Source organism: Dunckerocampus dactyliophorus, chromosome 4, assembly GCF_027744805.1.
Source record: "Dunckerocampus dactyliophorus isolate RoL2022-P2 chromosome 4, RoL_Ddac_1.1, whole genome shotgun sequence".
In the NCBI taxonomy this organism is placed as follows: Eukaryota; Metazoa; Chordata; class Actinopteri; order Syngnathiformes; family Syngnathidae; genus Dunckerocampus; species Dunckerocampus dactyliophorus.
In genome coordinates this window covers 794,328-904,984 of record NC_072822.1, presented here as the reverse complement: position 1 = coordinate 904,984, position 110,657 = coordinate 794,328, and the positions used below count along the sequence as shown (strand labels likewise).

At 43.3% G+C, this 110,657-nt stretch overlaps 13 protein-coding genes across 18 annotated transcripts; 4 read left to right on the top strand and 9 right to left on the bottom strand.

Moving 5' to 3' along the window:
• Positions 1–636: 636 nt before the first annotated feature.
• Positions 637–48,437, top strand: sh2d3cb (SH2 domain containing 3Cb). 4 transcript variants are annotated; one of them, XM_054772224.1, is made up of 12 exons: positions 637–751; positions 5,612–6,251; positions 8,122–8,161; positions 9,398–9,526; positions 10,171–10,556; positions 10,654–10,733; positions 40,237–40,616; positions 40,704–40,819; positions 42,981–43,152; positions 43,436–43,547; positions 47,224–47,430; positions 47,572–48,437. In XM_054772224.1, the coding sequence occupies exons 1-12, from the start codon at positions 733–735 to the stop codon at positions 47,739–47,741; spliced, it is 2,451 nt and encodes an 816-aa protein (XP_054628199.1). In that variant the 5' UTR covers positions 637–732; the 3' UTR covers positions 47,742–48,437. The 4 variants fall into 4 exon arrangements, with proteins under 4 accessions (XP_054628199.1, XP_054628198.1, XP_054628200.1 ...); XM_054772223.1 differs by having other exon boundaries at positions 10,651–10,733; XM_054772225.1 differs by lacking the exon at positions 637–751 and adding an exon at positions 1,121–1,390 and having other exon boundaries at positions 10,651–10,733.
• On the bottom strand, positions 12,521–14,101 carry LOC129179248 (UDP-glucuronosyltransferase 2A3-like). The gene has a single exon (XM_054772231.1). It carries the CDS (start codon positions 14,090–14,092, stop codon positions 12,521–12,523), a length of 1,572 nt encoding a protein of 523 aa, XP_054628206.1. The 5' UTR covers positions 14,093–14,101.
• LOC129179247 (UDP-glucuronosyltransferase 2A3-like) lies at positions 23,389–26,632 on the bottom strand. Its single transcript, XM_054772230.1, has 2 exons — positions 26,533–26,632; positions 23,389–24,983 (listed from the first exon to the last, which is right to left on the bottom strand). Exon 2 carries the CDS (start codon positions 24,967–24,969, stop codon positions 23,389–23,391), a length of 1,581 nt encoding a protein of 526 aa, XP_054628205.1. The 5' UTR covers positions 24,970–24,983; positions 26,533–26,632.
• LOC129179246 (UDP-glucuronosyltransferase 2B31-like) lies at positions 32,108–38,916 on the bottom strand. Of its 2 annotated transcripts, none has more exons than XM_054772228.1 (2): positions 38,747–38,916; positions 32,108–33,949 (listed from the first exon to the last, which is right to left on the bottom strand). In XM_054772228.1, the coding sequence occupies exon 2, from the start codon at positions 33,933–33,935 to the stop codon at positions 32,355–32,357; it is 1,581 nt and encodes a 526-aa protein (XP_054628203.1). In that variant the 5' UTR covers positions 33,936–33,949; positions 38,747–38,916; the 3' UTR covers positions 32,108–32,354. The 2 variants fall into 2 exon arrangements, with proteins under 2 accessions (XP_054628203.1, XP_054628202.1); XM_054772227.1 differs by having other exon boundaries at positions 32,109–33,949; positions 38,740–38,916.
• Positions 48,438–48,545: 108 nt separating the features above from the next.
• tor2a (torsin family 2, member A) lies at positions 48,546–52,355 on the top strand. The gene is made up of 5 exons (XM_054773716.1): positions 48,546–48,717; positions 49,033–49,298; positions 49,373–49,548; positions 50,263–50,390; positions 50,461–52,355. The coding sequence occupies exons 1-5, from the start codon at positions 48,597–48,599 to the stop codon at positions 50,703–50,705; spliced, it is 936 nt and encodes a 311-aa protein (XP_054629691.1). The 5' UTR covers positions 48,546–48,596; the 3' UTR covers positions 50,706–52,355.
• Positions 52,356–64,002: 11,647 nt separating this feature from the next.
• ptrh1 (peptidyl-tRNA hydrolase 1 homolog) lies at positions 64,003–67,150 on the bottom strand. Its single transcript, XM_054773598.1, has 5 exons — positions 66,645–67,150; positions 65,817–66,036; positions 65,113–65,212; positions 64,990–65,035; positions 64,003–64,909 (listed from the first exon to the last, which is right to left on the bottom strand). The coding sequence occupies exons 1-5, from the start codon at positions 66,831–66,833 to the stop codon at positions 64,679–64,681; spliced, it is 786 nt and encodes a 261-aa protein (XP_054629573.1). The 5' UTR covers positions 66,834–67,150; the 3' UTR covers positions 64,003–64,678.
• Positions 67,151–67,641: 491 nt separating this feature from the next.
• LOC129179398 (natterin-3-like) lies at positions 67,642–70,748 on the bottom strand. The gene is made up of 2 exons (XM_054772600.1): positions 70,643–70,748; positions 67,642–68,714 (listed from the first exon to the last, which is right to left on the bottom strand). The coding sequence occupies exons 1-2, from the start codon at positions 70,746–70,748 to the stop codon at positions 67,642–67,644; spliced, it is 1,179 nt and encodes a 392-aa protein (XP_054628575.1).
• A 3,847-nt stretch (positions 70,749–74,595) lies between these two features.
• LOC129179846 (natterin-3-like) lies at positions 74,596–77,519 on the top strand. Its single transcript, XM_054773611.1, has 3 exons — positions 74,596–74,688; positions 76,263–76,359; positions 76,426–77,519. The coding sequence occupies exons 2-3, from the start codon at positions 76,263–76,265 to the stop codon at positions 77,511–77,513; spliced, it is 1,185 nt and encodes a 394-aa protein (XP_054629586.1). The 5' UTR covers positions 74,596–74,688; the 3' UTR covers positions 77,514–77,519.
• Positions 77,520–79,113: 1,594 nt separating this feature from the next.
• LOC129179847 (natterin-3-like) lies at positions 79,114–80,737 on the bottom strand. The gene is made up of 3 exons (XM_054773612.1): positions 80,601–80,737; positions 80,445–80,520; positions 79,114–80,252 (listed from the first exon to the last, which is right to left on the bottom strand). The coding sequence occupies exons 2-3, from the start codon at positions 80,518–80,520 to the stop codon at positions 79,168–79,170; spliced, it is 1,161 nt and encodes a 386-aa protein (XP_054629587.1). The 5' UTR covers positions 80,601–80,737; the 3' UTR covers positions 79,114–79,167.
• A 510-nt stretch (positions 80,738–81,247) lies between these two features.
• On the bottom strand, positions 81,248–82,808 carry LOC129179805 (natterin-3-like). The gene is made up of 3 exons (XM_054773520.1): positions 82,706–82,808; positions 82,523–82,633; positions 81,248–82,405 (listed from the first exon to the last, which is right to left on the bottom strand). Exons 2-3 carry the CDS (start codon positions 82,620–82,622, stop codon positions 81,330–81,332), a joined length of 1,176 nt encoding a protein of 391 aa, XP_054629495.1. The 5' UTR covers positions 82,623–82,633; positions 82,706–82,808; the 3' UTR covers positions 81,248–81,329.
• A 158-nt stretch (positions 82,809–82,966) lies between these two features.
• Positions 82,967–84,624, bottom strand: LOC129179804 (natterin-3-like). The gene is made up of 3 exons (XM_054773519.1): positions 84,402–84,624; positions 84,208–84,294; positions 82,967–84,112 (listed from the first exon to the last, which is right to left on the bottom strand). Exons 1-3 carry the CDS (start codon positions 84,499–84,501, stop codon positions 83,037–83,039), a joined length of 1,263 nt encoding a protein of 420 aa, XP_054629494.1. The 5' UTR covers positions 84,502–84,624; the 3' UTR covers positions 82,967–83,036.
• Positions 84,625–90,912: 6,288 nt separating this feature from the next.
• Positions 90,913–97,929, top strand: LOC129180287 (protein FAM163B). Its single transcript, XM_054774598.1, has 3 exons — positions 90,913–92,475; positions 94,027–94,142; positions 94,865–97,929. Exons 2-3 carry the CDS (start codon positions 94,050–94,052, stop codon positions 95,306–95,308), a joined length of 537 nt encoding a protein of 178 aa, XP_054630573.1. The 5' UTR covers positions 90,913–92,475; positions 94,027–94,049; the 3' UTR covers positions 95,309–97,929.
• adamtsl2 (ADAMTS-like 2) lies at positions 97,424–108,647 on the bottom strand. Of its 2 annotated transcripts, XM_054774596.1 has the most exons (19): positions 108,007–108,647; positions 104,808–104,898; positions 104,386–104,528; positions 102,908–102,983; positions 102,704–102,806; positions 102,474–102,619; positions 102,172–102,295; positions 101,144–101,224; positions 100,882–101,057; positions 100,506–100,809; positions 99,837–100,176; positions 99,673–99,776; positions 99,473–99,599; positions 99,193–99,406; positions 98,961–99,116; positions 98,712–98,882; positions 98,398–98,574; positions 98,161–98,305; positions 97,424–98,085 (listed from the first exon to the last, which is right to left on the bottom strand). In XM_054774596.1, the coding sequence occupies exons 2-19, from the start codon at positions 104,895–104,897 to the stop codon at positions 97,958–97,960; spliced, it is 2,805 nt and encodes a 934-aa protein (XP_054630571.1). In that variant the 5' UTR covers position 104,898; positions 108,007–108,647; the 3' UTR covers positions 97,424–97,957. The 2 variants fall into 2 exon arrangements, with proteins under 2 accessions (XP_054630571.1, XP_054630572.1); XM_054774597.1 differs by lacking the exon at positions 108,007–108,647 and having other exon boundaries at positions 104,808–106,144.
• Positions 108,648–110,657: the final 2,010 nt, after the last annotated feature.

The following is a 110,657-nucleotide window of genomic DNA, read 5'->3' as shown; positions in this document are numbered from 1 at the left end:
CGTTTACAAGAAAATACAAGAAAAAAATCCTAATATTACAAGAATAAAGTCATACATTTTTGTTTTACCAGTACTCCATCCAACGACATCCTGGACTACATGAGTACATGTACTGTGTATCCAGTGGAGTACATATACCGTGTATACGTGATGACATGACTACATGAGTACATGTACTGTGTATCCAGTGGAGTACATATACCGTGTATACGTGTGTACATATACCGTGTATACGTGAATGTGAGTAGTTCATTTGGTGCAGGAAGCGCTAACAGGAAGTGTTGTAAGATAGACAGCACACACCCAAGTCAATATAAATAGTATATGAGTATCAGCAGTCACATTAGAATACAATGAGTGTGTATTATACAGTGTAGAGTGTGTACTGTACATACTGTAGTACTGCATACAGTATTTGATACATGTTAGCCGTGCAGGATTTCACTAGTAAGAAACAAAAGTGAAATACTTGAAAGTGACACCAAAGTGACATTTCACGTCTGTGTGTGTGTGTGTGTGTGTGTGTGTGTGAGTGTGTGTGTGTGTGTGTGTGTGTGTGGGGGTGTGTGTGTGTGTGCGTTACTGGAAGTGTGATTGCATCAAACTGTCTTCAGCTCTCACTTGCTCACTTTGCGACAGGAAGCACATTCACCCAGCGTGCGTGTGCGTGTGTGTGTGTGTGTGTGATAGTGAAGACGCCTGAAGAGTGTCAGTGGATGAAGAAAGACGGACATGAAAAGACACAAACACCGTGAGTTTCATTTCATCACAAACACACTTTTTGACACTGCCAAAGTGTGTGTGTGTGTGTGTGGGTGTGTGTGTGAGAAAAAGGCACGTTGTGTTGTGAAACGTGACGTCAGCGAGGGTGCGTACAAACACTTGTTGTGCTGCGTCTCGAGAGCGGACAAACGCCGCTTCTCTTCTGCCACAGCTGGAGATGACCCGTCATGCGTCATGTGACTTGGATTTCAGGCTACAAACGCAACATCCACCTGGACTTTTCCTGGGATGCATCTTACGTGTGTCGGGTGCGTTTTCACCTCCCACAGTGACTTGATGCTAGCCCTGCTTGGCTGTTTTGCTACTTCTCCTTTTTGTTTTGTTGCTAAAAGGCTTTATTGAGGTGACCTGCCAACGACACGGTGGCGCGTCGCATCAATAAAGCCATTAACAAAACATAAGCTCACGCAAAAAGTAGCAAAACAACAAAGGTACAGCTACAGCTGACATAAAAAAGTCACCATGGGAGGTGGAAACAGGGAGGTGTAAGAAAAGGGGGTGACACGGTTAAGCATCGTCCAAGGAAAAGCCCCAGGTGAACTACAGAGACGCCTGATTACAAATCACAGACGGGTGTGCAACCCAGCTACCTCTAACCCGACTAAAGGTAAATCATTCAGTGCAAACAGGACGCAGAACTAACAAAAAAAAAACTGAGTTCTTTTTGTTTTGAGTTATTTATTTATATTTATTTTACTTTAGCATTTTGTATTTATTGTAGCTATTTATAGTTATTTATTTAGCATCTATCAACTTACTTCCACATTTACAATCACGTGAAACTGGCGTCTTTGACCAACTTCTTGTTTTCCCAAAACAAGTCTTTATTTAACCCGTGTTGGCCCCACGGGGGGAAATCAAAGCAAAAATGTGTGGGTAGGATTTGAGAATAGAAGCCTTGAGAGTTTCCACACACAAAATACAACATTCCTCACATGACTGCTCCTCTTTGGGTTTTCTTCAACACGAAACCCCTGAAACTGTTTTTGCTCACAAAGCCTGGCATCTCTCAAACGACACTTCACCAGTTCCTTATTTAGAAAAGGGATTACAGGGGAACCTTGGTTAGCGTCATTCATTCCTTCCGGAAGGTCCGACTAACTGAATCCATCCTTCCTATAAGAATAAGGAAAGCCAAAAATCTTAACACAAAAAACGTTTTCATCGCTTTACAAGTACACTCGGTCCCCAACTTACGAACATCCGACATGCGAACATTCACGGATACGAACACAAGCCGACTGGTCTATATTTTATTTTATTTTGCCTTGTAGTCACTCATCAGTATTTCTACTGTACATGCTTGACCAGCAGAGGGCACTGTGACACTGCTAATGGGACCAACAGACGCTGGGGAGAGAAAGCTAAATGGAAAGCTATATTGTTAGCTGTATGATAGAACCCGGACAGAGCGTGTGATTAAAGTTTATGAAGAGTTAATAGGCCTGCTTAATTCTACACCACCCACAGGACACTACCTCTTTTAGAAGAGTCTAACCACCACCACCATTTGTCCTTTTTTTCAATAACTCCTCCTCCTCCTCCACAACGACGTATGCTCGACCACTCCTCTTCAAAGGTAAATAACATTTATCATTACGTATTATTATATCACTTTTATTATTGTTTTTTTCATTCATTATCCTGGTTTAATATTACTACTGCATCCAAACTCATATTTACATACATACACATATACTGTATATGTATACACGTACATGTAGTACCTATATCATTGCTAATATTACCTTTTACCCTACTTAAGAACAATTCCACTTAAGAACGGTCATCTGGAACCAATTGTGTTCATTAGTTGGGGACTTAGTGTATAGTTTACATGCAGTAAATAATTCCAAATGCATATAAATGGTGAATGAAAGGGATGAATGAACATTTTCGACACAACGTGGCAGCGAGACTCCACATGGACGCCATTTTCCTGTTTTGCCAAGAGTTATTTATTGAATTCAATGGTGTTTCTCACCTTGGTAACCCAAAATGAAGCCACAGAAAGTTTCAAGTGCCGGAATTTTGATAAAGAAGGTGAAAAACACGATTGAATTGAATTTAATTCAAAAAATAACTCACGACATAAACAGGAAAATGGTGTCCGTTTGGTGTCTTGCTGCCACATAGAGTCTTTGACAACACTCGCACCAGGAATCACGTCTTCATTGAAGGCAAGCGTAATCTTTAATGTTTTTAATCCCATTCGTTCCTCATTTATATGCATTTAGAATTGTTTTAGGCATGTTTTTTGCCAAACGTTGATGATGTAATGGACGAGCTACATTGCGGACTTCGGTAGCAAGCTAGCAAGCTAGCTTCTGTGTTAGACACTAAGGACGTTTGGTGGTTAAAAAAAAGTCACGTCTTCAGTGAAGATAGCAGTAACCTTAAAAGTTCATTTATATGTGTTTAGAATTGTTCAATGCATGTTTCGTGTTAAAAAATTTTTTGTCAAATGCTGATGACGTCAGAGACGAGCTGACTTCTGTAGCAAGCTAGCGAGCTAGCTCCTCTGTTAGAACCTAAGGACGTTTGGTGATCAAAAAATATCACATCTTCAAAGGTAAGAGTAACCTTCATTTTTTATTTATCACGTTCATTCCTCTTTTATATGCATTTAGAACTGTTTTATACCTGTAAGACTGTAAAAACATCCATCCATCCATTTTCTATGCCGCTTCATCCTCATTAGGGTTGCGGGGGCATGCTGGAGCCTATCCCAGCTGATTTCGGGCGACAGGCAGGGTACACCCTGGACTGGTGTCCAGCCAATGGCAGGGCACAAACACTCACATTCATACCTATGGACCATTTAGAGTCACCAATTAACCTCACCCGCATGTTTTTGGAATGTGGGAGGAAGCCGGAGTACCCGGAGAAAACCCCCCCACACACGGGGAGAACATGCAAACTCCACACAGAAATGCCCAAGGGAGAATCCAACCCAGGTCTTCCCATCTCCAGACTGTTCCTGTGTTGGCCAACGTGCTAACCACTAGACCACCGTGCGGCCCACTGTAAAAACATGTTTTGTGTTCATTATTTGAGCCAAACGATAATGACGTCATAGACGAGCTAGATTGCTGACTTTCGTAGAATGCTAGCGAGCTAGCGTCATTGTTGAAGCTAAGGACGTTTGGCGATAAAAACACATAAAGAAAACAATTGCACTCGCGAATTGTATTAATAACACCACATGACGGGAGCCTATTGTATGCTCACTGGAAAATACATGGAAACCGAGGCAAAAGTTTGTAGTTGGAGCATAGAAAACCTTTTCCTGACCTTGTAAATAGTTTTTTTTGTTACATTATTAAATTTCTCTAGAAATGAAATAACACCCCTATAGTCACCTTTAATCTCCTATTACCTAATATAGTAGACATAATAAGACCTTCTAAATACGGTTTTAAAAATTATAAGAGCCCTCTAGACATGGAATATAACACTCATATCACTTTTACTCTTCTATTTTATAGAAATAAGACATAACCAAGAGAAAGCTTTTTTACAACCTCGTAAATACAGTTTTTAACATGATTAGAGCCCTCTAGACCTGAAATAACACCCCTATAGTCACCTTTACACTCCTATTACCCAATATAGTAGACATAATGAGAGAAAATAAGACATATAAGACAGAGAAAACTTATTTATGACCTTCTACATATGGCTTTTAACATTGTTAGATCCCTCTAGACATGAAATAACACCACTATATCACTTTTACACTCCTATTACCCAATATAATAGACATAATAAGAGAAAATAACACATATAAGACAGATAAAACTTACAACCTTCTAAATCCGGTTTTAAAGATTATTAGAGCCCTGTAGACATGAAATAACCCCCCATATCACTTTTACACTCCTATTACTCAATATAGTAGACATAATAAGAGGAAAAAAGACATAAATAAGACTGTTACTCGTGTGTCTTGCTGGAAATGTGTTCCATAGGACAGTGGTCCCCGACCTTTTTTGACCCACGGACTGGCTTGTGTTCCCACAAATCTCCCGCGGACCAGGGGTGGCCTTCGTACATTATAGCGATCTAATTTATCTTATTTATGATGTATTGTGTAAAACTAAGACATGAACATCAAATTAAAAGCACAAAATGAATGCCGACCCACCATCCACCAGTTCCAAGTTTTCCAGAGAGATGATTACATCGTGTTTGACGTGTGTGGTAAAAGGCAGTGTGCTAGCATGAATTAACTTGAGACAAATGTGCACATTAGCACTCAATAAGTCATCAAAACTTATCTTCATATCAGTTAGCATCAGCATTTGACACCAAATATGAGGTGAAAGAAAAAGGCTAAAAATACAGCAGCAGTGGAGAGAGAGTTAGTCCACCCACAATGGACATGCGTCAAGTGAGACGGATGTAACAGAGAGAATCCGGACACTTTTCAAAATAAAGCATTATGGAAATTATTTTTTCTTTCTGTGCAGCCCGGTACCAAATGACCCGGGGGTTGGGAATCGCTGCCGTAGGGGAGCTGAGTGACATTATTGACACCTTGTAACCAGTGTAGAATACTACATATCATCGCAACGTCTTCGAATGCGTCTTCCTTATATATTTGTATTTTACTTCATCAAGCTATTTTTATGCTTGGAAACGCTTAATTTAGGAAAAACATATGTTACATTTGTCAAGTAAAAGGCCGTATTTAACCACAAAACAGCATGATTTATTAATTAATATAGTTTTGTAAAACTGGTTGGACACGCAGGAGTAAATATGTGACACGTGCCCCCCTGAAGGCAACACTTTGAAGTCTAACGAGTGTTCTTCTGCTCTGCAGCCTCCAAGTGGTTTGGCAGTCTGGCCAACCTCTCCATCCGCCTCCCGTCCACCAGACAGAAGGCCGCCCCGGAGCACCATGGGAGCAGGGCCAGGTCAGCTGACGACATACAGTCCGGCCCCCAGCAGGGCGGCTACGTGCGCTCCAGCGACATGTACACTCATGTGGGCACTGTGCCCCGCGGCGAGAGGCACCAGTGGAACTGTCGGGGGATGAAGCAGACCAGCACAAAGACGACAGGGGACGAGGAGGAAAGAGGTGGGGGTTGGAGACGGGCGGGGGCGGGGGAACACGTACGAGACTCCCCCCTGCTCAGCGCTCTGTCCAGCCTCAGCCTCAACAGCGCGGACCGTCCCGCGAGCGCCTCGGCAGCCACCCGGCCGCTGCCTGCCACGCCGAGGCTCAGCCGGCCTTCACCTTTGACCTCTGACAGCAGCAGTAGTGACCCTTGGTGGGTCGCCGCCCGCAGCCAGGATGCTGAGGGCGCTCCCGCAACTGCCCCATCCATCGTGCCAAAGAGTCCCGCTCAGGACGTGTACGTGCCCATGGACCCCATAAGTGACGCCGCCCACAGACACATGCACGAGCCGGGCCTCACGTGCACGCAGGACACCACAAAGGAAGAGGCAGACGTGCACAGGTGACAACTTTTCTTCAACTCTTTTCCATAATATCCAATCCAAAAATAAAAACTCACACTACAACTTCCAAACTAAACAGTTAATATTTCCTTTAAATTGGTTATATACTTTAATAAGTGTTTTTTCATCATCTCTCATAATATAAATGTGTTTCAACAGCCATTACATCATAAACAAATATTTATTATTATTTTTCAAATAATAATAATCAGCATTATTATTATTATCATGAAAAAAATATATTTATTATGACGTATGGCTTTTTAATATTTTTTTCAAAATGCGTCTCCCAAATTAAAGTAAGCGGGAAGTCTGCATTATAATAAATAAAAAACTACAATAGAATAAATACAAACAAATATGTCGCTTTGAAATGGCTGGGGTCCGGGCGCGCATGCGCAGTAGCGTCCTGCCGGACCTGGGTCCGGGGCGCTCATCCGGAGGGTTAAAGATGGGGAAGATGAGTTAGAGACGACGACATGAGAAGAGGATAGTAGCCGCTAGATGCGGTCAGACATGATTGGGATTCAATCGGAGACTAAAATCCGGTGAGAAAACAACTTTTCTGAGCTCTTTTTGGCGCAAAATTCTGCTGGTCACTTACTCGGCTAAGCTAGCTGGAGAGAGCCAACATGTTAGCATGTTACTTTCCTCTATTGGTGCGGTTTGAACCGGTTCAAATCAAGTGTACGCATCAGTTAACGTTCTGGACAGCAAGCGCCGACGGCTCATGCGCACAGGTTGCACGCTCGTGCTTATCCTTTGACGCGTTACTGTCGTCATTATTAAACTTGACTGTTAGTCAGCTTTCTTCTTATTAACCACCGTCAAGATCTTCACCTTCACATCTGTTGCTGCTGCCATGGGACCTCTGAACCACAGCTGTGCGCGCGTGTGCTTGCGCCCGTGCTGTATGATATGCAGGAAGAGGAAGTGTACTAAAATGTAATGCTGCTTTGGGGACCCCTTGTTAGAGAACCGCTTTCTGTTCACCTCTTAGCAAGAAAACTGAAAAACAAAGAGCAAAAATGGAAAAACAAGATGTCATTTTGTAATAATCAAGTCTAAATATTAAGAGAAAAAAATGCCGCGATACAGCAAGAAAAGGTCAGAATTTTACAAGAGTAACGTTGTAATATTATGAGGACAAATAACGTCATTTGAGTGGCATAAAGTTGAAATATGAAAGAAAAAAGATGTTATTTCTAAAGAGTTGTAACAAACAAAACAAAAATAGGAAAATTAGGTTGCGGAAAAAGTTACAAGAATAAAGTCAAAATATTGTGGCCATAAATAATTACGAGAAGAAAATTTACAAGCAGAAAGTTGAAATAGTTGGGGAAAAACCCCCAGCAGAAATGGAAAAAACAGCGGTCATTTGACGAGAATAAAGCCAAAATAGGAATATATTGATATTAAATAGCACTGAGTTGAAATGTAATTATTAAGGAGCACAGTGTTGAAATGTTAAATAAAAAAATTCATAATTAAAAAAAGTCTTAATATTATGAGAAACAAACAAAATAAAATAAAGAATTAAAAATTAGTTTGCGGAAAAGTATGGAAATAGTATGTATGGAAAAAAAGTCTGTATGGAAATAAAGTCTAAATATGATAGGAATAAAGTCATACAATTGCAAATATTTATTTAAGAAGAAAGTGTCTCTCGATGGAATAAGTTTGGACACCCCTGAGAACTTAGATGTTCTGCTGAGGAAGTCAGCGTGAACGCTACCACGCTAACGTAACAAATACTGCACTAATACACTTGAAAGAGCAGCACTGGGGCTCTTGGGGGGGTGCTGAGGTGGGGGTTGGCTTTGCCAATGACTCAATCATCAACTTTACTCTCCATTTTTACATTTTCAGCCAGTGTGGGGCGGCAGAGAGCAGCGGGGAGTATGTGAAGGTGAGCAACTTCTCCTGCTTTTCACGCGGAACACGACAACTTCCACTACAGTTCTTATGGGCTACTTGCTCATGAAATGAAAGGAATTCATTCACACACGCACACAGACAGTTGTGTGTTGTATTGTGTTGTGGTTCTGGTCCGGTGCCAAGTTCTCATTGACAGTGTTGCGGGACAAACCATTATGTCGAACCAGAGGGGTGTCAGGCGTGAGAAAGACAACAGGTCATCTAAATAATTGTGTGTGTGTGTGTGTGTGTGTGTTTGTGTGCACGTGTGTGTGAGGACGAAAGACCCCAGCCCTTCCCCCACGGCCCATCCCCTGTGTAGCGTGTTGATCGACAGTAGCTTCTTTCTGTGCTGTAAGACAATGCAGACAAAGCACTGCTGAGTGATGACCCCCTTCCCACAATCATGTCGCCACGACGATGAGGCCAAGACTCCGGCACGGGTCCGAGGTCTGGATCTCGAGGCCCCCGGTGGTGCTTGTGTTTTCTTATCAAGCCCACCGTGTTGCTGCACAAACGCACTCATTTGAGTCCCGTCTGGGTGTAGAAGAGTCCTGGTAACGTAAAACCAGGCAAAAATTCGTAGTTTGAGCATTGAAAACCTGTTTCGGCCCTTCTAAATACAGTTTTTAACATTACGAATAAGTAGCCCTCTAAGACATGAAATAACACCCCTATAGTCACCTTTACAGTCCTATTACCCAATATAGTAGACATAAGAGAAAATAAGGTATATAAAACAGAGAAAACTTGTTTACCACATTCTAAATACACATTTTAACATAATTAGAGCCCTCTAGACATGAAATAACACCCCTATACAGTAGTCACATTTACACTCTTATTAGCCAATATAGTCGACATAATAAGAGAAAAGAAGACATAAGACAGAGAAAACTTATTTATGACCTTCTAAACATGGTTTTTAACATTGTTAGATCCCTCTAGACATAAAATAATACCCCAAAATCACTTTTACACCCCTATTACCCAATATAATAGACATAATAAGATAAAATAACACATATAAGACAGATAAAACTTGTTTACAACCCTCTAAATCCGGTTTTAAAGATGATTAGAGCCCTGTAGACATGAAATAACACCCCTGTAAGACGCCTTTACACTCCTATCACCCAATATAGCAGACATAAGAGAACATAAGACAGAACACAACCAGAAAACTGGTTCTTATTACGTGCTGGCTCTCACTGTGATGACCTTTCAGTTCTCCAAGGACAAGTTCTGGTTGGAGCCGCCGTCGGAGAACCTGAAGAAGCAGCTGGAGGAGGAGCTGAAGCTTAACAGCTCCAACCTGAGGAGCCATGCCTGGTACCACGGACCCATTCCCTCCGAGGTCAGTGTCAGGTTCAAACTTCTGTGACACTTGTAAAACACTGCAAAATTACAGAAGAGACAAGACAACAAGCGTATCTTTTTACTCGCGAGGAGAACGGAAGGGACGCACTAGAGTTGTCTTCCCAAACCGCTCTGAATACACTCTCCGAAAACCTCTCTCTTTATTTTCTATTGGGCGTTCCCTAGTTACAGGAGAGTTCAGCTTCTCAAGGAAGGGGCCTACTACAGCTGTACTCTGTGTCTTTGTTTGGCTGTGTGTGTGTGTGTGTGTGTGTGTGTGTGTGTGTGTGTGTGTGTGTGTGTGTTGTTATCATGCATGTGTTTAAATCACTTTTCTAACATCACAGGATAAGACCAGGAGCAGTGTAGCTTGGCCTTGAGCAACTCAAAACTCCTTCATGTCTCTGAGTCACACAAGACTGGTCTTTTGTTCTTCTCACGGGGCCTGCTTGCTCCTTTCTTTGCACAAGGGTACAGTAATACAACAAGCAATAGTATTTCTACAAAAATGGGTGATAACTTATATACACGTATATACATTTCTCTAACAGTCAGCCTGTCACACACACACACACACAAATCTAATAACACCACCTTTCTCATCGAAGTGCGGTAACAGGAAGTGTTGTCACGAATCCTCAGGTGTCCGAGAGCCTGCCGTTGACCCACGGTGACTTCCTCATCAGGAACTCTGACTCCAGCCGAGGCGACTTTGTCCTGACATCTCACTGGGACCAGAAGACAACCCACGTCCCCATCAGGAAGACGGTGGTACACTCCAGTGACACGTGCACTCGAGTCCAGTACAGCCTGGACCAGGTGGTCTTCGACTCCCTGCCTGCTCTTGTTCGCTTCTACGTGGGCGGCAGAACCGTCCTGACCCGCTGGAGCCCCGCCCAGATTCACCAGCCGGTCAACAGGACGCTGCCGCTGAGCTTCTTGGAGACGGTGTTTGGTGCCACCGTTGACCCGTCGCCCTCGCAGATTTCCCTGAAAGACCACAGCAAGGATGAGGTCTGCAGCAAAAGGTTGTCACAAAACACCGTCTGCCAGAGAATTTCTCGCTATATGCTATAAAGGATACTGCTGCTAATAATCATTAAGTGTCTTCTGTCTGCGAAGCAGCTCGTCATCTTTGGACCACCAAGACTGTGACCACCCTGCGCTCTGCCCTGACAAAGACACCCGCCTACCAGCCGACAACGGTAAGTCATCGCACGCCGCGTATCTAATTCCCAACAATGTTTGTCGCTACGTTTTTGTGCGCTAAATTTGTCGGATGTTGTGGTGGACACTAGAGGGCGTGCCTCTCATCCATTTGGTTGTCGGTTTGGGGTGGGTGGCGTGGTTTGTGGACTGCCTTTTAGTGTTGCTGCCAAATAGGAGTTTCCTATCATGTTGGCCATTGAAGAATTAAGTCCAGCCCAAGACCAACACGACGTGTTCCCTTCAGCTGCCACGTTGGTGACCGCGACGCCATCCAATAAATGCTTTGTGCCTCCTAAACACCAGGGGGCGATCATGATACTGTCAGTGGAATAGCATGCTACATGCCAAAAGCTATCACTAGTAGAAGCAGTTCTTCTGACTACTGAAATTTTGCGACTTCACTCTATCATGGTTTTCCAAAAATACATTAATAAATCATTGCCCTTATTTGGGTGACATAATAAATACACTATATGGCTAAATGAAGTAAAATACAAATATAAGGCACTCGGAAGACGCATTAAAAGACCAAGTGATGATATGTAGTACACTGCAGTGGTCACTAGGTGTCAATGTTACATTGTTGAGACAGATAGCCCCCACAGGAAGTACTGACCAGAACAGGAAGTAAAAAGAGAACGATGAGGAACTCTCAAAATACTAACGTATGAATTTATTATGATGTCTTATGTCTTATTTTCTCTTATTATGTTTACTATATTGGGTGATGTGAGTATGAAGGTGACTATAGAGGTGTTATTTCATGTCTATATTGCTCTAATAATGTTAAAAAGCATATTTAGAAGGTCGTAAGCAGGTTTTCTATGCTGTAACTGCCACAATATTACATTTATAAAGAAGGAATCCTACTTTGCAGAAATTCACTTACAACGGTTGGTCTGGAACCAACTGACCGCCATAAACGAGGTATTACTGTACACGTATTATTTTCACTGATTAAAACAAAAAGGAAGTTTTGGAGTTAAAATACATCTGTTTAATATGTTTTCGACCCACTGGGGATTATAGTTGGATAGATAGTCTTCTTGTAGAACGTTCTACCACTTATTAAACAGGTAGGTTTTTATTTGACCCATATACTACTTTAGAAACATTGGCTGATTTCATTTTTTTAGTTTTCATTTGTTTCCTTGTTGGTGTAAACACCCTACTGTCTCTCTAGCTTCTGCTTCGTGTGTTTTGAATTGGATGTGAAGAATAGTGCATGAGGTCATCAACACCAACGCCTATATGACTTGCATATGGTGCGGATAAAACCAACACAACACCACATGGCCTAAATAACGCTTAATATCAAGGAAAACACTTGTGCTGGCTTCAAAATAGACAAGAGACAAGTTCTTTGAGAATAATTAGAGGTACAATTTATTAAAACTCAATCAATAAAAATCAATACAGCTTCTAGACAACATGTCAAAACTGCTTTCAGAAAAAGGTGTTGCGAAATAGGATGTGCATATGTGAGGGGAGGGATCATCTACAATGAGAGGCTAAAGCTGTCTCTCACATGCCCAGATGCCCAAAGCTTTTGAAATCATGGGTTGAGCATGTGAAGGACGTGTTTTGGAGACTAGGCTTTTTTTAATTTTGAGCAGATAAACAGAGCAAGTCAGTGTGTGACATTCTGACCCTAATCCTAACCCTTTTTTAGCAGCAATACATACAGTGCAATAACAAACTGTATTCTGACAACATCCCAGATCATCATCTAACATGACAATACAGGAAGTTGACAGTAAAAAAAAAAAAAAAAAAAAGTGCATCAAAGTTTGCTCCTCGAAAGCAACCTTCGCCACAAGAACTTTAGCAGTGAAATACAAACAGCCGCGACTGTTAGCATGAGCGCCAGTAAGAAGGCCAGCACATCGATGGAGTAGTACTGGATCTTGGACATCTTGTACGACTCTGTCCGTAGGTGTTTCCCTCCCTTGTGCCTCATGACAAACTCAATCCAGAACATGGCACGGTCCAGGGGCTTGATGGGCTGGTCCCTGTGCAGCTCCGACAGCCTCTTCATATTCTGGCGGTACGACGGTTTGTACAGCACTGCCTTCAGAGCTGCCAGGAAGTTGTCTTCGTTCACTGTGGCGATGTCCAGCACGTTGGCCACGCCCCTCACCTTCATCCTGAAGAGGTTGTCCTGCTGATCGAACATGAGGGGCAGGCCCACGAGGGGGACGCCATGGTAAATGGCCTCCTGGACTCCGTTGGTGCCGCCGTGCGCCACAAACACTTTGGTCTTGGGGTGACCCAGCAGGTCGTTTTGAGGCAGCCAATCCAAAAGAAGCGTGTTGTTGCCGAGTGTGGACGGACGTTTTCCCTGGTGCCTCCAGATGACCTTCTGAGGGAGTCGGGCAAAAGCAGCGGCGATGCCGTCGGTGATGTCCTCAGGAAGGTTGGCAACTAAAGTGCCCAAGGTCATCACAATGACGCCGTGCTCGCCAGAACTTTGGACAAAGTCCTCCAGCTCTTTGGGGAGGGGCTTGGACGGCTTGCATTGAAATCCTGCCATGTAGACCACATTGGGCATGGTGGGGCGCGGGAATTCAAAAGTGAAATCGTTCCTCATCAACCAGATGTCTGCTGCTTGGAAGAGCTCCATATAGTGTACATCTGGACCAAAGTAGCGATGGACGAACGGTTTGTAGGCGGAGTCTGAGACGTACCAAAGTTGCCAGCGATTGAAGAGGTAATACATCATGTTCTTGATCCGCTCAGTGAAGGTCATCTTGTCCGTCAGCTCTACTCCCGGAATGGGGACATAAGACAAAGGGGAGGGAGCGATTGCAAGATGTCCTTCACCTTGAATGGTCCACCTGACGTTTAGAACCAGTGGAAGACCCAAACGGTGAGCCAGGAGAACACCTCCACCAAAGGCAGGGTCCGTCAGAACCATGTCGTATTTGGCATCATGGAAGCTCTTCATTATCTCCTTGTTCTCAAAGATGTCACCCAACATCTGGACCACTAGCTTGTTCAGCTCAGAGAACATGTTGATCACTTCATAGTTTAGTGCAAGGCGAGTCCAAAGTGAGGCGCCTTCTCGTCGTATTTTAATAACTCTGGTGACAAAGGAAGCAAAGTTCTTCTCATCAAAGTGTCTCGAGAAACTCAAGTTGATGGTCTTGTAGAGGTTGGACTCTGGCTTGATGTACCAGTTGTCACTGCGCCGGATCACTGTGATCTCATGGCCGCGGGTGTGAAGCTCCTCAATGAGCACTTTCATGTTGATCCAGTGGCTTCCGTCTACGGGGTACACCAGGATCTTCCCCCCCATCACACAGCGGGAAGCGCAGAGTAGCACAGCCAGCGCCAGCAGCGTCGGACGGGACATGTCTGAAGCAGGTTCTGGCGAGAAACACAGAAGAATGTTAGTTGTTTTGATTTGTGATTACACAACGGCTACCTCAGGTTTGGTTTAAAGGCTGAGCAGAGATGTGTTTCTGCTCTGGAGCGTGATGATCTCCTGTCATGTTATTTAGTCATTATACAACAGGACCTTTAACAGCCGACTTCCATCCATCCATTTTCTATACCGCTTCTCCTCATTAGGGTCGCGGGGGCATGCTGGAGCCTATCCCAGCTGACTTCGGGCGACAGGCGGGTGCACCCTGGACTGGTCGCCAGCCAATCGCAGGGCACATATAGACAAACAATCATTCACACTCACATTCATACCTATAGACAATTTAGAGTCACCAATTAACCTCACCTGCATGTTTTTGGAATGTGGGAGGAAACCGGAGTACCCGGAGAAAACCCACGCGCACACGGGGAGAACATGCAAACTCCACACAGAAATGCCCAAGGGAGAATCGAACCCAGGTCTTCCCGATCTCCAGGCTGTTACTGTGTTGGCAACGTGCTAACCACTAGATGTGACATCACTAGCGACAACCACCGTGCGGCCCATTAACAGCCGACTTTATGAGAGCAAAAGCCTGCAACGGTGTCGAAGATTTATAATGGCGGCACTTGTTAACTCTAGCGATCTGCACCAGATGACCTCATGGAACTCGGACTTGTACCGAAAAATGCGATCATGAAGACTTGTACCGTTAAACCCCTGGTTTGACCCTGAAGCAGATTGTTTCCTGTTTTGAGAGTGTCACAGTGTAACAGAGTGTAACAGTCGACTGACACAAAGAGCAGTGAGAGGGTTCTTGTAGCCAAACTAGTGTTGAGACTTACCACAGACTTCCTGTGTGCTGGATGGCTGCGAGCAGCTCTCAGGCTCGCAGACTAAAGTTCACCTTTTTATAAGGCAGGCAGGGGCATGTTGGTTATGTAAGCTTCCTGTTAGGATGTCTTTTACATGCCTTTTAAAATGAACTTGGACACTCACATGGTCTCTTATTACTTTTCCTTTAAATTGCCTATGAGGTTGAGATGCTTTTAATAGACGCCAGGTAACTGCTTAAACCAAAAATAAGGAAACACTTATTTCATTGCAATATCAGGTCTGACTCCATAATGGTGAAAGGTTATCAGTTGTTGACTGGTGGTGTGATAGTCAGTTGTAGGTTGCCTAGGTAGTCATCAACCGGTGTGAGGCAGTTTAACTCCGCTTCATGCTACACAGCGAAGGAAAGGGGATCTTTTCCTGTCTGCGTTTTAATGTAGGCCTGATAAAACTCACAAAGCAGCTGTTAAATTTCAAATGCACCCGTTTTAGGCTTATTTTACCGTGTGATTGGTTGAAGCAAAACCGTACTCGAGCAGCCTTCTCGAACGGTGCGACATCTTGTCGCATCGTGGCTCCTGATGCGGCATCACATTCAGGAAGCCGAGGGCCAGCGGATAATGTCTCAGCCTGCCAGAAGAGGCGCTCACATTGTATATTAAGTCTCCTATCAAATTCTTCCTTCCAGAAAGAGATTTGAAGTTTTCTTGCAGAAGAGGAGTTGGGTCCGGAAGCAGAGTCCCAGAGACTAAGTGATTTTGAGTCCTCTCAAAATCTTCAGTTTTCAGCAGGTGACAACATTTTTCATTTTTTAACAGATTTGCTCTGCTAGGGGAAACTGTAAGATACACTTCCCCTGTTATACAGAATTTATTTGACTTTGATGTATAGTTGTTATGCAAACTTGGAGTGTCCGGATCGGAGCAGGAGGGGATAGAGAAGAAGAGAAAAGAAAATAAAGAGGCTGCGGGGATAAGAGGGGGACAAAAAAGAGAGAGACAAGGACAAGAGCAGCAACAACAATTGTGACAACAATAAAACAGCAGAAACAAACAGGACTACATCAGCAAATGTCTGTGATGGCTATAAAGATCCTGCCGGAAAGGAAAAAATAATATCAACAACCACAATGATAATACTGCATTGAAACAGTCACACATAATCGTAGTAATAGTAGTAATGCAATTGTTAACTATGATAGCGATCAGAATGACAATAACTGTAATGCACACAATTGTAAAAACTATAATCATATTGTCTATCACTGTCATTTTAATACAACCAACAACACAATAACACCCTGGTTAACTCAGTGACTAATGTGGGGAAGTACGTATGTACTGTGAGTGTACATATGTACCTGTGTACAGGTATCTCTGTACTCCATGTGCGAGCACTTGACAGTATTTCTAAGTGTTGCAGGTTCAATAAAATTCAAAGACCGAAATGAAGCACTGTCGGCAGGTTGAAGGTAGAATCCAATAGAGTTTATTTCAGAGAAGAAATTCAAATGATCCCAAAACACTCTACATTTACTCTCACATTTTTTAGCAGTTTTTATACCTCTGGAAATGGGCATGGGTAGAAAAAAAAAAGCTACTCTGATTGGTTCATGTAATGGGTTATGGAAGTCACTGTCAGTACAAAAGTTGTACTATCGGGCTTGTTAGCTGTGGCAGTTCCAACCAGGGCTAACAGTGGCTCAGAGAGGCCTGTTGCCAGTCAATGCTGATGCAATGTTAGATGACCATTTTTTGTGAATTTCTTCGTCTTTAAAGGGAGCCATCTACTGCACAAATCCTGGTACTGACTGAGTCACAGTTACAGCCCAATGTTACAACATGGATATCTACATAAAACATATAGACATACAGAAGAGGAGCAATTGAATGATTTTATGTACAGTTGTTTGGTGGGCAGTGTGGACGGTCAACAGTCAAAACACGATCTAAATCATTTGTTGACGTGTGTTTTTTTTTGTTTTTTTTTTAAAGCTGCTTTCACACGCAATCAGATTTTTTTTTGTGTATGTAACCGTAACCATAGTGAGTTAGAAATATGACTGAAGTGTTTCCACTGGCCGCCACAAATAAATGAATGTGTGGGAAACACTGGACTTTGGCTCAGCTGGTCTTTGGTCATTTGGTCAGGTGTGAACACAATAATCAAACTGGGCTTCACACCAAATGAAGCATAGCAAGACCATAGAAGAAGTGGTCAGATGACTCTTGTGCGGTTCAGTTGTAGGATCAGGATAAGGATTGTAGTTTATTAATCCCACAGCGAGGAAATTCACTTGCTACAGCAGCAAGCAAGATACGCAAGTAAAGAATACAAAATAAGGTAAGATAAAATATAGGTATAAAAGATATAAGAAGTACTTATTTCACATGAAATAAAAATATTGTACTGTAAAAGTGACCCTGTTGTAAACAGTCTTCTTCTTCTTCTCCTTTCGGCTTTTCCCTTCGGGGGTTGCCACAGCGAATCAATTGCCTCCATCTAACCCTGTCTTCTGCATCCGCTTCTCTCACACCAACTACCTTCATGCCCTCTTTCACTACATCCATAAACCTCCTCTTTGGTCTTCCTCTAGGCCTCCTGCCTGGCAGTTCCAAACTCAGCATCCTTCTACCTATATATTCCCTATTTCTCCTCTAGACATGTCCAAACCATCGCAGTCTGGCCTCTCTGGCTTTATCTCCAAAACCTCTAACATGTGCTGTCCCTCTGATGTACTCATTCCTGATCCTATCCTTCCTGGTCTCTCCCAGAGAGAACCTCAGCATCTTCATCTCTGCTACCTCCAGCTCTGTCTCCTGTCTTTTCCTCATGGACACTGTCTCTAGACCAAACAACACCACAGTTTTGTACACCTTTCCTTTCATTTTAGCTGAAACTCTTCTATCACACATCACACCTGACACTTTTCTCCACCCGTACCATCCTGCCTGTACACGCTTCTTCACCTCTTTTCCACACTCTCCATTGCTCTGGACTGTTGACCCTAAGTACTTCAAATCCTCCACCTTCTTGATCTCTTCTCCCTGTAAGCTCACTCTTCCACTTGCGTCCCTCTCATTCACACACATGTACTCTGTCTTACTGCGGCTAACCTTCATTCCTCTCCTTTCCAGGGCAAACCTCCACCTCTCTAGCTTCTCCTCCACCTGTTCCCTGCTCTCACTGCAGATCACAATGTCATCTGCAAACATCATAGTCCATGGAGATTCCCGTCTAATCTCGTCTGTCAGTCTGTCCATCACCACAGCAAACAAGAAGGGGCTCAGAGCTGATCCCTGATGCAGTCCCACCTCCACCTTGAACTCCTCTGTCACACCTACAGCACACCTCACCACTGTCTTCCAGTCCTCATACATGTCCTGTACCGCTCTAACATACTTCTCTGCCACTCCAGACTTCCTCATACAATAGCACAGTTTCTCTCTGGGCACCCTGTCATAAGCTTTCTCCAGATCTACAAAAACACAATGCAGCTCCGTCTGGCCTTCTCTGTACTTCTCTATCAACATCCTCAAAGCAAATACTGCCTCTGTAGTACTCTTTTTTGGCATGAAACCATACTGCTGCTCACAAATGCTCACTTGTGCCCTTAGTCTAGCTTCACCTACTCTTTCCCATAACTTCATTGTATGGCTCATCAGCTTATTCCTCTGGAGTTGCCACAGCTCTGCACATCTCCCTTGTTCTTCAAAATGGGCACCAGCACACTTCTTCTCCATTCCTCAGGCATCTTTTCATGATCTAAGATCCTGTTGAACAACCCAGTCAGAAACTCTACTGCCACCTCTTCTAGACACTTCCAAACCTCTACAGGTATATCATCAGGACCGACGGCCTTTCCACTCTTCATCCTCTTCAATGCCCTCCTCACTTCATCCCGACTAATCTTTGCTACTTCCTGGTTCACAAAAGTCACCTCTTCTAGTCTTTGTTCTCTCTCATTTTCCACGTTCATCAGCACTTCAAAGTATTCTTTCCATCTTCCCATCACACTATTGGCACTTGTCAATAGACTTCCATCCCTGTCCTTAATCACCCTAACCTGCTGCACGTCCTTCCCATCTTTGTCTCTCTGTCTTGCCAACCTGTATAGATCAGTCTCTCCCTCCTTACTATCCAACCTAGCATACAAGTCATCATAAGCGCCTTGTTTGGCCTTTGCTACCTCTACTTTCACCTTACGTCGCATCTCCCTGTACTCCTGTCTACTCTCCTCAGTCCTCTCAGTGTCCCACTTCTTCTTAGCTAACCTCTTTCTCTGTATACACTCCTGTACCTCCTCATTCCACCACCAAGTCTCTTTGTCTACTTTCCTTCCAGATGCCACACCAAGTACTCTCCTGCCTGTCTCCCTGATCACATTAGCTGTTGTTTTCCAGTCATCTGGAAGCACCTCCTGACACTCAGAGCCTGTCTTAACTCCTTCCTAAAAGTCATGCAACACTCTTCCTTTTTCAGCTTCCACCATTTTGTTCTCTGCTCTGTCTTTGTCCTCTTCATCTTCCTCACCACCAGAGTCATCCTACACACCACCATCCTATGCTGTTTGGCTACACTATTGCCTACCAGTACTTTACAGTCACTGATCTCCTTCAGATGACACCGTCTACACAAGAAGTAGTCTAGCTGTGTGCTCCTACCTCCACTCTTATAGGTCACCCTATGTTCCTGCCTCTTCTGGAAGAAAGTATTCACTATAGCCATTTCCATCCTTTTTGCAAAGTCAACCACCATCTGTCCTTCTGCATTCCTCTCCTGGATACCAAACCTGCCCATGGCCTCCTCATTACCTCTGTTTCCTGCACCAACATGTCCATTGAAGTCTGCACCAATGACAACTCTCTCTCTTCTAGGTATGCTCTGCATCACTTCATCCAAGTCCAAACAGAATTTCTCCTTCTCCTCCAGCTCACATCCTACCTGTGGAGCATACCCACTAAAAACATTGACCATCACACCTTCCATTTTTAGCTTCAGACTCATCACTCTATCTGACACTCTTTTTACCTCCAGGACATTCCTAACAAACTCCTCCTTCAAGATAACACCTATTCCGTTTCTCTTCCTATCTACACCATGATAGAACAACTTGAACCCTGCTCCTAAACTTCTAGCCTTGCTACCTTTCCACCTGGTCTCCGGGACACACAGTATGTCTACTTTCCTTCTCTGCATCATGTCGATCAACTCTCTATCTTTTCCTGTCATAGTTCCAACATTCAACGTCCCTACTCTCAGTTCTATACTCTTGGTGTTCTTCTTCTCTCTCTTCCTACGGACACACTGTCCTCCTCTCCTTCTTCGACCAACAGTAATCCAATTTCCACCGGCACCCTGTAGGTCAACAGCACCGATGGCATCGAGGAAAAGGCTTCTTGAGACGTCATCTGTACTTCTGTGAAGAAGGTGTCGGACGTTTCGCTCCTCATCCGAAGAGCTTCGTCAGCGAACTAATAAGTGCTGGTAGCTTAGGCCTTAAATACAGTAAGAGTGGGCAGAATTGGTGTGCCAACACCCTCCTCCTATTGGTTCGTTACACTAAGCCTGGGCGGAGTAGTGGTATAATCCTATCCTGTTATTAACACCTCCGATAAAAGGGAAGTGTCGCTCCCTGAATTGGGTATGAACGACTCTGATACTGGCTTGTTAGCATCTATTGTTCTGGCTCGGCCCTGCCTTCACCTCATTTGCAAGACTAAGAGCTGTGGGTTTTGGTCTCAGTAACCTGCTGAACACAGGGTCCAAATTAAACCTCAAACCACCATTCCGATTCAATGATGGGTTCTGTTGTTTGACAAAAATAGCTTCCTTTACTCCTCTTTCAAACCATCTGTTTTCTTTGGCCAAAATCTTTACCTCGCTGTCCTGAAAAGAGTGATTGGTAGCTTTCAGGTGTAGATGTACTGCTGATTGAGGACCACTAGCATTGTCCCTGCGATGTTGATAAAGCCTTTTTTGGAGCATTTGCTTAGTTTCCCCAATGTAGTGCTCTTTGCATTCCTCATCTTTACAGTGGATGGAATAGACCACATTGCTCTGTTTCTGGTTTGGAGCCTTGTCTTTAGGATGCACTAATTTTTGTCTCAGGGTATTTACTGGTTTGAAATAGGTAGGAATTTTGTGTTGCCATAAGATCCTCTGGAGTTTTTCGAAGACCCCCGCTACATAAGGGACTACCACTCCTCTCCTTTTTGCTTCTGTGGGCTTTTGGGTTTCTTTCCCTACTCTCTTCTTTTGACATTTGTTAAAAGCCACAGGTTGAGAGCGCTCTCTGGACATGTTGTGTCTCCTTTTTCTTTCCCTCAGCACTAGTTGGTATTTGTTCCGCTCTATGTTGGAGGGTCCTAATAACCCCTAGTTTATGTTGTAGTGGATGGTTTGATTCAAAAAGCAGGTATTGGTCAGTGTGTGTGGCCTTTCTAAAGACCTCTGTAAGTAGCTGTCTGTCCTTTCCTATAATTACCTTGCAGTCTAAGAAGGCTAGTTGGTTTTCTTTAGTGTCCTTGCGCGTAAATTTGATATTGGTGTCCACCGCATTGATGTGATCTGTGAAAGACTGAATTTCTTGTTTTTTGATTATGACAAAGGTGTCATCCACGTATCTAAACCAGTGCCTTGGTTTTGTCCCTGAGAAGGATGTGAGAGCCTGTTTCTCCATCTCTTCCATGTACAGATTCGCCACTACGGGTGAGACTGGTGAGCCCATAGCACAACCATGAATTTGTCTGTAGAATTTCCCTCTAAACTGAAAATATGTAGTGTTAAGGCAAATTTCCAGTAATTGGCAGATGTGGTCAGCACTAAGTTTTGTTCTCCGATGCAGAGTTGAGTCCTCGAGCAGTCTCTTCCTCACCACCGAGACTGCTGCTGAGGTGGGGACAGATGTGAAAAGTGAAGTCACATCATAAGACACCAAAGTTTCCTCTGGCTCCAATCTGAGGTCTTTGATGCTCGCCACAAACCCTTTTGTGTTCTCTATATGATGATCAGTGTTGCCTACCAATGGGGATAAGACTGTTTTTACATATTTCGCTACATTGTACGTGGTAGAGTCAATGCTACAGACAATGGGTCTGAGGGGAAACCCTTCCTTGTGGATTTTTGGAAGGCCATAGATACATGGTGTAGCCTCCCCAGGGTATAACCTATGATACATCTGTCTGTCAATTAGTTCTTCCTTCTCTAACTTTTGGAGACAGTGTATGATTTCTTCGAGCTCTTCGGATGAGGAGCGAAACGTCCGACACCTTCTTCACAGAAGTACAGATGATGTCTCAAGAAGCCTTTTCCTCGATGGACAACTCCTGTACGACTGAGAGCCTACACAGAAGCACCGATGGCAGTCGTTGTTAACCCGGGCCTTGACCGATCCGGTATGGAAGTCATAGGTTTGATTCACATGTTTGATTTGGCAAAAGTTTTACGTCGGATGCCCTTCCTGACACAACCCTCTGTATTTATCCGGGCTTGGGACCGGCACAATAAGACACTGGCTTGTATCCTCTTGCGGCTACATTACACTGTTGTAAACAGTACTATAATGTAAATATTAAACTGTAATGAAAAAAATTATATAGAGATAAAAATAATACAATGTAAGTAACCAATACTATAAGTATAGTTGCAGAGGGGGGTAAAGTGACATAGTGACTAAAACATGATTCAGGTGGTGCAGGTATTGTAGAGCCTGACAGCGGTCAGTATGAAGGACCTGCGGAACCTCTCCTTCTTACCCCGTGGGTGTAACAGTCTGCTGCTGAAGGAGCTGCTGAGGGAACCCACAGTGTCATGTAGGGGGTGAGAGGTGTTGTCCATGATGGATGTCAGCTTAGCCAACATCCTTCTCTCCCCCACTTCCTCCACGGAGTCCATAGGACAGTCCAGTATCTAGAAAGTGATGTAACTTTGAGCCAGAGGAGCAAACAAAGTAGGTTAGATTATTTTATTATTGACATTTTGTTACTCAGTGACATTTGTACACTATAATGCACTTTTTAAACATTCAAGTCAGTGCAGTTTATAAAGAATGCTTTTAAACATTCCAGATCATGATCTAACATGACAATACAGGAAGTTGGGGGTAAAAAAAATAAGTGCATCTAGTGCAGGGGTCACCAATGTTTTTTTCTTGCGAGAGCGACTTTTAGAAAATGAAAATGGCCACGAGCTACTCATTTTTGTAGAACTGATTTTCATACCTTATTTCAACCCAAACAAATCAAATATGCTTGTTTTACCAAAACATTCACAAAATGCTGGTATCCACAACTCACATTTTATGTTTCAGAATACATTTCTTTCTAGTGTTCTCACATTATTAACTGAAAACCTGAATGAAAAGCAGGCTTGCGTGCACCTCATGTGGTCGTGGGGGGGTACCTGGTGCCCGCGGGCACCACGTTGGTGACCCCTGATCTACTGTATTATTCTTTTTTCAGTTTGCTTCTAGAAAGGAACCTTCGCCACAAAAACTTTAGCAGTGAAATAAAAACAGCTGTGGCTGTTAGCATGAGCGCTAGTAAAAAGGCCAGCACATCGATGGAGTAGTACTGGATCTTGGACATCTTGTACGACTCTGTCCGTAGGTGTTTCCCTCCCTTGTGCCTCATGACAAACTCGATCCAGAACATGGCACGGTCCAGGGGCTTGATGGGCTGGTCCCTGTGCAGCTCCGACAGCCTCTTCATATTCTGGCGGTACGACGGTTCGTACAGCACTGCCTTCAGAGCCGCCAGGAAGTTGTCCTCGTTCAGTGTGGCGATGTCCAGCACGTTGGCCACGCCCCTCACCTTCATCCTGAAGAGGTTGTCCTGCTGGTCGAACATGAGGGGCAGGCCCACGAGGGGGACGCCATGGTAAATGGCCTCCTGGACTCCGTTGGTGCCGCCGTGCGCCACAAACACTTTGGTCTTGGGGTGACCCAGCAAGTCGTTTTGAGGCAGCCAATCCAAAAGCAGCGTGTTGTTGCCGAGTGTGGACGGACGTTTGCCCTGGTGTCTCCACATGACCTTTTGAGGTAGTTGGGCAAAAACGGTGGCGATGCTGGCGGTGATGTCCTCAGGAAGGTTGGCAACTAAAGTGCCCAAGGTCATCACAATGACGCCGTGCTCGCCAGAACTTTGGACAAAGTCCTCCAGCTCTTTGGGGAGGGGCTTGGACGGCTTGCATTGAAATCCTGCCATGTAGACCACATTGGGCATGGTGGGGCGCGGGAATTCAAAAGTGAAATCGGTCCTCATCAACCAGATGTCTGCTGCTTGGAAGAGCTCCATGTAGTGTACATTTGGACCAAAGTAGCGATGGACGAACGGTTTGTAGGCTGAGTCAGAGACGTACCAAAGATACAAGCGAGTGAAGAAGTAATACATCATGTTCTTGATCCGCTCAGTGAAGGTCATCTTGTCCGTCAGCTCTACTCCTGGAATGGGGACATAAGACAAAGGGGAGGGAGCGATAGCAAGATGTCCTTCACCTTGAATGGTCCACCTGACGTTTAGAACCAGTGGAAGACCCAAACGGTGAGCCAGGAGAACACCTCCACCAAAGGCAGGGTCCGTCAGAACCATGTCGTATTTGGCATCATGAAAGCTCTTCATTATCTCCTTGTCCTCAAAGATGTCACCCAACATCTGGACCACTTGCTTGTTCAGCTCATAGAAGTGCTTCATCATTTCGTATTTTAGTGCGAGATTAGCCCACAGTGAGGTGCCTTCTCGACGCATTTTCAAAATTCTGGTGACAAAGGAACCAAAATTGTGCTCATTAAAGCCACTCGAGAAACTCAAGTTGATGGTCTTGTAGAGGTTGGACTCTGGCTTGATGTACCAGTTGTCTCTGTGCAGGATAACTGTGATCTCATGGCCGCGGGTGTGAAGCTCCTCAATGAGCACTTTCATGTTGATCCAGTGGCTTCCGTCCATGGGGAACACCAGGATCTTCCCCCCCATCACACAGCGGGAAACACAGAGTAGCACAGCCAGCACCAGCAGTGTCGGACGGGACATGTCTGAAGCGTGTTCTGGTGAGAAACACAGAAGAATGTTAGCTGTGTGAATTTGTGATTGTTCCTGAAAAGCTTGTGTTGCCTCATGTTTGGCTTTAGTTTATTGCAAACATGCGTACAAGGTTACACTGGAGTTTCTCATGCTTCAAGCTCAAAATTCAACATGTCTGAAAGGACTAAAATGGTCAATGGACTTTCACCTGTATCACATTTTGTTACCAAGCATACTTCAACAATGTCACAGGAGGACGGTGGATCGAACCAGCAACTTTGAGGGTGGGAGACAACCGCAAGATCCTACCCCCTGTTCGTATGCCAACAACCAGTATAGATTGTAGAGGATTGTCACGTTCTCCGCGAACAATGGCCAATAACGAGTTGTTCTGCCACCAGCCAGATGAAGGACCTATCGCTATGCAAGCGTCGTTCATGGGCCACACTCATTAACTCTAGCAACCCCCACTAGATGACCTTTGTTTGGTCCAGGCTGGGGGAAACACCAGAGACTTAACATAAAGTGGAAAAGTTCTCAACTCTCTCGAGTCCCTGTCAGTTTAAAATTTACTGGTGTTGTACACTGGATTTATTTAGAATAAAGTGAAAAGACAAAACAGCAGGTATTCAACATAAAGGGTCCGTCTTTTCAAAAGTCCAACATGTCCAAAAACCACAAGGTGCAGCTGGGTGGCAAGGGAGAGAGATGGAAGGTGCTCTTCCTCCTTCAGACGTCTCCCTTTACCTCTTTATGTAGGTTGGTCCCCCTGCTGCAGCCAATTCGGGGAGCTGGGGTCATCCAACACAGGAAAAAAACACACATGCACCGCATTGTACCCAACAGAAAAAAAAACACCTTGTTGAACTTGAGGCGGGTGTCAAGTTAGTGTCTGCCACAGATGATGACAAAAGTTAGCATACCTTAAATAAAACTTAGCAGTGGAATTTCTGAAGCCAGCCCCTCCGAAATGTGTTAAAGATACACAAAACTTGAACTGCTGTCATTTATCAGCACACTTCACGATAGCTCACTTCATGGAGCATTAGACCAGTAGCCAGTAATCATGGCGGAACCAGTAGTAGTTGCAGCTTGTACGCTATCCACTTGTCTTTGTCTCTATCTTACTGGAAAGGCCAAGTGTTCCTGAACAGGAGGCTTTAAGCACGAAGGAGGCTTTTCAAGCTCTGGTTTCTCCTTGCCACGATGACTATCCACGACTCCCGCTAGCCAAAGGCTGGACTGCACTGTATTTGTTTACAGAGTAGACACATGACACACGGCAGGTACACTTCCGTGTGCTGTGTGGGAACTCAGTACAAATCTGTACTCTACCGAATGTTCCGTACCGAAAAATCTGAATACACATACCGTTCCACCCCATGTGTGCACCGTGGTTAACCTACGCTTACAATTGCATGGCAATTAAGGATGTTACTTAAAACATTGCTTATCCACTTCATGAAGGCAGTTTGATCCTGGAACAGATGATCAATTATCAAGACCACAGTCCACATTTAATGGGCGTCCGTTTGGCTGGTTCAAAGAGCAAAGAATAGTGTTGAGACTTACCGCAGACTTCAGGTGTGCTGGATGGTACGAGCAGCTCTCAGGATGGCAGACGAAAACTCACCTTATGTGAGGCACACAGCCCTAGGTTGCTTACGTAAGCTTCCTGTTAGAGGGACTTTTATACTTCTTTCTATTTGTTTTCTCTAAGGGCCAATCACATGGTCTCTTACTACTTTTCCTTCAAATTCTTTTCGTAGACATTAGGTAGATAAGAAAACACTTATTTCATTGCAATCTCAGGTCTGACAACAGACTTGAAATAATGGTCAGATGTTTTTAGGCTGTTGAATGGTAGTGTGACATAAGTTGCAGGTCGCCTCAGGGCGTCAACGAACGGTTTAACTCTCTGGGCGCTTAATGAGGGTGCACAGTGAAAGGAAGAAGAACGTTTCCCCTCAGGGTCGTCATTTATGTCAAATTAAACTCAACAATTGGCTGTCAATTTCAAATTCACTGTTTTAGATTTATTGTATGATGTGATTGGTTGAAGCGAAAAGTGAAATCGTTCCTCATCAACCAGATGTCTGCTGCTTGGAAGAGCTCCATGTAGTGCACATCTGGACCAAAGTAGCGATGGACAAACGGCTTGTAGGCGGCGTCTGAGACGTACCAAAAATACCAGCAACTCAAGAAGTAATACATCATGTTCTTGATCCGCTCAGTGAAGGTCATGTTGTCCGTCAGCTCTACTCCCAGAATGGGGACATAAGACAAAGGGGAGGGAGCGATGGAGCTATGTCTTTCACCGTGAACGGTCAGCCTAACATTTACAACCAGTGGAAGACCTAAACGGTGAGCCAGGAGAACCCCACCGCCAAGGGAAGGGTCCGTCAGAACCATGTCGTATTTGGCATCATGGAAGCTGCTCATTATCTCCTTGTCCTCAAAGATGTCACCCAACATCTGGACCACTTGCTTGTTCATGTTATAGTACTGATTCATCATTTCGTATTTTAGCACGAGATTAGCCCACAGTGAGGTGCCTTCTCGACGAATTTTCAGATTATTGGTGACAAAGGAATCAAAATTCTGCTCATTAAAACCACTTGAGAAACTCAAGTTGAAGGTCTTGTAGAGGTTGGACTCTGGCTTGATGTACCAGTTGTCTCTGTGCAGGATCACTGTGATCTCATGGCCGCGGGTGTGAAGCTCCTCAATGAGCACTTTCATGTTGATCCAGTGGCTTCCATCTACGGGGAACACCAGAATCTTCCCCCCATCACACAATGGGAAGTGCAGAATAGCACAGCCAGAGCCAGCAGCGTCAGCCGGGACATGTCTGAAGCAAGTTCTGGCGAGAAACACAGAAGAATTGTTCCTGAAAAGGTTGTTTTCCCTCATCAACGGCTACCTTAGGTTTGGTTTGGTTTTAGTTTATTGCAAACATGCGTACAAGGTTACACTGGAGTTCATCTCATGCTTCAAGCTCAAAATTCAACATGTCTGAAAGCGAGTGAAGTGGTCAATAGACTTTCACTTGTATCACACTTTTTTACCTTCACATGTTGACCAAGGATGGTGGATCGAACCAGCAACTTTGAAGTTGGGACACAACCGCAACACCACATGACCGGGAAGTAAGAAGAAGTAGATTTTATTTAATCCTACCCCCTCTCCGTATGACAACAACCAGTATAGATTGTAGAGGATTGTCACATTCTACGGAATCATTCGCCACTAACAAGTTGTTTTGCTTGCCACCAGCCAGATGAACGACCAATCGCGATGCAAGTGCAAAGACCACCACAACTACCTGTGATGACTACCCCCAGTTGACACCGCCACAGGGACATATAACGAGGACAACTCCACACCTCGTGTTTAGCACTGAAGAATCCTTCTGGATAAAAGGTGAAAGGGCTTCAACAAACAAGAAAAGTCCAGTTGCCGCAATTCAACCTTTTACAGATTACCATGATATAAATGGGTTCACTTCCTGTGTTCAACATTGGGTACTCACTAAAAGCTAGCGACATCAGGCCTTGGGCAAAACCCCAGGATGAAGTCAAAACGCACCACAAATGCACGTGCCCAAAGCCATGTCATCCCCCACACAACCTGCTGCCCTCCAACAGGGAGGCAAAGGCAAAACCCACAAGGCTGGATAATCCATGAACGAACCAACAATGCAAGATGGCGTCCTCCATGGCAGACGTCTATTTGTTGTTATTTTACTGTTCATATTGAACATTCAATGCACTCACGCTGTACACTACAACAGAGAGACACTTTTAAACATCGGCAGAGTAAGTTCCTGCTGAGCCTCTCCGACTTTGGCTTTCTTCTACGTCGGGAGGACACAGCAGCCTGCGGGTCTGGTGAGCTGAATACCCGGCGAGCAAAGCAGCCGAGGCGGAAACGAGGCAAGAGGGGCGGCCTGCATGCTAGGCTAAAAGCTAGAGCGACTAGGCCACCGCTACCAAGCCTGCTTCTAGCCAACGTTCGCTCTCTTGAAAACAAAATAGACGAGCTGAGAGCAAAGATTACAGCTCAACGTGAGATCAGAGACTGCTGTGTGCTCACCTTCACAGAAACCTGGCTGACGGAGGATATACCAGACTCGGCGATCCACTTGGAAACATTTGCTGCTTACCGGGGAGATCGCACGTCGGCGTCTGATAAACACACAGGTCCACCATTAGCAGCTCAATGTCCGGTGAGCAGTGCTTTTCCATCGTCTGTACATCTGTGCACCACCGTTTGTTTACGTAAACACAGACGCCGCAGGCTGCTGCGTTCTCCCGGCGCAGAAGAAAGACAAAGTCTAAGAGGCTAAATGAAAGTTCATGGTGAACCCTGCCGATGTTCAAGAGTGTCTCTCTGTTGTAATGTACTGCGTGAGTGCCTTGAATGTCCAAAATAAACAATAAAATAGCAAAAAATAGAAAAAAACGGAACGTGAGACAGAGATGTCTGCCACGGAGGGCACCATCTTGCGTCCTGCCAGTAGCCAGTAATCGTGGCGGAACTGGTGGTAGTTGCAGCTTGTAGTCCCATTCCCCGTCTCTACTGAACAATGGTGGCACACTGCTTTCATCTTAAACTATCCATTTGTCTTTGTCCCTATCTCATCGGAAAGGCCAAGTGTTCCCTAACAGGAGGCTTTAACCACAAAGGAGGTTTTTCAAGCTCTGATTTCTCCTTGCTATGATGACTATCCCCGACTCCCGCTAGCCAAAGGCTGGACTGCACTGGATTTGATTACAGAGTAGACACATGACACACGGCAGGTACACTTCCGTGTGCTGTGTGGGAACTCAGTACAAATCTGTACCCTACCGAAAAATCTGAATACGCGTACCGTTCCACCCCAAGTGTACACCGTGGTTAACATATGCTTACAATTGCAAGGCAATTAAGGAAGTTACTTAAAACATTGTTTGTTCAAGTCATAAAGGCAGTTTGATCCTGGAACAGATGATCAGTTATTAAGACCACAGTCCACATTCAATGGGCGTCCATTCGGCTGGCACAAAGAGCAGAGAATAGTGTTAAGACTTACGCAGACTTCAGGTGTGCTGGATGGTACGAGCAGCTCTCAGAATGGGAGGCACACAGCCACAGGTTGCTTACGTAAGATTCCTGTTAGGGGGACTTTTATACATCTTTCTATTTGTTTTCTCTAAGGGCCAATCACATGGTCTCTTACTACTTTTCCTTCAAATTCTCTTTGAGGTTGGCTTCTTTTCGTAGAATTAGGTAACTGTTTTTTAAACCAAAGATAAGAAAACACTTATTTCATTGGAATCTCAGGTCTGACAACAGACTTGAAATAATGGTCAAATGTTTTTAGACTGTGGAATGGTAGTGTGATGTAAGTTGCAGGTTGCCTCAGGGCGTCAACGAACGGTTTAACTCTCTGGGCGCTTAATAAGGGTACGCAGTGAAAGGAAAAAGAATGTTTCCCCTCAGGGTCTTCGTTTATGTCAAATTAAACTCAACAATAGGCTGTCAATTTCATATTCATTGTTTTAGATTTATTTTACAGTGTGATTGGTTGAAGCGAAACAATCTCGAGCGGTCTTCTCAAACAGTTGTATCACGGCTCCTCTAAAACTGGCTGACCCTCGCTTGTTTCCAGGGACAGACATGCTGTAGTCCCTGCTCTCTTCAGATCAAGAAGGGTGGGGTCTTCTTTGCTGTCCCCATTTGGTTTAGATTCCCATGGCCACGCGTCCTTAACTCTCTGTCTGCTTCATGAGGTACACAGTGAAGGGAAAAGGATATTTTCCCCTCTATGTGTTCTTTTGTGTTGAATAAAACTCACCAAGCAGCTGTCAATTTCAAATTTACCATCTTAAATTTACTTAGAAACAAAAACTTAAATCTCGAGTGGCCTTCTCTAGCAGGGAGACGTCCTGTCACGGCTCCTCTGAAAATAAGTGACGCACTTAGGCAGTCATTTGATACTGGTCAACCCCAAAAAGTCACACCCCCTGAGCCAGAGGATCCCATTGGCTGTCCGTCAAGACACGGGACCATCTGGAGCAGCTAAGGAAAGCTCAGGAAGAGCAGGAACAGTTAAGAAGGAAATCTGAGAGACAACAGGACCCCTGGAGATTAGAAAAAGTGGAGTTGGATTCATGTTCAAGGCTGCAGAGGGGTCCCATGTGTCTCACACATCTGCTGAATCATATGGGATGAACCCATATTTAAAAGGAGTTAAAAAAACAGTTCAGTGCTAATGTTTCATTGGTACCTGAATTCGCTAATCACAGCCCTCAGCGGCAGATGCTGTGACTGGGACGGTCTTTACCTCAAGATGGTTTACATCGACTGGTCACTCGCCTTCAGTTTCCAATGGGGAACGATTCTGAACAATGTTTTCTCACAGTTTTGGAAAGGCAAAATCAAAGGACATCTTTCTTGTTTGAACAACAGTCACTTTCCCTCTTACCTAAAGCCTAGGTCGCAACCGGACTTTTCTGGCCATGGATTATTGGCGTTCCTCAAATAGCTGTGATTTTTTGTTTGTTTGTGGGGAATGTAGTTGTCGCCTGGTGCACGACACACATAGGAGTACAGATGGCGCACGAAAGATGTATGAACTGCAAGTTTGTCTTGCAACCTGAAAAAACAAATGCGGCCGTAGAGTTTGTTTGGCATGATAAAGAACCTCTGCAGACATTCTACGGCTCGAAAATCAGCTCAAACGTGTTTTTTGCGTTTCTTCGTTTTTTTTGCACACAGACCAGTCGTAGGACTTATTGTGACCTAGGATTAAGGGAGACCTACATGTTTTTGATGTAGACCCACTGCAATATCAAACCTTCAAAAGAGGACTAAAGGAAGAGCACAAACTCACACAGACTGTTTATATTTCCTCAAACAGTATACAAAAGGTAAGCCTTGGGATTTCGTCAGAAACTGTCAATAATACATGAAAGCTATGTCGTTATATCAACTTAATTGTGGCAGGCTGCCACAAATAAGTGAATGTGTGTGAAACACTGGACTTTGTGTCAGCTGCTCATGCATCACATTGGTCTGGCCGCATCAGGTCTTAGTCTGGCTCAGTCAAACTTCAGCTAGTTTTTGGCTTCACGCCAAATGAAGAGTGGCAAGACCATGGAAGGTGTGGTCACATGACACTGGTGCAGTTCATTTGTATCTCAAAAACGATGTAATCTTGAGCCAAAGAAGCGAACGAAGTAGGTGAGATGATTTTATTATTGCCATGTTGTTAATCAGTGACATTTGTACACTATAATGCACTTTTTCAAACATTCAAGTCAGTGCAGCTTGTAAAGAATGCTTTTAAACATCCCAGAACATGACAATACAGGAAGTTGAGAGTTAAAAAAATAAGTGAATCTGGTGTATTATTCTTTTTTCAGTTTGCTTCTAGAAAGCAACCTTCGCCACAAGAACTTTAACAGTGAAATGCAAACAGCCACAACTGTTAGTATGAGCGCCAGTAAGAAGGCCAGCACATCGATGGAGTAGTACTGGATCTTAGACATCTTGTACGACTCTGTCCGTAGGTGTTTCGCTCCCTTGTGCCTCATGACAAACTCGATCCAAAACATGGCACGGTCCAAGGGCTTGATGGGCTGGTCCCTGTGCAGCTCCGACAGCCTCTTCATATTCTGGCGGTACGACGGTTCGTACAGCACCGCCTTCAGTGCCGTCAGGAAGTTGTCCTCGTTCAAAGTGGCGATGTCCAGCACGTTGGCCACGCCCCTCACCTTCATCCTGAAGAGGTTGTCCTGCTGATCGAACATGAGGGGCAGGCCCACGAGGGGGACGCCATGGTAAATGGCCTCCTGGACTCCGTTGGTGCCGCCGTGCGCCACAAACACTTTGGTCTTGGGGTGACCCAGCAAGTCGTTTTGAGGCAGCCAATCTAAAAGCAGCGTGTTGTTGCCGAGTGTGGACGGACGTTTGCCCTGGTGTCTCCAGATGACCTTTTGAGGGAGTCGGGCAAAAGCAGCGGCGATGCCGTCGGTGATGTCCTCAGGAAGGTCGGCAACTAAAGTGCCCAAGGTCATCACGATGACACCATGCTCGCCAGAACTTTGGACAAAGTCCTCCAGCTCTTTGGAGAGGGGCTTGGATGGCTTGCATTGAAATCCTGCCATGTAGACCACATTGGGCATGGTGGGGCGCGGGAATTCAAAAGTGAAATCATTCCTCATCAACCAGATGTCTGCTGCTTGGAAGAGCTCCATGTAGTGTACATCTGGACCAAAGTAGCGGTGGACGAACGGCTTGTAGGTGGAATCTGAGACGTACCAAATTTGCCAACGAGTGAAAAAGTAATACATCATGTTCTCGATGCGCTCAGTGAAGGTCATGTTGTCCGTCAGCTCTACTCCTGGAATGGGGACATAAGACAAAGGGGAGGGAGCGATAGCAAGATGTCCGTCACCCTGAATGGTCCACCTGACATTTAAAACCAGTGGAAGACCTAAACGGTGAGCCAGGAGAACCCCTCCGCCTAAGGCAGGGTCCGTCAGAACCATGTCGTATTTGGCATCATGGAAGCTACTCATTATCTTCTTGTCCTCAAAGATGTCACCCAACACCTGGACCACCATCTTGTTCAGCTCATAGAACTGGTTCACGAGTTGGTATTGTAGAGAAAGGCGAGCCCAGAGTGAGGCGCCTTCCCGCTGCATGTTCAGAAGTCTGGTGACAAAGGAGCCGAAGTTGTCTTTATCAAAGCCACTCGAGAAACTCAGGGTGATAGCCTTGTAGAGGTTGGACTCTGGCTTGATGTACCAGTTGTCTATGTGCCGGATCACTGTGATCTCATGGCCACGGGTGTGAAGCTCCTCAATAAGCACTTTCATGTTGATCCAGTGGCTTCCGTCTACAGGGAACACCAGGATCTTCCCCCCCGTCACACAGCGGGAAGCGCAGAGTAGCACAGCCAGCGCCAGCAGCGTCGGACGGGACATGACTGAAGCGGGTTCTGGTGAAGAACACAGAGAAATGTTAGCTGTGTGCATTTGTGATTTTTTTTTCACTGAAAGGGTTATGTTCACTCAACGCCTATCTCAGGTTTGGTTTGGTTTGGTTTGAACATGCGTGCATCTCATGTTTATCGGTCACAATTCATCATGTCCAAAAGAGAGTAAAATGGGAGGTGGTCTTTTACTTGTATAGCGCTTTTCTATTGGCACAGTACTCCAAGTGCTTTGACACCGTTGGCACAGTATCAGGAGCAACAGGAGGGTTCAGTATGTTGACCAAGGATACTTTGACATGGTTACAGGAGGAAGGAGGTTTCAAACCAGCAACCTTGAGGTTTGGGGACAACCACTCTATCCCATTAGCCACGCAGTCCCGGGAAATCCTACCCTTTCTTTGTATCACAACAATCACAACGATAAATGTGTTCACTTCCGATGTTCAACATTAACTTCTCAGAAAAGGTAGGGGCATCAGGCCCGAGAAAAACCCCAGGATGAACCCAAAACGCACCATGAATGCACACGCCCAAAGCACAACCAGCTGTCCCTCAAGAAGGAGGTGAATGGCAAAACCCGCAAGGGTGCGTGATCCATGAACGGACCAAGAATCTGAGGGTTCATATAGAACTGGCATGAGACCAAGACAATACCCAGACCCCGAAAATCAGTACCCCGCAATCACAAGGCTCAACAGCTTGTTCCCAGAGGGAATCAGCCACCAAGACTTTCATTATGAATGTCCTTGCTGACGGTGTGTGGACTTCGGAAGGATGAAACTCTGACCACAGAATTTCACATAAGTATTGTTACGTACTGTTGGAATGGAATGTTTTCTCTCTGATTTGAATAAGCATGGCAACATGTTTGTGCTTATCTAACACAGAGACATCACACATTCACAAGACCTTTCACTTGTAACAACAGGCACCAGATTGTTTCTGTCTGCACACGCACACACACACACACATACAGTAGTTTATAGATATGCCACCTTTTTAGTCTCTGTCTGAGAAGAGATTAGCTGTTCAGTTTAGACTCGTTGGAGGCCAGTATCCCACAAACTAAGAAAGGGAAGTTTATACCCCTCTCTAAGAAAGGTTGAGAGTTTTTTCTCACTTTTGGTTCCTTATCTTTAATGCTTCCAAATAAATCTCGGAAACGGTAACTTGATCAATTTGAAGAGCTTAATGTATCGGTAAGTATGATACACAGCTGCGGGGACACTTCGGAGGCACTTCTGGTCAGATGTCCGTTTCTCTCGCTTAGACCCTCCTTGCGCGGGTGGAGGGGCATCCGGTTGTATGTCCATATGTATAACCCAGTGGTCTTAGCTTGTTGTAGCCGGTTGATACTAAGTGTGCTATACTAAGGATGAAGATGAAGGCCAAGCAAGTGGACAAATATAGCGATGACAGGACGTGTCCGTGTTTGAGAAGCGATGTCTGCTCTGGTCACACTATCTAACATGTGCCAAGAGAGGCTTGTATGTAACTACATCTAATAAAGTCAAAAAAGAAAGAGGAACAGAGTTCCCCCTCTGAGATTGATTGGACTTTGCTAAACCTTTGTTGGCCGCTAATTGCTCTCTCCGGCGCTGGCATTGTAATTGCTTGTATCTACCCGTGTTTGAGTTAAATTCTTAAGTTTTTCTGTAATTGTTAACTGTTCAATTTGTGGGGACTTCCGACCTCTAAAAAGCCCCGGTCCCCAATGTGGTCATCTGTTCCTTTCCTTTTAGCAGCTGTTACAGTCCCTGGTGGTCTCGTGGTTTAGGTTTAGGTGCACTCACTGCCGCGGCCCGGGTTTGAGTCCCTGTCAGGGAACTAGCTTTTGAGGCATTGTGATCAATCGCTGATGAAATTCTAAAATGTCCTTGAGTCTCCTAGGCTCAATTCGCAGTTTTTAGAATAATCTTCTTTTGCCGCTCATCACTCTCTCCAGTGCTGGCATGACAGTTGCTTGTTTCTACCCCTGTTTGAGTTAAATTGTTAACTTTCACTGTGTAAAAGGCCCCGGTCCTAACTGTGGTCATCTCTTCCTTTCCCTTTTAGCAGTTGTTAGAGTCCCTGGTGGTCTAGTAGTTAGAATTCAGCACTCTCACCGCTGCGGCCCACTAATTAGATTGTAAACTGTCCTAGCCTCAATTCACAGATGTTAGAATAAAATAATCTGTGCAGACTTTCACCTTGTCCGAACAACACATGAGTACTCGTACGTCCTGTTTCCAAGGTCCAAGCCATCTTCCTTGGTTACCCGCTGTCACGCTGCTATGATGTCATATTGCTTACCAAGCTAACACAGCTATCAGGATTTACTGATCCAAAGTGACCAGTCTGAAGTGACACATGGCTACCTATCCCTCCTTCAGCACACACGCCACTCTCTCGGATTTGACGACAAAACTCGGATTCCTTGCAGCTCACCGAGCTTCTCGATTGCTCAACAACATTGTGTGGGGAAATTCCAGGCACTCATTCTCAGGAGGCTTAGTGGGGTTGTGTTCCTGCTTCAGAACGCGATGATCTGCTCTCACGTTACACTCCTGCGCTGTGCAGCAGGACCTTTACCAGCCATCTTTACCGTGGCAAAGGTTGGCAGCGCTCTGGATGATTTATGTCGGTGGGACTAATTAACTCCAGCGACCTGCACTAGATGAACTAGAGGAGGTTCTTCAACGCTGTCAAGTTAGGGAGTGTTGAGAATTAGCACAGACTTCACGTGTGCTCCAACCACCTCCAATAAGACCAGATAAAGTCAAAAAAACAAAATCTAAACATAGCGACAAAGAAGCTAAATTGGCAACACTGATCCCTCCTGCTACGTCTTTTTATTTGTATTTTTTACCAGGTGCATGTGAGGTGTTTTAAGCACAGTTTTTTATGCTTGAAAATGCTTAATTTAGGCCAAGAATACATACAATTAGCTTAAATATGCATATTTTTTACTAATAATCGGCCATATTCAAACACGAAACAGCAGTCATTTATTTATTCATTCATTTTTAAAAACCACAATAATGTGACAGCGTGATGCTCAAACTGTGACGTAGTGAGGGAAGAGAAAAAATGGGGAAAAGGTTGCAATTTTATCAGAATAAACTTGTAATATTATGAGGAAAAATAACATCATTTTAGTTGCACAGCGTTGAAATGTAACAGAAAAAGTATGTTTTTGTTCGTTACAGAGCTGTAATATGAGAAACAAAACCAATTCAAGTCATTTTGGAAACATGAGGTTACAGAAAAAGTTACAGTGTTACAAGAATAAAGTCAAAATATTATGGGCATGAAGTCATAATTACAAGAACAAAGTTCACAAGAAAAAAGTTGAGGAAAAAAACAACAGCAGAAATGAAAAAAATAGCTGAAATATTATGATATAAAGTCAAAATATGAAGAGAAAAATACGAGAATAAACTTGTAGTATTAAGAGGAAGACAGTTGAAATATTACAGGACAAATATGTTACTCTTTTGAAAGCTGTAATGTTATGAGAACGAAACAAAAAATTTTTGGAAAATGAGGTTAGGGAAAAAGTTCTAATGTTACAAGTCAAAAATATTACATAGTAATATGAAGTCATAATATATATGTAATATATATGTAGATATACATAATATATACAGATATATAAAGAATATATAATAGAAGAAAGTAGAAATATTTGGAAAACATTTTTTGAGAATAAAGTCAAAATATTAAGAGAAAAAAAATATTCTAACAAGAAATAAAGTTGAACTTGTGCAAGCATAAACTAGTAATTTTATGAGGAAAAATAATAATGTCTAAAGTGCGACCCGGGGGCCATTTGTGGTCTGGCCCATGGCACATTCTTAAAATGTAGTTTAACAAGAAAACAAACACATACAAAAACAGCAGCAAAAATGGAAAAATCAGCAGTCATGTCACAAGAATAAAGTCCAAATATTCAGAGGATAAGCTTGTAATCTCACGTGAAAATGTTATCATTTTACGAGAATAACATAATATTATGAGGAATAATAACGCTCTTTTTGAAGTCAAAATATTAAGAGAAAAAAGTCCTATTCTAACGAGAATAAACTGGTAATATAACGAGGAAAAAGAATGTCATTTTAGTAGCATAGAGTTTAAATATTCAAGAAGAAATGCTATATTTTGAAACAAATGAAGGTTGTCATTTTTTGAAAAACTAGGTTGCGGAAAAAGTTATAATGTCACGACAATAAAGCCAAAATATTATGGGAATAAAGTCATAATTACAAGAAGAAATTTCACATGAAAAAAGTCAAAATATTAAGAGAAAAAAGTTAACCCAATTTTACAAGAATAAAGTGGGAATATTATGAGGAAAAATGATGTCATTTTAGTAGCACAGAGTTGAAATATTACAGAATTTTTTTTAAAAAAAGTCTTATATACTGTATATTAACTAAATGTGTAATTTTTGGATAATGAGGTTGAGGAATAAGTTCCAGTGTTATGGGAATGAAGTCATAATATTACGAGGAGAACATTCTCAAGGATTTTTTAAGAAGAAGGTTGAAATATTTGGGAACCCCCCTCCCCCAAAAAACAACAACTGCAAAAATAGAAAAAAGAGCGAAGTTGATAATAATCATGTGTTTTTTCAGCTCTGCATGACAAAGCTGAGATGTAGTTTTGTTCTTGAAGTACATCTACTGTAACTTGTTAGCATATTTGCAAAATATCAAAGTGCCAAACTCGCATCCTTTCGCTACGAATGTGGCCCTCGTCGCTGGGAAAAGTGGAGATTGTTGTCGCCAAGGTAAAAGAGTGCTGAGACTTACCACAGACCTGCCGTGTGTGAGCAGCTCTCAGGCTGGCAGACTAAAGTTCACCTTCATACCAGGCGGGCTTATGTAAACTTCCTGTTGGAGTTTTACGCCTCTTTCTCTTTGCTTTTTCTCAGGAAGGAGCCAATCGCATGGTCTCCTATTGCTGCGTATGAACGATACGTCTCAGGTGTGGCAGGTTAGCAGCTGTTGAACGGTAGCGTGATGTAGGTCGCAGGTCACCGCACGTAGTCATGGACCGGTGTGAGGCGGTTCTCGAGCGCCGTTCTCCGCCAGGGAGACATCCTGTCTCTTCATGACACCCCCTCACTCCCAAGATATACTGTAGTCCAAGGGTGTCCAAACTTTTTCCACCGAGAGCCAGATACTGAAAAATCAAAGGACGTGGGGACCACTTTTACATTTTTCCTCTTTTTTTATTGTTCTTTTTAAAATATTTGACTTTCTTGTCATACTTCCAATCCTGTAATATTATGTCTTTATTCTCATAATATTATCACTTTTTTCCAACCAACCTTATTCTGTGTTATGTATCACACAATAGAAAATAACATTTTTTAATATAATATTTCAAGTTGGAATTTTAATTCATTTTATGTTTCACTTCATGTATTTATTACGGCATTTTTATTTCAGTAAGTATGTTTTGCCTCAGAATATTTAAACTTTAATTTTAATTCATTTTATTTTTAATTTAAAGTATTTATGTAATTTTTATTTCAATATATTTCAGTATGTTTTTCCTCAGAATATTTTAACTTTAAATTTAATAAATTGTATTTTTAATTTAATGTAGTCTGTCATTTTTATTTCAATAATTATGTTTTTTCCCTCATAATATTGCTTTAATTTGAAATAATTTATTTTAAATGTATTCTGTCATTTTTATTTCAGTAATCTTTTTTTTTTTTTTTGTCATTTTTCAACATTAATTTACATTTTTTGTTTTTAACGTATTTATTCTGTAATTTTTATTCCATGAATTATGTTTTGTCCTCAAACCATTTCAACTTTAATTTTAAATCAGTTTAATTTTAATTTAATGTATTCTTTAATTTTTATTTCAATAATTATATATATATATATATATATATATATATATATATATATATATTTATCATATTTCAACTTAAATTTGAATTAGTTTTATTTTTAATGTAACATATTTATTCTGTAATTTTTATTTTATTCATGTTTTTTTTCTTCACAATATTTGAACTTTTATTTGAATTCATGTTGTTTTTAATGTCATGTATTGTATGTTTTCCCTCAAAATATTTCAACTTTATTCTCATAAAGTTATTGTTTTTTGTGCCATTGGCCAGTAAAAAAAAATCAGCCGGATCCCGGGCCACACTCTAGCGTATGTTAGCATATGTTAGCATATTTAGCTCCATGAGGTGATGAGCTGGGAAGGGGCGTGGCTTGTTTTGCTGCGTTGTGTCATGCATGAAGAGTTCCATGTGTCGTTCCCTCGTGGTCCATCTGCAGGAGTTGAGGAGTCGAGCCGCACAGGAAGTTGGGACGAGGGACTTTCCATCACCCCGCCCATCAGCGCTCCAGCTGAGCGGGTGGAAGCCGGGCAGGCCGGTGTGCCGCTGGATGCAGATGGAAGCTGTTACACGGAGCTCTACACAGGCCCCCAGAGCTTCGTGAAGAGGCTTTGTGCGGAGGAGGGCGTCGTCCAGGATGTCTACTCCCCTCCCGTGGTGGAGACGGTGTCCTCCTTCCGGCCTGGCAGGTACCGGTCAGCGCTGATGCCCTCGGAGAACAAACCTCTGGAAGTGGGCGTCCTGCAGAGGGTGAAGGCACTCTTGGCCGAGGTGGACCCCAAGACGGCGGCCCAGCACATCACCAAGTGCGACTGCACGGTGCTGTCCAGCCATCATCCTTCATACACGAACACAGTAGGATGATGATGATGATGGTGATGACAACGTCACGCTTGATCCTCACAGGTGGGGCGGATACTGGAGGTGCTGCCGGAGGTGCAAAAGATGATGGGAGTCAGCTCTGGGATGGAGCTGCTCACGCTGCCGCACGGCCAGCAGCTCCGATTGGACCTCCTGGAGAGGCGAGTGGCACCAGAACACACCGCTACTTCCTGTCACATGATCACGTGATCAAAGCTGCATCATTTACAGCAGAATTACAGTGGTATGAAAAAGTATCTGAACCTTTTGGAATTTCTCACATTTCTGCATAAAATCACCATCAAATGTGATCTGATGTTTGTCAAAATCCCACAGATGAAAAAACAGTGTCTGCTTTAACTAAAACCACCCAAACATTAATAGGTTTTTATATTTTAATGAGGATAGCATGAAAACAATGACAGAAGGGGGAGGAATAAGTAACTGAACCCTCTGCCTAAGGAGACTTAAAGAGCAATTGAAACCAATTTTTACCAAACAATTCAAGTCAGGTGTGTGCCCAATCACTGATGAGTGGTTTAAAGCTGCCCTGCCCACTATAAAACACACAGAATTGTCTTGATGAGAAGCATTGTCTGATGTGCACCATGGCTCGCTCAAAAGAGCTGTCTGAAGACCTGCGATCAAGAATTGTCGATTTGTATAAAGCTGGGAAAGGATACAAAACCATCTCTGAAAGTCTGGATGTTCATCAATCGACAGTCAGAGAAGTTGTCTACAAATGGAGAGAGTTTGGCACCGTTGCTTCTCTCCCAAGGAGTGGCCGTCCACCAAAGATGACGCCAAGAGTTCAGCGCAGAATACTCAGAGAGGTAAAAAAGAACCCTAGAGTGCCTGCTAAAGACTAACAGAAATCACTGGCACAGTCCAATATCTCTGTGCACACATCAACTATATGTAAAACAATGGCCAAGAATGGTGTTCATGGGAGGACTCCACGGATGAAGCCACTGCTGTCTAAAAAAACATTGTTGCTTGTTTAATGTTCGCAAAAAGGCACTTGGACACTCCACAGAAGTTTTGGCAAAATATTTTGTGGACTGATGAAACCAAAGTTGAATTGTTTGGGAGGAACACACAACGTCATGTGTGGAGGAAAAATGGAACATCTCACCAACATCAACACCTCATCCCCACCGTGAAGCATGTTAGAGGGTGCATCATGGTTAGGGGCTGTTTTGCTGCCTGGACAACTTGCAATCATTCATGGAAAAATGAATTCAAAAGTTTATCAGGATGTTTTGCAGGAAAACCCGAGGCCGTCTGTCAGACAGTTGAAGCTAAAAAGAGGATGGATGCTGCAACAAGACAATGATCCAAAACACAGAAGTAAATCAACTTCAGAATGGTTTCAGAAGAACAACATACACGTTCTGGAGTGGCCAAGTCAAAGTCCACACTTGAACCCCATTGAGATGCTGTGGCATGACCTCAAGACAGCGAATCATGCCAGACATCACAGGAATCTGACTGAACTACAGCAGTTTTGTAGAGAAGAATGGGCCAAGATTAGTCCTGATCGATGTGCCAGACTGATCTGCAGCTACAGGAAGCGTCTGGTTGAAGTTATTGCTGCCAAAGGGGGGGCCACAAAATATTAAATGTGAGGGTTCAGTTACTTATTCCTCCCCCTTCTGTCATTGTTTGCATGCCATCCTCATTAAAATATGAAAACCTAGAAATGTTTGGGTGGTTTTAGTTAAAGCAGACACTGTTTTTTCATCTGTGTGATTTTGACAAAGATCAGATCACATTTGATGGTGATTTTATGCAGAAATGTGAGAAATTCCAAAAGATTCAGATACTTTTTCATACCACTGTAAATGGAAGTGACAGCGTTAAATGGAAGGTAGCGTTAAATGTTAGTAAATGGAAGTAGGTTAGCATTAAATGTAAGTGGCCAGGGTTAGATGTCATCATCTAATTTGCATGACTGGCCATGACACGTGCATGTAACAAGTGACAGGTAGCATCGACAGTGTTACCTGGTGTTATGTTAACGTTAAATGTCAGTGACAACGTTACATAATAGCGTTAAATGTGAGTTACAGATAGTGTTACATGATAGTTAGCGTTAAAGCGTTACATGATAGTTAACGTTCAAGCATTACATGATAGTTGGCGTTAAATGTAAGTGACAACGTTACGTGATAGTTAACGTTAAATGTGAGTTACAGTTAGTGTTACATGATAGTTAGTGTTAAAACGTTACATGAGAGTTAGCGTTGAAGCTTTACATGATAGTTGGCGTTAAATGTGACAGCGTTATGTGATAGTTAGCGTTGCCATGTGTTCCTGCAGGCTGCAGACCATGGCCACCATGCTAGCAGTTAACGTGCTGGGCTGCACTGGCACCACTGAGGAGCGGGCAGGCCTGCTGCACAGAATGATTTGGACGGCGGCTGAGCTGAAGAGCAACATGGGCAACATGTTTGGCTTTGTCGCCGTCATGAGAGCGCTGGAGCTGCCGCAGGTAAACAACACTTTCCGTGTGACGCAGACTGAACTGACTTATGAGTGAAGTCAAATTTCTGAGGCTTGGTAGTCGCAAGGGAATTAGCTCAAACGGTAGCTCGCTCGCTTAGCATGCGAGCGGTTGCAGAATTGATGCCTGTGGAATCGATGCCTGCATTCTCCAGTCTGTTTACATTTGTGTCTGCTTTATTGTCACACCCAAGACACTGAATCCTTACCACTAGATAGTGAGAGCTCTTGGCAGACTTTCATAAATTCTGTTTTTACTGTCGCTCGGCCAGGTAACTCGTCTGGAGCAGACCTGGACGGCGTTACGCCAGCAGCACACGGAGGGCGCCATTCTCTATGAGAAAACTCTCAGGCCCTTCATGAAGAACCTGAATGAAGGCAGAGGTAGGTGATGCAGAGTCATATGTAAATGACCTGCATTAGAGGGATCTCAGATGGTAGAGCGCTCGCTTAGCATGTGAGAGGTAGCGAAATTGATGCCTGCATTCTCGAGTCTTTCTCTATTTTACACCCTTGTCTTGAGACAAAACTTGCAACCGTAAGGACAAAAGTGTTGCTAGTATTGATCCAGGTCTGCCCTGGGGTCTTCTCCCAGCGGGGCATGCCCGGAACACCTCACTAGGGAGCCGTCCAAGGGCATCCGGGCTAGATGCCCGAGCCATCTTAACTGGCTCCTCTCTCCATGTGAAGGAGCAGCGCCTCCTCTCTGAGCTCCTCACCCTATCTCTCAGGGTGAGCAAGTCTTGATGTGCATGACGTTACAGTGTTCTATCTGTGTAGTGGTTGTCCTGGACAATGGGTCTAGGAATGTAACCCAATCTGCACTGATTGATCATAAGCAGTCTTATACAAACCCAATGAGTCATAAATACCTCAAAAGACAAAAAAAAAGCGAAAAAGGAAAGGAACAGATCACCACGTCCACGTCCACTGCGTCCACAGCGCCACCCCAAAACCGCCAAACACCACGGACCAGCCACAAGCCCCAAGGCAGATCCGACCGCCACCAGAACAGCAGGAACCGCTAAATCTCCAATTAGTAACACTGAAAGGAACAGCAAGAAATGCATAAATAAACGGCCGTCCCTCGGCCCACTGACAAAACCCCCGATAGTCCCGACCAAAGAGGTGGAACCATGGGCCTATCATCATGGGGAAATTAGCTCAGATGGTAGAGCACTCGCTTAGCAAGAAGATTTAGAGAAGTCCAATCAATCTCCGCAGACATGTGCCTCTCCAACAGGAGAGTTAGCTCAGTAGGTAGCGCGCTCGCTCTGCATGTGAGAGGTAGGTGTGGCCTCCTCCCAGCTGGGCATGCCCGGAACACCTTACCAGGGGCCTCTTCTTCATGTGTAGAAGAAGTGGTTCTACTCTGAGCTCCTCCCAGATGAGCGAGCTTCTCACCCTCGGAACATAGATGGACTGGTATCTTGAGAACTTTGCCTTCCGTCTCAGCTCTCCCTTCCCTCACACATGAACGAGTATTGGTCCGCATGACGTCATACCTTGTCTCTGTAGCCGTTGGAAATGTCCTGCAAAGTGGGTCTAGGAGTAAACCATACAAACCACACTTTTCCATGTGATGCACACCGAACTGACTTATGAGGCACAGGAGTCACAGGGGAGTTAGCTCAAATGGTAGAGTGCTCGCTTAGCATGCGAGAGGTAGTGGGATCGTTGCCCACATTCTCCAGTCTACTTTATTTGTTTTACAGCAGAAGGGACGTGATGTCATGTTTCTCGCAAGGTCCTAGTGACAGGCACAGCTTGTCTTGTATGACTTATTGACAGACAGGTTGTACCGTGGGCATAAGTCATGAGGGAATTAGCTCAAATGGTAGAGTGCTTGCTTTGCATGCAAGGTGGCATGATACTTGCATTCTCCAGTGTACTACATTTGTTTTAGAGCCTTTTCGGACCTTTGTCCAGAGACAAAACTTGAAACCATAAGGGCAAAAGTGTCGCTCAGATTGATCCATCCACTTTCTTCCGCGCTACAGAGGAAAATCATTTGGGCCGCTGGTATCCATGGTGGTTCTACTCTGAGCTTCTCCCAGATGAGCGAGCTTCTCGCCCTCAGAACATAGATGGACTGGTATCTTGAGAACTTTGCCTTCCGGCTCAGCTCTCCCTCCCCTCACACATGAACGAGTATTGATCCGCATGACGTCATACCGTGTCTCTGTAGCCGTTGGAAATGTCCTGCAAAGTGGGTCTAGGAATAAACCATACAAGCAGGCAGGGATGGACTGTATTCCTTATCTGATCCCCGTATGCTTCACTCATAAGCGATCATACAAGCCCAATTAGCCGTCAGTGCTTCAACAGATCAGTTCCCTGGCCGGGAATTGACCCGCGCCGCAGCGGTGAGAGTGCCGAACCCTAACCACTAGACCACCAGGGATTGTATCAGATTGTAGCCCTTTTACAGGGTGAAAGTCCACACGGATTTTAACAGCTGTGAAATGAGTCTTGGTGTCTCTAGGACAGTGTACAATTGAATTCAACCAGGAGTAGATGGCCTGCACTGGAGAGAGTGATTAATGGCCAAAGAAGGTTTAGAGAACTCCAATCCAAACAAAAAAAAATCCAAAGAGGAAAGTGGTTTCTACAGGGGAATTACCTCAAATGGTCTCACATACATGTTAGCATATGAGAGGTAGTGGGTCGATGCCCACATTCTGCAGTCTACTTATTTGTTTCACAGCAGAAAAGAGGGTCCTATTGCCAGGGCAGCTTGTATAGCTTTGTCTTGTATGACGCTAGCTGATTAGCTGAAATGGTAGAGCGCTTGCTTCGCATGTGAGAGGTCGCAAAAGAGACATCATGATCATGTTTTTGGCTAGGTGCTAGTGCCTGCTACATCTCGTGTAGCCCTGTGTTGTATGACACTCGCTTTGCATGTGCGACGTAGCAGGATCAATACCTGTATTCTCCAGTGTACTATATTTTAGAGCCTTTTCGGACATTTGTCTAGAGACAAAGCCTGAAACCGTAAGGGCAAAAATGTCGCTCAGATTGATCCAACCATTTTCTTCCGCTTATCCGGGTCGCGGGGAAGCATCTCAGTAGGGAAGTCCAGACTTGGTAAGGTGAACACCAGACTGGGTGTTCACCTTAACAACAAACTGGACTGGTCCGTCAACACCCACGCCCTCTACAAGAAGGGCCAGAGTCGCCTCCACCTGCTGAGGAGACTGAGGTCCTTTGGTGTGTGCAGGACTCTTTTACGGACCTTTTATGACTCTGTGGTGGCCTCAGCCATCTTCTATGCTGTGGGCTGCTGGAGAGGGGGCAGCACGGACAGGGACAGGAGCAGGATCAATAGGTTGATCAGGAGAGCGAGCTCTGTCCTGGAAGGTCCTCTGGACTCCGTGGAGGAAGTGGGGGAGAGAAGGATGTTGGCTAAGCTGACATCCATCATGGACAACACCTCTCACCCGCTACATGACACTGTGGGTTCCCTTAGCAGCTCCTTCAGCAGCAGACTGTTACACCCACGGTGTAAGAAGGAGAGGTTCCGCAGGTCCTTCATACCGACCGCTGTCAGGCTCTACAACACCTGCACCACCTGAACCATGTTGTAGTTACTATGCATCCTTTACACTGTACTCTTTACTTGCGTATCTTGCTTGCTTGCTGCTGTAACAAGTGAATTTCCCCGCTGTGGGATAAATAAAGTACATACATACATACATACATACTTCTCGGTCTCTGGCCACCTCTTCTGCTGGGAGGACACCAAGGCGTTCCCAGGCCAGCTGTGAGACGTAATCCAATTCATAATAACTCTCTGAATCAGAATGGTCAGAAGCAGAAGAGACATCACAGTCATGTGTTTGGCTAGGTCCTGTTGCCTGGCACAGCTGTCTTTCATAACTTCTGGTGGTACAATGGGTGTGACTCACCGTAGCGGAATTAGCTGAAATAGTAGAGCGCTCGCTTTAGCATGCGAGCAGCAATGGGATGGATACCTGCATTCTCCAATATACCTTATCTTTTTTGTCTGTGCTAGACTCCGAGGTGTTCCAACTGTCCTCATGTCATGTCTGTCCCGCAGAAAGCTGTCCTCTCTCCAACACCAGCTTCCCCCACGTGCTCCCCCTCCTCCACCTGCTGGAGAAGAGCGTGGCGGTGGGTGAGGGGGCGGAGCCTTGGGAGACAGTGGAGGCTGGAGTAGACGTTGTCATGTTCCACCTGGAGGAGGCCAGGACCATCGCGCAGTGGGGGGATGTCTACAGGTCCAATGCTGAGAGCAAACTGCAAGGTAAAGTGGGGAAAACCCAAAATACTCATATCGGAAGTGTGATTCGAATCCATACCTACAGAGTAGACTACGACCTGAACATGGCACCTGAGACCACTCAGCCATCCTGACACACTAGCATACACTTTATACATATTTCAGGTCTACAGGAGCAGGCAGACATCTCAGAGGTGTTCCAGACAGACTTCCAGATGAGACTGCTGTGGGGGAGCAGGGGAGCCGTGGAGAGTCAGGCACTGCGCTACGCCAAATTCGAGCAGGTGCTGACAGCCTTGTCCAACCGGCTGGAGCCGCCCACGCGACCCCGCTGACGCCACATGTGTGTGCATCTTCACTAACAAAACGTCTTCGAGTGTAGCATCATCATGTGATGTCACCCTGACTACACTTCCATGTCGTGGTCACCTGGACAGTGTTCCCCAAAGCAATTTCTAATTTCTAATTAAAGAGCAGGGGTGTGCAAACGTTTTCCAGCGAGAGGCCATGTACTGAATAATGAAAAGGATGCAACTTTGCCACTTTGATATTTTGTAAGGCAACACGTATACATTCCAATGAAGTTATGGATTATGCATTTGTCTAGTTGATACATGTGTTCATTATGGATTATATAACACAATGGTCATATTTATGTGAATAAAGCCTATTTCAAGCCAGGATTCAGTACTTGTCCATATGTATAATGCTTACATTTGTTTAAAAACAACACTCGCACGTATGTACAGTCCTGTATGTATTTTTTTTCGTTTTTTATCAAACGAATTAAACGTGTATTGTTACTATTTGCCCCACAAAGATGTAGGATTCTAACGCGTATGAAGTTACTCTTTGACAGGGCAAAAAACCCTGGAACTTACACTCTTGGAGCGGAAGTAATAGCTCCTGCTACACAACAGTCGTCTTTTTATGACGTAATTCATGCGCCCCACGCTACTGATGAAACGAACAATTCTATTGTCATTTGTTTTCATTTATAATCTGTAATTGTACATCAATAAAGAAAAAAAGTTGTCCTTCGTGACGTCACAAATTAAGTGTTGCACAAATTTAATATTTTTAAAAGCTTGGCCAGCGTGGTCTGCGCGTGGTGACGTAACGTGACGCCACCCAGGAAGTACCGCGCGACGCTGGAATCTTCCGGTGTCCGTCCCGATGGCGAGCTAAAGATGTGGGCTCAGTTGCTTGTGCTGCTTGTGTTTCTTTCCAAACCCGCTTGTTGTGTTTTCCAGACGTTTTACTGCACATTTTCTGACAGCTGCGACTGTGACTTCCGGCCCAATGTCCGAGGTGAGCAATTCCGGTTCTACTCGTTTGGTGGCTAGCCGAGCTAGCTTCAACAGCTGGTGTTTGTTTATTTTGGTTTCTGACTGACCTTAGGGACAGTAACGTTGCATATCATAAATCGTACACAATATATACATAAAAGTATCAATAGCGTGTACGCTTTGCTCCCTTTTGATGAAAGAGACCGAAATATACGGTGGCCGACAAGGGAAAACGTCGTTACAGAAATGATGAACCTACACAAAGCTCATGAAACAAATGCCACAGTCACCAAAACAACTGCTGCAAGGTGTTAAATGTCATTGTCTTGTAAATTAGAGTTGGAGTGGGACCTCTACAAGAACGTCTATGGCCAACATCTGGCTCAGGACATCATCTCTGAGGAGTTGTCCAAGTTCCTTCAGAATAAAAGCCCAGAGAAGCCCCTGGTTCTGTCTTTCCACGGCTCTACCGGGACCGGGAAGACGCTGGTCAGCTCCATGCTGGGGAATCACCTGTACGGCTCGGCCATGAGCAGCCCATACGTCCACCGCTTTATTCCCACGCTGCATTTCCCCTCGGCTGGCGAGGTGGACCGGTACCGGGTAGGTTTTGGAGACGACGGCTCTTCACGTGTGGCAGCGCCGCCGGCGACTGACGTGAACACTGCTTTGAACAGGAGCAGCTGAAGGGCTGGATCCAGGGGAACCTGACCGAGTGCGCTCGCTCCGTCTTCATTTTTGACGAGATGGAGAAAATGCCATGCGGGCTCATCGACGTCCTGGAGCCTTTCCTGGGTCCTTCGCACGTCGTCTTTCGCACAAACTACCGCAAAGCCATCTACGTCTTCATCAGGTGAGTGCTGATGGACAAGTGGAGCATGTGGGGGACATGGGGGCTTGAGATTTAGGAGGCTCTCCTCATCTTTGCTGTGCTGTGTCTGCCAGCACTCCACTTGAGATGTAGAGAAGGCACATTCAACCATGATTTGATTATGCCACAAATGGATGGCAGTCCTGTGATAAACAATGCTACCACTTATCATTCTTGTCTGGCGTATGTACAAATAATGTGCATTTTTACATTTATTTGAGTGTATTATCAAATAATTTCATTTTTAATTCTTAATTATTCTGTTTTATTTATGCTTTTTTGTGCTGCTATTATGCTCCTGTGCACTGCATATTGTGTCCCAGAGGCAGGGGTGTCCAAACCTTTAATCAAATTATGTGGGGGGGCAGGTATATTTACATTTTGTAAAGCAATAGAAGTTATGTATAGCTAAAAAGTCAAATATATTTAAAGCTTTGTGTTATAGGTGACAAAGCCCATTTTTTAAATCACTTTTCCGTTTTTTAATTTGCAAATATTCAAACTTTCCTCTGTTTCTTTTTTCCTCTGAACATTAGGACTTATCCCCATAATAGTTGACGTTCTTGTCATATTACACCTTTTTCTCAACCTCATTTTTGCGAAAACTGCAACTTTATTGTCTGTTATATATTTATAGATTAGTATATTTGATAGGTGTGTGTGTGTGTGCGTGTGTATGTGTGTGCGTGCGTGTAGCACGGCAGGTGAGGAGGTGGTGAACAAAGCGGCCCTGGAGCAGCGTCAAGCTGGACGCGACCGAGAGGAGATCACGTCCTCCGACCTGCAGGACGCCATTGCTCAGGCGGTCTACGACAACAACTCCAGTTAGCGACGCCATTTTTGTAGTCCTATTAATCGTTGGGGCGCTAAGACTTACTGTTGTCCCTCCCCCAGGTGGTCTCTTCAACTCGTCCATCATCCAACAGAAGCTCATCACGTCCTTCGTGCCCTTCCTGCCTCTGAGTCGCCACCACGTGGAGCGCTGCGCGCGCTCGCAGCTCTGCCAGCGCGGCGCCTGCCAGCGCGGGGATGTGGTGCGGGCGGTAGGGGACGACATGACGTACACGCCAACGCCAGGACACTTCTTCTCCGCCAGTGGCTGCAAGAACGTCCCCGCCAAGATTAACTTTTTCCTGTGAGCTTGGGGCCGACTGTGGCGCGGGACGCCTACGGGAACTTCCTGTTCATGTTCATGTCAACATCAGACCCCCCCCCCCCCCCCCCCCTCCTCCCCCCCAGTCCAATCGGACTCATCAAGTCCATAATCGGACTCATCAAGTCCATATTTGAGTTTTTTTTTTTTTTAATGAAAAGTGGACACTGCTGTGAGAAACACCTCATCTTATGGGATCAACGTGAAGGAGCTGCAGGACGAACCACGTGAAGCTTTCATCTTCTCTCCAGAACCTTATGAACAAAACGCTTATTTTAATAATAACGTATTTAAAAAGTATCATCCATAAAGTACACGTTGGCGAGTTTTTTTAATTCATTGGATGTACATCACCTCGTCCTCCAGCAGAGGGCGTCAAGGACTGGCTAGTGAGCACGTGGATGGAGGAGCAACACACACGATGCCTTGTTGACGTCTCAGTGGTTCGGCTGCATAAACAACATCGCTCGCTACATTTTTGTCCTTTTTTAAATACATGTTCATAACTTTAGGCTGCTGGTGCGTCAGTACACTTCAGTAAGTACACCGCACTGTCTACTTAGTTCATGAGCGTGTGAGTTGTGACAGTGAATTACTGTCATGACTGTTTACATTTCTACATTTTGATTGATTTAAATATAACAGAATAATATCAAAAAACGGCAATGTGTTTATTCATTATTTCAAATATAATGATGTGATGTTATAACGATGTGAAATTAAGTATTAATTATATTTGCTTATTATAATGATCGTGGCATATGTGGTTCTTGGTATGTAACAGGTTGTTACGTGGGTGTGTCAGGATGGCCGAGCGGTCTAAGGCGCTACGTTCAGGTTGTAGTCTACTCTGTGGGCTTGTGTTAGAATCCCACTTCTGACTCGTAACTTTTGTAACGTCTGATACCGCGTGCGGTTTGCTAACGTGATGGTGATGGTGGCTAGCTTGGGACCCTCCCTAGAAGCACCTGCGTGCTAAAGTCCTCTTAGTGCAAATCATCACACACACGCGTCGCTAGCATGGGATATATATTGGCCATATTGGCACGTATTTGACACAGAAGAAAGGCAAAGTGCACTTCAAACACTGAATGCCGAGTGTGGACAGTGGTCGCCATCTTGCTTCCTGTTTGTAATCAGTAAAACAAAATAGAATCACTCAAGAAATCAAATGTAAAAATCATTTAAACTTCAGAAGTAACGAATGTCTACGCTCATACGGGTCTCTTCCTCCTACTTCCTGGACAAAAGCCGCTTCCTCTTCCTCGTGGTGCCCCCTTGCCTCCTCCACTTCCCACGAGGAGGGGGGTGCTGCATTCTTTTCACTAAGTACTTCTTTGTTGGCCTCTTTGACTTGTAAATGTGTGTACTTCTTACGTGTGTGTGTGTGTGTGAGAGTGAGAGACAAAGAGTTAAATCCTTTTTTGTGCTCCGTCATGTTAAAGCCGCCATCTTTGTTTGGCTCCACCCCCTCACATCAGGTTTTCATGTGGATTGCTATGATTGGCTGTGATATGAGGGTACATTGTCTTCATATATGACTGCCCTGATGAGACTTTTGACATCTACTGTACATATATAAGGGTGATGGGGGGGTCTCCAGGACAACATGTGGACAAAGTGGGTGCACTAGGGGGAATGTGAGGGGTGGGAGGGGGGTTCATGCACAGGGGTCCTAGTTTGGGGTCAGGTTGACCTTGGCCTCTGTGTGGTGGTCAGATGGGCTGCGTGGGGAAAAAAAGACACATCAGTCTCAAGATGGACACTCCTCTTCCTCATGTTTCATCACGGTGACGTCACAAGCACAAAAAATACCAAACATTTTTAGGATCGTTCTCATGAATGTTATGAATGTTCTTATGAATGTTCTCATGAATGTTCTTACGAATGTTCTCATGAATGTTCTTATGAATGTTCTCATGAATGTTATGAATGTTCTTATGAATGTTCTCATGAATGTTCTTATGAATGTTCTTATGAATGTTCTCATGAATGTTCTCATGAATGTTCCTTTGAATGTTCTTATGAATGTTCTTATGAATGTTCTTACGAATGTTCTAATGAATGTTCTCATGAATGTTCCTTTGAATGTTCTTATGAATGTTCTCATGAATGTTATGAATGTTCTTATGAATGTTCTCATGAATATTCCTTTGAATGTTCTCATGAATATTCCTTTGAATGTTCTCATGAATGTTCTTATGAATGTTCTCATGAATGTTCTCATGAATGTTCTTATGAATGTTCTCATGAATGTTCTTATGAATGTTATGAATGTTCTTATGAATGTTCTCATGAATATTCCTTTGAATGTTCTCATGAATGTTCTTATGAATGTTCTCATGAATGTTCTCATGAATGTTCTCATGAATGTTCTTATGAATGTTCTCATGAATGTTCTTATGAATGTTCTTATGAATGTTCTTACGAATGTTCTAATGAATGTTCTCATGAATGTTCTCATGAATGTTCTCATGAATGTTCTTATGAATGTTCTTATGAATGTTCTCATGAATGTTCTTATGAATGTTATGAATGTTCTCATGAATGTTCTTATGAATGTTCTTATGAATGTTCTTATGAATGTTCTTACGAATGTTCTAATGAATGTTCTTACGAATGTTCTCATGAATATTCCTTTGAATGTTCTCATGAATGTTCTTATGAATGTTCTCATGAATGTTCTCATGAATGTTCTCATGAATGTTCTCATGAATGTTCTTATGAATGTTATGAATGTTCTCATGAATGTTCTTATGAATGTTCTTATGAATGTTCTTACGAATGTTCTAATGAATGTTCTTACGAATGTTCTCATGAATATTCCTTTGAATGTTCTCATGAATGTTCTCATGAATGTTCTTATGAATGTTCTCATGAATGTTATGAATGTTCTTATGAATATTCTCATGAATGTTCTTACGAATGTTCTCATGAATGTTCTTATGAATGTTCTCATGAATGTTCTTATGAATGTTCTCATGAATGTTCCTTTGAATGTTCTTATGAATGTTCTTATGAATGTTCTTACGAATGTTCTAATGAATGTTCTCATGAATATTCCTTTGAATGTTCTCATGAATGTTCTCATGAATGTTCTCATGAATGTTCTCATGAATGTTCCTTTGAATGTTCTCATGAATGTTCTTACGAATGTTCTCATGAATGTTCTCATGAATGTTCTCATGAATGTTCTCATGAATGTTCCTTTGAATGTTCTCATGAATGTTCTTACGAATGTTCTCATGAATATTCCTTTGAATGTTCTCATGAATGTTCTCATGAATGTTCTCATGAATGTTCTTATGAATGTTCTCATGAATGTTCTCATGAATGTTCTTATGAATGTTCTCATGAATGTTCTTATTAATGTTATGAATTTTATGAATGTTCTCATGAATGTTCTTATGAATGTTCTTACGAATGTTCTAATGAATGTTCTTACGAATGTTCTCATGAATATTCCTTTGAATGTTCTCATGAATATTCTCATGAATGTTCTCATGAATGTTCTTATGAATGTTCTCATGAAGGTTCTTATGAATGTTCTTATGAATGTTATGAATGTTCTCATGAATGTTCTTATGAATGTTCTTATGAATGTTCTTACGAATGTTCTAATGAATGTTCTTACGAATGTTCTCATGAATATTCCTTTGAATATTCCTTTGAATGTTCTCATGAATGTTCTTATGAATGTTCTTATGAATGTTCTTACGAATGTTCTAATGAATGTTCTTACGAATGTTCTCATGAATATTCCTTTGAATGTTCTCATGAATGTTCTTATGAATGTTCTCATGAATGTTCTCATTAATGTTCTCATGAATGTTCTTATGAATGTTCTCATGAATGTTCTTATGAATGTTATGAATGTTCTCATGAATGTTCTTATGAATGTTCTTATGAATGTTCTCATGAATATTCCTTTGAATGTTCTCATGAATGTTCTTATGAATGTTCTCATGAATGTTCTCATGAATGTTCTTATGAATGTTCTCATGAATGTTCTTATGAATGTTATGAATGTTCTTATGAATGTTCTCATGAATGTTCTTATGAATGTTCTCATGAATGTTCTTATGAATGTTATGAATGTTCTCATGAATGTTCTTATGAATGTTCTTATGAATGTTCTTACGAATGTTCTAATGAATGTTCTTACGAATGTTCTCATGAATATTCCTTTGAATGTTCTCATGAATGTTCTTATGAATGTTCTCATGAATGCTCTCATGAATGTTCTCATGAATGTTCTTATGAATGTTCTTATGATTATTCCTTTGAATGTTCTTATGAATGTTCTCATGAATGTTCTTATGAATGTTATGAATGTTCCCATGAATGTTCTTATGAATGTTCTTATGAATGTTCTTACGAATGTTCTAATGAATGTTCTCATGAATATTCCTTTGAATGTTCTCATGAATGTTCTTATGAATGTTCTCATGAATGTTCTCATGAATGTTCTCATGAATGTTCTTATGAATGTTCTCATGAATGTTCTTATGAATGTTCTTATGAATGTTCTTACGAATGTTCTTATGAATGTTCTCATGAATGTTCTCATGAATGTTCTTATGAATGTTCTCATGAATGTTCTTATGAATGTTATGAATGTTCTCATGAATGTTCTTACGAATGTTCTAATGAATGTTCTTACGAATGTTCTCATGAATATTCCTTTGAATGTTCTCATGAATGTTCTTATGAATGTTCTCATGAATGTTCTCATGAATGTTCTTATGAATGTTCTCATGAATGTTCTTATGAATGTTCTTACGAATGTTCCCATGAATGTTCTCATGAATGTTCTTACGAATGTTCTCATGAATGTTCTTATGAATGTTCTTACGAATGTTCCCATGAATGTTCTCATGAATGTTCTTACGAATGTTCTCATGAATGTTCTCATGAATGTTCCTTTGAATGTTCTCATGAATGTTCTTACGAATGTTCTCATGAATATTCCTTTGAATGTTCTCATGAATGTTCTTATGAATATTCTCATGAATGTTATGAATGTTCTTATGAATATTCTCATGAATGTTCTTACGAATGTTCTCATGAATGTTCTTATGAATGTTCTCATGAATGTTCTTATGAATGTTCTCATGAATGTTCCTTTGAATGTTCTTACGAATGTTCTAATGAATGTTCTCATGAATATTCCTTTGAATGTTCTCATGAATGTTCTCATGAATATTCCTTTGAATGTTCTCATGAATGTTCTCATGAATGTTCTTATGAATGTTCTCATGAATGTTCTCATGAATGTTCCTTTGAATGTTCTCATGAATGTTCTCATGAATGTTCTCATGAATGTTCTCATGAATGTTCCTTTGAATGTTCTCATGAATGTTCTTACGAATGTTCTCATGAATATTCCTTTGAATGTTCTCATGAATGTTCTCATGAATGTTCTTATGAATGTTCTCATGAATGTTCTTATTAATGTTATGAATGTTATGAATGTTCTCATGAATGTTCTTATGAATGTTCTTACGAATGTTCTAATGAATGTTCTTACGAATGTTCTCATGAATATTCCTTTGAATGTTCTCATGAATATTCTCATGAATGTTCTCATGAATGTTCTTATGAATGTTCTCATGAAGGTTCTTATGAATGTTCTCATGAATGTTCTTATGAATGTTATGAATGTTCTCATGAATGTTCTTATGAATGTTCTTATGAATGTTCTTACGAATGTTCTAATGAATGTTCTTACGAATGTTCTCATGAATATTCCTTTGAATGTTCTCATGAATGTTCTTATGAATGTTCTCATGAATGTTCTCATGAATGTTCTCATGAATGTTCTCATGAATGTTCTTATGAATGTTCTCATGAATGTTCTTATGAATGTTCTCATGAATGTTCTTATGAATGTTATGAATGTTCTCATGAATGTTCTTATGAATGTTCTTATGAATGTTCTCATGAATATTCCTTTGAATGTTCTCATGAATGTTCTTATGAATGTTATGAATGTTCTTATGAATGTTCTCATGAATGTTCTTATGAATGTTCTCATGAATGTTCTTATGAATGTTATGAATGTTCTCATGAATGTTCTCATGAATGTTCTTATGAATGTTCTTACGAATGTTCTAATGAATGTTCTCATGAATATTCCTTTGAATGTTCTCATGAATGTTATTACGAATGTTCTCATGAATATTCCTTTGAATGTTCTCATGAATGTTCTTATGAATGTTCTTATGAATGTTCTTATGAATGTTCTTACGAATGTTCTCATGAATGTTCTTATGAATGTTCTTATGAATGTTCTCATGAATGTTATGAATGTTCTCATGAATGTTCTCATGAATGTTCCTTTGAATGTTCTCATGAATGTTCCTTTGAATGTTCTCATGAATGTTCTCATGAATATTCCTATGAATGTTCTCATGAATATTCCTATGAATGTTCTCATGAATGTTCTCATGAATGTTCTTACGAATGTTCTTACGAATGTTCTCATGAATGTTCTTATGAATGTTCTCATGAATATTCCTTTGAATGTTCTCATGAATGTTCTTACGAATGTTCTCATGAATATTCCTTTGAATGTTCTCATGAATGTTCTTATGAATGTTCTCATGAATGTTCTCATGAATGTTCTTATGAATGTTCTCATGAATATTCCTTTGAATGTTCTCATGAATGTTCTTATGAATGTTCTCATGAATGTTCTTATGAATGTTATGAATGTTCTCATGAATGTTCCTTTGAATGTTCTTATGAATGTTCTTATGAATGTTCTTATGAATGTTCTTACGAATGTTCTAATGAATGTTCTTACGAATGTTCTCATGAATATTCCTTTGAATGTTCTCATGAATGTTCTCATGAATGTTCTCATGAATGTTCTTACGAATGTTCTCATGAATGTTCTCATGAATGTTCTCATGAATGTTCTTATGAATGTTCTCATGAATGTTCTCATGAATGTTCTTATGAATGTTCTCATGAATGTTCTCATGAATGTTCTTATGAATGTTATGAATGTTCTCATGAATGTTCTTATGAATGTTCTTATGAATGTTCTCATGAATATTCCTTTGAATGTTCTCATGAATGTTCTTATGAATGTTCTCATGAATGTTCTCATGAATGTTCTTATGAATGTTCTCATGAATGTTCTTATGAATGTTATGAATGTTCTCATGAATGTTCTCATGAATGTTCTCATGAATGTTCTCATGAATGTTCTTATGAATGTTCTCATGAATGTTCCTTTGAATGTTCTCATGAATGTTCTTACGAATGTTCTCATGAATGTTCTCATGAATGTTCTCGTGAATGTTCTTACGAATGTTCTCATGAATATTCCTTTGAATGTTCTCATGAATGTTCTTATGAATGTTCTCATGAATGTTCTCATGAATGTTCTCATGAATGTTCTTATGAATGTTCTTATGATTATTCCTTTGAATGTTCTTATGAATGTTCTCATGAATGTTCTTATGAATGTTATGAATGTTCCCATTAATGTTCTTATGAATGTTCTTACGAATGTTCTAATGAATGTTCTCATGAATATTCCTTTGAATGTTCTCATGAATGTTCTTATGAATGTTCTCATGAATGTTCTTACGAATGTTCTCATGAATATTCCTTTGAATGTTCTCATGAATGTTCTCATGAATGTTCTTATGAATGTTCTTATGAATGTTCTCATGAATGTTATGAATGTTCTCATGAATGTTCCTTTGAATGTTCTTATGAATGTTCTCATGAATATTCCTATGAATGTTCTCATGAATGTTCTCATGAATGTTCTTACGAATGTTCTCATGAATGTTCTCATGAATGTTCCTTTGAATGTTCTCATGAATGTTCTCATGAATGTTCTTACGAATGTTCTCATGAATGTTCTTATGAATGTTCTCATGAATGTTCTTATGAATGTTCTTATGATTATTCCTTTGAATGTTCTTATGAATGTTCTCATGAATGTTCTTATGAATGTTATGAATGTTCCCATGAATGTTCTTATGAATGTTCTTATGAATGTTCTTACGAATGTTCTAATGAATGTTCTCATGAATATTCCTTTGAATGTTCTCATGAATGTTCTTATGAATGTTCTCATGAATGTTCTTACGAATGTTCTCATGAATATTCCTTTGAATGTTCTCATGAATGTTCTCATGAATGTTCTTATGAATGTTCTTACGAATGTTCTCATGAATGTTCTTACGAATGTTCTCATGAATGTTCTCATGAATGTTCCTTTGAATGTTCTCATGAATGTTCTCATGAATGTTCTTACGAATGTTCTCATGAATGTTTTTATGAATGTTCTCATGAATGTTCTCATGAATATTCCTTTGAATGTTCTCATGAATGTTCTTACGAATGTTCTCATGAATATTCCTTTGAATGTTCTCATGAATGTTCTCATGAATGTTCTCATGAATGTTCTAATGAATGTTCTCATGAATGTTCTTATGAATATTTCTTTGAATGTTATGAATGTTCTCATGAATGTTCCTTTGAATGTTCTTATGAATGTTCTTATGAATGTTCTCATGAATGTTCTTACGAATGTTCTAATGAATGTTCTTACGAATGTTCTCATGAATGTTATGAATGTTCTCATGAATGTTCTCATGAATGTTCCTTTGAATGTTCTCATGAATGTTCTCATGAATGTTCTCATGAATGTTCTTATGAATGTTCTCATGAATATTCCTATGAATGTTCTTACGAATGTTCTCATGAATATTCCTTTGAATGTTCTCATGAATGTTCCTTTGAATGTTCTCATGAATGTTCTTACGAATGTTCTCATGAATGTTCTTATGAATGTTCTCATGAATGTTCTCATGAATGTTCTCATTAATGTTCTCATGAATGTTCTTATGAATGTTCTCATGAATGTTCTTATGAATGTTATGAATGTTCTATGAATGTTCTCATGAATGTTCTTATGAATGTTCTCATGAATGTTCTTATGAATGTTATGAATGTTCTTATGAATGTTCTTACGAATGTTCTAATGAATGTTCTTACGAATGTTCTCATTAATATTCCTTTGAATGTTCTCATGAATGTTCTTATGAATGTTCTCATGAATGCTCTCATGAATGTTCTCATGAATGTTCTTATGAATGTTCTTATGATTATTCCTTTGAATGTTCTTATGAATGTTCTCATGAATGTTCTTATGAATGTTCTTATGAATGTTCTTACGAATGTTCTAATGAATGTTCTCATGAATATTCCTTTGAATGTTCTCATGAATGTTATTACGAATGTTCTCATGAATATTCCTTTGAATGTTCTCATGAATGTTCTTATGAATGTTCTTATGAATGTTCTTATGAATGTTCTTATGAATGTTCTTACGAATGTTCTCATGAATGTTCTTATGAATGTTCTCATGAATGTTATGAATGTTCTCATGAATGTTCTCATGAATGTTCCTTTGAATGTTCTCATGAATGTTCCTTTGAATGTTCTCATGAATGTTCTCATGAATATTCCTATGAATGTTCTCATGAATATTCCTATGAATGTTCTCATGAATGTTCTCATGAATGTTGTTACGAATGTTCTTACGAATGTTCTCATGAATGTTCTTATGAATGTTCTCATGAATATTCCTTTGAATGTTCTCATGAATGTTCTTACGAATGTTCTCATGAATATTCCTTTGAATGTTCTCATGAATGTTCTTATGAATGTTCTCATGAATGTTCTCATGAATGTTCTTATGAATGTTCTCATGAATATTCCTTTGAATGTTCTCATGAATGTTCTTATGAATGTTATGAATGTTCTCATGAATGTTCCTTTGAATGTTCTTATGAATGTTCTTATGAATGTTCTTATGAATGTTCTTATGAATGTTCTTACGAATGTTTTAATGAATGTTCTTACGAATGTTCTCATGAATATTCCTTTGAATGTTCTCATGAATGTTCTCATGAATGTTCTCATGAATGTTCTTACGAATGTTCTCATGAATGTTCTCATGAATGTTCTCATGAATGTTCTTATGAATGTTCTCATGAATGTTCTCATGAATGTTCTTATGAATGTTCTCATGAATGTTCTCATGAATGTTCTTATGAATGTTATGAATGTTCTCATGAATGTTCTTATGAATGTTCTTATGAATGTTCTCATGAATATTCCTTTGAATGTTCTCATGAATGTTCTTATGAATGTTCTCATGAATGTTCTCATGAATGTTCTTATGAATGTTCTCATGAATGTTCTTATGAATGTTATGAATGTTCTCATGAATGTTCTCATGAATGTTCTCATGAATGTTCTTATGAATGTTCTCATGAATGTTCTCATGAATGTTCCTTTGAATGTTCTCATGAATGTTCTTACGAATGTTCTCATGAATGTTCTCATGAATGTTCTCATGAATGTTCTTACGAATGTTCTCATGAATATTCCTTTGAATGTTCTCATGAATGTTCTTACGAATGTTCTCATGAATGTTCTCATGAATGTTCTCATGAATGTTCTTATGAATGTTCTTATGATTATTCCTTTGAATGTTCTTATGAATGTTCTCATGAATGTTCTTATGAATGTTATGAATGTTCCCATGAATGTTCTTATGAATGTTCTTACGAATGTTCTAATGAATGTTCTCATGAATATTCCTTTGAATGTTCTCATGAATGTTCTTATGAATGTTCTCATGAATGTTCTTACGAATGTTCTCATGAATATTCCTTTGAATGTTCTCATGAATGTTCTCATGAATGTTCTTATGAATGTTCTTACGAATGTTCTCATGAATGTTCTTATGAATGTTCTTATGAATGTTCTCATGAATGTTATGAATGTTCTCATGAATGTTCCTTTGAATGTTCTTATGAATGTTCTCATGAATATTCCTATGAATGTTCTCATGAATGTTCTCATGAATGTTCTTACGAATGTTCTCATGAATGTTCTCATGAATGTTCCTTTGAATGTTCTCATGAATGTTCTCATGAATGTTCTTACGAATGTTCTCATGAATGTTCTTATGAATGTTCTCATGAATGTTCTTATGAATGTTCTTATGATTATTCCTTTGAATGTTCTTATGAATGTTCTCATGAATGTTCTTATGAATGTTATGAATGTTCCCATGAATGTTCTTATGAATGTTCTTATGAATGTTCTTACGAATGTTCTAATGAATGTTCTCATGAATATTCCTTTGAATGTTCTCATGAATGTTCTTATGAATGTTCTCATGAATGTTCTTACGAATGTTCTCATGAATATTCCTTTGAATGTTCTCATGAATGTTCTCATGAATGTTCTTACGAATGTTCTCATGAATGTTTTTATGAATGTTCTCATGAATGTTCTCATGAATATTCCTTTGAATGTTCTCATGAATGTTCTTACGAATGTTCTCATGAATATTCCTTTGAATGTTCTCATGAATGTTCTCATGAATGTTCTTATGAATGTTCTAATGAATGTTCTCATGAATGTTCTTATGAATATTTCTTTGAATGTTATGAATGTTCTCATGAATGTTCCTTTGAATGTTCTTATGAATGTTCTTATGAATGTTCTTACGAATGTTCTAATGAATGTTCTTACGAATGTTCTCATGAATGTTATGAATGTTCTCATGAATGTTCTCATGAATGTTCCTTTGAATGTTCTCATGAATGTTCTCATGAATGTTCTCATGAATGTTCTTATGAATGTTCTCATGAATATTCCTATGAATGTTCTTACGAATGTTCTCATGAATATTCCTTTGAATGTTCTCATGAATGTTCTCATGAATGTTCTTACGAATGTTCTCATGAATGTTCTCATGAATGTTCTTATGAATGTTCTCATGAATGTTCTCATGAATATTCCTTTGAATGTTCTCATGAATGTTCTTACGAATGTTCTCATGAATATTCCTTTGAATGTTCTCATGAATGTTCTTACGAATGTTCTCATGAAAGTTCTTATGAATGTTCTTACGAATGTTCTCATGAATGTTCTTATGAATGTTCTAATGAATGTTCTTACAAATGTTCTCATGAATATTCCTTTGAATGTTCTCATGAATGTTCTCATGAATGTTCTTATGAATGTTCTCATGAATGTTCTTACGAATGTTCTCATGAATATTTCTTTGAATGTTCTCATGAATGTTCTCATTAATGTTCTTATGTATGTTCTTATGTATGTTCTCATGAATGTTCTCATGTATGTTGTCATGAGTGTTCTCATGTATGTTCTCATGAATGTTCTCATGTATGTTCTCATGAATATTCTCATGAATGTTCTCATGTATGTTCTCATGAATGTTCTCATGAATGTTCTCATTAATGTGAATAGTTCCATGACAACCGTGCAGATTGCAGCCTGGATGAAAAACATCTATTTGATTTTCATGATTGATATTTTGTTGTTTAATGACACTTGTACTGTATTTATTTATTTTAACATTTGAATAATTGCACCACTTTTAATCGTATTTACTTTATTTACTGATTGATTTATTTGCATTACATTGATTTGGATGGTTATTAGATTTGTTCTTGGGCGACCTATTTATTTGAACATTTGAATCATAAAAGTATTTTTAAAATGAATAAATGAAGCACATTTTTTTACATTCATGTATTTAATAAATCAAATACATTTTGTCATTTTTATTTATTTATTTTTTTATTAGAATTACATTAAATTTAATAATTGGAATTTAATAAAATATATTTCAAGTTCATTTATTGACTAAATCAAATATTTGTCATTTTAAAATTAATTTAATAAATGTTATGTATTAATTTCAACAATTTAATGAACAATTTAAAAAATACATAAATCAAATATTTCCTTTTAGATTCATTTATTAAATTTTTTAAAATAAATACAAAACTAAAATCTATTTTTATTTCATTCATTTAATCATAAAAATAGATGTCATTTATTTATTTGTATTTTATTTAGTTACATTACAGTTACGTAATCATTTATTTGAACGTGTTAACAAAGAAAACATAAAAAAAATGATGAAATAAAACAGATTTAGATTTTATAGATTGAATAAATCAAATATATTGTGTCATTTTTCATTTGTGCTACATTTTAATTAAGTCATGTATTTATTTCAACAATTAAAATAAATATACAAATACAATAGATTATTTGACTCATTTCATAAATAAAAATTGATTTAATGTTTATATGTATGTACTTTAACAATTAAAAAAAGAATATGCAAATAATATTGAATAAACTGTTTGCATTCATGTCATCGTTGCCACGTTAAAAATAAACCACCATGAGAATTCATGTATTCATTGGATTTTATTTGGTTCCATCATGTGACCTGAGAATGGCTCGCTATTGGATCTTCATTGCATCGCTGCACAACTGTGGGAAGTCCTCCTTGCCACACCTGACCACAGGCCATGGGGGGGCGGAGCCTCCTCTTAAGGCCCAGTTGTGCAGCCCTGCTGCTGACCTCTGACCCCAGCAGGAGAGAAGTCATTGAAGCTGCCCGGCGAGGTTGATGCCGGGAAAGCGGCCTGATGGAGACCATGATGCCTCAAGGGGCGGTTGGGGGCGTGTCCCAAGCAGGACAGAAGGCACCAAACAAACAATGTTTGCTCTCTTTTGTTTCTTTGGGGGCGTTTTCTTCTCCTCTTCTCCATCCTCATTCAGGCTCTTTCCATCGCCCCCACCGCCCCCAGGGCAGGGTGACAATGCCAACAAGCGGAACTCGGTGGGATCGCCTTCATTAGTGACGGCTAACTGATGAAGACTTTTGCAGAAGGAACTCGGGAACGTGCAGAAGACGCCTGGGAAAGATGTCACATGGTTGGCTTAGACGCCGCCTCCTGGTGGCGATGGCAACAATCACACAAGCACTTTTGTCCAGCAAAGTTTCAATCAAACAAAACATCTTCAGAGTGAGACATCACAAAGATCTTCCACCATGACCGGGTTCAGGTTCTGTTCTGTCGGGTTCTAAGCGTCACGTCTGCGTGCGTGCCCCCGTCTGCACCCTGCTGGGGAGGTAGAGGAGGAGGACTGTCCTTCTTCCTCCTGGCTCAGCTGGGACAGGAGCAGGTCCACACCCTGGACCAGAACTGCATCCAGAACCTTCCGCTCCTCCCAGGTGAAGCGGCCCAGGACGTGGCGATCCACCGACGTTGTCCCTGCTGGACGTCCGATCCCGACCCGGAGTCTGAGCATCACCTGGGTGGGGGGGACAGGGGTACGGAATGAGTGACCAGGGGTCCAATAGAACTGGTGCAGGCGTCCCCGATGAAACCTACGTCAGAATGAAGACAGGCGACGCAGGAACGAACTCCATTGTGACCTCTGTTGGGAAGAGCCAATCAGATTTCACTTGATCTTGATCACATGATCGGAAGACGCCAGCGAGCGTCATGACCCACCTGGCGCTGCCGCCATGCTTGATGGACATCTTGCCCAAAGGTTTGTCCAGCTCATCGTGGACCAGCACGATGTCCTCAGGACGGACGCCGTATTTGCTGGCTGATTGTGACAAGGACATCCGTCATGACTCATGTCCCGCCTTTCACCCAAAATGTCCCTTCTTTGCAAGGAAAATCTTAACCCTAATCCTTAATCCACCTAACCCTAACCCCAAGACCCCAACCTTTACCCCGAACATCTAACCCAAAACCTGAACCTCTAATCCAACCCCTAACTCCTAACCCCAACCCAGTTCCCTTCCTTTTGCCATAACCCTTATCCCTAACTTCTAACCCAACCCCAACCCATACCTTAACCCCTAATCCTTTCCACAAACCCCCAACCCCAAACTCAAGCCCCTAACCCTTATGCCAAACTCTAACTCCTTACCCATTTCCCTTCCCCCCAACCCCTAACTCCAACCCATTTTCCATCCCTTTCCCATAACCCTTATTGCTAGCCACAAACCCGAACCTGAACCTCTAACCCAACCCCTTTCACTCCTAACCCGTACCCCTACTCCAAACCCCAAACCCTAACCCGTAACTCCTAACCTATATCCCTTCGCCCTAATCCCCAACCTGAACCCCTAACCTACCCCCCCACCCTAACTCCAAGGTCACTCAGCTCCCTGAGAAGAAGCCAGAAAGATCAAAGAGCTCACCCGCTTTGGCCACCGACACGCCGTTGACGTTCATCAGCACTTTGGGGCGGAGCAACACCAGGCGCGTGCGTCGCATCTCTGACACGATGACATCACCGCACACCTGCTTGTCGCCATGCCAACGCTCGCCCAGGCCGAGGCGGGCGGCGAGGGCGCCCAGCACCGCCATGCCCACGCTGTGTCTGGTTGCCTCCATGCCCGGGTTACCCAGACCCACCATCTGCACGCACACACACTTGTAGATGCCCGTCCACAAAGATGAGCTTCCACTGTGGTTTTATTTCCACGGGGGCACCGGCCGCTTTCATGAATGAAACACATGACCAACGCTCTTTCCACAACCATCCGGAGGCGTCCGGTCCTGGCACCGATGGAACGGGCCTCCAGTAGGCGTCATTGTGTCCAAACGTGGCAAACATTGTGTTGTGCTGAATGTGATGTTGCACAAACACAACAAGTGAAGTCTTGTCATGCTGCACACAAAGCTCAAGCTCAGTGTGTGTGTGACAGTACTAAGCCCTAACCCTACCCTAACATGGTGTGAGGGCTTGACATTATGGACTAAAATCGTAAGAAAATGAGGAAAAAGCTCTTGAAACATACGCCGAATTAAGTATTACTGTCTACTTATCCTTGAGACACGTTGACATGTATTTTTATCACATGTAGCCTCTAATAAACACGCAGAAATGAACCAAATGGCACATTTGTGCTCGGTGTTTCGTTCCGACTCGGTCCTGTGAGCGCGGCGGGTGCTGTGGAGTCAACCCCCAGTGGCGTTTAGTTTGCACGCATGTTGACAGTGCCGAGTGGACGCGTTCAGCTTACCATCCTGCTGCGTCCTTGTGTGAGCGCTGGTGCTTCCGTGCTCATGCTCGACGCTGTCCACGACTCGCTCGGCCAAACCCGGCTTACAATTCTCGTCAAACAACGTTGCATGGTCCCGAGATAGCGGCCTCTTGAGATGAAACGCCACGAAAGAAAGGCAAATAGACTAAGAAAATAGCTGCTCATCATTCGGCTGACAGCAAAGTGGTAGAAAGGACCGCGGGTGTTGATAAAACATCATTTTCTAGCGTGTATGACTAGACTAGCTATGAAAGTTGACCTCCGTGGTTCGGTTAGCATACGGCTAATGCTAGCCAACAAGCTACATTGTGCCTACCGGGCGCAGAGGCGCTAACATAAAGGTATATTTAATAAGAAGGACGTTTGTGACATTGTGTAAATCGTATTAAGACTCATAATGTGAGACGATATTAACTAAATGCTTCATAGTTAACTAGCTAGCTAGTCTTCTTCCTGTCATTCTTCTTGTTTATGGCGGAAGTCAACGAGTTTCACTAAGACAAGCTTGAAGACGAGAATCCCACAGCGACGCCCGGCGGACACATTCGGAACTACAGCAAAAATAACTGCTCACTTTTTCACCCATTTGACAATGTTCATTATTGTACAAGTGCACGTGTAACACGGTGTTTGGAATATTTTGGTCGGCTAGAATAAGTTCAATAAGTTGATACCTGAATTGTTTTGATGGCCGGTGGGGTGGCTGGAGAGTGACCAAGAGTGACCAGGGGTGCCCACGGCCACCCCTGGCCCCCCCGTAACCTTCGCCACTGCTTGAGCTCACTTTTCCACCCACTCAACAATGTTCATTGTTGCACAGCTGCACTGTTTAGAATAGTTTGGTCAGCTCGTTAGCTTCATGACGTGGTCATAATATTAGGAGCAGCTCACAATATGACACATTTAAGGACACGAGACGCGGCGGCTGGTGCCAATCATGACTTTATTGCGGTGCATTTGGGGCCACGGCCAGCAGTCATTCTTCCGTCGGAGAGCAAGGAAGCGTCTCAGACACGGGCTGACACCTCTCCACTACGGCGTTGATCTCGCCCACGCTCACGCCGTCATAGGTGCCCGTGACGTACGTCCAGCGGGTGTCCCCGTCGTGGTTGGTGCGGCTGAGCCGGGCTGTGAAGGGAATGTCGGCCCTCATCTTCCTGCCGTCCATTCTGACGCTGCAAGAGAAGTTGGGCGGGACCAGCAGCTCCACGCTGACCGAGTGGCTGATGGCCTCCACCACGCTGGTCCCCTCCGAGAAGGTCACCGTCTGCTCCCTGGTGAAATCCACCGTCTCGGGGCCCAGGACGGGCACCTTGGCTTTCATGGTGGAAACGGAGCCGTTGCGGGTCTCCCTGCCGATGTCCCAGGTCTTCTCGGTGGCGCTGGTCTTCTCCAGCCTCACCGTCTTCTGCACGCCGCCGCACTCCAGGTTGGTGACCTTGGCCGTCTGCAGGGTCTCCGGAGGATGGTGGAAGAGCTTCATTTGGTCCACGGCGTATTCCACGTGGGAGATGTGCTGGCTGTAGGCGTCCCTGTTGATGGCCAGGACCTGGTACTTCTTGTACCAGTACTCGTCGCCCTCCCAGGGCAGGAAGAAGGCTTCATGTTGGCTCACCACCTTGCCGAGGCCGTACTTGTTCTTGCCCACAAAGATGTCCACGTCGCCGCAGGTTCTCACAGCGTTCTGAGGCACAGACCCGTACGAGTCCTCCACCCACTCCAGAAACTCAAAGTGGTCCACGTTAACCAGAACCTCAAACCCGGACGAGGCATACTCTTTGTCGGCGTAGGGGTAGCGGCAGAAGCTGCCTTTGGTGGCCGTGAAGAAACCCGCCTCGCAGTGGACCTTGCACACGTAGTCGGTGCGCTCTGCGTAGCCGTTAAAGATGGCCACCGCCCCGTCGGGCAGGGAGCCGTTCCACGACACCCATCTGAGGTTGCCGTGTTCTCCAAACACGGGGGCGGAGTCAAACGCCTCCTCGGGTTCTCGGGACTCCACAAGGACCGGATCCTTCACGGCCTCCAGTGAAGGGACGACTTCTCCCCATGCTGCTTCACAACGACACATGTTAGCATGGCTAGCTAGTTAGCTAGCACCTTATTTTCGTCTCTTTTTATTTTGTTATTTTGGTAGTTTTTCATGTAGTATTGCTTATTTAGTTATTTTTAGGTTTTTTTGCATGATGAATAAATATTTTGTGATGTTTTAATTTCATTTTTTATTTGTATTTTTATTGTTGTTTAAATGTTTTTAATGTTATTTAGTTAGTTGGATGAGGGGTCATTAGTTAGCTATTTAGTCAGCTGCTTTTCTATTTTATTGGACTTATTTTTCATTCAGTTCATTCAGTATTTAGTCTTTTTTTTACTTTGATATTTTTATTTAGTTTTTTTGTTTTTTTTATCTAGTTATTTTTATTTAGATCATTTGTTTTGGTTTTTTGCTATTACACAGATTGTTTTGTGTGCAATTTTTTACAGTGTAGCATGCTTTTATTAAAGCGTATGAACGCATTGTGTTCCGCGTCCCGATTGGCTGAGGGACTGTAGACCATCACTCAGCCTCCTCCATGCCGCGTGTCCTGGACAGAACAGAACGCCTTCATCTTGCCTCATCTACATCATCCTTCCATCGCTGGCAGCGTGGCTCTTTAGCGTCGTATGTTTGCAAGTTTTCTCGCCGACAAAATTCACAACGTCGACTAAACGCTCTGCACTGACAAAGACACCTGCAGTTGCACCCAAAAGGCAGAGGAAGATGCTAACCGTTGCAAAACAATGTTGGAATTGTGGACATGCTGAAGGAAGGTAGAACTTGCGCAACTGTAGGGCGCCATTACTTTTGCACTACTTGATTTAAAGCCATCATGGAGGAAAGGGGGGGGGGGGGGTACAAGCCTGAACAAGTCTTTAATAAACACTGCATCGCCGATTCAGCCCACGGACCAAGAAGTGTGAGCCACGCTTTCAAGGCCCTCAATAGGCGCAACATACATGTAGATATTTTCTCATGCTTGACAAAAGTGCATAAAGTGTGTGGTGGGGGGCTTTTACAGCCTTAAAACATATAGAATAAACGAAACAACATATCCTGTAAATGAAAAAAGATATCATGAACAAAGAAACATACTATACTTACTACGACCCCGCGTTAAATGAGGGACCGCTGTATTTTTAATGTACTTACTTGAATGTATTATTGTTTTACCTTTAAAATATTTGTAGTTATTTTGATATTTATTTATTTATTTATGAAATATATTAAATATATTTAAGTTTATTTTTTATGTCTTTATTTAGTAGTTTTTTTTGAAGTTGTATAATTAGTTTATTTCATGATTTAGTTGTTATTTTATTGAGTTATTTTTGATGCAATTATTGAGTTATTTTTAAGTATTTATTTATCCATTTTTAATTTGTTTAATTAGTTTGTTTTGTCATTGAGTTATTCTTTTATTTAGTTTTTTTTATCTAATTACTGACTTATTTTTAATGTACGTTTTGCTGTTGTTTAATTTGTTTATTTAGTTCATTATTTTGTGTTATTTATTTGTTATTTCCTTCATTTTATTTATTTTTTGTAATTAATTTTCATGTAATTTTGTTCGACTGAATGATTTTGTGAGTTTGATTTATTGTATATATATTCTTTTTTGTTGTGTATTTAAATAGTGACTTATTTAGCATTTCTGCAGTTATTTATGTCATGATTGACTTTATGACTTTACGATTGCTATTTAGGCATTTTTAAAATGTGATTTTTTGTTGAGTTAATGGTTTTTGTCATCATTTTTAAAGTAACTATTCATCATTTCGTCATTTTTGAAAGAAGTGCATGACTGACTATTGAGTTGTCTCTTTAATGACGTGGTTGTCATTCATGTTTAGTGTCAATGTGTGTTCTTTTAGGAAGTGACTACTGGAGGAAGCGGTGAGAGTCTGGATAAAGGTGGAGGCCGCGGGGTCATGTGACTCACCGGCCTGGTCCTGGTGTCGGGGGCCGTCAGGCGCATCAAACTGCAGGGTGGGACCGCACAGGTTGAGCAGAACCAGGACCGCCACAACTACACGCCTCGTCGTCATCATCTACACGCGCACACACACACGTGCACACACACACACACGTGCACACACCATACTGTAGGGCAGGGGGCGGGAACCTTTTTGGCTAAGAGAGCCATAAAAGCCACATATTTTAAAATGGATTTCCTTGAGAGCCATATCATATTTTTTAACGTTGAGTACAAGTAAATGTGGGCATTTTTAAGGAGGACCTCTAAAGTTATCCTTTTTATTAACATTGTTACACTGAAGCTATCCAATAATAAATAAATGACTTCTTACCATTAAAGCGACTTCTGGTGCTGCGTGCTTTTGCACCGTACTCCGTATCTTTTTCTTTTTCCAGAATTAGCGATCTGACTATTTGATTTAAGGAAGGGAAGTTCATGCGAATAGGCTACCGCATTATCCAGTGATAATCGAATTTTGGTGTTTGACCCGGAAAATATTGGAAGGACAGCTGGCACTGGCTCTGGCCACCCGCATTGTGGTAGAAAATGGATGGATGGACTAAAATGCATAACAAAGTTTTATATTTTGAGTGTTATTTTTAACACTGTGATTTCTGTAATGTACATTAAAAGGTCAGCGAACAAAAAGCCAAAAATACATTTTTATCGTGTTAAGACATGTTTGAGAGCCAGATGCAGGCATCAAAAGAGCCACATCTGGCTCCCGAGCCATAGGTTCCCTACCCCTGCTGTAGGGTCTTTTTACAGAAAGCCTGCAGTTCTCTGCGGAGCCGCGAGAGGGCAGCAAAGCTGTGAAGAACTTCGCCCATCTTGCCTTTTAGCGGCCAAACGTTTCAAAGATGAAAACGTTTTTGATGCTTTTTTTTATGATGATGATGATGATGATGATGATGATTGGCTGCACCCGCTTCACGGATTTCACATGTCACGCTTCTTTTTCAATCTTTTCTGAGCAAACGTGAGAGAAAGCAGAAAATGTCTTTACCTTGACGGGTTCCCGCCGCTGAGACGCCGCCGCCGTTGCGCTGAGCTTGCTTTTAAAAGCTGGGGGGGGGGGGGGGCACTTATTGCCCCCAATAAAGGCGCGCTTCTCGCACGTTGACCTGGCGGGAAAACGCTCCCTTCTTTCTCTTCAAGACACTTTTTGGCACGCGTGACGACAACCATAGAGCAAGGACACGCCCCCGTCCGTCCTGGCTGCTCGGTACGCACGCTTCACTTCTTTTTACACTTCAACCCCCCCCACGCCCACTCCCTAAAGCTTCTACGCCTTGTTAGAAGGCAAAGATGTTACCGTGGCAACGCGCTGGCCGAGGCCAAGCTCGTCCAATCACGTGACAGCTCATCCATACAAGTTATTACTGATGGACAACCAGATAGTGAAGGAGATAAGGGAAGGAGATAAGGGAAGGTGGGAACACAGTGATTAGATTTCACACACGCACACGCACACATCCTTGATAGTGATGACCTTGACGCACAAAGTTAAAGTAAACAATCTGACTTTTTAAAAATAACCTTTTTTTCTTCAATATTTCAACGTTGATGCAAATCAAATAACCTCATTTTCCCTCCTAAAATGGCCTTCTTCTTCTTGTCAAATTGCAACTTTTTCTTGTTGGATGACAACTTTTTTTCTCTGAATGTTGTGACTTCATTCTTCAATTTTTTTTTTACTTTTTTGTGGTTGTTCTTTTTTTTTTTTTAAATTTCCAACTATTTCAACTTTTGGTCAAACTTTAATGTAAGGTACACAAAAATACACTAATTACTGAGGAACTAATGAGGAACTAATGACTAAGGGACATACATTTAGACTAGTTACTGAGGAACTAATGAAGAACTAATGAGGAACTAATGACTAAGGGACATACATTTAGACTAGTTACTGAGGAACTAATGAAGAACTAATGAGGAACTAATGACTAAGGGACATACATTTAGACTAGTTACTGAGGAACTAATGAGGAACTAATGAGGAACTAATGAGTAGTGGTTGGTGGTGGTTAGGTAGGTTTGTTCCTTAGCCAACTTTCTCATTGTCAATTTCCTTCTGTTAATATTTAGACTTTTTCCTCAACCCAATGTTCCAAAAATGACAACTTTATTTTGTTTTGCTTGGGTCTCCTTATTTTGACACTTAAAAAAGGCAAATATTTCAACTCTATGCTATTTAAACGACATTATTTTTCCTCTTAATATTCCAAGTTTATTCTCATAAAATTGCAACTTTTTTTCCGTTAGAATGCAACTTTTTTCGCTTCGTGTTTTGACGTAATACTCTGGACGTTACAGCTGTTTTTTAAACTGTTTGCTGTTGGTGTTTTTCCCAACCTTGTGACTTCATTCCCATCACATTACAACCTAATTGGCCGAATATTGCAACTGTATTTCTTTTTGTTTGATGCTCATAATATTTAGACTTTAAAACAATAAGAGTTTTGGTCTTTCATGTTTCCAGCCTATGCTACTAAAATGATATCATTTTTTCTAGTAATCTTACAAGTTTATGCTCGTAAAATTGTGACTTTTGTTGTTAGAATTCGGCTTTTTTCTCTTCATATTTCCACTTTATTCTTGTCAAATTACATTTTTTGCTTTTATTTTTTTTACATTTTCCAAAAATTTCAACTGTCATCTTGTCAATTTTCCCTTTGTAATATTATGACGTTTTCCCTCAACCTAATTTTCCAAATGATCATAAACAATCACGTCAAACAAAGAATGTATTTTTTCTTTGCTATTTCAACTCTATGCCACTAAAATGATGTTGATTCGTTGATTCTTACAAAATTGCAACTGTTTCTTTGTTACAATGCAACTTTTATCTCTTCATATTTTGACTTTATGCTCGTAAAATGACAGCTGTTTTTTCCATTTTTGCTGTTGTTGCTTTAAAATTTTCCAACCTATTTCAACTTTCTTCTTGTAAACGTTTTTCTGATAATACTATGACTTTATTCCCATCATATGATATCACTTAGTTTATGATATCACCTCAACCTAATATTCCCAAAATGACAACTTCCTTTTGCTTTGCTTGTTTCTCAGAATATTCCGACTTTAAATAAGTTCATTATTTTCTTGAATATTTCAACTCTATGCTACTAAAATGACATTATTATTATTTCCAAAAATCACATCTGTTTTTGTTTGCTTCTCATAATGTTGTGACTATGAAAAAATAAAATATTTTCTTTAATATTTCGACTTCTGCCTAATAAAATTAGCACAAAATAATACATAAATAAATAAAATCATTTTAAAAAAACTAATAAAATAATATTCTGATGTTATTCTTGTAAAATGATGACTTTTCCTGGTTAGACTACCACCTTTTTGTCATAATATTTGGATTTTTTTCCTGTAAAATTGCTGCAGATTTGTTCCATTTTTGCACTTAAAAAGTTTTCTTGTTAAATTATATTTGTAGAATGTGCTGTGGGTCCATAAAACAACAAATGACGACACATTGGACACCCCCGTGTTAGCGTTGCGTAAGTGTTTGAAAGAGGCTTTGCGTGCTAAAAAAAGTAAAAAGGGCTTGCGGTGCGCCTTTTGGGCACACGAGGGAGCCACAGTCAGCTAGCAGGTAAACATGAAGACATGAAGCGTTGCAATGTGCGTGAAATAAATATGTTCAGTAGCTTTTTAAATAGGTGGAATAGATAAGCATGCATGGCAGCTGAGGGTTGAAGGTTTGCGTGGGGGTGGAAGGCGATAAAGGCGACGAAGCGGTGCAACTACGACAAGATGACGTGCACTTTGTCCCGGCCGCCGGTGTCTTGTCCCGTTAATGATCCTTCTCACGTCATCTTATCTTATCATGGATGTTTTTCCTTCTAATGGTTGCTGTGATAACATGTTAGCTAACTTTCCATCTTCTCCTTTGTGTCGACGTGCAGGTTGGCTTTATGGCTGGCAGGTCGTAAACGTGTGGATAAAAAGCAGGACGGGAAGCAGCAGGACGCAGTGGACGAGCGGCCGAGGTGAGTTCCATCCAGCACAACCTTTATCATTCATGTCGATCAATCATTCATGTCAACCATCACTCCTGTCAATCAATCACTCGTGTCAATCATCATTCATGTCAACCATCACTCCTGTCAATCAATCACTCGTGTCAATCATCATTCATGTCAATCATCATTCCTGTCAATCAGCATTCATGTCAATCATCATTCCTGTCAATCAGCATTCATGTCAATCAGCATTCATGTCAATCATCATTCATGTCAATCATCACTCGTGTCAATCATCATTCATGTCAATCAGCATTCATGTCAATCAGCATTCATGTCAATCATCACTCGTGTCAATCAGCATTCATGTCAATCATCACTCGTGTCAATCAGCATTCATGTCAATCATCATTCATGTCAATCAGCATTCATGTCAATCATCATTCATGTCAATCAGCATTCATGTCAGTCAGCATTCATGTCAATCATCACTCGTGTCAATCAGCATTCCTGTCAATCAGCATTCATGTCAATCAGCATTCATGTCAATCAGCATTCATGTCAATCATCACTCGTGTCAATCAGCATTCATGTCAATCATCATTCATGTCAATCAGCATTCATGTCAATCATCACTCGTGTCAATCAGCATTCATGTCAATCATCATTCATGTCAATCATCACTCGTGTCAATCATCATTCATGTCAATCATCATTCATGTCAATCAGCATTCATGTCAGTCAGCAGTCATGTCAATCATCACTCGTGTCAATCAGCATTCCTGTCAATCAGCATTCATGTCAATCAGCATTCATGTCAATCAGCATTCCTGTCAATCAGCATTCATGTCAATCATCATTCATGTCAATCATCACTCGTGTCAATCAGCATTCATGTCAATCAGCATTCATGTCAATCATCATTCATGTCAATCATCACTCGTGTCAATCAGCATTCATGTCAATCATCATTCATGTCAATCAGCATTCATGTCAATCATCATTCATGTTATTATCGATATGATTATTATAATTAATATTATTTATTATGACGGTTATGTATTAGTATTCATATATGTATCATTTAGAATAAATATTATTAGGAAGAATATTATTAGAAGAGTCTTATTATTAATATGATTTAACTGATATCTGTATTGATAATGTATTTTTAATATTGCATATTATTATTAATATATATTCATTTGTCTTATTATTATTATTATTTCCACTGTTGTTACAAAGATGATGTATTATTATTATTATAAATAAGATTACTCTTTATATTATGTATTATTACTAATATTATTTGTTATGATTGTTGTGCATTATTCAAAATATTACGTTTTACGTGTATTATTATGATCATTATGTATTCATTGTAATCAATGATTTTCTATTTGAAGCAAGCAGGCGTAAGAAAAGTGCTAAAGAATTAAGAATGTGTTGCTAGCGAGACCTTCTAGAACTTGTACAAGCTAGCTGACTAGAAGATGGGTGTGTCATGTGGTTTTTATCAGCCAATCAGCAAGAAGCAGTAATGGTACAATATTGGAAATGAGAGTACTTCATGAATCTTTCATGTTGTATTGGATTGACAGATGAAGGCGTGGTCACTCTTGTTGCTCTGCCTCCTAGTGGGCGGGTCCTGCGCGGGTCTGCAGGACATTGTCCAGAAAAGTATTGAGCGCCGGAAAGGTCAGTCTTCCTCGCCTTCTTTTAGGTCTTTTCAAAATAAAAGCCTGACGTGCCTCTCTTCTACAGTCGCCCTACTGAACCCGGAGCTGGAGGACCGCGTGCCCGACCTGAGCGCCAACATCCCCGCGCCGGGTCCCGCCACTCCAGCAGCCCTGGAGCAGCAGGATGACCTGCCGTCCTCCTTCATTTTCGGCGACAACGTCAACCTGGAGTGGCGCACGTGGAACGGCTCGCTGACGGACGGTGCCGTGGCGATCTACAACGGCTATGCCGAGCGCACCGACTACATCTGCAAGTACAAGTGTGAGGCCGGCTTCTACAACCCCGCCATGGGACCCTACTGCCGCTACCCCTATGGAGACCGCGAGTACTACGCCCCTGAGTTCCAGATCCTCACCAACAGAGATAACTTTGAGTTCTTGGAGTGGAAGGAGGGTTCCTACGGTTCCGTGCCTCAACACTCGGTCAGGACGTGCCTCGGGGTGGGTATCTACGTGGGCAAGAACAAGTATGGCCTCGGCAAGGTGGTCCCCCAGTTTGAGGCCTTCTTCCTACCATGGGAGGGCGATGAGTACTGGTACAAGAGGTACCAGGTCTTGACCATCAACAGGGACGCTTACACGCAGCACATATCTGACGTCAGGTACAACCTGGATGAAGTGGCCATCTTTCAGTACCCCCCCGAGACCATGCGCATCTCCGGGGTCACCAACAACGACTGCCAGTTGATACAGAAGACCGTCACCATCTCCAAGACCACCGAGGTAGAGACCACCTGGAACATCGGCCGGGCCACAATGCTGGGTATAACTGGCAGCATCACGGCCAAAATCCCGCTCATCGGCTCCGGCGGCCTGGAGCTGAGCGGCGAGAAGACGCTGCAGTTCTCCCGAGGGACCACCGTGGTGGAAGCACTCAGGCACTCGGTGTCCGTGGAGCTCAGCGTCCCCCCCAACCACTCCTGCAGGGTGCGCATGGAGGGCCGCAAGGTCAAGGCCGATGTCCCGTACACAGCGCGCCTCAGCCGCACGTACCGCAATGGAGACAGCCAGTGGACGTCCATTTCTGGCACATACGATGGAGTCCAGATCGGAGAGGTGCGCGCTGTGGCGGACCGCTGCGAGCCCATTGGAGATGCCAAGCCGTGCCCATAAAGATCGTCTGCTTACCACCCTGACAATAAAAAAATCATAAATCATAACAAGTGTCTCTTTTCTTGAGCAAGGAAGACATGTTGTTAACTCTGATTGACCCTAACCCTAACCCTCTACCCCAATACTATTACCAGTAAACATACCTGTTGTTGGAAGTGGACATAATTAACCAGCAATATAATTATCACGCATATATCGTAGTAGCGTGAAAGTGTGTTGCCCTGTAGGAATGTCTGTTTTAGGAATGCAGCGGTGACCTAGCAACAGAGAAGATGGCGACTCATGGCGCCACCTTGTCTGCTGACTCCAAGGATGCAGTCGCATACTCACCGATATCCTTCGAGGCTGTGCTGAAATGTGCTTCATACCACACATGTATTACTGATAACCACCACAGAGACGCACACACATAGGAAAAGACAAGTACAGTTGTGCAGCTGCGTTGCCCACCCCATCCCTTAGAGTTGCACAACCTTGTAGTTAGGGAACACCCAAATAAAAAGCGAGAGTTTAGAGAGCGTATTCGGAGCGGTTTGGGAAGGCAACTCTGGTGCGTCCCTTCTGTTCTCCTCGTGAGTAAAAAGCTATGTTGTTGTCTTGTCTCTTCTGTCATTTTGCTGTGTTTTAGTGTCACAGGAGTTTGAACCTGACACGTGTCAACATGTGCATGCGAAAATAAGGGACATTTTCGGGAAAGTAAGGCGAAATAAAGGAAAATTCTGATACTTTCACCAGAATTTCCACCATCCATGGTTTAGGGTTAACCCAACCTTAACCATAACCCTAATTCTAATCCTAACCCTAACCATAACCTGAAAGGTAACACTAACTCTAACTCTGACCTTAATTTTAATCCTAACCATAAACCTAACCCTAACCCGAACCATAACTCTAATTCTAATCTTAAACCTAGCCTTAAACCTAACCCTGAAACCATAAGCATAACCTTCACTCTAACCCTAATTTTAACCCTAACGCTTACCATAACACGAATGCTAACCCAAACCATAACTCTGACCTTAACCATAAACCTAACATAACCATAACTCTAATTCTTATCCTAAACCTAACCTTAAACCTAACCATAAAACCATAACCGTACCCTCACTCTAACCGTAACCCGAATTTTAACCCTCACCATAACTCGAATGCTAACCCTAACTCTAATCATAACCCTAACCCTAATTTTAACCCTAACCATAAACCTAACCCTAACCCTAAACAACTCTAATGCTAACCATAAACCTAACCATAACTCTAATTCTAATCCTAATCCTAAACCTAATCTCAAACCTAACCATAAAACCATAACCATAACCCTCACTCTAAGCCTAACCTTAATTTTACCATAACCTGAATGCTAACCCTAGCCTGAACCCTAACCCTAATTTTAACCTTAACCATAAACCTAACCCTAACCATAACTCTAATCCTAAACCTAACCTTAAACCTACCCATAAAACCCTCACCCTAACCCTATCATGTTTCATTGAGGACTAGTTTGCTCTTTGATGTTGCTGGACATGAGCGTGTGGGCTCAGTGATTGACAGGTGATGAGGCATGAATGACAGGAAGTCATTAATGACATAAAACATGACAAAGTGTTGTTAATTTTTCATTGTGGTTTGACACAAAAGCAACGTGCGCTGTGTTCTAACAAGGCTTGACGTTTGGCAGAGGTTCACAGCGGCCCACCACAGCCTGGACTTCTGAGATCTGGATGCTCTTGTAGGTCCCGGTGATGGTGGTCCACTTGGTCTCGCCGTTGTTGTAGGTGCGTTTCAGTTCGGCGGTGTACGGGATGTCTGCTCCGTATTTCTTGCCCATCATGTGGATGATGCACGAGTGGCCGGCAGGGACTGGGGTCTGCACCTTGATGGTGTGTGAGGTGGTCTCGCTGTAGGTGGTCCCTGTGGTGAACATCACGGTGGCCTCCATGCTAAACTGAATGCCTGCTGAGGTGATGAAGGGGATCTTGGTGGTGATGCTGGTGCTCCCGGCCAATGAGAGGCTGTAGTTGTTTTCCCATTTGTGTTCCATCTTGGTGCTCTTTGTCAGAGTGTCTGAGAGCATGGCTTCATCGCAAGCTGAGTTTGAGACGCTGTCGTTCTTCAGTGACTCAGGGGGATGTGCCACCACCGGGATGCCCTTTGTGTGGTACTTCACATTTGTCAGGAGCTCGCTCTCCACATCCTCATGGATGACCAGGAACTGGTATGGTTTTTCGTAATGGTACTCCCATCCATTGTAGGGTAAGTAAAAGACTCGATGACTGACCACCACCTTCCCCAGACCGTACTCATTCTTGCCCACGTATACGTCCTCCTCCTCGCACGTCTTGACCGCATTCCAGGCCACCGAACCGAAGGCGCCCTCCTTCCACTCCAGAATCTCAAAGTTGTCTTTGTTGACCAGCAAGTAGAAATCAGCTTCTTGGAGAGCTTTGCCGCCGTAGGGGAAAATGCAGTAAGCACCTACGTCAGGGTTATAATAACCTGATGCGCACCTGTATTTGCACACATAGTCCCAGCGACTCATGTATCCGTTGTAAATGGACACTGTGTAGGCGGGGACCGACCCCGTCCACTGCTGCCACACCAGGTTGGTTCCGTTAAACTCGGCAGACGGCGATGAAGCCATAGCTTTGGCGATGTCCGGAGTCACAACATAAGCTTGATTGGGCGAGTGAACTGATGGGTCTGGAACTATGTCCTTCAGAGCCGGGTCCAGCACCGGTACTGTGTAAGTAGAAAGAAACACACAAAACCGCGCAGGAGGATGAGGAACATGACTTTAATTGACGTCAAAAGATCAACATTCCTCATTCTCGTGCAAAAAAAACTATCCTCGCTTGCAAAGCTCAGAGATTTCTACTGGTTGAACTGAAATTTAAACAACACAGAACCAATAAGCGGCTTGTCAGGACTTACAGGGTTCATGGCAACCTGGACGGCGAGGAGAAGTCAGAGCCGGCAGGGCCAGCAGCAGCAAAACCGGCAGCTTCATCTGAGGAGCAAAAACTCTTATTTCACTTCTGGACTTTGACAATGTGAGCTTGACTACTGACATAAACGAGACGCACTCACCTCCGGTCCAAACGGGTGTGCTGTCAACCTACCAGTAGTCACCAATATGTACTTTTCTCTTGATGCTTGACTTTGACCCGCCCTCCTCCAAATAAAACATTGATCAGTGCAGCTCAAACAAACTCCTGCATGGCTCTCGGGAAGTCGATCAAATACAAGAGTTCAGGGTGGTCAGCGTGGATAGACTCCAGCAGGCACACCCAAATACACAGACTGAAGTCCTCATGGGACAGAGTCCACCGCATAGCGAACACATCCAAGTACCACCACTAGCCACTAGGCGAACAACCAGGCAGTTCAATGTGTTCTATTTATCATCTTTCATTGTCACTCATTAGTGGGGAGTACCTATACTTTAAATGTGTTTAATAAGAGAACTGGGGAGGGTTACTGGAGCTGAATCAAAGAATTACTTAATTATGGCCTGTAACTAATCTCGCAACTAATGAGGGACAAACCGTGCAAAGACACGTTGGTCTTGATCGCAGGTAGTGTGCTATTTATAGTTTGTATCAGTCTGTGTAACCGTGGAGAAGTAACTGACGAACAAAGTTGAAAAGGGGCCGCTTCATGAGGAACCACCGCCCTCAGCCTATACCGTGCATAAAAGCACTTTCTGTCTCGGGTTTCTGTCAGGAGTCAATAAGCCAACACATGAATGAATGGTTTGTCTTTATTTGTTTTATTGCAGTTGGACACGAAAGCGACGTACGAGTGACGTGTGCTGTCCTAACAAGGTTTGGCGTCAGGTAAAGGGTCACAGCGGTCCACCACAGCCTGGACTTCTGAGACCTGGACGCTCCTGTAGGTGCCAGTGAAGCTCGTCCACGTGGTCTCTCCGTTGCTGTAGGTGCGTTTAAGGTGCGCCGTGTACGGGATGTCCATGCCGTACTTCTTTCCCTGCATGGTGATGGTGCACGAGTGGCCGACCGGGACCACGGTGTCCACGGCAAGAGAGTGGGTGGTTGTCTCGGTAAGAGTGCTCCCTTTGACCAACTTGTAGCTTGCAGAAACCCGAAACTGAAACTGTCCTTGAACAATGAAGGGGATTCCGGTTTTGATTGTGGTGCCGACTCCCGCCGTGAAGGAGAAGGTGGTGTCCCACTTGTTGGACCTTGAGATGCTCTTTGAAAGGGTGGATGTACGTTTGATGGGCTGGCAGTTGTAGTTGAAGACCGTATCCTTGTTCAAGACCTCAGGAGGATACACTACAGGAGTGACGCCATCTGTGTGGTACTGGACATCCATCATGTCCTCTTTTCTTACGTCTTTCTCCACCTCCAGGACCTGATAGTCACGGTACCAGTACTCAGTGCTCCCCCAGGGAAGGTAGAAGGCCTGATCACTGACCTTCACTTTCCCTAAACCGTACTCATTCTTACCAACGTATATGTCTTCGTTCTGGCAGGTCTTAATAGAAAATGGGGTCACGGAACCGTAGGAGCCTTGTTTCCACAGCAAAACCTCAAAGTTGTCTTTGTTGACCAGCAGCTCAAATGGCGACTCGCTGTACCCGTACCCATTGTTGGAGAAGTTGCATTCGCTACTGCTCTCTGGGTTGTAATAGCCCGCGTTGCAGCCCACTTTGCAGATGTAGTCCACGCGTTTAGAGTAGCTGTTGTAGATGGACACGGCCCCGCTGGGGATGCTGCCGTAAGTGGTCTTCCACTCCAGGTTGGTTTCATCAAAATGGAAAGATTTAGAGTCAGCCATATTTCTCCTCACTAATGGAGGAAGCTTACAAGATTTTTTGGCCGGTGGTCTTTCAGGGCGTTGGTTCTCCAGAGCTGGATTTAGAGCAACCGCTGTGTGAGGGACACATGAGTCAAACACAAATAGACACATTGTTATACATCATCCGTCCTGATCTTGTGACCAGAAGACACGTAAAGAGACATTCTTTCAACTCTGCTTGAACACACCTGGGACATCAGATGAAAACGAGTCCTGGTCCCCGCAGCCTGTAGGTCGGGCCGAGGTCAGAACCGGCAGAGCAACAAGCAGCAGAACCAACAGCTTCATCTTAGCTCATCCTAAAAGGGACGAGAATGTATGATGACAGCTTTCAGTGTGTTAAACTAAAGCTAACAACGAGACGCACTCACCACCAGTCCAGACGGGTCAGCTGGGGACTTAGCAGGAGCACCAATATGTACTTTTAACTGGATGGTTGACTTTGACCCTTCCTCCTCGACATAAAACATTGATCTGTGCTGCTCAAACAAAGGCCGGCCTGGCTTTCAGGGTTTGCTGGACATCAACCAGTTGGTCAAATACAGCTTTTTAGTTTTAGGTGTCCTTCTTGGGACAATAAAAGCACTTTCTGTCTCGGGTTTCTGTCAGGAGTCAATAAGCCAACACATGAATGAATGGTTTGTCTTTATTAGTTTTATTTCAGTTGGACACGAAAGCGACGTACGAGTGATGTGTGCTGTCCTAACAAGGTTTGGTGTGAGGTAGACGGTCACAGCGGTCCACCACAGCCTGGACTTCTGAGACCTGGACGCTCCTGTAGGTGCCAGTGACGCTCGTCCACGTGGTCTCTCCGTTGCTGTAGGTGCGCTTGAGGCGCGCTGTGTACGGGATGTCCATGCCGTACTTCTTTCCCTGCATGGTGATGGTGCACGAGTGGCCGACCGGGACCACGGTGTCCACGGCAAGAGAGTGGGTGGTTGTCTCGGTAAGAGTGCTCCCTTTGACCAACTTGTAGCTTGCAGAACCCCGAAACTGAATCTGTCCTTGAACAATGAAGGGGATTCTGGTTTTGATTGTGGTGCCGACTCCCGCCGTGAAGGAGAAGGTGGTGTCCCACTTGTTGGACCTTGAGATGCTCTTTGAAAGGGTGGATGTACGTTTGATGGGCTGGCAGTGGTAGTTGGCGACCGTATCCTTGTTCAAGACCTCAGGAGGATACGCTATGGGAGTGACGCCATCTGTGTGGTACTGGACATCCATCATGTCCTCTTTTCTTACGTCTTTCTCCAACTCCAGGACCTGATAGTCACGGTACCAGTACTCAGTGCTCCCCCAGGGAAGGTAGAAGGCCTGATCACTGACCTTCACTTTCCCTAAACCGTACTCATTCTTACCAACGTATATGTCTTCGTTCTGGCAGGTCTTAATAGAAAATGGGGTCACGGAACCATAGGAGCCTTGTTTCCACAGCAAAACCTCAAAGTTGTCTTTGTTGACCAGCAGCTCAAATGGCGACTCGCTGTACCCGTACCCATTGTTGGAGAAGTTGCATTCGCTACTGCTCTCTGGGTTGTAATAGCCCGCGTTGCAGCCCACTTTGCAGATGTAGTCCACGCGTTTAGAGTAGCTGTTGTAGATGGACACGGCCCCGCTGGGGATGCTGCCGTAAGTGGTCTTCCACTCCAGGTTGGTTTCATCAAAATGGAAAGATTTAGAGTCGGCCATATTTCTCCTCATTGGTAAAGAAAGCTGATGAGGTTTTTTGGCAGGCGGTCTTTCGGGGTGTTGGTTCTCCAGAGCTGGATCTAGAGTGACCTCTGTGAGAGGGACACATGAGAGACACATCAAATCCACTCATGTAAAAGACATCAATCAATACAAATTTGACCGTGAGTGATTTGTGTCCACCTACGGGTGCTGCCCAGCGAGTCTAATTGTTGATCCAACCACGTGAAAACTCTGGATGCAGCACACTTGGAAAACTTGAACACACGCGTACCTTGGAGTCAAACACAAAAGACACATGGTTGTCCATCAGCCACACTGATCTGGCCACCAGGAAGAAGACACGTGAGGGGACATTCTTTCAAATCAACTTCAACGCACCTGGAAAGTCAGAGGAGGACAAGCCCTGGTCCTCGCAGTCTGGAGGCCGGGCCCAGGTCAGAACCGACAGAGCCAACAGCAGCAGAAATGACGGCTTCATCTTATCTCGTCCTAAAAGAGATGAGACACGTGGAACTTACAGGAGGACAGCTAAAGCTAACAACCGGGCGTGTTCACCACCAGTCCAAACGGGTCAGCTGTGGACTTCCAGCAGCAGCAGCGACCAATATGTACCTTTCTCCTGATGCTGAACTTTGCCCCGCCGTCCTCGTCCACATAAAACATTAATCAAACAAAGCGTCCTCTGATGCTTTCACCTTGCTTTCAACCCAAAATAGTCCATCAAGTCCAGCAGCTTCACATTTTACTCTTTGCATCTTGGAGCGGAAACAACAGTGACAATACTCATCATGCTAATCATGCTAACAACAGTGTTAACAACAAGGCAAATAATAATGATAAAAATAATGCTATAATATACAGTATATAAATCATGCTAATATCAATGCCAATAATAATGCTAACATCCATCCATCCATTTTCAAGATTCAAGATTCAAGAGTTTTATTGTCATGTGCATGGTAAAACAGTGGTTCTACTATGCAATGAAAATCTTATTCTGTTCATTCTCCCAAGAAAAGAAAGAAAACACAAGAAAGAATAAGAACATAAGAAACATAAATACCAATAAATTAAGCAACAACAACAGAAGAAGACATCAATACAAATAAATAAATAAATAAATAAAGTGCTATGAGTGTGTCCGTGTGTTGCGTGCGGCGTGTGCGAGTGCTTCGTTGAGAAGCCTGATGGCCTGTGGGTAAAAGCTGTTTGCCAGCCTTGTGGTCCTGGACTTCAAACTCCTGTAGCGTCTGCCTGACGGTAGGAGTGTGAATAATGAGTGTTGTGGATGTGTGCTGTCCTTGATGAGGTTGTGTGTTCTTCGTAGGACTCTAGATTTATAAATGTCTTGCAGTGAGGGGAGGGCTGCCCCAACAATGTTCTGTGAGGTCTTGATCACCCGCTGGAGTGCCTTCCTATCACGTGTTGTACAGTTACCGTACCAAACAGTGATGGAGGCGGTAAGGACACTTTCCATAGTGCATCTGTAGAAGCAACTCAGGATTGTGGTGGACATGCCAAATTTCCTCAGTCTTCTCAGGAAGTACAGTCTCCTTTGGGACTTCTTCATAATTTGTTGGGTGTTGTGAGACCAGGTGAGGTCCTCGCTGATGTGTGTGCCAAGGAACTTGAAGGTTTTCACCCTCTCCACCTCAGTCTCATCAATAAACAGGGGTCTATGCGGCTCCTTTTCCCTTGTTCTTGGGTCGATGATCATCTCTTTAGTCTTATCTGTATTGAGAAGGAGATTGTTATCACGACACCAAGCTATGAGGTCCGCCACCTCTCTTCTGTATGATGTTTCAACACCACCAGTGATCAGTCCGATGACTGTAGTGTCATCCGCAAATTTAATGATGCTGGTGTTGTTCTGGGAGGCCACGCAATCGTAGGTGAAGAGCGTGTAGAGGAGCGGACTCAGCACACACCCCTGGGGGGTCCCAGTGCTCACAATTCTTGAGCTGGATGTGCGATTGTGGACTCTGACTGACTGGGGCCTGCCTGTTAGAAAGTTAAACACCCAGTTACAGAGGGAGGGAGACAGGCCAAGTGTGAGGAGCTTATTTGTGAGTTTGTGGGGGCTGACTGTATTAAAAGCAGAGCTATAGTCTATAAATAGCATTCTGACATATGTGTCATTTTCTATACCGCTTCTCCTCATTAGGATCGCAGGGACATGCTGGAGCCTATCCCAGCTGACTTCGGGCGACAGGCAGGGTACACCCTGGACTGGTGTCCAGCCAATGGCAGGGCACATATAGACAAACACTCACATTCATACCTATGGACAATTTAGAGTCTCCAATGAAGCTAACATGCATGTTTTTGGGAATGTGGGAGGAAACCGGAGTACCCGGAGAAAACCCACACACACACGGGGAGAACATGCAAACTCCACACAGAAATGCCCAAGGGAGAATCAATGCTAACATTAATGCTAAAAATAATACTAAAAATAATGTTAATATTATTCCAAAAAATAATGCTCATATGAATATTGTCTCTAAAAATAGTGCTAATATTAATGTGAATAATAATGCTTAAAATAATGCTGATGCTAATATCAACACTAATAAAAATGTAAAAAATAATGCTAATGCTAACACTAAATATAATTATCAGAAGGATGCCAGTAATAAGGCGAAGGATTATGCAAATATTGATGCTCATAATAATGCTAAAATAATGCTAAAAATAATGTTAAAATGAATGCTAATAATGCTAAAAGTCATCCTCATAATTTTAGGATGAATCCCTCAAACCCTCAAAATAATAAAAATAATGCTAAAAGTCATCCTCATAAAAATGCTAAAATAACATTAATATTATTGCAAAAATGATGCTCATGTCAATGTTGATAATATTGCTAAAAATACTGCTAAGATTAATGTGAATAATAATGCTAATATTAATGCTAATGCTCATGATAATGCTAATATCAACGCTACTAAAAATGCTAAAAATAATGCTAATATTAACGCTAACAGTAATGCTTATCATGATAATATGATACCATGAGTAATAATGCAAAAACATGCTAATATTGATGCTAAAAATAATGTTATATTAATGTTGATAATAATGCTAAAATAATAGTCATGATAATGCTACTAATAATGCTCATAGTTATACTAAAAATAAAGCTATTATCAATGGTAATATAAAGGATAATAATAATGCTGATAATACTGTAATGCTAAAAATAATGCTAATGTAGTGCAGGAAGTGTGGATGCCCTGTTCTGCATGACAGAGTTGCTTTTATTGTTGCAACTTCCTGGCATCACTTGGGGTGACGGGCGGAACAACGAGGCGCAGCGGCTGCGGCAGGAAGAGGTCGGGTCAGAATTTCACGCACGTGAGCGCTTGACTTCCAAGATGGCGGCGGTGAGTGAATCATCCTCTTTGCGTTCCCTGCAAGGCCGGAGTGCGCCAAGAGTCGCCTGTCGTATCCGAGGAGCGAGGCTGCCGCCTTCAATGAAAAATGCACGAGCTTCCGCACAGTGAGCTTCACGTCACCTGGCATCTCACGACATCCCCGCGCACCCCCGCAGGCTTGGGCCGTCTATCTAGCACACCTGAAGCTGGCCTGTTGGAGATATGCTAAGAAGCGCATCCCCGCTGAAAAAGCCTCCTGTAAACATCAACCTCACTCTTTTTCCCCACTTCTCGTAATATTTGGACTTTTCCCCAGCCTCACTGTCCAAAAATGACAAGTTTATTTTATTTGGTTTGTTTCTCATAATATTACGACTTTTAAAACAACAACATATTTAAATGTTTCTATAATAAATTCATTTTCTATAAATCATTTTATATGAATTAATTCATTTTTCCCCGAGACATTTTTTCTATTTTTCTATAATATTTAAAACGATATTATTTTTCTTCATAATATTGCAACATTTTTCTGGTTAGAATACAACATTTTTGTTTTAATATTTGGACTTTACTCTCATAAAATTAGCAAGCTACTTACCTGTTTTTTTTCCAATTTTTTTTTTCAAATTTGCCAACTATTTCAACTTTCTTGTTTTGTTTTTCTCCGAATTATGAATTTATTCCCATAATATTTGCTCTTTATTCTCACAACATGATAACTTTTTCCCAAACTGAATTGTCCCCGAATGACAGCTTTACTCTTTGTTTTTTTTTTTCACATGTTGACTTATGACTTCAAAAACCCAAATATTTTGTGTATATATATATATATATATATATATATATGTATAATTCTATGTAACTTAAAATTGTATTTATATATAATATTATATAATATTATGAGTGTATTCCCGTAAAATAGCATTTTTTTTCTTGGTAGACTATGATTTTTTTTCTCTTGATATTTTGACTTTATATTTGTAAAATTAGCTCGTTGTTATCTGTGTTTTTGCTACTTTTGCTTTTTTTTCTTTTAAATTTTCCAGTTATTTCAACTTTGTTCTTTCAAATATTCCTCTTGCAATATTATGATTTTATTCCAATAATATTTTGACTTTATTCTTGTAACATGAGAACTTTTTCCCCAACCTAACTATTTCATAAAATTGGCTTGTTTCTCATAAAATTACGACTTAAAAAAAAGACATCATTTTTTCCTTGAATATTTCAACTCTATGCTACCAAATTGATATTATTTTTCCTCCTAATATTACGAGTTCATTCTACTAAAATTGCAACTTTTTTCTTTGAATATTTTGAGTTTATTATTATTTATAAGGTTTTTCCCCAACCTAATTATTCAAAAATGACAGCTGATTGTTTTGTTTGTGTCACATAATATTGAATTAATTGTATTTAAACATGACTAATCATTTTTTCTTGAATATTTGAACTTCATGCTCATAATAGACTCTTAATATTACAACAATATTCTAATAAAATGACAACTTTTTCTCTTTTATTCTCTTTATTCTTGTCAAATTACTGCTGATTTTCCCATTTTTGCTGTTTGTTTGTTGACGTATGTCGTTGAAGTCTTCCTGGCGGATCAACGAGGCACACCTGGGGGCTGCGTCAGGAAGAGAGGCCAAGCACTCGCGTACTTAGTCGTTTGAGTGCATAAGTGCTTACTTGTACAGTCGCCATCTTGGCCGCGTAGAGGTAGGGGAGGGGAGGGGCCAATTTGAAATAATGGCGGCCTTGAGTCTTGTCCTTGCTTGTCTTCAGCCTTGACAGAGGCGGGGCTGAGGGGGCCCCGGTCTTCCTGACGTGACCTGGGTGGTCCCGGGGAGAAATGAATGCTGCCCCCCTCCCCTCCCTTCCACCTTGCATCAGTGGCCATGCTAATTTCCTGAACAATATGCTAACAGAAGTCGCTGAATATTCATGAGGCGATTAGCATACGATTAGCATGACACAGGACGTCTTTGGACCAAAGGCACCGCTAAACTTCCTGCCAGGATGACTCACTTTCTTTTTCGCCAGGAAGACTCTGACATGTGACCTGGATGTCTTTGACATGTGACTTTGGGCCAAAGGAGGAGAAGGCGCGGCCTCCCGCCAGGGGCGTTCTCCCTCCCGCTTTGCGAGGAGCGTCAGGCGCCGTTAGGCTCTCAGGCCAATAAAAGCCTCCTCACGCCGGGATGCTTTCGGTGCGCTCCACTGGAGACGAGACGCGATATTCTTTGAAAAAGCCTTTTGGAAAAAGTGGGGTCAGAGTGTTGGAGAGGGACCAGCCTTCAAATGGAGATCTTTCATTATTCACCAGCTTCTTCTCCAGCGCACGTCTCCGACATCATCATGGCACACTTCCCATGATCAATAATCAATCATCTCTGCTTGCACTCCTTCTCTGCCTGCCGGAGAACACCAGGGTGGTGCTGACACCAAGTACGACCGGTTTGGACCTCTTGGACCAACCTGTGGAACCCCCCTGCGCCTTTCGGGGATGGTTCTGCTGCGTCTGGCTCAGTAAACATCCCGTCTGCCCGCTCCGCGGCCACGTTCAGCTGAGGGCTTCTTGCCGCGTCAGCGATACCGAGCCGGAGACGGGGGTCGAAGGCTCAACCGGAGCAGAACAAATTCCAGTCGACAAAGATCTTTGTCGACAACAAATATTCTCTCGCCACGTTCCTCCGCCTCATTTAGCTTTCTCTTTGAGCCGACATGACACGTTCAGACACGTCAGATTTCAAGCCTAGGGTCGAATCCAGAACCCAGCTGTAGAACCTACATTTTGGTTAGAGTTACAACCCACAGTGTCACTAGCTCTAGAATCCAAAATGACGGCAGCCTTTGAACTAAAGTAGGGTTAAATCTAGAACACCAAAATGAGTACAGCCTTTGTACTAAGGCAGGGCTGACTCTAGTCCCCAGCTCTACACCATGCATTTTGGTCGGAGTTAGAACATAGGTTGAGTCCAGAACCCAGCTGTAGAACCCACATTTCAGTCAGAATTACAACCCACGGTGTCACTGGCTCCAGAATCCAAAATGAGGACTGCCTTTGAAATAAAGAGGGCCAACTGTAGAACCCTCTATGACCTACATTTTGGTTAGGGTTGGAACTGACAGTGAACTCTAGAACCTAACTTTGCAGCCTATATTTTGGGTAGACTGAGAACCAGAATTAAGTCAGGTTTTGAGTAGCTTCAACTGTAGAACATTTTGGTCACTTACAACTTTGGTTCACAGCTCCAGAACCCAAAATGTCAGAGTTGGTAAAATCTAGAACACGGCTTCACCAACTACGGAATCTGGGGTGCGACCTGTGGTAGAACCCCAGAGTGTCTGCAATGGTGGAACCCCATATGACAGGGGTGGGCAAACTTTTTGACTCGCGGGGCGCACGGAGTTAACAAAATTGGCCGGGGGGCCAGACTATGTATTTGACACATGCACGCTATTTTCCACTTATAATCCATAACAGTCCAGCTGGACTTATGGTGTCATACAATCTGTTATATGAATGTGCTTGTGTGCCTTTCTCAGGAGCACTTTAATTATCAAACCATATCAAAGAACAAAATTACATTTTACAGGTTTGTTTTTACTGAATAAGACACCCGGAATGTTGATGAATAAAGGATGTGATGTACAATATGAACTATGAATGCTAAAACATTGACTGTTAAAGAGCATGCGAACGTCCCTTCTTTTTACTTCCCAGACAGTGCAGTGGGTCGGTTAAGTTGTGTGACACAATTTGTTGACTTGTGTTTGCTTGGCACCGTGGGTGAGGTGGTTGTCTGGATCGCTGCACGTGGAAAGCCGCTTCAACCATCAAAAGGTTGTCTTAGATTGATTCTGACTACTAGCAAGTCATGTTGCCAGCTTGTATGTTAAAGGTTTCATTACTTTGGAAGCAACTGGCGGGCCGGATTCAAACGCTTCGTGGGCCGCATGTGGCCCCCGGGCCGTAGTTTGCCCACCCCTGCCATGTGAGGTCAGGTTGTGAACTACAGTACCTTTACAGTTAAAGGTACTGTAGTTCAACCCGGCTAGTAGAACCCGGCTCCGCACCATGCGGTACATTTGGCTAAGAGTCAGAACTCAGAGGGTCACTGGCTCTAGAACCCCAAGAGAAGGCAGCTTCAGAACCAGAGTTGGTTAACTGTAGAAATAGTAGAACTCAGAATGTCTCCAATGGTGGAACCCAAAATGTGGTCACCGAGAGAACCCAGTGTGAGCAGTTAGAGAAGCTAGAGAGTTTCCAGCTGCAGAACCTCCCGTGCAGTTGGGGTTAGAACCCAGAGTTGTGCGGTGAGATGACAGCGTTTGTGCGTTGCTTCCACTTTGCGGCTGTGAGTGTTGTGTCAGGAAAAGGGAGAAGTTCTCATCAATATTCCACGCCGTGGTTCTGCACAATGCACTGAAATCTCAGCCCGCTTTCACCTCTAAATTATTCACGCTCTGAAATATTTTCTTCCTCTGCCTCCTTTTTCTTTTTTTTTCAAGCTGCAGGAGGGACAGGAAGAAGGCGAGAGCCCACAAAGGAAGCGCATAAGCGCACAAAGTGTCACAATGCGTGCGGTACGCCGCTTCCCCGCTGATGGAAGCACATGACAGCAAAGCAACATGTCCACGGTGTCCATCGTCTACGTGACCATGAAGTGGTCCAACTTTGGATTGAGAAGGTCATCAAAGCGGCTGAGGATGAGGAAGATGATGAAGGCGGACGAGCCTCCTCTCTCAGCTCGTGACGCACGCGGGCGCATCCTCGCACGTGAACGCGCCTCAGCGGGCAGAAGCACACCGGATCCTTCCTGAGCGGGAGAGCTTCTGTCTTTGCAGAGCTCGTCTTCTCAGGAGCTACCGTGGACCGGACTCCCGAGTGTCGTCCAGCTTGTTGCCGTGGGAATGCTTCTTGGAGCCTGCTGACTTTTTTGGGGGGGCTCCAGCTGCGTAAAGACTGCACATGCACTCCACCAAGAACCAAGCAGGAAGCGCAGAAGGAACCTGTGACCTCCGACCGCTACATCAGGAGGAGGCGAGCGCACGTGTCATGCAGGGTAAGATGGTTGTGTGCGCGTTTTGTGGACTTGGGTGGAGATGGTACTGAGGACGGGAAAATGAGAGCAGAACATGACGTATGCTAGCTAGCGGTTCCTTCCCTCACGTCCGTACTGGAATCTCATGGAAGCTTCCAAGTAACTTGTGATATCATTAGTCAGATATTAGTAAAATGTTGACAAGATGTCAGTGATATCACTGAAATATTAGTGAGATGTCAGCAAGATTTTGGCACAATATCAGTTATTATTATTTAATATTAGTGCACTGAAGTGACTGATATCACTGAAATACGGATCAGAGTTTTGCAAGATATCAACGATATCACTAAATCTCATGAGATATTAGTAAGAGTTTGACAAGATATCAATGTATCAATGTAATACTAGTAATTGAAATGGTCAGATACTAGTATTTGGCATGATATCACCAAAAACTGTTGACGAGATTTGGCAAGATATTGTTGATATCACTGATATATTGGTGAGATATTAGCAAGATTTGACAAGATATCAATTACATCACTGAAACATTATTGAGATGTTAGTAAGATTTTGGCACGATATCAGTGACATCACTGACATATTATTGAGTGATGAGATTTTGACAAGCAATTAGTGATATCACTAGAATATGGGTGATACCTGTGATATCACTGAGATAGTCGTGATATATCAGTAAGATGTTGGCAAGATATCGGTGATGTCACTAAATATTAGTGAGATATCAGCAAGATTTTGGCACAACATCAGTGGTATCACTGAAATATTATTCAGTATATTTGTGCAATTTTGGCAAGACACCTGTGATATCACTGAGGTAGCCGTGATATATTAGTAAGATTAGTGCATCAACATGATACCGATGATATCACTGACATTTCAGTGACATATTAGTATGATGTTGGCAAGATATTGGTGATACCACTGAAATATTAGTGAGATTTTGACAAGTTGTCAATGATATCACTGAAATCTAGTGAGATATTAGCAAGCTTTTGACAAGATATGTAAATGTAATATATTAGTATTTATATAACATAAATGGTCCATAGGTATGAATGTGAGTGTTTGTCTATATGTGCCCTGCCATTGGCTGGACACCAGGCCAGGGTGTACCCCGCCTGTCACTTGAAGTCAGCTGGGATAGGCTCCGGCATACCCCCGCGACCCTAATGAGGAGAAGCGGCATAGAAAATGGATGGATGGATGGATGTTGACAAGATATCCATGATATCAGTAAGATAATATGTGATACTATGAAACATTCATCCTCTGAGGACTGGATATCAGTGAATATTATGTAAGTCATGTGTAATAAGACATCATGCCTATGTAGTGTGTAGTACTAGTGTTGTGTGTGTGTGTGCAGGTGAGGACATGCTAATGCTAATGCTAATGAGCATTAACAAAGCGCCGCTTTGCATAAAAAGGTGAAAGACGGCAGTGTGGCCATTGAAGATGAAGTCACCTCACGTTGCCTTCTTAAAACCATCCCTCCTTGAAAAAGCTACCAAGTCCTTCTAGAGTGAATGTTTCCTTCCCCCACAGCCTGTTGATGGAGAGCATTTCGAATGTCAGCCGGGACAGTGGTCATCGCAGGAGGAATTCTGGCTGCCGTCATCTTGCTGACCATCGTGGCCGTGCTGTGCTTATGTAGGTTGCAGGTATGTTGGCCGTAAAGTCGTCATGATTGACACCAGACAGACGCTGACCTACTGTAGCAAGCCACTGCCCCCTGCTGACGTAACACTTCATGACACGCTATAACACAGTGCAACACAGGGGTGTCAAACTGGTGCCATGGAGGGCCAAGACACTGCAGGTTTTCTTTCCAGCCAGGCACTAAAGCAGGTGATTTTAATGATCAACACCTTCAGTTTGAGGGAAGGAGCTCATCAATGAAATCACCTGCTGAAGAAACTGCTTGGAGAGAAAACCTGCAGCGTCTCGGCCCTCCAGGGCACCAGTTTGACACGTGTGGTGTAGCACATGAACGGTATCCCTGTGAGGCAACGTGACACACTTGGAATTCAGTCAAACTATCCTGTAACGGCCAACAGTGCGTCACACTAGCGGTTCCACACTGGCAGCCACGCTGGAGCACACAGCCACTGCTGTGGGTGACGTCCTAAGACAGCGTAACACGCTGGCACTGACACGGTTACACAATGTAACGCACCATCACTGTCAATGTAACACAACGAAAGCCACTGGCACTGACAATGTAACACAAGTGGAAGCTACAGTGTATCAAAATGTAACCCACACAGTCACTGCTGACAACTAGACGATGCAACACACTGGCACTGACATGGCAACACGGCGTAACATCGTAACGCCGTAATGTAGCATGACACCAACTGCTTGTCGCCCCACCCTTCCACAGTATTACTGCTGTAAGAAGGAGGAGTCCGAGAAGGGGGAGGAGGAAGAACCGGAGCTGTCCACCATGTCGCCTTCCCACCCTCTGGCTCTGTCGGCTCCTCCGACGCCGCCGACCCCGGAGCGTTACAGCGACGAGGCAGAGACGTACCCGCCCACCTTCCTGACCGAGGCCAACGGACCCGCCAGCTACTCGCCGCCACCGCCGCCGCTGCGCAGGTGCCATCGGCCGCACGCCTTCTGCCCGTCGTGCGCCCGCTGCACGCTGCCCTTTTACCTGCAGCACCCCGAGAGGCTGTGCAATGGCGGGCGGCGGTCGGGCTACCGCAACGTGCACCAAGACCCGGAGGTGCCCTCGGACCTGGCCGGCTTCTACCGGAAGCTGGACCTCATCCGCACGGTCGCCACGCGGGAGACGGTCACGCGCAGCGTCAGCACCGACGTGTAGCGAGGCGCTACAAGCTAGTCTGACAACACTGAGGGCTGCGGCCATGTTGGATTCTTGTGTGACGCACGCTGACTTCAGCAAACTCTCACGTTTGCGCTAACGTGACGCTTGTTCATCTGCCCGTCAAGTCGCTCACTTTGCAACTTTTCTTTTCTTCCACCACAAAAGCTATATTTACCATTTCACGTATATTAAAGTATGTGTACCCTAAGAGTACTACTGTGTAGCAAACACTACACCAGTACATACTGTAGATGTTCACTCCTGCTTCACACGTGTACTCTACGTCTTCTTATTGCGTCATGCCTCACCTAACACAACCTATTTCATTGATTATGTTCACCATGGTTTCACTTGGCAATGCAGGTTACAATGTGACCAGCATGTCTTTCATGCATTTAGGCGGATTATGCAAATCATTTCCAAAAAATTACATTCATAAATATGAAATTATATAACATATAAGATAGAGATATTGGATGTGAGATATTAGTAAGCTTTTGGCACAATATTAGTGATATCACTGAAATATTACTGAGATAGTGGAGAGATTTTGGCACAATATCAATGATATCGCTGAAATCTCAGTGGTATATGAGGGGAATTTTGATTTTGGCACAATATCAACGATATCACTGAAATATTACTGAGCTATGAGTGAGATTTTGGCACGATAGCAATGATACCGCCGAAATCTTAGTGATGTATAAGCAACATTTTCGCAAGATACGAATGATATCACTGAAATTTTAGTGAGATATTTGGCAAAATATCAGAGATATCACTGAAATATTAGTGAAGCATTAGTAAGATTTTGGCAAGATATCAATGATATCACTGAAATAATAGTGAGATATTAGGGAAAATTTGGCAAGGTAGTCATGATATCATTGAAATATTAGTCATACTTTGTCAATATATCAGTAATATCACTGAAATATCAGTGATATTTTGGCAAGATATCAATGATATCACTAAATATAATACTAGTAAGCAATTTGTGATATCACTGAAATATTTGTGAAATATTAGTGCGGTATTAATAACATTTTGTCACATTATCAGTGATATCACTGAAATATTTCTGCGATCTTAGTGAGATTTTGAAAAGATATCAGTGATATCACTGACATCAGCGCTATATTAGTAAGATTTTGACATGCGATTAGTGATATCACTGAAAAATTTGTGAGATATTAGTAAGATTTTGACATGCGATTACTGATATCACTGAAATATTTTTTAGATATTAGTAAGATTTTGACAATATATCACTGATATATTAGTGAGGTGTCAGTAATATTTTGGTCAAGATATCAGTGATATCGCTGAAAAATTTGTGAGAAATTAAGTACGATTTTGACAAGCAAATAGTGATATCACTGAAATATTAGTGAGATATTAGTGATATTTTGTCAAGATATCAGGGATATCACTGAAATATTACTGAAACAGTTGTGAGATATTAGTAAGTTTTTGATAAGCAATTGGTGATATCACTGAAATATTTTTGAGCCATAAGTAAGATTTTGACAAGGTATCAGCAACATCACTGAACTATTAGTGAGATACCAGTAAAATGTTGACACAAAATCAGTGATATCACTAAAATATGAGCGAGATATTAGTACGATTTTGACAGATATCAGTGATATCACTGAAATATTAGCGAGATATTAGTAAGATTTTGACAGATATCAGTGATATCACTGAAATATTAGTGATACAATATAAAGTGATATATAACATTTATATACAGTATATACAAATTATATTAAAATTCATTTTAAATTAATTTTATATTTTTGAAATGAATTTCACCAGCACAAATGACTAATATGGACACACTCGTTGTAATCTAACAAGGTAAAACATACATGAAAAATTTCTATAAATAACCTATTATGATGATTTTTGTTAGTGTTATGAGATCAGTCTATGTGTTATGCTTATGACAAAAACCCACTCCTGCACTTGTGTCTGTATGCCTTTGAGTTGCTAATAAAAGGGCTTTGTCTCTGAGCGAGACACACCGTGACCTTGCTGACGTCGAAGGCTCGCTTCGGATGGACGGCTGTCCCTTGCAAACACCACTTCAGACCAGGCCAGCTCCTTTGTTGTCTTTATTATCGGCACTGTGTTTTGTACAAAGAGGTATCAGTTATATAAAAGACAGTACACGCCAAAGGTCAACGCGCGACGTATACGCACGCGTATGAATACATTTCAAGTGTCAGGAATCATCATGGTCTCCTCTGTCAGCCGTCGTTTGGCCCGATGAAGGCGCATCGGGAGGTCGCGATACATGCAAAATGTGCTGTGACTAATAAATACGCTTCCGTGCACATTTCACTTCCTGTCGTCATTAAATAATATTTGAATGTCAGACTTCCTCATTCTTCATCATGATCATCATCGTCATCCCCAGCAGGAGGCCTGTTGTGAGGGTTTGGGGGACAAGACAGTTCAATGTTTGTCTGCTGTTGATGTGAAGGTGGTACATTGCAAGGACGTCAGTGTCTGGGGGTCGCCCCGACGACGGCGCTCATACTTTTAGTCGTCTTAGACAATGTAAACGTTCCACTCGGGCTACCTGATGAAAGAGTTGGTACCGCCTCACGAGTCGGAGTGGTGTGGGGGGGTGATGGACTAGGATGGGGGAGGTCGCAGGGCACGGCAGGAGTGGCAGCAGGCCTTGCTGTAGTACCAGTGACTGCACAGGTTGACCTTCAGCGCCAGCAGACAGTTGGTGGTGGGCCGGTCCTGGCAGCTCTCGTCTGGACACAAAAAGACAACACGGGTGGGGGGCAAAGTCAGAGACGCGAGATGGGCCGGGACTCACACCGACTCACCTGGCGGCTCTGTGGGGCACGGCTGAAGACTGCACGTCTGTTTGGACACGGGCTTGGTGAGCGGGTCGCAGCCTCGGACCAGCTCACGCTCCTGGTAGCACTTGACGTCGCGCATCCTCACGCCCACGCCGCACGTCTTTGTGCACTGGCCACACGCATGTTAAGCACGTGTTACAAACAGCACACACGTTACATGTCGCACTTGTCACACGTTACACCTGCTGCAGATCAGCTGACCTCGGACCAGGGCGTGGTGTACCACTTGAAGCAAGGCCGCTCAAAGCAGGTGTTTTCGTCCTCAGGCTTCTCGCCGGCGTCGCACGCCTCGTCATCAAAGATCTGGAACTTGCCAGCGCCGATGCCGACACATTGGACCATCCTCCGCTTGACACCGCGGCCGCACGTGGTGTTGCACTGAAGACAGAGGTCATTGCTACTAATAAAGAATGATGATCTTCAGTAGAACATCTGATGTTCCTGCATTCCAGCTGCGGAGAACCGTGGAGCTGTGTGACATGAAAAAAGAGAGGAGGCTGCGTGACGAGGGTCACCTTGTCCCAGTCCTGACTCAGCCAGTGGGGGGCGCAGTCCCTCTCGCCGCACGGGTGTATGGCCAACGGCTTCTCGTCCACAGAGCACTGGTCCTCAGGCACCACGCGACCCTCCGGAGCCTTACAGTACACGTGACGCACCATCCTCCCCTGGGCGCACGACCCCGAGCACTGCAGCGGCAAGCGTCAAAGCTCTTTAACGGTCAGTTCCGGACTAAGGAACTGTGGTGTTGTCTCACTGCCACTCACAGGCCCCCACTCCGACACGGTCCAGTGGCGTTCGCAGGGCGGACCCGTGCAGTTCTTGACATTCAGTGGTTTGGTCATTGGGTCACATGGTCTGTTTTCGTCGGAGCAGCGGACATCGCGGGTCACCTGATCTCTTCGGCCACATTTAGCAGAACACTGCCGGAGGGACAATGCCGCTTGAATTGGATTGAATTGGAGCAAGTTTGTAGAAGTCACTGTCAAGGTGATGTACCTCCGTCCACTCAGCCACCTCCCACTGCGGGCCGCAGGCGGGGCTCTTGCACGCCCGCCTCTCCACGGGTCTCTCCAGGTCGGCCATGGTACAGAGGTCACTGTAGACGGAGCTGTCCAGGCCCGGCGACAGCATCTTCCAGCAGCGGACCTGCCGGAACTGGAAGCCTTCCCCGCAGGTCCGTGAGCACTCGCTCCAGCTGCTGGCCTCCCACCTGGAATACCGGAACCACTCGCTCAAGTCCGGGTTTGGTCTGCCATGTGTGAATGCGTGACTGTACCTGGGCTGACATTCCCGTCCTATGCAGAAGTCGTGGACCGGTTCTGGTCGGGTCAGAGCGTCACAGTACATGTCGTGCACCTCCACGCCGTCGTAACGGACGCACGTGACGAAAGACTTGGACACACCTGGAAGAGAGGAGCAGGAAGCGTGGCATGGTGACGGTGCTGGTCTGGATTGACTGTCAAGGTGTGTTGGTACCAATGGAGCAGGTCATGCTGCAGGGTTCCTGGGAGGAAAGTTTCCAACGGTACATATCTGCCGGACTCAGCTTCAGGTTCTTCTGGTAGAGCCTGGGATTCCCCCTGTGGACCAGACATGTGTGTCATATCAGACGACAAAACAGAACACAGCTGTGATACTACCTGGTTCTGTTGAAGCGGCCGCTGCTCCTCTGCACCGTCTTGTTCTGGTAGAACCCGTCCCCGCTGTCGTTGCGTTTGCGACCCAGCGTGAACTCCATGGTGTGATTCAGCCCGAAGTGTCCGTCTTGCTCCAGACTGCCGGAGTCCACCTCGGCTGACAAGAAGCCGTCTTCTTCGGTCAGCAGCTGATTGCTGGAAATGTTGATGAGCAGATCATCCGGGCCGAGTCGGCCTTCCAGCAGGACCCTCCAGATGAGGTTCGGGGAGTCCGCTTTGGGATTCAGGGGCCCGCCAATGGGGACGGGGTTGGTGGTACTTCCTGTGTGGCTGCTGTTTCCCTCTAGCGGACGAGGATAGAGAGGACCGTTAAAGACAACGTTGGCGTTTGGTCACATGACCTGTCTGACCTGTGTAATGGCCTCAGCGCCTGGCGGAACGCCATTAGTGACCATGTTTGCCAAGCAAAATCAGAATTTTTCATCTGTGAGTGTGTGTGTGTGACATGAATAATACAACACTGCACGAGACACACACACAGTGATGCACACATGCACAGATTATTTCACCCATTTAGTCACAGTCTGCCTGTCCCCTCGCAGCTTTTATGATGTCCAGCTCACTTCCAGAACCCTCAAAGGTCATAAAAGGCGACACTCAGGCTGTCTCTACCTGACAACGTCGGGTCGGCTGCTCCGTCCCGGTCACAGTCGATGGCCGCCGTCTCCTCGTAGACCTCATTTGTCTCCTGGCCCTTTCGTCCCATGCCCACCCCCGTCTCCAATGGCCCGCTAGGGGGCTCCTGCTCGTAGCGGCTGCTGTTGGGGGCCAGTGGGCCCCCCACTTCCACAGACACCTCCCCGGCCGAGGTGTCCGACCCGGTGTAGACGGGAGGAGGCGGGACGGGCGGGAGGGAGTCTCGTAGGACGGTGTACTCGTACACAATGTATGGCGTGCGACCGTTCTGGTTCCAGACCTGAGGCGCAAGTCACATTTAAAGTGGGCGTGGCATTTTTGATTGGCAGCATCCGCTCCGGCGGTGGCGTACCAGGATGTTGATGGCCTGGTCGATGGGTCCTTTGGCCACGATGTACTCGATGCCGGTCTCGTAAACGTCCATGGGGCGGCGGTACTTGAAGACGGTGCCCGCCACGTGGAAGTTCTGCGGACTGTCCACCTTATAGGCGCCGTTGAAGAAGAAGTTTCCGGCCTGATCGGTTACAGCTGGAAGGAGACAAAGGCAAAGGTGGGACGGGTGGGCGTGGTCCTGCGAGGGTGTGGCCGTGTTGCATGTCGGGAGAGAGAAGCACCTAAAACGTCGGCTGACTTCTTCCTCTCGATGATCTGGATGTCCCACGATCCTTCGGGGATTTGCGTGATGAAGGAGTAACCTGCACGTTAGGAGGAGGAGCGTAGCGTCTCTTAGCAGCCCGCCACAGAAAAGATTTGGCGCTACCTGCTGCGCCAGTCCTACTCAACAGAGACAAAGCAGATTGCTCCTAAAAACTGCAGTGTGCTTCTGTCACATAAAGGATCTTTGACTAGTGTGTTTTTGCCTTTTTTTGCAGTATGTCCTTGAAAATGGAAGCGCCCCCCTGTCATATAGAGGATCTTTGACTGGCATTATTTTTTGCACTAGGTCCTTAAAAACAGCAGTGCTTCTTTTCATGTAGAGGATCTTTGGCTAGTGGGGTTTTTTTAGCAGTAAGACATTAAAAACATTAGAGTGCTCCTGTCATATAGAGGATCCCTGACTAGGGTTTTTTTTTTTGCAGTTGGATCATAAAAACGGAAGAGCGCTTCTGTCAAATAGATGATCTTTGACTTGCATAATTGTTTTCAGTAGGTATTTCAATACAGCAGAGTGCTCCTGTCCCATAGAGGATCTTTGACTAGGGGTTTTTTTTGTTGTTTTTTTGTTTATTTTTTTTTCAGTCGGACCGTAAAAACAGAAGAGTGCTCCTGTCAAATAGATGATCTTTGACTACCATTTCTGTAAACAGAAGCATGCCCTTCTGACATAGAGGATCTTTGACCACCATATTTTTAAAAATAGATGATGTTTGACTAGCAGTAGGTTCTTAAAAACAGCACAGTGCTCCTGTTATACAGAGGATCTTTGACTAGGGTTTTTTTGTACTAGGTCCTCAAAAACAGAAGAGTGCTTCTGTCATATAAAGGATCTTTGACTCACATAATTTTTTTTTTGCAGTAGTATTTAAAAACAGCAGAAACAGCAGAGTGCTCCTGTTGAATAGTACAAAAGAGAAATACTTATTTTTGGGGAAAGTGTGCCTATTCCTGTGCTCCGCCCTCCTCCTGGTGTCTCCCAACTCACCCAGGGTCGTGGAACCCCGGCGGAAGTTTCCGGTGACTCTGCTGCAGCTGCTGCCGTCGCCCCGGCAGACCCCGCACTTGTCCAGCGTGTTGGGCGAGAAGAGCACGCCGTCACATCCGATTGGCTGAGCGACGACAGCAAGGAGAAGAAAAGCTTAAAAGGTTGCGCTGAGCACGTCAGTGGTGGACGTGTTGATAAAGTCAGAAAGGATTCCTCCTGCTGCTAAAGAAGTTGATCAAGTTCCCCTCCAGTCCTGCAGGTGGCGGTGGCGGACATTATCCGGTGCCGGAACGTGAACTCACCTCACACTTACCGTCCACGCAGACGCCGTGGTAGCTGCTGTACTTGCAGGACGTCCCGTCGCGGGCCGCCACCATCAGCTGCCTCTGGCCGTCGGTGGTGCTGCAGTGAAGGTCGCAGGGGTTACTGGAGATGTGCACGTAGTCGTCTGCACGTCAGAGGACACAAGACGGAAGCTACGAGGACTGGATCTCTTGCTGCTTGTGTTGGGACATTAGCGCGTTCTCCCTACCAGGATACAGCGGTTTCCACTGGTAGCTCCGCCCACTGTAGAGCTGCGAGTTGAAGGACCAGCACTGCTCCTCCCGGAAGCTCCTCCCACTGGAGGGACATTCCTGCGGTGCAGCAGCAACACTTTCACGCACCTGCTGGTCCAAACAAACATGGCGGCGCTGGCCCCGCCCACATTTCCTTTCTTTCAGACGCAGACACTCACCTGGGCGTTGCACAGGTGGTATCTCTTGGGGGTTCCCGTGCACGTCATGTTGTCCTTCCCTGCAGCAACTTTCTTTCTGTGGACACAAGACATCATCAACATCACTAATCTATATACACTACATTACTGTATATACACACATACTGTACGTATATACATTATATACACACATACATACTGTATATACACTACATTACTGTATATACACACATACTGTACGTATATACATTATATACACACATACATACTGTATATACACTACATTACTGTATATACACACATACTGTACGTATATACATTATATACACACATAAATACTGTATATACACTACATTACTGTATATACACACATACTGTACGTATATACATTATATGCACACATACATACTGTATATACACTACATTACTGTATATACACACATACTGTACGTATATACATTATATGCACACATAAATACTGTATATACACTACATTACTGTATATACACACATACTGTACGTATATACATTATATGCACACATACATACTGTATATACACTACATTACTGTATATACACACATACTGTACTTATATACATTATATGCACACATACATACTGTATATACACTACATTACTGTATATACACACATACTGTACTTATATACATTATATGCACACATACATACTGTATATACATATATACGCACATATATGCATGATATACACAGTGTATATACTTTATATAAACCCATACAGTACATAGCTACTGTATATACATGATATACCAGCATACGTATATACCTTATATAGAATTTTTTCTTTATTGTGACTTTATTCCCATAATATAATAATTTTTTCCCAATGTAATTTAGCAAAAATTCCAACATTATTTTATTTAGTTTGTTTCTCATAATGCCTTAAAAAAAAGAATATTTCAACTCTGTGCTACGAACACGACATTATTTTTTCTCATAATATGATGACTTTATTCTTGTAAAATTACTGCTGTTTTTTTCCATGTCTGCTGTTGTTTTGTTCATTTATTTTCCAACGACTTTAACTTTCTTCTTGTACATTTTCTTCTCGTTAATATGATGACTTTATTCCCAACATATTATAATTTATAACTTGTTTTTTTCTCATAATATTACGACTTATAGGAAAGAATTATATTTTTTAAAAATTGGAAAATTACAGCTTTTTTCTCTTAATATTTTGACTTTTTTTGTAATTTAAAAATACTGCTGATTTTCCCATTTTTGCTGCCATTTTTTTTTCTTGTAAAGTTCTATTCATAGAATGCGGTGCGGGCCGGTATAAAAAAAGCCTGGAATGCACTCAGGACACCCCTGGCGTACACATCCTGTGGCCTGCTGCGTGTTTTTACTGTGAAATCAAATGAATTGGTGATTCATGAAAGTACACTCGATTTTCATGCTCTTATGCACTCAGTGTTAGTACGCACACTTGAGTGCACCTGAGGAGGAAGGACTGACCTCTGTTTGAGGCAGTGTCGCTCCTGTGACTTGACTCCACCCCCACAGGTGCGGGTGCAGGCCGTCCACTTGGCCCACTCCCCCCACCAGTACGTGGTCACCTGCAGCTCCTCCTCCAAACTGTTGGAGGCCACGCCCTCCTCCTGCACACACACACAGCAGTAAAAGTAAAAGTATAGAAGAGTAAAACGGTGACAGGGTTTAGTGTTTAGTATAAATGCATCACTCTAAACCCTGAGAGCTAACATTAGAAGCACAGCAGCCAATCAGAGGAGGAGAAAGGAGCAGCGAGCAGAATGTGATGACAGTCAACTTCCAAGCATTCCTCAAGTGCAGCGGCAGCACTGATGGCCAACGACGGCGGCTGGAATGTGCATTGGCATCACGCTGGGAGGGGGTTGGGGGTCATCAAGTGCGTTTACCTGCAGTCCCGGGGTGGACAGTCTCACTGACGCCAGCAGCGTGAGGAGGCCCAGCAGGACCACGCCCGTCTCCAAGGAGCCCAGCCTCATCCTGAGCACACAACAAAGGGAGACGTGCCTTTACAACACAGCATACAGAATCCCCCCCTACACCCCTCACGCCTTCTAGCATCTTCCACATACGCAGTCTAGCATTTCCATCATAAGAAATCCACCAACACTTCTGAGACTCTCCTTCCGCCTTCCTCCCTGAGCTGTATCCACCACTCGATGACGACTCGAGTTTCACCGACTCACAGCCATTCGATGAAGAATCATTCCCATTGGACTCTTATTGCATTAGTTCCTGTCTCTGCCTGGTGTTTCCTGTTTTCTGCTCTGCGTTGCAGGCAGCAATAAAATGTTTTGGTCCAACTTGTGTCTGGGGTCCAAAACCCTAAGCGGCCATGATTGTTTATTGTTGTGGTTTGCCAAGAACAAACTCAGGGAAAAACAACACTGGCACCAGAACCTGGCACCAGAACCAGACACTGCAGCTGATGAGTGTAGAACGTGTGAGGGCCCCGTTGGTTCCTGGAAGGACGAAGGTAAGTTTCCAAGCAGCTGACACAGGGAGGTCTTTGTCTCCGGTCCAGACAGGCGTCGGTGAGCCTCCACCACAGAACCACAGCAGGTTCTGCACTCTGTCACGCATAGTGACGTCACTCAAAGCCGGTGTCGCACCGGTGGAATGCTGGGCTTCCAGCTGAGACTGAGTCAACAGCGCCTCTGCTGGTGGCAGCCAAATACTGCAGCATCAGATCCATGCTGGTGCTAGGCAGTGCTTCAGTGGCTTCATGGACACAGGTGTCTGTTACCGTGCACGTGTTCATCCAAAACTGACACCGGCTCAGGCAAAACACACACACACACACACACACACACGTCCTCAGGTTGGGTTCGTCAGCCTCGTTAAAATAAGCAAAGAGCTCGTCTGGTTTTCTCTGGCACTAAATATTAGTGACAGGTGTCTTAAAGCAGAGCAGCACCTGGACTTCATTATGCTCGCACGCGCGCACACACACACACACACACACACACACGCACGCACACAGACTTTAATGTTTCAAAAGTGTGACAGAAACACTAACTAAAGCTTCCACTTGGAGACAAGTACAATCTCCTGGGAGAACCAGAACCACAGAGTCCACTTTGCTTTGCTGCCTTCTCCTTCATTGCAATGTCCTCACACACACACACACACACACACACACACACACACACACACATTGGATCTGTCTCCCCAGTTCTGCTCCCAGCCAGCCGGGCCATTCTGCTATGGAAGACTTAAGTAAACAGTCCCCTTGTCTTCCCTGTCTCCCCCTTCCCTCACCCCTGTGCCTTCCCCACCCTGACGGCTCCCAGGGGCCCCTCGCTGTCTTGTTATTGTAGCACTGGCAGACACACACACACACACACACAGCAGCCTGTCCTGTGGGAGTCTGGACCAGAACCGAGCAGATGAAACTCTAATGATGGAATCCTGGCCTTGTAGTTACTGAGTTGTGTTGAAATAATCATAAGGTAAATAATAAACATAAACACTTCCTGCTTCTTTAGGATAGCATGTTGGCTAACATGAATCTCTGGCTAGCTTGTCCACAGCGTCCACATCCACAAATGGACAGACAGGAGAGCTAACGCTGCGGTTAGCACGGTAGCGACACAATCATGACAAGGGATGTTCGATAACACCGATATGACCGGACGATATTGGCATGAAAATGAGGCTTTGCTGCCATCACAGTCAAGCAAAGAGACACCAGCTTGAACCAAACCTACAACTCCAAATCAACAATAACAACAACAACAAATCCACCTGTCTGGTCCTGCCCAGTCACATGCCTGACGCAACAAACAATCAAGATAGAGAATGTGGTGTTATCAGTGACATCACACAATGATGTTGTCTGTTTATGAAGCCATCCATCAGTGGGCAGCCCATTGAGTTTCACCAATAAAGCTTCACCGATTCACGGGCGCTCAACAGAGAATCCCGTTTGACCGATTCACAGGCACTCGACAAAGAATCAAGCTTCACCAACTCAAGGACGCGCGACAAAGAACTGAGTTTCACCGATTTATGGAGTTCAACAAAAATCAGGTTTCACCGACTCACGGACACTCATCAATTCACGGGAGCTAGCCCAGGAATCGTGCTTCACAGATTCACAGGTGAAACGTGACAAAGGATCGGGTTTCACCATCTCATGGACACTCAACAAGGCTTGAGTTTCACCGACTCACGGACGCTCAAAAAAGAGTCAACGTGACCGACTCACAGTTGCTTGACCAAGACTCAAGTTTCACCGACTCACGGACGCTCAGGAACAATCACACCTCAGTGTTTTGCCACTTTTTCTTGAACTTGTATTGCATATTGTACTATTTGTCTTATTTTGCAATGTTTATTTGTGAAACGCATCCAGTAGAAGAAGCATCTGCCTATATCGATATCTATATCTATATCTGTAGCTGTATATGCTGCCTATATCCGTATCGCTTGATATCGGTATCACTAATGAAGTGCTGGACGATATCGGATATGCGTGAGAAAGGCAATACGGAACATCTTTCATGATGTGCAAAGTAAGACAGACGATGTCAGGAAGGTGAATTGAGGCCAGTGGACAAACAGAACCCGGGACCATCAGTCCGACCTTGAATTTGAAGCTATTGATTTGCGAGTAAGCAAACGTGTTGGTTGACATTTAGCAGGCCAACTAACAAGAAAGCAAAATTGAACGTTTGCTCTGGGCGCCAAACGTACTGGAGGCTAGCGGTTGGTTAGGGGCCTCTTCAGGCGGAACCTGGAATCCAGTCATGGTACCAACACCCAAGCTTGTATCAAAGCTACAACTCTGTCCCGGGACAGATCCACCTGTCTGGTCCCGCCCCATCACATGACTCCGCGGTGCACTTCCTTATCTCTGCCTTGCAAGTTCTGCCAGCGCAAAGACAACTTGTTTTTGCACTCCAGGAAGAAGACAATTGGGCCTGCCCTGATGTGAGAGCAGAACCAGAACTGCGACCTGACTCGTCAAAGTGAAAGTCAACAGGAGGTCTGAATGTCAACAAGTACACTTTGACAAGCCGCACACACACACACACACACACACACACACACACACACACAACTTTGAAATATTTACCCACTCACCTCCCCCGCTGCAGTCCAAGGGCGTCTCACTTTGTGTAAGGGATGCCGCTCAGCGTGTGTGTGTGTGTGTGTGTGTGTGTGTGTGTGTGTCAGTGACAGCACTGGTGTGTCGCAGAGTGCTGCTGTGGAGTGAAGCAGGAGACACACACAGGCAGCAAGACAGCTGGGAAGGGAGGGAGGTAAGGTGTGCGCGCCCTGCATCCCGTGGAGGAGGAGGAGGAGGAGGATGAGGGGGAGGAGGGAGCCGCCTGCCCGCTGTTTGTCTTCTTCAACTTACACTTCACACCTCCGTGCTTCCTCCCACAGTGCTCCTCTGTGGCGCTCCAGACTGAGCAGGAAACATCACCGTGCTCGCCGCCGCCAAGAACAACAACACTCGCAGGCCTTCACGCACCGGCGCTCTTAAAGGCGCTATACGTAATTCATACGTGTCACAAGCAACACCTGCAGCTGCGGCTATCTCACTGGAGGCCTCCGACGTCCAACTTCCTGTCTGTCCACGCAGCATCCTCCACAGCGATGGAGCTGCGTTCCACAGATGCAATGAGAAACGGGATTCTCTTCTCATTTCCAAGTGAATGGATCATATCAGTCGAAGGACCACCACAGCTGCCCACCACGTCGTCTTCCTGCCACCACGGCGTCGTCTTCTCGTTTTACCCCCACCCCCACCCCCACCCAACCCACCCACCCATCACCACTTCGTTCTTCTCTTCCTGCTGTCCTCAGTCTGCTGGGCTGTTTCCACAGCTGCTGCCTTCCCTCACGTGTTCAGCTGCAGGAGAACACCGTTTGTTCCTCCAGCTCCACCGTGGATTGCTACACGCTAATGACGCAGGCGGGGCCTGGTGCCACCAAAGTATGCACGGTAGGGGGAAAACAAATACAAAAAATAAGAATACAACGCAGAAAAAGTGTTTGCATGTCAAAGGATGCCAGATGCTGACGGCAGTTACAGGACAACCACAGAACCACAAAGTGAGACAAACAGAACTCTTGCACAATGAGACCTCACTGGCACATACCCACACAACAGCTGGCAGAACCGATGACAACAACTAGCTTGCTGGGACAGGAAATGAGCTTTTGTGGCTGAGCGGACACTCTGAACCCCTAATGGAACCTATGGAACCTCTTTAAACAATTAGAACCTGTTATAGAACCTGTAATCCAACCAACTAACCAATGGTATCCCAGACAAATGCAATAGTAGAACCTCCATAGTAGGACATCTAAAAGACTTTCTAGTAGAATGTCTGAGAAACTGTACAGTAGAACCTTTGACAGAGTCTGTCAGAGGTTCTGCTGTCAAGGTTCTAGCATAGAGTCTGTCAGAAGTCTACTGTAGAGTCTATCAGAGGTTCTACTATAGAGTCTATTAGAGGTGTCATTATAGAGGTTGTACTCTAGTCTATCAGAGGTTCCACTACCTACGGCCACAGTAGGACATCTAATAGACTCTATAGTAAAGCGTCTGAGAAACTGTACAGGTTCTCAGACGCTTTACTATAGAGTCTGGTAGTAAAATGTCTGACAGACTATACTTACAAACTCAATAGTACTATCTGACATTCTGACACTTCTATGGTAGAACCCCTGATACTCCATAGTAGAACCGCAAATAAACTTTATAGGAAAACGTCTGACATCTTCTAACAAACTCTATAGTAGAACCCATCCATCCATTTTCTATGCCACTTACTGTATCCTCATTAGGGTCGTGGGTATGCTGGAGCCTATCCCAGCTGAATTGGGGCGAGAGGCGGGGTACACCCTGGACTGGTGTCCAGCCAATGGCAGGGCACATATAGACAAACACTCACATTCATACCTATGGACCATTTAGAGTCACCAATTAACCTCACCTGCATGTTTTTGGAATGTGGGAGGAAACCGGAGTACCCAGAAAACCCCCACACACACGGGGAGAACATGCAAACCCAGGTCTTGCCGATCTCCTGACTGTGTGGCCAACATGCTAACCACTCAACCACCGTGCGGCCCTATAGTAGAATCTCTGACAGACTCTATAGTAAAACTTCAGACAGAATCTATTGGAAAACCTTTAGAGTGGAACCTTCATATTGGAACCTCTGATATTTGCTATAGTAGAACATGTGACAAACTCTATAGGACGGCCTCTATTGTACAATGTCTGATATGACGCTATTGTAGAACCTCCGATAGACTCGATAATAGAAGCCCAATAGTAGAACTCCTGGCAAATATATAATGGAACCTCTACAGTAGAACCTCTAATAGAGTATAAAAGGACTAATAGACTCTATAGTAGAACCTTTGACAGACTAGAGTAGAACCACTATAGTACGACCTCTAATAGACTCTATAGCAAAACACCTGACAAACTCTACTTTATAGTAGAACCCCTATAGTATAGTAGTATTGTATAGTAGTGTAGTATAGTATAGAAGAACCTCTGACAGACTCTATGGTTGGACATCTAAAGTAGAACCTCTCATGAACCCTAGAATAGTGGAATCTCTAATCTCTCTATATTAGAAAGTCAATAGGAGAATGTCTGGTAGACACTATAGTGGAACCTCTCTATACAGTAGTAGAAGCTCTAATAGGGTATAGTCGGACCTGTAATAGACCCTATAGTAGAACCTCTGATAGACTCTTTGGTAGAA

What these genes read in the sequence shown, in the direction of transcription:
- LOC129179247 (XM_054772230.1), bottom strand. Translation starts at nt 24,969, where the DNA reads ATGTCCCGTCCGACACTGCTGGTGCTGGCTGTGCTACTCTGTGTTTCC.
- LOC129179398 (XM_054772600.1), bottom strand. Translation starts at nt 70,748, where the DNA reads ATGACGACGAGGCGTGTAGTTGTGGCGGTCCTGGTTCTGCTCAACCTG. An exon ending in CCGACACCAGGACCAGGCCG is followed by an intron (nt 68,715 to 70,642) that starts GTGAGTCACATG and finishes GTTGTGAAGCAG; the next exon opens with CATGGGGAGAAGTCGTCCCT.
- ptrh1 (XM_054773598.1), bottom strand. Translation starts at nt 66,833, where the DNA reads ATGATGAGCAGCTATTTTCTTAGTCTATTTGCCTTTCTTTCGTGGCGT. An exon ending in CACAAGGACGCAGCAGGATG is followed by an intron (nt 66,037 to 66,644) that starts GTAAGCTGAACG and finishes GTGTGCGTGCAG; the next exon opens with ATGGTGGGTCTGGGTAACCC. An exon ending in TCGCCTGTCTTCATTCTGAC is followed by an intron (nt 64,910 to 64,989) that starts GTAGGTTTCATC and finishes CCCCCCACCCAG; the next exon opens with GTGATGCTCAGACTCCGGGT.
- LOC129179248 (XM_054772231.1), bottom strand. Translation starts at nt 14,092, where the DNA reads ATGTCCCGTCCGACGCTGCTGGCGCTGGCTGTGCTACTCTGCGCTTCC.
- LOC129179805 (XM_054773520.1), bottom strand. Translation starts at nt 82,622, where the DNA reads ATGAAGCTGTTGGTTCTGCTGCTTGTTGCTCTGCCGGTTCTGACCTCG. An exon ending in GTTTTCATCTGATGTCCCAG is followed by an intron (nt 82,406 to 82,522) that starts GTGTGTTCAAGC and finishes TCCCTCACACAG; the next exon opens with CGGTTGCTCTAAATCCAGCT.
- adamtsl2 (XM_054774596.1), bottom strand. Translation starts at nt 104,897, where the DNA reads ATGAGGCTGGGCTCCTTGGAGACGGGCGTGGTCCTGCTGGGCCTCCTC. An exon ending in CCGGGGTTCCACGACCCTGG is followed by an intron (nt 101,225 to 102,171) that starts GTGAGTTGGGAG and finishes CCTAACGTGCAG; the next exon opens with GTTACTCCTTCATCACGCAA. An exon ending in AGGTGGCTGAGTGGACGGAG is followed by an intron (nt 99,117 to 99,192) that starts GTACATCACCTT and finishes TCCCTCCGGCAG; the next exon opens with TGTTCTGCTAAATGTGGCCG.
- LOC129179804 (XM_054773519.1), bottom strand. Translation starts at nt 84,501, where the DNA reads ATGAAGCCGTCATTTCTGCTGCTGTTGGCTCTGTCGGTTCTGACCTGG. An exon ending in GTCCTCCTCTGACTTTCCAG is followed by an intron (nt 84,295 to 84,401) that starts GTGCGTTGAAGT and finishes TTTGACTCCAAG; the next exon opens with GTACGCGTGTGTTCAAGTTT. An exon ending in AGACTCGCTGGGCAGCACCC is followed by an intron (nt 84,113 to 84,207) that starts GTAGGTGGACAC and finishes TCCCTCTCACAG; the next exon opens with AGGTCACTCTAGATCCAGCT.
- LOC129179846 (XM_054773611.1), top strand. Translation starts at nt 76,263, where the DNA reads ATGAAGGCGTGGTCACTCTTGTTGCTCTGCCTCCTAGTGGGCGGGTCC. An exon ending in AAGTATTGAGCGCCGGAAAG is followed by an intron (nt 76,360 to 76,425) that starts GTCAGTCTTCCT and finishes TCTCTTCTACAG; the next exon opens with TCGCCCTACTGAACCCGGAG.
- LOC129179847 (XM_054773612.1), bottom strand. Translation starts at nt 80,520, where the DNA reads ATGAAGCTGCCGGTTTTGCTGCTGCTGGCCCTGCCGGCTCTGACTTCT. An exon ending in TCCAGGTTGCCATGAACCCT is followed by an intron (nt 80,253 to 80,444) that starts GTAAGTCCTGAC and finishes CTACTTACACAG; the next exon opens with TACCGGTGCTGGACCCGGCT.
- LOC129179246 (XM_054772228.1), bottom strand. Translation starts at nt 33,935, where the DNA reads ATGTCCCGTCCGACGCTGCTGGCGCTGGCTGTGCTACTCTGCGCTTCC.
- LOC129180287 (XM_054774598.1), top strand. Translation starts at nt 94,050, where the DNA reads ATGTCAGCCGGGACAGTGGTCATCGCAGGAGGAATTCTGGCTGCCGTC. An exon ending in TGTGCTTATGTAGGTTGCAG is followed by an intron (nt 94,143 to 94,864) that starts GTATGTTGGCCG and finishes ACCCTTCCACAG; the next exon opens with TATTACTGCTGTAAGAAGGA.
- sh2d3cb (XM_054772223.1), top strand. An exon ending in GAAGAGGCAGACGTGCACAG is followed by an intron (nt 6,252 to 8,121) that starts GTGACAACTTTT and finishes TTACATTTTCAG; the next exon opens with CCAGTGTGGGGCGGCAGAGA. An exon ending in GATGAGGTCTGCAGCAAAAG is followed by an intron (nt 10,557 to 10,650) that starts GTTGTCACAAAA and finishes CTGTCTGCGAAG; the next exon opens with CAGCTCGTCATCTTTGGACC.
- tor2a (XM_054773716.1), top strand. Translation starts at nt 48,597, where the DNA reads ATGTGGGCTCAGTTGCTTGTGCTGCTTGTGTTTCTTTCCAAACCCGCT. An exon ending in GCCATCTACGTCTTCATCAG is followed by an intron (nt 49,549 to 50,262) that starts GTGAGTGCTGAT and finishes GCGTGCGTGTAG; the next exon opens with CACGGCAGGTGAGGAGGTGG. An exon ending in GGTCTACGACAACAACTCCA is followed by an intron (nt 50,391 to 50,460) that starts GTTAGCGACGCC and finishes TCCCTCCCCCAG; the next exon opens with GTGGTCTCTTCAACTCGTCC.